Genomic DNA, 144,179 nt, shown 5'->3' with positions numbered 1-144,179 from the left:
TGCAGGGGAACAGAGGAGAGGAACAGGATTGCAGCCTGGATGATCAGAGCACAAGGAACACAGCGATAACAGCTTTCATTTCAATTGCGGTGTTCCCCGTTGCTCGCCGTCACATACAGCCCCTCCTCCTGGCCGGGGAACTTTGATAGACAGATCTCCTGTCTTTCCTGATTGGACGGGTGATCTGTTTATCAAAGTCCCCGGACCAGGAGGAGGGGCTGCATGTGACAGCGAGCAGTAGGGAACACAGCAATTGAAATGAAAGCTGTTATCACTGTGTTCCTCGCGCTCTAATCATCCGGGCGGCTCTCCCCTCTCTTCCCCCCCACGATCGCCACAACCAAGGCTCACCCCTCCCGCTCCCAGGCAGCCCTTCCTTGCCAGCCCTCAAATTCCACTTGCAAATGAGAGCAGGCGAGTGGAATTTTTGAGGTCTGGGTTAACATAATTCATTTTTGGTTGAACTGCTCTCATATGCTTTGGACAACTTATGAGCTATTAGCCCATAATTTAATTTGGTGCTGGTCATTTATTAAGAGCTTTTAATATTTTCCATATATCCATATGGATATGCTGCAGCTTCCCCTTGAAAGATATTGACTTCCATACATGTCTTTAATGGCTTTGACAACATAGAATTAAATGCAGCTCTTTTGCTTGCTATAATTTTACAGAGGTTAGGGCAATAGTCAGGCTGATGAAGGAGGCGTGGCTAAGCCTTCGAAACACATTCCTGATTGGTCACAGCTTCCTCAGCTATCTGATAGCTCTTCTGACAGTTCACAGGAGTCTCCTGCAGTGGCTCTCTGGATCTCTGTACCAGCTTCCCTCAGTGCTTCAGTGATCAAAGTAGCTTGGACCGGGAGAGTACCCTACTGTGTTGGCTTTGGACTTACTCTAAGCTGCTTGCAGCTTAGAAAGAGTTTATACGGACAGCATGCTAGCCACACCGGTAGATTCCCAAAATGCCTCTAATTATAAAGGTTACATATAGGTCAAATATCTGTCACTGATGAAACAATTGTATCCTCTATTGGGGATATGCAGGAGGAATTCTCTTTTCCTTCTTTCAAAACCTCTATGCTTCCAAAACACATAGCACTGCCACAATGAATCATCCTTCTCTATTCAGTGAAAGATACTATGAACATTTTGAATCTCTTAGTGACTTTCTCATCTCAGAGAAGCCCCTATCTGATACCATATTGAAAAACATGCTCATCTCAATAAGAGGGTCTTTGACATGGTATCAGTCACGCAAAGTAAAAGAAAAACCTCCTGTGCTCAAGGAAAATTGCCCAGCAAGAATGTATTGCAGTCCTTCAATAAATCCACTAGTCACAAAGCCTTGCAGCTCTCTCAGGGCTGGGGGGGGCTTAAAAGTCACACTAGAAAATAAAAACAGAGGGCTCACCAGCCTTTCACATTATGTTTATGACAACTTTAAGAAAGATTAAAACAGATCTATACTCATAAATAGGGATGGACAAACGGTTCGGCCCGAGCATAAGTTCGGGCCGAACTTTGGTTGTTCGGATGTTCTGCGAACACCAAACAATATGTGGTGTTTAACGGAACACCGTAAAAGTCTATGGGACATTAACATGAAAAATCAAAAGTGTTCATTTTAAAGGCTTATATGCAAGTTATTGTCATAAAGAGTGTTTGGGGACCCGGGTCCTGCCCCAGGGGACATGTATCAATTACATTTTTTTTTTTAAATGTCCGTTTTTCGGGAGCAGTAATTTTAATAATGCTTAAAGTGAAACAATAAAAGTGAAATATTCCTTTAAATTTCGTACTTGGGGGTATCTATAGTATGCCTGTAAAGTGGCACATTTTTCCCGTGTTTAGAACAGTCCTTGCACAAAATGACATTTCTAAAGGAAAAAAAGTCATTTAAAACTACTCGCGGCTATAATGAATTGTCGGTCCTGGCAACACAGATAAAAGTAATTGAAAACAATGGCATGGGATTCCCCCAGTCCATTACCAGGCCCTTTGGCTCTGGTATGAATATTAAGGGTAACCCCGAACCAAAATTAAAAAAAAACAAAAAAAAACTTGCGGCTATAATGAATTGTCAGTCCTGGCAACACAGATAAAAGTAATTGAAAACAACGGCATGGGATTCCCCCAGTCCATTACCAGGCCCTTCAGGTCGGGTATGGATATTAAGGGGAACTCTGCAACAATTTAAAAAAAAATGGCTTAGGGGTCCCCCTCAAAATCCATACCAGACCTTTATCTGAGCACGCAACCTAGCAGGCTACAGGAAAAGAGGGGGGACAAGAGAGCACCCCCCTCCTGAACCATACCAGGCCACATGCCCTCATCATGGGGAGGGTGCTTTGGGGTGGCCCCCCAAAGCACCTTGTCCCCATGTTGATGGGGACAAGGGCCTCATCCCCACAACCCTTGCCTTATCGGAATCTGGAAGCCCCCTTTAACAAGGGGACCCCCAGATCCCGCCCCCCTGTTTGAAATGGTAACGGGTATATTGTACCCGTACCATTTCACAAAAAAGTGTCAAAATTTAAAAAAACCACAAGACACACTTTGGGACAAGTCCTTTCCTAAAAAATAAAATAATAAAAATGTCCCACAAAGTTCATTAATTTTCTTCTCTCGCTCCGCCGATGGATCGAAAAATAATTATAAAAAAACACGCAAACTGCCACCGATCTGCCTCCATGGGAGGCACCCGCCGTATGACACGTCCTCGCAGGTGACAGTTCTTTGTTTCTCTGATGCCCCGGGAAATCAACTTTCAGGTGAGTGGGTGTCACACATAACATGTGCAATAAACCATGATTTAAAACATACATATTCATTAATAATATAGATGCACATGTGTATGCTTTCATACTAGTGTCAAATATTAGGGGCTTCCAAAAGATGTGTGCTAGAGAGGACTGCTCACCAGTGGATCCAAAAGATGTTACATTTGGTTATCTAACACATATTTTATGTAGCACCATATTACAGAATTAAACCGATAACACATATAGACTGCCAATAATAATAATATTAATAAGATAAAACCTATTTATGACTTTTCCTACTCTGGAGTACCATGCCTTAACCACAATATGTATATATACGCTATATACACATAACCCTGTATTGTTTTTTTCAGCCACCCGCTTGCTTTCTCTCGAAAGAATTCTGAGCAGCTCATGAGCCTCTGGAATACTTTCAGAATGTCCCCTCCTCCAGCGTGATGTCCCCTCCCACCGCTCGCTTGTGTTTCTCAGGCTTACTGTTTCCACCGGCTCACTCAAGAAACAATCCGATAATGCTAGATCACTAAAATGACTAGATCATCTTTGATTGCCTCTATGGAATTGGAGGATCGAAGCCATGTCATGACATCACTTCCGGTCCAGTGTGAAAGTAAACAATTCTTTTTTAAGCAAAAGATCAAAAAAAGTGTTTTTTTGATCTTTTGCTTTGAAAGATAAAGAAGAGATTTGGGGTCTTTTTGACCCCAGATCTCTCTCTAAAGAAGATCTGCCATCCTTATTTCTAGTAAAAAATATGTTTACATTTCTTGTAATAGGAATATAAAGGGGATAAAAACATTTAAGGGATAGTGTAAAAATAAAAAATAAAATAAATAAGAAAAAAGAAAATATAAAGCACCCCATCCCTCCGTGGTCATGAGCAGAGGCGAACACATACATAAGTCGTGCACGCGTATATAAACAGCACCACACATGTGAGGTATTGCCAGGAACGTTACAGCAAGAGCAACAATTCTAGCACTAGACCTCCTCTGTATCTCTAAACAGGTAACCTGAAAATGCATATAAAATATCTATGGAGATTGTTAAGTACCGTCGTTTGTCGCCATTCCACGAGCGTTCGCCATTTTAAACCGTGACATGTTTGGTATCTATTTACTCAGCATAACATCTTTCATATTATACATGTTTTTTTTTTTTTTTTTTTTAATTCATCAAAAAGTATTTTTAGCGTTTTGCATTTAAAACACAGCTGTGCAAGTACTGTGTGACATAAAAAAAAATTGCAACGAGGCGCATGCGCGGCGGCACCTAAGATGGACGTGTAGTCCAGGAGCTCCGTCCCACCTCAGCAGACCGGAACGATTTTCCGGCACTTGGACCGGTGAAGGACACCTGGGATAGCCCTACCCAGCCACCGGACACCCAGGGGACACTCCCGATGTACTCGGGAGCGGTGAGGAGGAACTTGAAACCGGCCTTTGAAGCCGCTGTACCGCAGGCCGAGATTGCCAAGATGGCGACCGGACCTCACAGCTCTCCTCAGGCTGCCCAGCCAAATCACCCATACACAGCCTCCCCCTCCCTGCTTCAGCCAGAACACCCTGCAGGCGACATTCCCTCCAACCCAGCCTCTCCAGCATCCACTGCTTCTCTCCTGGAGCATAATCTGACGGGCCTGGGGTTTTCCCCGATGGATGCAGGTCCTCCCCAGTCTCACCAGCCACTACAGCATGGGGATTCAGGCCTACTCCAGCCAGCATCAGTAGCAGATTTATACTCTAAGTTTGCAGAACTTCTGGACAGAGGCCTTCATAATATTGCGCACAAAATTACCAGTGACATTAAAGCAGACCTACAGAATATTGGCACTCGTATGGAAATCATTGAATCTAATCTGGAATCCACAATTTCCAGAACAAACCAGAATACTACATGTATACAGACCCTGCAGGAACAACTCGAGACTGCTAATGCTAAGATTGACGACCTTGAAAACCGTAATCGAAGATACAACTTTCGGGTCAGGGGGCTCCCTGAATCCTACAAGGACATCCCTGAAACTATAAAATCGTTTATTAAAGAGTTGCTCCCAGACACCCCACAGCACAGGCTTGAGCTGGATCGGGCCCACAGAGCACTCCGGCCTCCTAGAGCTGACGGCCTTCCCCGTGACGTCGTGGTGAAACCACATTTCTTCTCAATCAAGGAAGAGGTCATGAGGAAATCGAGATCCATGTCTGAAATTTTGTTCCAGGGACACCGTCTGCAAATATTTGCTGACCTATCCCCCTCGACCATACAAAAAAGGAGAACCCTAAAGCCACTTCTCCAAATCCTGATGGACAGAGAAATCAAACACTGGTGGCTCTTCCCGTTTCAACTTAAACTGCTTCACAAAGGCAAGGCTTATACATTTGGATCCCTGCAGGAAGGAGAAAAGCTTTTTCTTCAATTAGCCTTCATCAACCAAGACCCGACTGCACGCCAACCAGGAAACCAACCCAACGCAGCAAAGAGACACTTGCCCACGAGTCCTCTGAATCCGGTTTGGGAGAAAGCAAGAAACAAAAAGTCCAAGGAAACCAATCCTCCATGATCTCCAGTCCATACTTTTTCTTGGGAACTCAAATCCTTTGACTTCCACTCATTTTTGGTGAACCTTTTTTTTCCCTCCCCTCTTCAGCTGTTGGCTGAGGGGGTGGGGTCTCCCCGTTCGTGACCCCCGAGATGAGTACCAAGTTGGAACACCCTTACGCCTTTTTTGAGGCGATCTCGGGGGACATGATCCTCGGAGATGCAGTTAACCCATGCTCTTCTTCATATGTTGACTTTGAACTACGCCTTCACAACCTTTCGTTGGCCCGGGTGGGTGGGGGGGAGGCCGGGTATCCATCATACTAGACGGACCTTGGGATATAGTATTAGCATACCACACAGATTTTTGAGGTCCCCCATGTAGTCCCCCTCCTCGGCTAATTGGGCGTACTCTCCAATACCCCTTGCTGTTCCAGGTTCCTTCGCACAGTTCTACTATTTGTTTATTAGTTTGGCTATTAATATATTGTCCTGTACATCTTCTCCTCCAGGCTCTACTTAAAGTGAAAGCTTAACTTTGATGGAGGCTGAGGTGTATGGGTCGGGCCAAGTGCCTTTTTCTAGGATATACTTATTGATTGTTCTATTGAGTGGTCCCTCTGCTGGGGCGGTGTTCATGCCCCCCTCTATACCTAGTGGTATCTGGTATTCCAACTGCCATTGGACAGAACCAATCTCTTCCTCATTGAGAGATTTTTCTGTGACTCACACTTATTGATGGAGGACTCTGTCCCCTCCATTCTCCGGGGATCTCCCTTGCTCCCCGTCTTTCCTCTTTACCTCCCCTTTTTCCTCCTCTGCTTATACTCTAACTTGCTTTTCATCACAGGAGTCGACTGGGGGAACTACCTTAGGCATGTACGGCTGCTCACACCGCTTTCGACACATCATTTGACGAACCATAGAATCCGTGGATGCGGGATGGTGAGTGTTGTTGATTACCCTGCTATGCCCCTACCTCTGCTCGATGGCTAATGACACACCTGTAAACGCAGCCCTCAAAATAGTGTCCCATAATGCCCAAGGTCTGAACTCCCCGTCCAAAAGACGCAAAGTTTTTCAATACCTACATTCCCAAAAAGCAGATGTGATTCTTCTACAGGAAACTCACTTTCCCAGAAATTTCAACCCTACATTCATCCACTCCAAATTCCCCTTCTTTAAACTTGCCAACGCTGAGAATAAAACGAAGGGGGTGGGTATCTTTATTTCCAAACGATGTAAATTTTCCCCCAAATCTGAATTTAGGGATCCGGAAGGGCGCTACCTTCTCTTGGTGGGTGAATTAGATAACCAACTGTACTCTCTAATTTCGTATTATGCTCCCAATCGGGGCCAGTTGGCCTTCTTCCAAAACATGTTTAAAACACTAACGCCACTATTGGAAGGCACAGTGATATATGGAGGCGACTCTAGTTCGGCCTTTGACCAGGGCATGGACAAATCACGTCCCCTGGGCAAGCGCCTCATTAGACCGACAAAGCAGAGCCTTCGCATAGCCAAACTTATCTTCCAGCAGGGACTAATAGACATATGGAGAGAAGTAAATCCTACACTGCGGGACTACACACACTTCTCTAACCCCCATGGGTCCTTCGCAAGAATCGACCACATCCTTATAGCCTCAGCATCCATTGCGCTAACGCACAGGGCATATATAAAAGACGTAGTCTAGTCGGATCACTCGATGGTGATTCTTGTACTTCAGCGCCCAAGGGGCCATACACCTGCCCGCAGATGGAGGCTTAACGAGTCCATCCTGAGTGACCCGATCAGAACGAAAGACATCGAAACCAACATACGCAACTACTTCCTCATTAATGATACAGCAGATACTAGCCCCTCTTGTCTCTGGGCGACTCATAAAGCAGTGATAAGAGGACACCTAATACAACTGGCCTCTCAAATTAAAAAAGAAAACAATACCTCGCCTTAACCACTAAAGCTGAAAAATGGCTTAGGTGGACTAGAAACAGATTCTATAGCAATGGCGACCGAATCGGCTCTATGCTTGCAGGCAAATTATCCCCGAAATTCCGCTCCCCAGCCCTGCCAAAGATCAGGATTCAAGGTGGCACTCTGTCCCAAAACCCTCAACGAATAATGGGGGAATTCCTAACCTTCTATAAGTCCTTATACAGTAGTGGAACCAGCCCTACTCCAGAGGCTATGGACCTCTTTCTAAATAATCTACAGATTCCCAAATTAGAAGCTAGGCATCGCCAGATACTAGATTCCCCTATTTCAGCCGAAGAAATTTGCGCGGTCATTAAAAACCTGAAATCACACTCAGCCCCAGGCCCTGATGGTTTTTCCACACTGTACTACAAATCATTCTCTACCTTACTCGCCCCATACATGGCTAGATTCTTCAATGCTCTTAGGAAGGGGGACCCCCTCGATACCTCACTTAACACGGCCTATATCACGGTCCTCCCCAAAGCAGATAAGGACACCAGCTCGGTCAGCAACTATAGACCAATATCTCTCATCAACAATGATCTAAAGATTCTGACTAAGATCCTTGCAGACCGCCTGGCTTCCTTCATCAGCATATACATTAATAAAGACCAAGTGGGCTTCATATCGGGGAGACAGGGCACTGACCAAATACGAAGAGCGATAGACATAGTGTCTCTTATCAATTCCAACTGGGATGGGGGCTCATCCAGGTAGGGATGTCTTCTATCTCTGGACTTACAAAAGGCGTTTGACACTGTCCAATGGCCCTACATTTTCAATTTACTACAAAAATGGGGATTTGGGGATTCTTTCCTCAATGTCATTCACGCATTGTACTCAACTCCCTCAGCTCAGGTGCGTCTGCAGGGATTTTATTCAGACTCCTTCCCCATATCTAGGGGTACAAGACAGGGTTGCCCACTCTCCCCGTTGATCTTCGCCATAGCGATCGAATCCCTGGCGACTGCCATCAGAAACAATCCTAACATTCAAGGTATTCAAAGTGGCTCCAGATGTCATAAATGCGCATTATTTGCGGATGACATCTTGCTATTTGTCTCATCCCCGCTGACATCACTCCCCAATATTTGCCGTCTCTTGGATGATTTCGGGAAGATCTCAGGCCTCAGGGTCAATTACGACAAATCTCAGGCGCTTAATATCAATATCCCAGATCCTCTCCTGGCCAGACTCAGGGACAGCTTTCGGTTCTCATGGAGCAACTCTTCCATAACATATTTGGGGATACAGCTAACTCCTAAGACTGAACTCCTTTATCAAGCCAATTTTCCCCCTCTTTATAAAAAACTGGAGGAGGACCTATCTCGTTGGTCCAGGCTGTCCCTGACCTGGCTAGGCAGAATCAACACAATCAAGATGACACTACTCCCCCGCATCCTTTACTATTTTAGAGCTCTCCCAATACCGGTCGATAATATCCGTCTAAAATGCTTCCAGGCCAAATTGTTAAATACATATGGGGTAAAGGGGGACACAGATTCTCTAAAGCGATCCTGTTTAGACCTAGGTCAGAGGGCGGCTTTGGTTTACCAAACCTACTCTGGTACCTACAAGCGGCTCAATTAGCCCAGATTTCCACAGTCTACTCTCGATGGGAACATCCAGACTGAATCCACATAGAGAGGCAAGCGGTCCCCCTACACACCCTAGACTTCCTCCTCTGGAGCCCAAAGAATCTTAGACCCCCCATCCTCTCCCCAACATTGTCACATTCATTTGCATTATGGGACAGACTGAAAAGTAACAATCGCTTAACATCCCCCACGATACCACTACAGCACTTATTCCACAATCCCGACTTTCCTCCAGGTCTCAATATTTCAGACTTTAAATGGTGGCTCGACAAAGGGATGTACAGAATAGGACACTTCCTACGACCTTTAGGCCCAATCTCTAGAGCTTTTTGTTTCAGCAAACTAGATTTGCCACAGTCGGAATCCTTTCGATTCTCCCAAATTTCAAGCTTCTTACACAATAAATGTAGGTCTCTACCGAATGGACCCCAAATGACTCCTTATGAAATATGGTGTGGCCGGGCCTGCGAGCAGAGGGGGGGCATCTCGGTGATCTACCGGGCACTATCCTCTGCACAGATCAAGGCGCCGTACATGCTAGCCTGGGAAGAGGATCTTTCTCAAAGTTGGCAGCTGGAAACTTGGCACAGGAACTTCTCCCAGTCCTACAAGGGCATTTTAAACACTGTTCTGGTAGAAGCTAGCGTGAAGGTGCTAACTAGATGGTACCTGGTACCCTCCAGGATAGATCGCTTCTACCCTTTGGCCTCACCCCTTTGTTTTCGGGGATGTGGCCTCAGGGGAGACATGCTTCATACGTGGTGGACCTGCCCTAGAGTCAGACCATTCTGGCACAGGATTTTCACTTGGATTAGTAGGATGGCCGAAAGGCCTGTGCAGGCGTCCCCGCTGGTAGCTCTCCTCAATTTCCCAGTAAGGGAAGTCCCCAGGGCTACGCAACGCCTCATCTTCTTCATCATTCTAGGAGCTAAACTCACCCTAGCCAAAGCCTGGAAAAAATCCTCAGTTTCAACAACCCTAGCCAAAAGAAAGATCTCTTGGATCATGAACCAAGAAAAAATGGCTAGTGTGGTCCTGGACAACTCGACCAAATTCAAACAAATTTGGGAACCCTGGGCAAACTTCATTGGCGTCACGCTTTGACTCTTTCTCAGAGCTGTCGCATCTAGATGTGTCTGATCTCCCCCAGTCGACTCTTATGCATCTCTTTCTACCTTTTTCTCCTCCACCACCTCTCCCCCTTTCTTCTCTTTTTTTTTTTCTCTCCCTTCGCCTTTCGTCCTCTCCTCTTCCAACCTTAGCTCCTTACTGACGGTCATGGGCATTGGCCTGCTCTCCAACGGCCATGACCTGGGACTCGGCCGGGGCTCATTTTGCGTTTGCCCCCGATCCGGGCCCAGATTTAAACAGCCATAGGGGAGTCTATACTCCCTGTCTCCTTACTCAATTATTTTCATATTCATCTTTTTAGTCTCTTTTTAGTTGAACAGTTTCTGACAGAGCTATTTAATGATCGGAAGACATCAGATCAACTCATACACCCATTGCGGTGAGAAATAAGTTTGGTAGCATCCGAGCATCTCACCTTCATTCCCATTGGAGAATAGACATTTTCTTTTCTCTAGTTGGAAGACGGTCGGGGAGGCCTCGCCACAGTATGTCCCCAATTGGGGTGGCGACCCTCTTCATCCCAATATCACACACAACATTTACATTATCTGATCATATGTCTTTTCTTGTTTGCTACATGTAAAGCTCATGTCTCACGTTGTTAACTCTATTTTATGATGTTATGTACTCCATAGCTTTATTAAGATGTTTGTCATGCGACCGTGTTGGTCATCTGTTTTTTGCTGACTCGAGATGTGGTCATGCTATGCAATGTTTTCCCCTCCTCCCTTTTCCCCTACTCATCTTGTTTCTTTAAAAATAAAAATATATTGAAACGAAAAAAAATTGCAACAATCACCATCTTATTCCCTAGGGTCTTTACTAAAAAAAAAAAGTATAATGTTTGGGGGAGATTTTATATATATATATATATATAGTATAATATATAAGTTAAGAAAGATAAAAGCACATGTATACTCATAAACAGCAGGATTATTAAAGAATGATACTCACACATCAGCTTAAGTTGGAAATCTCAGAAATTGGCAAGAAATAATCACATTGAAGGTAAAGTGGACAAATGTGTGCAGACCCACAATAAATTAGTAGACACTCGATTTCCATTAGGATGATATTCAACAAGTGAAGCTGAAATTGTCAGTTTGGAAGATCAGTCATGCCGAAATAATGTCAAATTTAGGGGAATAGCAGAAGTGGTGACACCAACATAATTGCACAATGATTTAAAACAACTGATTACTGATTTTCTGCCCTCCGTAACTCCTACCAAGATAATTATAGATAGGAGTATAAAAGCTACCTATACCAGTATATATGTCTGAAAAAAATTGCCAAGGGATGTAACTGCCCACATACACTTTTATAGTATCAAAAATCTTTCTGCAGCCCAGTAGGCATCTTCATTATCCAACAAATATGCAGACATTGGAGGTTATTTAAGAAAGGCAAATACACTTTGCACTACAAGCGCACTGCAAGTGCACTTGGAAGTGCAGTCGCTGTAAATCCGAGGGGGACATGCAAGGAAAAAAAAAACAGCATTTTAGCTTGCACATGATTGGATGATAAAATCAGTAGAGCTTACCCTCATTTCAGATCTACCCCACAGATTTACAGCGACTGCACTTCCAAGTGCACTTTCAGTGCAATTTCAGGTGCACTTTGCACTTGTAGTTTGCATTTGTAGTGCAAAGTGGATTTTCCTTGTCGTAAATAACCCCCATTATGTTCTATGTAGATTTTTCAGAAGCTTTGATTACAGCTATAAAAAGCTGCTACCAATTACTGAATCCCCGATCAATCATTGCTTTCCTTATAGATACCCCTTAAAACGAGTTGTCACCAGAAATGGAAAAACTGCTGTTCTCCCTACTTGAGGAAGATCTACCCTTCCTTAAAAATTGGTGCCCAATCCCAGACACTAATTACAATGCTAAAAGCCTGCTACAAAAGTTTTCCTCGGAATGAAACACTGGTGTTGAAGGCAAATAAATTGTGCACTTTGCAAGTGTAGTTGCACTCATTTTCTCCATAGCTTAGTGTATGTGGCGAAGCTCTACAGATTTCCATCATTATGTGCAAGCAAAAATTCTGTTTTTTTATTTTTCTTGCACCTGATTGGGTAGTCTTTAAAAAGTGAAGTTTTACTGTATTCACTAAGATCTTGGGAAAATGAGTGCAACTGCACCAGCAAAGTGTATAGTATGGTAGCCTTTAATAAATCAACCCTACTATCTCCTGCAAATGCACTTACTCTATTGACAGAAAATATTTTTTTTTTTAAATCAGAAAATTCTTTTATTGAGCCACAAGAGACAAATTACATAACAGACATCCGAGCATTAAAGATAACATTGTATAGATTGTAATCTCAGAACATTAAATGCCCTCTCGGCTATGTGCATTTAAGGTAAATAAAGCTTATTACAGCAGTGGCATCAACTAGATTTTACATCTATATAACAACAAACCGTGTTGTGTAAGAGAGTAAAAAACTCTTCCACCCTACACAGCTACCAGACGACCAACTGGTCATCTAACCATAAACCTTGTTCCTGGTCTGCACAAATAGGTACAATCACATGGACATAAAATATGAATACATCAAATATTACCCCTGTCAAACAAGTAGTACTCTCCTAGACTTGAAATATCCTGTTCATAATTAGTTGTGGGGGTGCCAATCCCGGGGAATCCAACCAGGGTTGCCATATAGAATTAAATTTCCGAGATGCATTTCTATGCTGATATGTTAGATGTTCTCTGATAAGGATATAATTTACCTGTTCTATCCATTGTTTTTTGGTTGGAACATTTACTGACAGCCAGAATCTGGCCACCAGCTTACGAGCCAGATATAATAATCTGATTATTGCTATGTTACTGGGAGGGGGATATATTTCTTCGTCGATTGCACCTAGAATACATATCAGGGGATCCAGGGGGACCCCAATTTGGAATACTGATGAAATTATCTCGGTAACATCTCCCCAGTAACGATGCAATTTGGGGCAACGCCACATCAAATGAATAAGTGACCCCTCTTCTCCACAACGTTTAGGACACAAGGAAGAGTCTCTCCTACCCCATCTATGTAATTGTATTGGCGTACGATAAGCTCTATGTAGCAAAAATAAATGTGAAAGTCTATGTGTTTGTGATACAGAAGTTAATGGCCCTGTCTGGAGGCACATGTCCCATGTGTCTTCAGTCACCTCCCCCAGATCCTCTATCCATCTACGTCTACATGGCAAAGTTGTAGTGTCTTGTGTAACTGAAAGCAAATGTGAGTAAATGTGAGATATCAGGCCCTTTTTTTCCTGACCAAAGAAAATGTCATTTATTAGGGGATGAGTAACAAGTGAATCTGAAGGGCATGACGTAACTGAAGGTATCGGTAAAATTGATGTCTAAGAAGTCCAAATTCCGATTGTAACTCCATAAAAGATTTTAAAATATTTTGGTGAAATAGTTGAGAAATATTATGAATTCCGGCGTTCCTCCACAATTGGAATCCCTCTAGTTTATAGACTTCTGCTAAATTCGGATTGTTCCACAGAGAAGTTTCTGCTAGAAAGCCCAGAATTTTTAATTTAGATTTAACCGTGGACCATAATTTTTTGAGAAGAACTATGGTGGGGGCTGTTTGTGGCAGGTGTAACAGTCCTGCCTCCAAATTCGCCAGCACTGATGTATTTAGTGTTCCAGTTTGCAGCATGCTTTCAACCAAGTCAAAATCACTTAGCAACCCAAGACCACTCAAGTGTTGCAATTGAGAGGCATAAAAATATAGTTTAGGGTTGGGAACCGCAGCTCCTCCCCGATCTTTACCATACTGCAAGGTGGAAAGACTTATTCTAGCAACTTTTTTCCTCCAGATTAGGGATCTAAACAGTGTCTCAATACGATTAAACCACCTACGGGGTATCCATTGTGGAGAATTGTGCATAATGTACAAAAGTTGAGGCCCCCAAACCATTTTGATTAAATTTATTCTACCGATTACTGATAAGGGGAGTTGACACCAAGTATTGCATGTCATTTGAAGTCTTTTAAAAAGGGGTAGTAAATTATCTTCTAAGTATTTTTTTGGATTGACCGACACTTGAATTCCTAGATATTTAAATGAGGAGACCACTTTAAGCGGCCTTGCACTATCCGGCAAAGTAACCATTGGTTCATCCACTGGGAGAATGACGGATTTACTCCAGTTAATGGAGAATCCCGACAATGAGCCAAAGTGCTGTATTAGCTGCATCACATTTGTAAGTGATGCCTCCACATCCCCTAGGTAAAGTAAAGTATCGTCCGCATAGAGATCTTATCAGATACTGGTCCTCTGATAAAACCCACAATAGACTGTGAGGATCTTACCACCTCTGCTAGTGGCACTTTTGGGGATGCTGACACATGCCCCCATCAAACCACCTATCCTGGGTCTTTGGGAATTGTCATACACCCTGCTCTTACCATTTACTTCGAATACTATCCTTCAACTTATTATAATTTTATTGTTCTTTGTGACATGTATCCCGGTTAGTGGTGTTTTATGTTACATGTACATATATGAATTTACTTGGAATATGTGTTCACTTATCTAATCAGATCTCCACGGGGCACGTGGCTACTATATATTATGTACCCTAGATGCTTGTATTGCACATGCACATACACATGTGAGTGTAAATATTGATGAATTGTTATTTATTACAATGCTTTTCATTTACGTGGTTCCTGGTATTGATCATGTTTGTACGCAATTTCATGAATAAAGTATATGTTTTTCCATTTTTACCTACCTCCACACTGTCTATGGCCTCACTCAAAGTCCCAAATTCTCCATTGGTATTTTTCGTATTAGGGATGGAGGCACACTATATATACATATGGGTGCCTCATTTAAAGTCCCAAACCCCTTCCTTTCTCCTGCTAGTGGCTCAAGGGCCAGTGCGAATAACAGGGGTGAAAGTGGACACCCCTGTCTCGTACCCCTAAAAAGGGGAAACGAATCTGACAGATCACCGTTTACGTGGATTCTAGCCATAGGGGCCGAATACAGCAGTTTAACCCATTGAATAAAATTGTCTCCTAAGCCAAAACGCTTCAAAGTTTCCCATAGGTACGGCCATTCAACGCTGTTGAAAGCCTTGGCAGCGTCCAATGATAGTATTGCTCTTCTGTCAGGATTGTCAACAGGGATCTGGAGATTGAGAAAAAGTCTTCTTATATTAAGGGCTGTGGATCTCGATGGAATAAACCCGGATTGGTCACTATGGATCACTTTATGGATAACTTTAGCTAGTCTTGTGGCCAACACCCTTGCCAATAGTTTAACATGTGTTGTCAACAACGATATGGGCCTATAAGAGTCTGGTAGATGGGCCTCTTTACCAGGTTTAAGAAGGAGGACAATAATAGCTTCATTCATGGATTGAGGTAAACTTCCTATTTTTTTGGCATCTTCAAATACTTCCTTTAAGTGTGATAATAGAGTTTCAGAGTAGCGCTTATATACCTCCGCCGGCAAGCCATCCGAACCCGGAGACTTACCAGGAGAAGAGAGTGCCAACGCCTCCAAGAACTCCTCAGCCCTAAGGGGAGCGTTCAACTGAACTACATCCTGAGTTGGGAGTTGCGGTAATTGGCATTGATCTAGAAAAGAGTTAATTTCTGTCAGGGTGGGATTGACCTTAGAGGAGTACACAACAGCATAGAAATCCCTAAACGTGGACAATATCTCTGCATGGGAAGAAACCAGAGGGGCGTGGTTTGGTGCCGGACTCTAATGGACGCCTGATCCCTGCGCTCCGGTCCTCAGAGGGTCTCTCAGCAGCTTACTAGAGCCATCCGAGAGCAAAAACATGGGAAAATCTAAGGGGAACTCATCCCCATCCCGTTCCCGATCTCCGCGGAGACCCGACTTACAAGCGGGCCGCAGCATCCCGGAGATCTTCCAGACGCAGCCAAGCAAAGCCCCGGCTTCATCTCAGGCCTACTCGGCCACAGCGCGCTCCTCCAGCCTCAGCCCCTCTGGCAGGCACCGGACACAATCGCCCTCACAACATGTGGCGACAGAGCACCCCCTGAACATAGGGGACCTAAGGACAGTGGCAGAAGATATTAAAGCCACCTTCGCATCGGTCATTTCTGACCTGAGGAGAGACATCCAGTCCATGACGGTCCGCATGGACAACATAGAAGAAACAACAGCACACAGTGAGAATGCCATCCACAGACTCCAGATATCATCCCAAGCACACTCCGTCCAGCTCAGAGATCTATATAGATACATGGAGAACCTGGACAATCGTGGCAGACGACACAACCTACGGGTAAGAGGCATGCCAGAATCGATCGATCATACCCAACTTACCCAGGCAACCATAGCTGTATTCAACGATCTCTTGGGCAGACCCCCTGAGACCCCCATTGAATGTGAATGCTTACACAGGGCCCTCAGACCCCGGGGTAGAGACTCCGACCCTCCCAGAGATGTGGTATGCTGCCTAGTTAATTTTAAGCTGAAAGAGGAAATCCTTCGCAGGGCCAGAGATCGTCGCAATCTTTCATGCCAAGGCTCAGAAATAAAAATCTTTCAAGATTTATCGCCTATCACTCTACAAAATAAAAGAGACTTACGCCCTCTCCTTGATCTACTACGCACAAATGGAATTCAGTACCGCTGGAAATTCCCTTTTTGCCTCTCAGCATCAACACAAGGGCGAACAGCTAACCTGAAAGTGCCTGAAGATCTCACCACATTCTGTGAAATCCTGAACATACCTTGCATTGAACTGCCCGACTGGTACCGCTCTCTCAGACCTCCCCAACTCAGAAGGTCCAACTCCATGGATGCCATCCCAGTCCGCGATGAGTTCCATATAAGAAGGCGCAGATCCAACTCTCCCAGGGCCAACACGTCCATAGGACCCAGGAATCCTACAGACAACAGCCCCACAGCTTCTCCTGCCCACAGACGACCCTGCCACGGGGATGCTGACTAACGGGGTAACCCACCCCTATCTTCTATTGCTCACCTGAAGCCCTTTCACCCCCCACACTATAAAGGCCTACGCAAGACAGACGTCACTCCAAAATACGACCATCCGAATGCCTACAAATGGATCTCCTTCAAGCCAGAAGCAAGATGATTTGACTCAAAGGATCAACACAATTCCTTGCCTCTCCCTCACCTAGTCCATGACGGACGCTTTTCACCCAGTCCCACAGACTGGCCTAACCTATGAAAACATCCTCCACCCCTTTACCGCTCTCCTTCGTGCCCGTCTGCTCACACAGCAAAGACAACACAGACTTCAAGCAATGGAACATTGGTCACGCAAGTATAACATGAACATGCACGAAGATATCTATTGTCTGTGAACGCTATATAACCCCCCAAATAATAATAATTCCTCTCTTTATTCCATCTCCACCTCCCCATCCTGTCACCCCCCTTATTTAACCCCCAAGTAGGCCTTTTTGAACCTCCCTAGGCAAGTATCATTCCCTGCTGTGACAGACACAGGTCGCATTCCCAGGTCAGAATCCCCTTATTCTGACTGGCACCCTTTTAAAAACAGACCGGGACTCACACTCGTTTGTTAATAATATTGATATTAATAATGTTGATTCCTCTCTGGAGGGGCGACTCCACACAGAACCTCAGCTACACCCTTAATTCCGCCCAGTCTCCACATATCCAACCCCAACTGATGTCCCCCCAACATTAGGAGCGGATTTTCATATGCCCAGACCCCCCCTTCACCTGATCAAGCGACTACCCAACTGGTTAACGGGTTTCTAAACCCTGACATCCACTAAGATGGCAAACAAGACATAGCCTGCATACCCCAAGGACCCCAGTAAAAGCATCAATCTGTGTGGAGTCGCTCACCCGGTGGGTATATTGTCGTAGAAAGTTATCATGTTATCCTCAGTTAAGTTACAACCCATAGGAAGCTAATAATCCTGTTAGAAGGTATTGGTACCATTACTATTCCTGTTATTACCTGAATACTCATTATACAATGACCTAAAGTATATGTTGAAACTTGATAGATACCTCACCAACTAAATGGCTGACCCCGTGTGGGGCCGGCCTGAGACCTAGGTTTACAACATGTAATGCTATGTCATCTTATTTCTTTATACCCTCATTTCTTTATTAATAGTTCAACACAACATACAATGTTTGTTTTTGGCAACCAAGCAAAAGTACCCAGGTGGACCTCCGGCATGTGTGAAAGACCCCCATACCCCGCCTGGTTAATGGTTTCTATATTATGACATTCAGACGAACAGACACACAGGTGGATCGGACCGGTCTACCTTTATGGTGATCTCTCGGGCTACCCCTTCTTATACCGTGTGGGGTTCGGTCGCACAGGCTGGAGGCCTACTCTGAGAGTGAGGCGAGCATAAGTAACGCAAGAGATACATACTAAATATATAGAGTCTGGTTAATGTTATAAGGTTGATTATACAGTTGATTCCTTACTTGTCTCTCTAAACATCTGAATGACTCACAACTAGACGTCCACTCCACATCCCCACAATAGCTAAGGCAGACTTCCCTTAATCATGCGGATTCATTCTCCTGCCCCAAGAGACCTCACTTGATATTCTGTCTCTGGAAATGACATTACTTTAAACTTAAGATCTCCCTCTTTTAATCCACAATCCCCAAGACTAATACTATAACTTATAGGCTCACTCTTCTATCTTGACCATCCACACCCCTCTGAGGACCAGAGGATTTCACTTTATTTCCAACCCGTTACTACCGGCTCCCTTCACCTCCCCACACAACGGGAACCTATCCTTCCCGTTGACCTATACCAGATAACGTATTACCCCATAAGAGGGGTTTCTGAACCCTTCTTTACCTCCGGTACACCTAGATCTTACATATCTATCTTGATCCTTTTTCTTTCTTTTCTCCTTCCTCTTCTTTCCTTTTCTTCCTTCTCACCCTCTCTTTTCCTCTTCTCCCTTTCCCCTCCCCTTCCTCTACCCTTTACAGACCCCTTTCCCCTTCAGATTCTCCCCCCTCATTCCTTAGTCACATTCAGTTTTCTCGAGCTCCTCTCCACCTCCCTCACCACCCCTATACTGCCCCCTCAGTCTCCGCCACCTCCACTTCGCCACCGCGACTCCTCCCGATCCAACAACATTCTCACGAATCACCCCTAACACACTCGAAGAGGTGTATTGACTAAGCCGACAAAAGATCACATCCTTTTAAAACATGTCACACATACCACCTACCACCAAACACGACACGCTAAAAGTGAGATCCCTAAATGTAAAAGGGCTCAATATCCCAGAAAAACGCAGCCAAGTTCTGTCTATGATGCACAAACTAAAATCCAACATAGTTTTCCTCCAGGAAACCCATTTCCATGCAGATAAGGTTCCTAAGCTTACAAATCACTGGTTCCCTCACTCCTACCATTCTACCAACCCACAGGCAAAGACTAAGGGAGTTTCAATCCTGATCTCCAAAAACCTAACCTGGGACTCACTTATTGACAAGGAAGGCAGATATATCTTCTTAAAAGGCAAGATACAAGGCCGGCCCGTAACCTTGGTTAATATTTACAGCCCTAATTCTGCACAATCTAGCTTCGTTAGACAGATCTCTCAACTTTTATCAGACTTCTCTGTTGGTCTAATCGTGCTCGGGGGAGACTTTAATGTAGCCCTATACCCAATTTTAGACACCTCTTCAGGCTCCACATCGCTGCCATACAGAACTCTACGCCAAATTAAACTGCAATTGTCCGACTTGCTTTTACATGATACCTGGCGCACTCTTCATCCAAATGTCAAGGATTATACATTCTTCTCCGCCCCTCATGACAGATATTCCAGAATTGATTATCTCTTCCTCTCCCAACCAGACCTTCCATTCCTTTCCCATGCGACAATTGAACCAATGCTCCTATCTGACCACCACCCCATTACAATGACACTGACCTTCCCTGAACATCAGAATGTTTCTAAAATCTGGCGCCTAGATTCTACCCTCTTGACCTCAGAAGGAGATATCACAGACATTAGACAAGCCATACACAATTTCTTTATCGACAATGACAACGGTGACACATCTCCACTAACACAATGGGAGGCCCACAAATGCGTCTTAAGGGGTAAACTTATTGCCCTTAAAACGTCGCGGAAAAAAGCCCACCAAGCCAGTATCTCAAACCTGATCCAGAAGATTAAAACCCTAGAGCTAGCTCACAAACAGACTCAGGCCCAACAGACATATCGAGAACTCACACAAACCAGAGAACAGCTACTCACAGAGTTATCACAGAAAACAAAACGTAAATTCATCCTACAACAGAAATTGTTCTATGAATTTGGAAATAAGAGCGGAAAATATCTGGCCCGAGCCATTCAGAAAAACAAAGCCCGTTCCAATATCCATACGATCAACGACTCCCAAGGTAGATCGAAAGTCACAGCCCCAGACATAGCCTCCCAATTCGAAGCGTACTATTCTACGCTATACAATCTCGGCACAACAACTGACGGCTCATCTAATAACAAGGATAGGCGATCCCTTATTACAAGTTTTCTAAAAGAACATTGCCCTAAACCGATTGACAGAGAAGATGCTCGCCAATTAGAACTCCCCATTTCGGAAGCTGAACTCAAAAGTGCAATCAAACAATTAAAAGCTGGAAAGAGTCCCAGACGGCTTCACAGCCGTATATTTTAAAACCTTCACAGAGACACTTACTGGCCCCTTTCTCAAAGCCTTCAACTCCCTGGCCTCCTCCATGCTTCCCTTCCACAGACTCCTTGAAGCCCACATTACAGTTATACCAAAGGAAGGAAAAGACGCGACCCTAGTAAACAACTATAGGCCGATTTCCCTACTAAATGTTGACATAAAACTCTTTGCAAAAATCCTAGCCAATCGCCTGCTTCCTCTGTTACCATCACTGATAAATGGAGACCAAGTGGGTTTTATTCCAGGCCGAGAGGCAAGGGATAACACCATTAAAGCCATAAATCTCCACCATTGGATGACAACTAATAAACATAAAGTTTTCTTTCTATCGTTGGATGCGGAGAAGGCGTTTGACAGACTGGCATGGGACTACATGGGGGCAGTGTTGCGACACCTAGGCCTCCAAAATCGCATGTTTAACTCAATCATGTCTTTATACACGACACCCACGGCCAGAGTTCGGATTAACGGACATCTGTCAAACGCCTTCTCCATAACCAACGGAACGAGGCAAGGTTGCCCACTTTCCCCTATCCTCTTTGTATTAACCCTTGAACCTCTCCTGAACTGCCTCAGGAGAAATGAAAATATTAAAGGAATACCCATATCAGGCCACACTTATAAGTTGGCAGCTTTTGCCGACGACATCCTGCTTTCCCTTAGCGAGCCCCACACCTCTATTCCAAACTTATTAAAAGACTTCCACCTCTTCCAGCGCATCTCTAATTTTAAAATAAACTTCACCAAATCACACGCCCTCAATGTCACCATCCCAAAAGAAACAGTTGCACAGTGTGAAACTAACTTCCCCTTCCAATGGCGACACAACGCAATCAAATACCTTGGCATTTACCTTACAACGAACCTATCAGATCTCTTTGCACAAAACTATCTTCCCATCCTCAAAACGATCTCTGCTGATCTCAAAAATTGGAACAAACCCCAGTTTTCCTGGTTCGGATGTGCAGCCATTATTAAAATGAACATTCTTCCCCGCATTCTATATATTCTACAAGCTGTCCCCATTAAACTCCCCCCGTCATATTTCTTATCCTATAGAAGGCTTTGTACAGAATTTTTATGGAAACAAAAACATCCGAGAATCACATAGATCTCCTAACACAACCTAAGACGAAGGGAGGCATTGGTCTTCCGGATCTGAAAAAATATTACTGGGCCTGCCACCTTACCCGTATTGTGGACTGGTCATTACACACCCAACACAAGGATTGGGTCAGACTGGAGGGATCACTGTCTCCCTTCCCGCTGAAATCCGCACCCTGGCTGGCGTCGACACATATTCCCTCCACTCTCAAAGAACACCCTCTTATTGGACCGACCCTGGGATGTTTCAGGGAGGCCTGCCTGCCGAAAGTTACACATATCATCCTCACCGGGCCCTCTAACTCCTATTAGACAGAACCCTGCCTTCCCTCCGGGTATGTCTGCACAATTTCTAGCAAAACAGTGGCAACTTCCCAACATACAAGCACATCAATTTTTTCGCGACGGCTCTTTTCTAGACCACCTCACACTAACACCCGCCATCACCAGCGACCCTTTACCACTTTGGACTTACTTTCAAATTCGACATTTTGTAAAGGACGTCAATCGCGACTCTTCCCTGTCACGAACATTTACTCCATTTGAGCATTTATGCTCTCAATCTAATCCCCAACAACATTTAATCTCCAGTATATATGCTATACTATTTACTGGAACTTCCCCCAAAGAAAGGAAACCTTGCAAAACATGGGAAAGAGAATTTCAAGCAGAACTAGAAGAAGACCAATGGGAACACATATTCACGATTGCCCATAAAGGCTCCCTGAACGTGTCCATTCAGGAAAATAACTATAAGACCCTGACACGATGGTACAGAACCCCAGCCATCTTGAATAAAATTAACCCTTCATTCCCCAATAAATGCTGGAGATGTGGGGATGAACCAGGCTCACTGTTACACATTTTGTGGTCATGCCCAGCTTTTCAATCATTCTGGACGCAAGTCCAAGAACTCACGGAATCAATATCGACCTATAACTTAGACCATTCCCCAACCCAATGCCTGTTTCATCACTCAGATTTGTCTACGCCATACTACTGTAAGACACTGATCTTACTCCTACTGAATGCAGCGAAAATGTGCATCCCTAGACACTGGGGTACGTCCAAGAATGGTTCACACAAATCAATAAAATAGCTGAAATGGAAGAACTCATTTCCATCTCACGAGACTCCCCAGCTAGATTCTCCAAGACGTGGGCATGCTGGACTCATTTTTGGTCAACCGACAGATACCTAACACTGATGAAATAATTCTCGACCTGAACCTGCCCACCTAAGACCATCACCCACCACCCACCATCTACACTGTTTAATCCTCTCAGCCTCACCACTCATATACCTCTTCTTCCTTCCCAGATGATGTAGACCCCCCACCCCTAAACAAGGGACGAGTATGGGGGGCCACACGTCAAAGTTAGCCCAGTACTACTCTCCGAGAGTAGAGATCGGACAAACCTGACCTACTTCACCATAAACCAACACCAAACAGAACCTATACCACAAGTGGCGGAGACCGAGGAGACAATCACCCCTCTATCTCCCTCAATCTCCCCCCCCCTCCCCTCCCCACCTTTTGTTCCCTTTCCCCCCCACCTCAAGTCCCTTAGGTAACCCTTTTCTCCCCCCCTCCCCCCCCTTTTCTTGTCTTTTCTTTTTCATTTTTTACCCTTTTTTCATTTATTTCTCATTGTCCACCTACAACCCTTCTAAACCCCTTGTACGGTATGGGTCTCCTAACAGAGCTCCCGACCAATACCCCTGCTTTACACGTGGATTGAATTGTCATGCAAACCCCTATGCCTTTACCCAACGAGTGGGAATCCTCCCCCAAGAACTATAATAGCAACTCAGAAGGGGGGGAGGGAGAGAGAGAGGGGAAACAGAAGTAGAAATATCTTATGCCACCATAATCAATATCAACCTCTCGATAGTCACTTCAGTGTGATAATGGAGTAGTCTAAACCCCCCGCCGCGCAAATATTGTAAAGCATCAACAAGAGATTTTCTGTCATAGTCAATTCATGGTTACATTTGTCTCAATCGTAAATATTTATGTTTATTCCCCAGCTCTTGTACAACTGTATGATGATACTGTTATACTGATATATTGTTTTATGTTTCTTTCAATAAAAATCTATTTTGGGAAAAAAAAAAAAAAAGAAACCAGAGTGCCTGATGAGCCAGTGATTGCTTCTATGTGGGATGAGCCTTTTTGTGAGCGTATCATCATGGCAAGCATATGCCCTGTGGTTTCTCCCTCTTCAAAATATTTTTGTTGAAGAAAAAACCTTTTCTTTTCGGCAGTAGTTAACACCAGATGGTTGGCCATATGTTGAGCCTCAAGAAAAGATTTCTCGGTACTCTCTGAGGGGGATTCGATAAAAGCAGATTCAGCCCTCTTGGCCTCTTTTAAAACAGTTTGCTCCCAGTTCTTGGTCTCGGTCTTAATGGTATTAATAGATTTAATGAATTGTCCTCTCAGAAATGCTTTTAATGTGTCCCAAAAAATGCCAGGACGAGAAGAAGGTTTATTAAACCTAATGAAAGAATCTAAGTTATCAAAAATGGGGTCAGGCGTAGGAAACAATGACAACCAAAACGGGTTAAGTTTCCAGTAATTCCTCTTTAAGACACCCGACGTAAAAATCTCTATACATAGGGGGGAATGATCAGAGACAGTTCTGGCTTCATAATTTGTGGAGGTTACTAATGATAGCATCAAGTCATTACCCAGACCGAGATCAATCCTGGAGAGGCCCTTGTGTGTAGCAGAAAAACATGAGTAACATTTTACTAGCGTATGACTCATCCTCCATACATCCCTCAATCCCAGTTCCGCAACAAGGTGAGCAAAGGGAGTCTGTCCCCCTCTCATTCCACCCGAAGGGATTTTTGCCGACATCTTATCTAGCTCGGCATCCAAATAATTGTTGAAATCTCCAACAATAAGTGCTGGTATCCCCGGGTGTTGTGAGAGGAAGGAGGCTAGCGTCTTAATGACCTCTATCGAAAAAGGGGGTGGTATATATATATTTCCGATAATGCATTGTAACCCATCTAATGAGCATATTAGAAAGACATAACGACCATAAGGGTCAATAACCGATAATGTATGAGTAAAGCTAATATTTTTGCCTATCAGAATGCTGACACCTCTGGCATAGGAAGAGAAGACAGAGTGAAACTGAACGCTAAACAATTTGGTAGAGAATGGGGATTCCTGAGCAGGTAACATATGTGTCTCCTGAAGACACACTACTGAAGATCCCATGCGTTGAAGCATGTGTAGTACAGCTAGGCGTTTCACCCTGTCTCCCAGACCTCTAACATTCCAACTAGTAAGCACTATCTGCTTAGCCATAAAACATTAAAACATAAATAAGTGAGGCCAAGTTGTGCAAGGCATATAAAGAATGCTTCAGAGAGCCACCATGTTATGTCTAGCGAGACTGTAAGAATTAGGCAGTCTTTGGTGTAGATTTCTTGAGCCAGATGAGAGTAGGTAAGGCAGTACCAGGACCAATGAATTAACTGAGTCCCTGGGAACAAAAAACAGAAAGAAAGCAACGGAAAGAAAAAACAGAAACTGTAGTGTCCACGAAGGACCCGCAACTGGGGGGCTAAATTCAGTAGCCGGCTTTGAAGAACCAGAAGGCAACAGGCCTTGTTTTACTTGCATAAACATAGATACCATTAACAAACTTTTCGTGCGGTATCCTCCGCCTTGAAAAGAATATTGCCATCTTGTGACCAGAACTATTATGAGCGGATAATAGTTGCACCATTATTGCTTAAGTAAAAGAAAGTTTCTCTCAGGGTATGGGGAAAAGCGTTGATCTTCAGGTATTTCTGCGCCGTCTGCCCAAATCTTCTCGTAAGGATTTTTCCTCTCTATCCAGCCACTGCACCACCATCGCAGGCCTCTCAAAAAAGTGAACCTCATCCCTGGCTACCACACGAAGACGAGCCGGATAGAGCATAGAATATTGTAGTTCCATAGAACGGAGTCTCTTTTTAATATCATTGAACTGGGCCCTCTGCTTTTGTACATCAGCTGAGAAGTCTGGAAATAGTGATATTTTGGAATTTTCAATCACCAGGGCATCTCCCAGAGTGCGGGCTTTTGATAGAATTATGTCTCTGTCTCTATAATGGAGCATTTTAAAAAGAAATGCTCTAGGGGGATTGCCTGGGGGCAAGGGCCTAGACGGAACCCGATGCGCCCGCTCCACTGCAAACATGGGGGAGAATGAGTCTTTCCCAAATTTATCCAGCAGCCATTTTTCAATAAAATTGACCGGATTCCTGCCCTCCATTTTTTCAGGGATGCCAATAGCTCTGACTTTATTTCTGCGAAGCCTGTTTTCTAAATCATCGAGTTTCACAGCATGTTTAGCCACCATCATTTGTTGAGCATGTGTGTCCCTTTGCATGGGGGCCCATTCATCTTCTATGATACTAATACGTCCCTCAATAGCAGAGGTTCGATCCCTTAATTTCTGCATATCCTGACGCAGGAAAGACACTTCTGCCTTCATCCCCTTAACCTCTGATGCAAGTGCAGCAATAGAGAGATTACAAGAGGTAACAGCGGAAAAGATATCCCTCAGTGTGGGTTCCTGTTCAGGCAAGCTCGTGGTTTGGGCCTTGTGTGATCTTTGGGGCATAGGTAAGTTACTCACAGTGTCCCAGGGTAGCAGAGCAGCGTGCGGATCCTCCAAGGGAACAGTGTCATCTGCCTCCGATTGTGAGCCGCTTCGGCTCTCCGCTCCATTGCCGTTCGTTTCCAGTGAGTCCCAGACTGGGGGAAAAGCTTCTGCACGGCCTCCCTATGTTTCGCTGCAGCCGACTTAGATGCCGCGCCGCCATCTTGGGCCTCGTGGTCCGGAGCGGAGCGGGCCGTGGAGCCGCGTCTGGGATGTTTTGTAGCCATACTGGTATATCGCTGAGAGCAGGCGATCGTAGCTAGTATATCGGGGGGTAATCTGGTGCTGGGTTCGGTCTGTCAGCAAAGATTTGCAGGATTTCTATGCGGATTTTCGGTGGAGCTCACAAGATGTGCGACTGACTACATCCGCTGCCAAGCCACGCCCCGACAGAAAATATTTTTACCATGGTTTAAAAACTTTTGGTATTTACTACCCCCTCACATAAGAATGCATAATATTCTACCCTGCAATATTGTAATACTGTAATAATGTGCTTCCAAAAAGAAAAACAGCTAATATTTTATGTACTGGAAATCTACGTTGTATTTAAATTTTTGCTTGTTACAATTGTTTTCTGCCACATTCTTTTTTCTAGCCCTCGTTCAAATTGCTATAAATTTGTATTGGGTACATCTACCAAGCTTCCTTTTTTGTAATTATGCCCAGATGATAAGTGGACATCTTTTGAATTTGTTTTGTCTTTTGCACTGACACAAACCCTCCCCCCTCCCCAAAAGGAGGTACTACATAGCCCAAGAACTAATACTTCAGCATCTTCTATGACTATACTTCTTTAAATTTGAAACATAAAATTACAGTTTCACATATTATGCATTTAGGAGAGGGCGTTTTTATAGTCCTAAACAATCAAAATGCACAAGAAAGATGTTTCCCACAAATGTTTGTGACTAAAACTATAGGCAGTATGGGGTTAATGATAGCAGTGACATTTAAAGATCTTGGAGATTTTAAAAAGCAGATTAGTAGATTATTTTTATGTTTGGTATTAATGACACAATTTATATGATTGTTAACCTATATGCCACCAATATAAAGCAAATACATTTTAAAAATCCTACTAAGTTGAAAAGATAAAGTAATATGGATTCTAGAACCCACAATATTACATGGTTAGACCAGCCTTTTACAATCAGGGTGCCTTCAGGTTTCTTCAGAGTACCTTGGCAAAATGCCTGAAATTGCGCAAAAAGTGTGTACAAGCCAGTGTGTGGATCAAGCCTGCTTTTAGTTACACAAAGCCACGGGTTTTTATTGTACACCATTACAACCTTCTAGTCACCAGTACCCTTTGGAATACTAGTTAGTTTCAGTGTAAAAAGATGTATCTGCTTTGGAAAATAAATCACCTCTAACAGTGGATATGGATGTTGCTGTGTTATAGTCAGTTTTTACATTCTAGAATGGGATCACTCGAGACTGGGGTGCCTTGACTGAATAAAGGTTGAGAAACACTGGGTTATACCATATGGCCATCATGTGACCATTAATATTTCAGAATCACCAAATTTCTCCCCCACCTTTTGTGTTGTGTAACAGCTATTTGAAATCAATTCTTACCTATCAAAAGAAGGTTGTATGTTAACTATGGGACTTTTTATCTAAATGTAACTCCTGATATGGATATTTTCTATGTTTTTAATGCCCGTGGAGCATTTGTAAGCATTTGTCTATTTCCCTAATTAATAACGACGTTAAAATTCTAACGAAGATCTTAGCAAATAGAATGTCCAGCTTTATTGCGTCCTATATACACAAAGACCAGGTAGGTTTCATACCTGGCAGACAGGGGACGGATCAAATTAGACGGACCATTGATATAGTTTCTCTTCTGCATTCGAGCTGGGATGGGGGTCCACCACAAAAAGGGTTTATTCTATCAATCGACCTACATAAAGCATTCGACTCTATTGACTGGGCATACCTGTCTGATATTCTGCAAAGGTGGGGTTTCGGTAGCATCTTCCTAAATATAATCAAGTCTCTGTACTCAAACCCTTCGGCGCAAGTTCGCCTAATGGGCAGATACTCGGCCTCGTTACCTATCAATAGGGGTACCAGACAGGGATGCCCACTCTCTCCCCTCCTTTTCGCTATTGCGATAGAGACCCTAGCTATAGCCATCAGAGCAAACCCGGATGTCAAGGGGGTGATGTGTGGGGATCAGGAACACAAGTGCGCTTTATATGCAGATGACCTGCTGCTGTACATCTCCTCTCCCCTGATATCCACCCCAGTAGTGTGCAGGATACTAAGAACCTTCAGTAAAATTTCAGGTCTGACGGTGAATATGACTAAATCTGTGGCCTTAAATATCACGGTGCCGGCAGAGATTCTCTCACAACTTAAACAAAGCTTTGAATTCTCGTGGTCTGATACAGCCATCCCCTATCTGGGAATTCACTTGACCCCTGAGATAGGGGGATTATTTAAAGCTAACTACCCTCCCATGATACTTAAATGTAGACAAGAGTTAGATAAATGGGCTAAATATGGTCTTTCCTGGGTAGGAAGAATAAACGCTATCAAGATGACATTGCTTCCCCGCCTCTTGTATTTGTTTCGCTCTCTCCCAATCCCTCTGACAAAAGGTTTCATTCACAAACTACAATCGGCGATAATCCGCTTTGTATGGGGCAGTAAGGGTTACAGATGCCCATCCACCGTTCTTCTACGCTTACGATTGCAGGGTGGTATGGGTTTGCCCGATCTATGGTGTTATTATCGGGCTGCCCAATTATCGCATATTTCCCTTATTTTTAGAAAGGGCTCAAAACCTGATTGGTTGTCTATGGAAAGGCAGGCTACTCCTCGTAACACCATTGACTTCCTTTTATGGTGCGACCCCAAAAGCAGACCAGCCATCCTGGCCCCCACCTTATCTCACTCGATCGCACTTTGTAACAAACTTTTCACTCAAACGACTCTAATTTCTCCACTTAGACCTCTGTCACACATATTTAATAACACAACATTTCCACCAGGGCTAAACATTCAGGCATTTAAGTGGTGGACAGACAAAGGACTCTACAGAATAGGACACTATCTAACAGCGACGGGTCCTATTAATCTGAATTATTGTAAACGAACATTGGAAATGCCTGATTCTGAGAGGTTCAGATTTAACCAAATCTTTCACTTCATACAATCAATTTGGAACAACAAACATGTGGCTCCCTCGATTACACCATACGAACAGTGGTGCTCTAACCTCGATGGACCAAAAGGGGGGATCTCGATAATATAAACAGCGCTCATGTCTAATTCGGACAAACCAGCATATGCCGGGACCTGGGAGGAGGACTTGAGTGGATCTTGGACTTCAGTGAACTGGTTCAGAGGATGGAACCGCTCATATAAAGGTATCTGCAATATCGCTCTGATAGAAGCTAGCTTAAAGGTGATAGCAAGATGGTACTATGTACCTGCTAGGTTGGCTATGTTTTATCCTGGGATTTCTCCAACCTGCTTTAGAGATTGCAAACTGGAAGGCACTATGTTACACGTATGGTGGACTTGCCCGCGTATTAGAACCTTCTGGAAAAAAATATTCCATATGATGGGCAGCATACTGAGTATACGTATATCACCTGACGCAACTTTAGCATTACTCAATCATACCATACCGGACTTACCTAAAAGTTCCCAGAAGTTAGCCTTCTTTATTTTATTGGGAGCAAAACTTACCATAGCAAAGGCCTGGAAAAGGCATACAGTGTCCTTTCAATGTTGTAAAAGAAAAGTTTCATGGATAATGTCCCAGGAGAAGATAGTAGCGAAAATGTTGGATATGGTTGAGAAATTCAATGTCACTTGGGAACCATGGGCGCGATACTGTAATATTCCACTCTTTCCGGGAATGGAGATGGGACCAGGAAACTTACATAATTTACAGTAACGATAATCTTCTCTTGCCTTCCTATTCTTCTTCTAACACGTTTTCCTCCCTCTAAGAAAGGGGTTATCGAGCCTCTTCAGTATTCACTGGCCTCTCTTGGCCCTTTCTTTACATTATATGCATCAAGACATATTCCTGATGGGGTACTCTATAGGACCCGCTTACTGGAAATTTGGTAACATCCTGTTTTATTTTCAGAAGGGATGATTTAATTATCCCATACAGTAGACAATATCTAGACACGCGAAGTAGACATAAACACAAAACGGAGCACTCAGGAGAGACATACAATAAGTTATGATGCTTTTTATTATTTTTTTTTTTTACAATGCTTTAGGTTACATAAAGTTAAGACAGGGTTCTCTTGTTCCGATTTTGCATACTTTATCAGCATAACATATAGTAGGACTTAATTAGTACCAAGATTGGTGTGGTGACTATAAGGACAATACAGGAAACAGGATCTGGTTGGGGGGAGCTTTTGATCATCCCAGGCGGGCACAGCAAGAACCCTGACGGGGTGCCCGAGGGGGGGAGAGGTCTTCCTCCCACAGGATACAAGCATAGGCACTGGTAGTCACTTACCGCGGAGACATCTAACTTTGTCTGATGGAAACAAAATTCATTGCAATTTATATGATTACAAGACAGCTAGATTTATATTTCTTAGGTTTTTCTTACTTCTGTATCTCACATTTACTATGTAATGGATACGTTTACATTATTGTTTGTGTGTAAAACTCAATAAAACATTTTTCAAATAAAATAAGTACCTGGAACAAAAAGAATAATGCACACTGATTAAAATTCACTATCCTTAATGCAATTCTCTAGATACTTACAGCAAAATGTGACTGTCTGCTATTATAGCTAGGGGATTTCTTGACCTTTGGAAGGTCAAGATTGTTAAGCACCCATGAGAAACATATTAAATGTTAAAATCTTTACTACTACTCTTAGGGGTAAATGAGTAAACTCCTAACTAAGCTGATTAAAATTAAACAAGTTAAAAGTAAAACATCTTTCTTACTAAAGTCTAAATTTAAATGCAAGATATTGAACCCATAAACAACAGTGGGTGTTTGATTTGTAAGAGTACATATGTTATATTGATATGCAATCTGTGTACCATTATCCTTTGTTTGTAAATTAAAATTTTTCAATAAAAATATAGGTTTGAAATGGAAAGCCATTCATGACAGTTAACTATTGCTTATAAGAGTGATCATCCTTGGTATAAGCATAATAATGTGAAAAAAAAATTCCTGATCATCCACCCAGAGTAGTACAGTGTCATTATGGTGACACTGTACTACTCTGATGACAAGATGTAAAAAAAATATTTAAAAAAGGGAAAAAAAAAAGTAAAAAAAAAATTAAAAATTAAAAAAGGGTGTGGCCGGCAGCTGGAAGAGATGGTCAGATTGTAACCCAGATCCGGCATAACAGGATCTCCCATGCGACTCACAGCAACTGGGGGTGAATAAAAACACTTCCCAGCACCTTGCCTCAAGCCCAGATAGTGACAGTGACATGCGGGTGAAAAGAAAGGACCAGGAAGGGCCCCACAGGCTCACAGATTTCTTCAGTTCAGCGAGTACCCAAGCCTCCAAAGACAGCACCGGCACCGCAGCTTTAGCATACAGATGAGCAGTGGTGGCTGCTCCTACAGGGGAGACTCTCCCAGCATTGTCACTCAACACCACAAGATAATAAAGGAGACTCTCTTCACCCTCCGCTTTCAACAGCCCTGTAAAGCAGAGGAGGAAACTAACTGCTGAAGGACACGCAGTAAGTGATTCCATCCTTGACACAGAAAGCCATAATGACACAAATGTATGCTTTTCCAACTGTGGGCCATACATATTATATAAGTAAAAGGCGCAACAACTAAAACAGTATATATCTTATATGCATTAGGTACACGTGCTAGATGCGCATGGTATTGCATACATCAGAAAGAGATAAATAATAAAAGGAAGGTGTCAAGTCAGCAGACTCTGCTGATGTTTATGGAGGAAGTCACAAAAAGTTATAAAATGATAGAAGTTAGTATATGAAAAAAGGAGGACGGGGGAGAAATGGATCGGGGTGATCTGCTGCCATCATAGAGGGACAGAGACCATGTTCCCAAAAGCTGAAAAGACAAGAAGAGGGAGAAGAGGCACCTCTGGGTGCAGATTTAAAACAATTTTATTGAACAGTAAAATATTCCGCAATGCACTCACATTTTTTGAGTGAAGAGAAGGCATGAAATGTGTCCTAATTAGGGTAGTCCTCGGTCTGGTCAGACCCTTCTTCGCTCCTGTCTGTGTGTGTCCTGAGATGTATCCTTGTACGCCGCTTGATGGTGTTTGGCCAGCTGCAGTGGAGTTCATCCTCAACACGAGGCTTGGAGCGCGCAGAAGTCCAGGCGGAGGGTGATGACGTGTTTCACGAGCGTGCAGGCTGTGGATGGCATGAACAGCCGTGCTCCTTTTTCAAGCTGTTTAGACAGGGACTAGTTGGATACTAATATAGGGGTGGGAACAGGGAGTGGCCAGCGTCAGAAGCATCATGCCTGGGTGGCGCTATGGGGCAGAATGGCACAGGCGGAGCCAGTGAAAAAGATAATTAAGAATGAAAATGAAAATTAAAATGGGGGCAGGAGATGGGGAAAGGACGGGGTGTGGTATATGAATTCCCATAAAATTGGTAGAGTGTTAAGTGAACATGGGCGCACTGAAACGAAGGGGGGGGGGGCGACATGAAGTGGATAAAACAGCATGGCACAAATGACTGTATGCAGATGCATGTGTACAGTAAAGTCAATGACAGCAAAATACAACATTGTAAAAAACTAAATTGCAAAAAACAGCAAAGTAAAAAATGGAAAATGAAAAATGAAATATAATTATAAAAAATAATAATAAATAATAAATGATAATGAAAATAAAAATAGATAAAAATAAATATAAGTAAAAATAAAAATAAATATAAGTATGAAAATAAATATAAGGATGAAAATAAAAACAAGGTGTAAAAATGGTGCGTGGATGCACGTATACATCTGCAAGGTGGGGACCAGTGGGATTGCAAATATCACAGATATGAATATAAAAGGATATGCTGGTGTGTGTAGTGGGCGTAATATTAATGGAAATGGACCAAATGAGGAAATTGGGAGTGTGGACAGGACATAAATGTTATGTTGGTGCATGTGTTTAGTATGCATGCATACGAAAATATGTGTGTAGAGGAGATCCATATGTACATAAAAGAATGGTCAAATGTATAGTGGGTATGCAGAAGGGACAGGGGGGTGGGGGTAGGGGGGTAAGGGGTGGCGGGAGTGCTCATTTAACATTCTTACCTTCCCATGCCTTACAGCACACTTTTAGGTTGGCCTTCTCATCCACATCCCACCACACTACCATGGAGGTGGTGGGTACTTGTCATTACGGTTCCTATTCCCCATCCCCACCCCATCCCTCAAAACCCCCCTCTCTCTTTCCCCCCTTCTTTCCCCCTCTTTATTTCCCTCCCCCCTACCACCACCCCCCTGTCCCTTCTGCATAACCACTATACATTTGACCATTCTTTTATGTACATATGGATCTCCTATACACACGTATTTTTGTATGCATGCATACTAAACACATGCACCAACATAACATTTATGTCCTATCCACACTCCCAATTTTCTCATTTGGTCCATTTCCATTAATATTACGCCCACTACACACAAGCATATCCTTTTATATTCATACCTGCGATATTTGTAATCCCACTGGTCCCCACCTTGCAAATGCATACGTGCATCCACGCACCATTTTTACACCTTGTTTTTATTTTCATCCTTATATTTATTTTCATACTTATTTTTATTTTTATACTTATTTTTATTTATATTTATTTTTATCTATTTTTATTTTCATTTATTATTACTTTTATAATTATATTTCATTTTTCATTTTCCATTTTTTACTTTGCTGTTTTTTGCAATTTTGTTTTTTACAATTATGTATTTTGCGGTCATTGACTTTACTGTACACATGCATCTGCATACAGTCGTTTGTGCCATGCTGTTTTATCCACTTCATGTCGTCCCCCCCTTCGTTTCAGTGCGCCCATGTTCACTTAACACTCTACCAATTTTATGGGAATTCATATACCACGCCCCCGTCCTTTCCCCATCTCCCGCCCCCATTTTAATTTTCATTTTCATTCTTAATAATCTTTTTCACTGGCTCCGCCTGTGCCATTCTGCCCCATAGTGCCACCGAGGCATGATGCTTCTTACGCTGGCCACTTCCTGTTCCCACCCCTATATTAGTATCCAACTAGTATCTGTTTAAACAGCTTGAAAAAGGAGCGCCGCTGTTCACGCCATCGACAGCCTGCATGCTCATGAAACGCGTTGCATTCCGGTGACGTCATCACCCTCCGCCTGGAATTCTGCGCTCTCCAAGCCTCGTGTTGAGGACGAACTCCACCGCAGCCAGCCGAACACCATTGATCGGTGTACGAGGATACATCTCAGGATGCACACAGACAGGAGCGAAGAAGGGTCTGACCAGACCGAGGACTACCCCAATTTGGACACATTACATGCCTTCTCTTCAATCAAAAAATGTGAGTGCATTGCGGAATATTTTACTGTTCAATAAAATTGTTTTAAATCTGCACCCAGTGGCCTTCTTCTTGTCCAACTGTGGGCCAGCCCATCCTAGGCTCTACGCTTAAAGATATGCTCATTATCCTGCGAGGAGCCCTACAACAAGACATGTCCAGCTTTATGAGACAAACTAATAGAGAGATTGAAGCTATAGTAAACAGAGTGGATCACATTGAAAATAAGCTGGGGGACTACGCACTGGCTCATAATGAGGTGGTGGACGCCCATGACAATCTGGCAGAAGAATTTCGCAATATGAAAATCAAACTGGCGGGCCTCGAGGACCAATCCCGCTGGAATAATGTGAAATTTAGAAGTATTCCAGAGAGTCCCCTCAGCGGAGCTCTGACCATTTTTGCAAAAAATGATCGCTGAACTGATCCCAGCGACTAAATCCCATAAATTAGTAATTGAATTAGTCACTGATAGGGCTCATCGTCTCCCAAAACTGTCATATCTGCCAGAATGTGTACCTAGGGATGTGATAGCAAAGATTCACTACTTCCACATGTATTTTTTTCGCAAGCACAACTCATTGCCGGAACCCTATTTAGGAATCTCCTTATAGACAGATCTTTCACAGACAACCATACAAGCCCATAAAAATCTATTTGCCATTACGAAAATCCTGCGAAACAACAACATTCCTTATAAATGTACGTTTCTGACTTAACTGTTAATTGAGAAAAACAACAAGACTTCACTTATATCCACCCTGGAAGATGGTTTAGAGCTTGTGAAGTCCTGGGGACTTCTTCCGCAGGATGAAGAGGACATCACGGATCCGCCAGCCCACAACTGAGACCTCAGAGAAAGGCAAGTGAATCCTAACAAATGACCTAAGACATCATTTTATGTCCTGCCTCATATGCCTTATTGGCATTCAATCACTTAAAAGATCTTTGCACCCTCCTCAAGGTTTAACCTGTACAAGTTCTTATTAAGTTCTTGGTAATCCTGACCCCACCTTATCTCCTACCAGGATCCTGTCCGGTTGACCTTTATAACCCCCATCTTTTATGTGTACGGGAGTTGCCCATACCCTGAACTTCTTCACTAACAGATATGTATGGGACTACAACATTTCAATTATTCAGTTTTTATTTTCATTCTTTTGTCGTTCCTGTTTGTTCGATTTTCTACCAGCATCATATTCACCTTGACCTTATTTCTGAAACTTATAAGCTAAACAATCTCTCTATCAACTATGTTACTTAAGCTTCTATCTTTAAATGCCAAAGGGCTTAATAGCCCCTTAAAATGAAGGGCACTATGGAAGGAAGCAAATAATTACCAATGTGACATTTTATGTTTACAAGAGTCTCATTTCCTGGAAGCGAATCCACCCAGCTGTACTCATAAAAGCTTCCCCTACAAGCTAATTATAAGAAAAAGAAAAAGGGGGGCTTTGGTGGCAATAAGAGACACAATCTCCTTTAAATTGCATACCTCTCTGCTGGATAAAGGAGGTAGATTTATCATTCTGGTTGTGGAACCTAAGGAACTTAATGGAGCCCTTTATACCCTGCTAGTTATCTGTATCCCCAACAAGCAACAAATCAGGTTCATTAGAAGAACACTAGCCAAACCATGCTCAATCCAAAAGGGCCAATTATTATTTTGTGGGGACTTCAATACCCCTATGGACCCAATCAAGGAACAATCAAGGAGCCCAGCCCGGAAAACAGGACCTAAACAATTTCTACTTCAGGAGGACCTTCATGATCCGTGGCGCTATCATCATACAAGAGAAAAAAACTATACTTTCTTTTCCCATAATACTTACTCCAGAATTGACTGTTTTCTTACAGACAAAAACATTCTACAGAAAGTAGTAAAAGCACAAATTTACAATATATCATGGTCTGACCATGCACCTATCTCTTTAGAGATCTCAGAAGGGCGTACAGGTAAAAATGTGTCATTATGGAGGAATAATACCTATGTTTTATCTCACCCAGGTTATGTATCAGAACTGAAGACACAACTGGAGGAATTCTTCTCATTTCACGCGGGCTCCTCCAGTAGTGTCTTTAATCTATGGGGCACTCATAAGGCCTTCAGCAGGGGAATATTGATGCAATTGGCTTCAAGAGAAAGAAAAAAGAGAATTTTACATATATCATCACTCCTTGCTTATATTACCCAACTGGAGAGCCACCATAAAAAATCTCCCCAAAATTCAACATTATTACAACTCACACAACTTTTCACACAACTTTGAGATGAACTCAAAGCGGCTTTAATAGCAGACCATGACAAATTCATCAGAGGTCTAAATTTGGTATCTTATTCACAAAAAATAAAAGTAGGAAAAAGACTGTCTATCTAACTCAAACAAAAAAGAGCTAGAGAGAGAGAATAGCCCAACTTCAACACCACAAGACAGGTAAAACTGTTCTCAACCCATCAGAAATAGCTCAAGCATTCAGGGATTACTACGCCTCATTGTATAATTTGAAAGATGACCATACTATCCAACCTAACAGAAGAAATCTCTACTTTCCTGAAAAAAACAGAATTTACCAGTCCTCGATAACACATTACTAAGCCATCTTAACTGTCCTATAGAGGAACAAGAAATTCTAAATGTTATTGCAGCCCTCCCCCTTAATAAATCACCTGGAATAGATGGCCTTTCCTCTTAATATTATAAAGCCCTTGCCAATTTTAAGCCCTCACTTCGTCACTTGGAAACAACGCTGTTTCCGTAGGAAAATTCCTAAAGGAAATGCTGGAAGCAGTAATTGTAACCCTCCCTAAACCTGTAAAAGAACCTAATCAACCACAGAATTTTAGGCCAATATCTCTTATGAACTCGGATTTAAAAATATATTCCAAAATATTAGCAAACAGACTGTTAGAACTAACTCCACACCTTCACGGTCCAGAACAGGTTGGTTTTGTGAAGGGGAGGCAAGCTCCTGATGGTACAAGGAAGATGATTGACCTGATACAGGCCTGAACTGGGACAAAAAATAGGCCAAGGCATTTTCAAATGAGCAGCCCAGGGGGGGTTTCGGCGGCGGCGGTTGGTGATGGGATGTGGGGTTCCAGCACCTTGTACTTCTGGACCTCTTTACATTACACAGCACCCTGCACCTCTGGACCCCTTTACATTACACAGCACCCTGCACCTCTGGACCCCTTTACATTACACAGCACCCTGCACCTCTGGACCCCTTTACATTACACAGCACCCTGCACCTCTGGACCCCTTTATATTACACAGCACCCTGCACCTCTGGATCCCTTTACATTACACAGCACCCTGCACCTCTGGACTCCTTTACATTACACAACACCCTGCACCCCTGGACCACTTTACATTACACAGCACCCTGCACCTCTGGACCCCTTTACATTACACAGCACCCTGCACCTCTGGATCCCTTTACATTACACAGCACCCTGTACCTCTAGACCCCTTTACATTACACAGCACCCTGCACCTCTGGACCCCTTTACATTACACAACACCCTGCACCTCTGAACCCCTTTACATTACACAGCACCTTGTACCTCTGGACACCTTTACATTACACAGCCCCCACAGCTCTGGACCCCTGTTTGTTACACAGACACCACCCTAACAGTTCTGGACCCCCTGCATGTTACACAGACCCCCCTACAGTGTAGACCCCCTCCCTACAGTCCAGACCCCCTCCCTACAGTACCGAATCCCCCTACAATACAGGCCCCCCTACACTACATAACCCCCTACATTACAGAACCCTCCTACAATACAGAGCCCCCTTCAGACCCATAATGTACCTCACATCAGCGCGGGACTGCATGTCAGGTCCCCTCCCCCCTGTGTAGACATAAAGGAGGAGGGGGAGGCAGCTTCAATCTGCTCGGCTGTGTGAGACAGCCGAGCAGAGACTGATCAGAGCCGTGGCCACCGTGCCAGAGAGAAGGGGACCGTTGCGGGTCCCGGCCCCCTGATGTGCCGACGGGTGTCACTTGAGTGCGGCTTTGAGGCTCGCACGCACCCACCCCCCACTGCAAAGCCTCCCACGGCTTGCACAGTTCTCAAATCGCCTGTCACTGGTGGCCTACCCTCCACTTAGTATGCCACTGGCAGATCATCAGCGGCCGGTCCTGCATGTCAGAACCCGCGGCCGACTCTGCATGTCCAAGACATGCAGCCCAGCGGCCCAGTGGCCCCGGCCCACCGGGCAAATGCCCAGTCTGCCCTATGGCCAGTCTGGGCCTGACCCGATATATCAAGCTGAGGCCTGTAGAGTGCCTTCTCTCCTCCTTGCGTTGGATGCGAAGAAGGCATTTGACAGGGTCCACTGGGAATACCTTTCACAGGTCCTGACTAAGTTTGGACTCTTGGGGACAATACACTCAGCCATCATGACTTTATATTATAATCCCTCAGCAAGAGTATATGTGGATGGCACCTTGTCTGGGCCATTCAATCTTTCTAATGGAACCAGACAGGGTTACTTCCTGTCTCTCATTATATTTACCTTAGCTATCCAACCCTTTGCTGAAGCCATCAGAGCTAATTCTCTCATTCAGGGGCTGCAAGTTGAAAAATGTGAGCATAAAATAGGGCTCTTCGCCAATGACATTATTCTGTCATTATCAAATCCTTCCACTTTCCTGATTAGAACCCAACAATTGATTGAAGACTTTAGGAAAGTGTCCTATTACAAGATAAATTCTAGTAAATGTCAGATTCTCGCCATGGGACTGTCCCCAAACCAAATAAATCACTTAAAAGAGAAACTTTCCCTACTCATGGGGGGCCAAGTCAATAACATATTTGTGAATTCAACTATCCTTTCCAGTTAGCTCACTTTATGAATCTAACTTCTCTTCCTTATTAACTAATATCTCTGAAACATTTGGAAAAAATACAGCTCTCATGGGTGGGTAGAGCAGCTGCCTTTAAAATGCAAATACTACCAAAAAAAATCAAACAGAGAGCCAAGCGCAAAAAAGTAAAACCAAGGAGCCAATATGAATTTGTCACACCTATTAACCTTCTATGAGGAGGCGAGTTTCCATCTAGATAAAGGAAGGCCCGTAGATGTGATGTATATGGATTTTGCAAAAGCATTTGACACAGTTCCCCATAAATGTTTACTGTACAAAATAAGGGACCATAGGGTGAGTACATGGATTGAAAAATGGCTACAAGGGGGTGGTGATAAATGGGGAGTACTCGGAATGGTCAGGGGAGAGTAGTGGGGTCCCCAGGGTTCTGTGCTAGGACGAATCCTATTTATTTTGTTTATAAACAACCTGGAGGATGGGGTAAACAGTTCAATCTCTATTTGCGGATGATGCTATGCTAAGCAGGCCAATAACTTCTCCGCAGGATGTGGAAACCTTTCAAAAAGATCTGAACAAATGAATGGGGTGGGCAACTACATGTCAAATGAATGTTTAATGTAGAAAAATGTAAAATAATGCATTTGGGTGGCAAAAATATGAATGCAATCTATACACTGGGTGTCAGAGTCCTGGATGTGAGGCCAGATTGCAGAGGGGGCGCCCCTTGCGGCTAAGTGCAGTGTAACCCTGGGAGTGAGACAGGGATTACGGTGCCCAAAGGTGCATGGGTTGCCATAGCGCTGTTGCTGAGTAGCAGATAGCAGGAAGCTGCTGGGGTGCGCTGGTAAGGTTGAAGGGCAACCGTGCAAGGAGGGATTCCAGGTATGGAGCCGTGGAGCAACCAGGAGCGGAGTCAGAGCCAGGCCAATGGTCATTCAGCACAGGAATCAGTCCAAGGTGAGGTACAGCAGGATAATCAGGAACAGAGAAGGTAGCCGAGCCAGGGGTCAAACACAGGAGGACGATCAAGGTACAGATGTGGAGCCGAAGAATAGTCAGGTCCAAGCCGGGGTCAATGCAGGCGGAATACTGGAGCAGGCAGGCAAGCCTAGTAGTAACAGGAAGCAGATATCACAACAGGAACAAGGAACACAGGAAGCTGATGATAATCCAGCGACCAGCATGCACCAACAGCAGGCTTAAATAGGCAGAAGGGCGCCACCATGAGGAATACTGGCAGAATTACCCATCCTACGGTTAAATTGTAGGTACCCCCTTACCATTTCACACAGGGGGGCCGGGATCTGGGGGTCCCCTTGTTAAAGGGGACTTCCAGATTCCGATCAACCCCCCGCCCGCAGACCCCCACAACCACCGGCCAGGGTTGTGGGGATGAGGCCCTTGTCCTCATCAACATGGGGACAAGGTGTTTTGGGGGGCTACCCCAAAGCACCCTCCCAATGTTGAGGACATGTGGCCTGGTCTCGTCCCCCCCCCCTCTTTTCCTGCAGCCTGCCAGGTTGCGTGCTCGGATAAGGGTCTGGTATGGATTTTTGGGGGGACCCCACGCCGTTTTTTTTTTTAACTTTGGCGCGGGGTTCCCCTTAAAATCTATACCAGACCTGAAGGGTCTGGTATGGAATTTAGGAGGACCCCCACATCATTTTTTAAAAAAATTTTGGTTGGGGTTCCCCTTAATATCCATACCAGACCTGAAGGGCCTGGTATGGAATTTAGGGGGACCCCCACGTCATTTTTTTTTTAAATTTTGGTTCAGGGTTCCCCTGTAGGGAATTCCCATGCCGTTTTTATCAATGAACTTTCATGTGTATTGTCGGACCGGCAATGCAATAGCCGCGAGTAGTTTTAAGTGACTTTTTTTCCTTTGAAATGTCATTTTGCTGTCAGACTGTTCTAAACATGGGAAACATGCCCCCCTTTACAGGCATACTATAGACACCCCCCAGCTATGAAATTTAAAGGGATATTACACTTTTATTGTTTGACTTTAAGCATTATTAAAATCACTGCTCCTGAAAAAAATGGTCGTTTTTAAAACTTTTTTTTGCATTGATCCATGTCCCCTGGGGCAGGACCCATGTCCCCAAACACTTTTTATGACAATAACTTGCATATAAGCCTTTAAAATTAAAATCAATGAACTTTTATGTGTATTGTCGGACCGGCAATGCAATAGCCGCGAGTAGTTTTAAGTGACTTTTTTGCCTTTGAAATGTCATTTTGCTGTCAAACTGTTCTAAACTTGGGAAACATGCGCCCCTTTACAGGCATACTATAGACACCCCCCAGCTATGAAATTTAAAGGGATATTACACTTTTATTGTTTGACTTTAAGCATTATTAAAATCACTGCTCCTGAAAAAAACGCCCTTTTTAAAACTTTTTTTTGCTTTGATCCATGTCCCCTGGGGCAGGACCCAGGTCCCCAAACACTTTTTATGACAATAACTTGCATATAAGCCTTTAAAATTAAAATCAATGAACTTTTATGTGTATTGTCAGACCGGCAATGCAATAGCCGCAAGTAGTTTTAAGTGACTTTTTTGCCTTTGAAATGTCATTTTGCTGTCAGACTGTTCTAAACTTGGGAAACATGCGTCCCTTTACAGGCATACTATAGACACCCCCCAGCTATGAAATTTAAAGGGATATTACACTTTTATTGTTTGACTTTAAGCATTATTAAAATCACTGCTCCTGAAAAAACGGCCCTTTTTAAAACTTTTTTTTGCATTGATCCATGTCCCCTGGGGCAGGACCCAGGTCCCTAAACACTTTTTATGACAATAACTTGCATATAAGCCTTTAAAATTAAAATCAATGAACTTTTATGTGTATTGTCGGACCGGCAATGCAATAGCCGCGAGTAGTTTTAAGTGACTTTTTTGCCTTTGAAATGTCATTTTGCTGTCAGACTGTTCTAAACTTGGGAAACATGCGCCCCTTTACAGGCATACTATAGACACCCCCCAGCTATGAAATTTAAAGGGATATTAGACTTTTATTGTTTGACTTTAAGCATTATTAAAATCACTGCTCCTGAAAAAACGGCCCTTTTTAAAACTTTTTTTTGCATTGATCCATGTCCCCTGGGGCAGGACCCAGGTCCCCAAACACTTTTTATGACAATAACTTGCATATAAGCCTTTAAAATTAGCACTTTTGATTTCTCCCATAGACTTTTAAAGGGTGTCCTGCGGCATTCGAATTTTTCCCGCGAACACCCCAAATTGTTCGCTGTTCGGCGAACTTGCGTTCGACTTGAACTCGAAGCTCATCCCTACTGGTGACCCCACAATAGGGATAAAACTTTTTCATGAAAGGGAATTTAACAAGACACATGGCCACTCATTAAGGAGGTTTAACCTTAAACTACATAGAGGGTTCTTTACTGTAAGAGCGGAAAGGATGTGGAATTCCCTTCCACAGGCAGTGGTATCATCAGGGGAGCATCGATAGTTTAAAAAAAACATTAGATAAGCACCTGAACGACCACAATATACAGGGATATACAATGTAATAGACATGTGCGATTCATTTTGTACGAATCGAAAATTCGTACAGATTTCCAGAAATTTGTACATTCGTATGAAACCGAAATACAAATTTTTATGCATACCAATTCTGTACGAAATATGAAATTCCGTTTACGAATCTCGGATCCAAATTCATACCGAACATTCGTAATTGATACGAAAAGTTAACGATCCCAAAAGTTAAAAACCCAGGAAGTCAGCACAGCACAGGGATGGCAGGAACCCCTCATGATGGGCACAGCGGTTGTACACTCAGACCCGGGAACTCAGCACAGGGATGGTGGGAATCCCTCATAATGGACACAGCAGGTGTACAGACCTGGGAACTCAGCACAGGGATGGTGGGAACCCTATGGGAATTTCTATGATTACAAATTTTATACAAAATACAAAATTTCGTTAACGAATTTCGGAATTTCATATCCAAATTCCGTTACAACAGAAACGTGACTGGTGTTTTGTTCACCAGTCAGAGGAAGTCAGCACAGCACAGGGATGGTGGGAACCCCTCATAATGATAAATTCATTATAACGATAATTTGTTATTTTTATGAAAAGTTAACTAACCGGAGGGGCCAGGAGGCGGAGCCTAGCAGAGCAGACATGCATTGTTAGAGCTCCACACCACTGAGGAGAGAAGAGAAGGACAAAGCGGAGCCTGCAGGCTCAAAAGGTATCCATTTGAACCTTTTTGCCCCTGGGAACAAACTGTGAAAGTTTGGGCAGGAAATATGGTACTGGGAGGAAACCGTGGCAGAAATAAAAATCACCTCACAAAGAGCTCACAGGCACTCACTGCAGCTGAAGCAGCTCCAGTCACCTCACAATATACAGCACCAGGGCGCTCTCACAGACAGAAAATGTCACAGCAAGACTCTCCATTTGAGTCAGATACAGAACAAATCCTCTCACAAACTTCTCCACAAACCTCCTCAGCATCCCCAGTAATATTATTACAATTTGAAAAGATGCTTCATAAGGCTTTAAAACAAACCTCAGACCAAATAACAAAAAGCCTAACCAAAGAAATAAGAGAGCTGGGAAACCGCACCGCCGCCCTAGAAATAAAAATGGATGAAATTGAAATTACAACCCAAGAAAATATAACAGAATTGGAACAATTAAAAAAAGAGAATTTAATACTTCAAACTAAGCTCGAAGATTACGAAAATAGAGCCAGACGTTCAAACTTGCGCATAAGGGGAATACCTGAAACTGTGACAGACCTGCAATCTACTATTACTGCTCTATTACAAGAACTAAAGCCAGATATCCCTATTGAACGTTTAGAACTGGACAGAGTACACAGAGCCCTCACAGCCAAAAAGAAAGATGGACCCCCACGTGATATAATCACAAAATTTCATTATTACAGAACGAAAGAACAAATACTAATTGCTGCAAGAGAAAAAAAGGAACTGAATTTTCAAGGACACAATTATCAAATTTTTGCTGACCTATCCCAACTTACTATTACTAAAAGACGATCCATGAAACCCCAACTAATGGAACTGCAACGCCACAACATTATGTATCAATGGGGCTTCCCCTTTTCAGTCAGATTTAACTACCAAGGTACAATTTACAGAAGCAGATCAGCAGATGAACTACAACAAACCCTTTTAAAATTAAATCTGACAGAACCCACAAGCAGCAACACTCCCACACGCAGAAGAATGGCATCTTCTTCACCTTCAGGCAGCACCCAGAAAATTTCAGAACAAAATGGGAATCATCATTCTCACAAAAGAGGCCGTTATGCCACATCATCCATGGACCAAGAAGATTCAATGGACTGACATCCTAATTCCTGATATCTCTTCATTTATTAAAAAACAAATATATTATTACCTAACTAGTTCCTAGAATTATGTTTTTGTTTATTCTAATCTGAAGCAATACAACCTCAATTTTATGAGTTAACATATCTAAACAGTTGCATATGAATAAAATATGTAATTGTTTACTCTAAAAGGGTTAAAATCCCAAAATAATTCAAACTATCTTCATCAATACCAAAGTTATTAACAGTACCTTTCTAACTGAATTATTTAGCCTAGGGCAAGACTAACCATATACATCCACCCTGGAATAAATAATTTCAACAAAAACTATATTCTGCACTCCAATTAATGAAACATCATTTTGATGTCTTTTGACATAGCACTTCTCTCCTGTAAGCGGAAGATCCGTGTACCCCCATTAGCCCTCCTCATTCTCCCAACCATATTATGTGGGAGTGTGACGAAGGCACTTATTCCCCTGAGAGAGATATTTATTCTCTTTCACGGGTAAATTGTGATTACTTGCAAAAAATAATTTATACAATGTATCATCTAATCTCATATGTTTTTTGTTTACTCTTTACTCCAGAATTCACTGGTTTCTTTTCTATCTATTCATCTCTTCAGTCCACACAGGTTGATCTGCGCAGTCAGCTCTGCATAACAAAAAGTAAGTCAAAACTATTTGATCTATTGCCATGGCACCACTGAATATACTTTCCCTGAATGTTCAGGGAATAAATGTCCCTCAAAAAAGGACCAAAGCCTTCCGTACTTTCCATAACAAGAAGGCTCACATAGTATGCCTCCAAGAAACACACTTCACCAAAGATTCTACTCCAAAATATATTTCTCCTTTTTATCAGCAAATTTACACGGCTTCTGCCTGTACCAAGCAAAGGGGAACTCTAATTGCATTTCACCGATCCACACCATTCACCTTATCATCAGAAATTAAAGACCCAGAAGGTAGATACCTGATACTCATGGGTTATATAATGGATACAGCAATCACGGTGATTTCCTACTACGCTCCTAACAAACAACCTACACCATTCCTCTCACATATATTACAAGTGATTAATACACACAAAATAGGAACAGTGATAATGTGTGGGGATTCGAACCAGGTCCTCCTCCCATTTCTAGATAAATCACCTTTTACACCATCCAAAATAACCTCTAGATTACCTTTTTCTCAACTTCTTTCCAAATACAATCTGGTAGATTCGTGGAGAGAAAGTAACCCAATGAAAAAGAAATTCACTTATTTCTCGCACCCTCATCAAACCTTCACCAGAATAGATCATATTTTTCTAACAATAGGAATGATACCAGAAATTATTGCATCAGATATAATTCCGATTCCGTGGTCTGACCATAATGCAGTATACACTACTATAGCCTCAGCCATACCAAAAGCGCATGACCCAACGTGGTACTTACCGGACATAATGCTCAAACACCCACTACATCAGATGGCCATTGAACAAGCTTTAAAGGAATACATATCAATTAATAATACAACAGACATCTCCCCAATAACACTGTGGGAAGCTCATAAGCCTGTCTTGCGTGGTACAATACAAAGACAAATGGCACTATTTAAACGGGAACGCAAAAATCTAGCAAAAAAACTAAAACTCAATTTTAATGCAGCCTACATATCATTTCAAGATAATCCATCTCAGAGTACAAAATCTCATCTGGAAAAATCTAGATTGGAATACGATCTATTTCTCACTGAGTCAGTTGATAAATCCCTCAAACGCTCCAAACACAATTTCTACATGAATACAAACAAACCAGGTACATATTTGGCTCGGGCATTAAATTCAACTAACAAATCTTTCAAACCAATACGTTTGAAATTATCAAAAAATGTTTACACTTGTAATCCAGTTAAAATAGTCCATAAATTTCACTCACATCTCGCAACTTTATATAAGACAAACAATGAATTTAATCCTACAGAGGCTGAATCCTTCTTCTCAAAAATAACCTTACCTGAGTTATCTCAGAATCAAAAAAGCAGTTTGGATGAGCCTATAACTATAGATGAAGTTGCTAACGCCATAAAAGACCTAAAACTTAACAAAAGACCAGGCCCAGACGGCTACTTGGCTTTATACTATAAAACATTCTCAGAAATACTCTCTCCCATTCTCACTGAAACTTTTAACAAACTTCTAGATGGACATTCTTTTCGGCAAGAAACACTAATGGCAATTGTTTGTATGATCCCAAAACCCCTTTCTGATGATACTTCCTGTGTGAATTATCGGCCTATCTCTCTGTTAAACCTCGATATTAAATTATTAGCAAAAATAATAGCAAAACGCCTCAATAGCATTATAGGAAAATTAATACATAGAGATCAAGTAGGCTTCATGCCAAATAGACAGGCAGGCGATAATATACGCAGGGCAGTGTTATTGGCACATATTGCTAAAAAACGGAAAATCCCTTTATGTTTTCTCTCGATATTAAGAGGGCATTTGACACAGTATCCTGGCAATATATGCAATACTCATTACAAAAATGGGGTTTTGGACCCCACTTTTTAACATGGATCAAAGCATTATATAATAAACCCAAAGCCTATATAAAATATGCTGGATACAAATCTGAAGCCTTTAATATCGAAAGAGGTACCCGACAGGGTTGCCCATTATCTCCCTTATTATTTGCCCTTATACTCGAACCCATGGCCCAATACATCAGAACAAACCAAACTATAACTGGCATTGAAGTAGGAGGTATTACACACAAATTATGTATATTTGCAGACGATATATTACTTTTTCTATCATCACCACAGGTCTCTGGTCCTAACTTAATACCAGCTCTTGATGGATTTGCAGCCCTATCCGGCCTTATGATTAATCCTAAGAAATGCCTAATGCTTAATATTTCACTCACAAACATGGAATTGATCCCGGCTAGGGCTGCACTCCCATTCACATGGGCAGAAAAATCAATCCCATATCTTGGAATTCATTTAACAGCATCTCATTCTGACTTATTCTCAACCAATTATCCTCCTGTATTAAGACAGATCACAAATCTAATAAAACAATGGTCGCAACTTCCTTTATCCTGGATAGGGAAGATTAATGCAATCAAAATGACTATTCTACCCAAATTGCTTTATCTATTCAGAGTCCTCCCTATTCCAATTCCTTCCTATTTTTTGAGAATAGTACAAAAAAGAGCAACTTCGCTTATATGGGGCTCTTCTAAACCACGTATACCTATACACACACTACATCTTCCCAAAAATAAAGGAGGCCTGGGATACCCTAATTTTACTAACTACTACAGAGCAGCACATTTGGCCAGTCTGTCCAAATACCATGCAAAACAGGAAATCCCATTATGGGTATTTATAGAGGCTTCAGAAAATGACCCACTATTAATATCAAATTTATTATGGCTTGATCCTAAAGACCGCTTTAAAATTCATAATCCCATAACTAAACACTTCTTATCTCTCTGGGATAAACTAAAAACCAAATATCAGTTACAATCTCCACACAATCCTCTCCTTTCTTTTATCAGAAATCCGGCCTTTTATCCGGCATGGATCTACCCAAATTCTTTTAAAGCTTGGACAACATCAGGCATTCAGACACTAAATGACTTCATAGCATCTAAATCATTCCTTTCATTCCCATCACTTAGAGAAAAATATGATCTACCAAACTCTGAGATATTTAGATATCTCCAAATCAAAAATTTCTATACACCATTCCTAAAGGGGGATACACCATTATCCCAATTATCCATTTTTGAATCAATCTGTACAAAAGATCCATTTGCTAAATGTACAATTTCATCACTTTATAATCAATTATATGGAGTAGCAAATCTTAATAGACCCTCTTACGTTCAGAGGTGGGAGGAGGACCTGGGACGAACTTTAGAAGACACGGACTGGTCTAACATATGGGTCACATCTAAGTCATCTTCACCCAACATCTTAGCACTGGAGACAAATTATAAAGTCCTAACTCGCTGGTACCTTGTACCCGCTAGAGTGGCAAAATATTCACCTAATACCTCAGCTCTTTGTTTTCGAGGATGCCCAGAAATAGGCACATATTTACACATATGGTGGACGTGCCCAGTAATCCAAACCTTCTGGAAGGAAGTCTTCGTGATTGCATCTAAAATATTTAAAAAAATAATACAACCAGATCCATATTTAACTTTACTTAATCTAAAACCGGAATGGTTAACACTCTCTCAATTCAAACTTATGATCCAACTAATAACGGCTGCAAAACAAACAGTGGCCAAGGCATGGAAATCTCCTACATTGGTACTAGCAGAAACAATTCACAGAATGAATAATACAATGTCCCATGCTAAGATGGTAGCCATCGATCAAAATCAAATTCCAAAATTTGAAAAACTTTGGCATCCTTGGATAAAACAACAGTTCCTGTCAAACTTCAATGACTCTGTCCTGTTGCCATGGTAACAGATTAAATGACTTACAGAGACACCCATTCTAAGGCTTCAAAGAGAACTAAAAAGAATAATAAACTGACGAGCAGGACAACCTTGTGGACCATACCTCTACCTTTCAACCCTTTTTCTTCATTTTCTTTCCTTTTCTCCACCTTACGATTAAAGCTCATTATCAGAATTTATTTGACCTATATACACTCTACTTGTAAACAATATGTATAGTAGGTATAAATCATTTAAATACCTACAAAAGTAACTAAGGAAATGATATATATCTTTAATTTAGGTTTACGTAAACCCAATGTTTAATATTTGAAATTTCATTATATTTACCTATAGAAACCCTACTGTAAAACAATGAGCTTACTTTATAGATCCTTGTAAACTTACTTTATGTATCTTTATAACATTGTATACTCAATAAACTTCTTTTGACAAGGAAAAGTTAACTAACCTAAAGGTTAAAAACCCAGGAAGTCAGCACAGCACAGGGATGTGGGAGCCCTTCATAATGATAAATTTATCATAACGAACTTTTATTTTTCTATGAATCTAATGAAAATTTGTATTTCGTACGAATCCAAATTGAATTTTAGACACGAATTACAAATTAATTTTCATACGAAACGAAACAGAACAAAACTAAACAAATTTATTGATGGTGCACATGTCTACAATGTAATACTGACATATAATCACACACATAGGTTGGACTTGATGGACTTGTGTCTTTTTTCAACCTCACCTACTATGAATTAGATAGTCACACTGAACCGCTGCTACCAAACTCAGATGACCAAATGAGGGAGGACAACAAAATTGGGGAGCGCAGATCCAGAAAGTGGCAAAAAATCTGATGGAAATAAAATCCATAAAAAAATTCAACTCAGTTTGTAGTTTATGTGCTTAAATGCTCATGTAATTTGTTATATGTGGGCCCGGACCATACGCACGTTGCATACCAGGGTGGGCGAACATCACAGTTTTATACAAATAACACAGTTATAGCGATCAGACATATCCCCAAGGGGTCCCTTACAGATAACAAGAGATTCCCGTTATTATGTAAAAGGGAAACCATGTGAATTTACAAATTTAATTCTCTTTCTCCCCTTGGGTTAAATGAGGAATTGGACACCCATACCCTCATTGATTCATAATTTATAATCAGCCTGTTGGTCCCTTGTTCCTGAGGATTTAATCATATTTCTATTTGTTGTTGGTGGTTAATGATTTGTCAGTACAGTATGGGGGTCATTTACTATAGCTCTATGGCGCTAATTCGCGCAAATTGCCGCGAATTAGCGCTAAAACGGTATTCACTATAGCGCTGGTGAGAAAATTCTCCCAAAATCGAATTTACTATAGCTCCCTGAAACTAAATAGTGCCCAAACCCTTACTCTGCTAAAACCTAGAGAATTGCACATGGAAATAATGTTTAGAGCATGATATAATTACCTAAATGGTACTGAAATATGCGGTATATTATTTAAAGATAATCTGCTTTTAAACTGTGTGAAAAAGTGATTTCTACACTGAAATATCTTTAAAAGTCTGAAAAGTGAAAAATTCCCCGTTTTGGACAACTAGGTGCCAACACAACTGAGCATGCTCAGACCTGAAAATAACTCTCATTTTAACTCAAGTGTCTTTTTTACCCGGAGCTGTAGTAAATACCAAAATGAGAGCTAATTAGAGAACACTTTTTGGGAGTTAAAATCTGCTCTAATTTAGTCCAAATGAAGTTTCAGTCATTGATTCTAATGGAACAATTCTAACTTTCACAAAAAAAACTTTTAATGTTGAGATGAAATGTATCTTTCTGTGAAATAAATTCTCCTTTGCAACATTGTTGCTTCTACTTAAAATATTTTGATTTTAAGAATGCTAGAATGTGGAATGTTTTGATGTTTTGGTAAAATATATTTTTCTCTGTCACTTTCACTTGTTACTCTTCATCTCACAACAATCTTTACCCCAAACTCACACAGGTGTCTTTACAATCCACAAACAATACCATTGCTGATGAAAATTTAAAATGAATCACAATTTTTTGTGCTTTTTATTATTTCCAAATATTCATAATTTGAGCCGAAAAATTGTGATATGCTTACCAACATCAGAAAGCAAAATGTAATTCCCAAAAATTTGAGGGTAATATTCTACTCTCACCCACAAAAAACACCAAATATCACAGAATAAATCAAGAAGAATAACTCTTAAATAATGTAATTCCATCACCTGTATGTCCATAGAAATGCAGTATTTATGTGTTTTTATGTGTATTTATGTGTAGTTATGTGTAGGAGGTTCTCACATGTGGGAGCTCCGTGGCTTAGAGGTTAGAACTTCTGCTTAGTATCTCTGAGGGTCTGGGTTCAAATCCCAACCATGTAACTTCATGTAGAGAAGTTGTCTCATCTCCCAGGTCCTATAACTATGTCTAAATGTAGTATTTATGTGTAGGAGGGTTCCACCACCATTGTAAGCCTTTTCCAGATACACTATATAGCCAAAAGTTTTGGGACACCTGCCTTTACACACACATGAACTTTAATGGCAGCCCAGTCTTAGTCCGTAGGGTTAAAATTTGATTTGGCCCACCCTTTGCAGCTAGAACAGCTTCTGGGAAGGCTGTCCACAAGGTTTAGTGTGCCTATGGGAATGTTTGATCATTCTTCCAGAAGTGCATTTGTGAGGCCAGGCACTGATGTTGGATGAGAAGGCCTGGCTCACAGTCTCTACTCTAATTCAGCCAAAGGGTGTTCTATCGGGTTGAGGCCAGGACTCTGTGCAGGCCAGTCAAGTTTCTCCACCCCAAACTTGCTCATCCATGTCTTTATGGACCTTGCTTTGTGTACTGGTGTGCAGTCATGTTGGAACAGGAAGGGGCTTTCCCCAAACTGTTCCCACAAAGTTGGGAGCATGAAATTGTCCAAAATGTCTTGGTATGCTGGCGCCTTAAGAGTTCCCTTATCTGAAACTAAGAGGCCAAGCCCAACCCCTGAAAAACAACCCTGCACTATAATCCCCCTCCACCAAATCATTTGGACCAGTGCACAAAGCAAGGTCCATAAGGACATGGATGAGTGATTTTGGGGTAGAGGAACTTGACTGGCCTGCACAGAGTCCTGACCTCAACACAACAGAACACCTTGGGGATAATTTAGAGAGGAGACTGTAGGTCAGGCCTTCTCCCCCAACATCAGTGTCTGACCTCACAAATGCACTTGGAAGAATGGTCAAACATTCCCATAGACACACTCCTAAACCTTGTGGACAAGAAGAGTTGAAGCTGTTATAGCTGCAAAGGGTGGGCCAAATGAGTTTTGAACCCAATACTAATACTGGGATGCCATTACAGTTCATGTGTGTTTAAAGGCAGGCATCCCAATACTTAGGCCAATATACTGTATATTGCTTGTGACACTGAGCATGGCTATGGACTTAGGGCTGGTTCACACCATAGAGATGCAGAGAAGATGTGTGGGGCTGCCTGGTGGCTAAGTGGGTAGCAGTTCTGTCTAGCAGCACTTGGGATGTTGGTTCAATTCCCCAACATGCTAATGCTTGTGTTGAAGTTTATATGTTCTCCCTATGTGGGTTTCTCACCACAATCCAAAGACATGCTGTCTCCTGTCAAAATAGGTTCTAATGTAAGAAGCTTAATTTTGGACTTTATATTGGAAGCTCATTGCAGCCAGGGACTAATGTTAATGTTTATTAGCACTAATCATGCCCAGGGACTTGGACATTTCAAATTTTAGGGTTTACACTGCACGGGTACATATGCTTAGAAAACTGTTGCTTTGTTTAAGTGGATGCAAATGGACTTTGATCTTTGGCCTGTAGTTGGAGATTTGATGCACATAGCCAAGGGCTAACACAGTTGCAAATACTATTATTATTATCGTACTACGTCGGAAAAACCAAGCGCCCCTTTCAGGTTCGCATTCAAGACCACATTAAACCATTATACAAAAAGATTACTACTACAGCCATCAATCGGCATATAGCCGCTCATCACAATTCTGACCCTTATGTTATCCAATTCTCCGCACTCGAGCATGTTCCACTACATGCCAGAGGTGGGAGCATTGATAACAGATTATTACAATTGGAAACCAAATGGATCCACACGTTACAGGCTACAAAATTCCCTGGGCTTAATGAACACATAAGCTTCAAACCTTTCTTGTGAGTCATATACTCGCCAGTTAAAGTCCATTCCATCAATCCCAATATCCCATGCATCTAGGCTCTACATGTCCTTTTCCTACTCACGCCATGTATAGTATTTTTCTCTTTTCCTTCCATCTTCTCGTTTTTCTTCTTTGCCTTTTTTTTTTTTTTTTGCCATGGTCTGTCGCTGTCCTTTCCTTGCATAGTTCTTGACATTTAATTATAGCAACAACAGTGGTCTACATAATATGCTTATGTTAACATTTACCCTTGTACTTGCACTTTATGACATTGTTGAATTGACATTTCTTTATATTCCTTTTTTGTTTGCCTTGTTATACATATTTTATTTGTATCAGTGTTATAATAATTTGTGTCCTTGTTTGCATCCAATTCTCATTTTTTGTTTAACTTGGACCCTGTGGTTCTCTATGTTTCATATGGTCTTTGTGGCTGGATACTGCGGATTGAGGCGCAGGGATACTCCCTCTGCCCCCAGAGACCCCTGGGGACTTTCGGGCTTTTTTGGGAATCTTCCTCTCCCCCTGAGCCCCTGCCCGTGCTATACTTCACTATTGGGGGGTCCCACCCCTGGATTGCTTCCATTGCCTGCTCCTCATTCATCCCGGGGGTTGGCGCTGTTTTGGCCCCCTGTCGGGCTGGACAGAACTTGCGCTGTTGGTGCTTGTACAGACGCCCGGGGCAGTACATCCCCTGTCTGCCCCTAGGTGTCCGCGCAATGCTCACGCCGCCCGGCTTCCTGCACATGTTGTTGGATGGGGGCTTGGTGGCGCCTTGGGACCGCCCATTCCGTGGCGTCTCCATCCTCCCATTGGCCGTGTGGGGCCGATCTGTCTGGGCATGCGCGCGCAATGCATGCCGGAGCTTGTAGTCTCCCGGGTGCTTTCTAGTGCGCACGCGCGGGCGCCTCTCTTCAGCGTCCGCACACCTGATCATTATCTGATCAGATGTGGGGGGCATATAAGTAGCCAGCCAGTCCTGGATCATCACGCTGGATGTAGGAAACGCCTGTCTCTACTCTGCACACATTAGCCAGGTAATTTTGGATTATGACCCATGTTCTCAGCCACCCCTTACAAATTGCCCCTTTTTATTCTACTTAGCTTTTATCCATTTCTCTGTAGGATTTTTTATTCTTTGCCAGTGCTCAATTTGTGACTTCTGTGGTAATTCTGTGAACACTTATTTCTAATCCAGTTCCTTTTCAATCATTCCTTTCTAGAACCTAACAATGTTTTGCCATCTCTCAATCCTATTCCTTTTCTCATGCAAATCATGTGAACATTGATGTCTGGTGTTTGTCACATGTTTTGCAAATAGTTAATTAGGTAAGCAATTTTTTGTTATTTCCTTTACCTTTCTACAAAATCATTGCCAAAAACACCTACAATGCCAATTTTTTTCATGTCCTTCCTTAGGTCATTACCTAATATTATTCACCATATGTTCCTGTATATCCTGGCATCCATCTACAGGTGTTTTCCCCTCGATTAATCAATTTGCTTTTAATAAATAGTGTAAGTTCTTTAGAGGCCTCTATGCCCCATGTAATTATAATTATTCAATATTCATATACTTACTATCTATCAATATATCCAATTGCCAGGTTTTCTGTGTGCCCCCTGCAAGCACAATACACGGCGCAGCCTGCCCTTCCCCCTTCTGTGGGTCTCCTGCCGCGTGCCCCCTGGGTGTCTGTTGCTCAGGTATGTTTGGGATCCTGGGGTTTGCACATGGTTGCCTCCCTATATGAAGGTGTCCAGCCACAACATGCCATTATTTAGTAACATTTATAACTGTCCATTTTAGTGTTCTTATCTACTTACACAATGTTTTTTGTATCCCAATGTATAGATTTTTTTTGATATTGCATTAGAGCTCTTGTTCCCTGAGGAAGCCAATGCCTTGGCGAAACATGTAGGAAACTGAGCCCTTACTTCAAAGGCCTTCTCCATCTGGCCCACCCTACTGCATTTGGGTCACATGCAATATTTATGTTTTTTTGTTGTTTATTGTTTTATTGCTCTATCTATGTATTTATTGTGAAATAAAATATTTGTAATTTTATATCTCCTTCTAATTGTCATACCTCTCACTCTAGCACCGTTATAATCCCCTGCTCCTCTATTTTTCATTTATTCAATCACTTTGGGATGAGGTGCCGTATCTAACACAACCATCTAGCCACACCTGCATTCTTTCAACCACTGGAGCTTCAATGCTCATTGTCCTTCTGGCTAGAATGGTTCGTCTGTACCTATATTAATTATCTTTTGCTATTTGTTTCATCAACTTTATTACCTTACTACTGTTGTGCTACTGAACTATACTACCTAATTTAATATTCCCATTACAGACCTAATCTCATCATTTACCTCCATCTTTTCTCTAGCGTATATATTTTTCTTTTCTTTTTTACGCCTAGCATTGTTCAAGGTCCCAGCAACTGTTACCATGGCAGATTTCTGTGGAGAGGCCTGGGCAGGTCTTATGACCCGCTTCCATGCATCTCAAAATGCTTCTACTATAACTGACGCTGAATTGGATAGGGCATTTATGAGATTACAACGCCTTTTGGAAAAAAAAGTCAGAATTTACTGGCACAAAATCTATTTTGAAAAATATGCCGAACACAAGATAGTCCCTTGGGGACTAAGAATCCAGCTATTTCCCAACATCAAAAAGATAAATGACTCATTAAAGGCTTCTTGGGAGGATAACCTCCAGCTGTGTTCCCTTAAAATGCTTTCCATTCTATGTAAAGAATACGCAACAGAGCTGGAACAGCTTGATGTCGCTATCAATCGCTGGTATTCAGATCATGCACAAGGCATGTCTTCCTCTAGATATAGCAAGCGGGACAAAGCCCTGCGCACACATCTGGAGGAATACACACTTACAACCATCAATGACAAAGAAAGTAAATTTTTAAGAGATTAAGTAGCCCATGAAAATGGTTATGCGTATAAATGGGATAACACTAAAGAAACCAAACCTAGAAATAAGCCTTTTGCTCCTAATGTACCCACTTCTAATAATCATGAACCTAATACCTTGTCTGCTTCCTTTTCATCTAGTACCTCTACCGTATATCACGATCTCACTCAGGAACAACTTGCGAAGAAAAGAAAAGGAGATTTGTTGGTTACGTCCTCGGAATCACTTCTGCTCACTCTCGGATCTACTGCACCTTCTCACCCATCCACGGCCCACTCTAAGGCCACTCACGTTTCTACTCCTTTTACTAAAGCACAATCTAAAATGTTGTCGATACCGAAATCATCCACTACTAAGGCATCAACTTCTGTCACATCGACACTTTCTCACTCCCAGATGCACATGGCTACTAGGAGGGTAAGTGAACCCACAATTACTTCTATGTTCCCAGCTAATGCACCGCCCCTAGATCCAAAAGTTGCACCTATTTTTTTAGGACAGGGCCAGGACTCCCTTCAGAGTCCAACCCCAAATCCACAAATTCCAACACTAGTGACCAACGAAGATCATCCACCCCTGATGTAATTAATTTATCTTCCACTTCACTAAGTCCAGATCAGATCCGGGTGCTACAACTCGGTCTTACTTTTTGTCCATCTCACGATTTTGACAAATTTTCTTTTATTAAAGATATTCACCTTTTCGCACGTAAACTGCTGTTCAAGGTAATTTATGACAAACCTTCCTCCCGTGCAATTTCTTCGGCACCAATTACTTCCTCTCAAGAGGTCCCTACTTTGGCCGAATTACAAGCCCTTGAGGAGCTGATGTCACTTTGGGAGGAGGGCGTCACTGACGGTGACGATCCCTCGGATCTCACTGACCCAGGTATCGCTGCCCTTGGTGTCTCCCCCCCCCTGTTTCCTTTAAACCCAAATCCCGCAACTTTCCCAACTTGTCCACAAACCCCAACATCTGGGCTTTTGTGGAACAAGTCACTACAGCGATTGAAGGATTCAATCCTATTTCTTCCTTTCCTTCTAACCTATCCCCCGCCTTGACCAAAGCAGTAAAATCTCTTCAAAACCATCCAGAACTAGTCATTAAGCCAGCCGACAAGGGCGGCAATGTGGTGGTGATGGATGTGCCCTTTTATGAACAAATGTGCCTGGACATTTTAAACAACTGTGACTGGTATAGACCCATATCCAAATCACTTATTGATCATTACATTTCCGAATACAATCAGCTGATTTTTTCAGCATACCAAAAGGGCACTATTGACTCTAATACGTGGAACTTCCTTAATGTTAGGGAACCAAAAACTCACACCTTTTATTCCCTACCTAAACTTCATAAGTCTTTAATTCATCCACCAGGCTGCCCTATCGTTTCTGGACGGCAGTGCCTCACAGAACACGCTAGTGCATTAGTCGATAAATATTTGGCGCCTCATGTTACCTCCCTGCCTTCCTATATAAAAGATACTATCCACCTTCTTCGTATCTTAGATGGCCAATCCCTACCAAAAAACACCTGGTTGGTAGCCCTAGACGTTGAAAGTCTATATAATATCATTCCACACAAGAGAGGCATTTTAGTTATTGAAAAATTACTCCGAGAGAGGGGCCCAAAATATGATGCGTATGGAGACTTTGTTCTTCAATTACTCAGTTTCATATTGACACGCAACTATTTCATGTTCGGCTCCTCCCACTACCTCCAGGTACAGGGCGTGGCTATGGGGACCAAATGTGCCCCTGCCTACGCCAACCTGTACCTGGGGGGGTGGGAGAGAGAACTGTTCAACACGGCCCATTCCATTCCTCTCCTGTCCAAGGTTATATCTTGGTACAGGTATATAGACGATATACTACTGTTTTGGTCAGGCACTAAAGATGAACTCATGCTCTTCGTTGAGCATCTAACCCAGAATGTGTTTAATCTTAAATTCACCATGGAATGCAGCCAGTCACAGATCCACTTTCTGGACCTCCAGATTAGTCTACACTCCAACGGCCAGATACACACTGCCCTATATCGTAAACCCTCATCGGGTAATACAATTCTGCACGCCAGTAGTGCTCACCCCAAGTCTTTGCTGAGAAGCATTCCGTTCAGCCAATATCTCAGACTAAAAAGAAATTGTACTCTTGAGGGAGATTTTATCCAGGCAGCACAGGAACTTTATAGTAGACTTCTGGATAGAGGTTATAGTCACTCTCTTTTGAAAAAAGCCTTTAACAAGGCGAAAAAATATAATAGAAAGGACCTTGTTTTCTCTGAGAAATCCCCAGACACTAGACAACCTGTACGACTAATTACCCAGTATTCCAAACAACACACCCAAATTAGACACATTCTTAACCAATTTTGGCCCCTTTTAACGGCAGATCCCACAATTTCACAATATGTCAAAACTTATCCCGAGATCACATATCGTCGATCTCCTTCACTTCGAGACCGACTAATTCAAAGTCATCATTCAAGTGACTCTCCACATATGCCCACTGGCACTGGTACATACCAGTATGGCAAATGTGACGTTTGCACCTTTGTAATCAATTCTAGGGAAGTGATCTTGCCTAATGGAAGAACTCACACCATTAAACACCGAGTCACGTGCACCACCGTAGGAATCGTATACTTGGCCCAATGCCAATGTGGCTCGTACTACGTCGGAAAACCAAGCGCCCCTTTCAGGTTCGCATTCGAGACCACATTAAACCATTATACAAAAAGATTACTACTACAGCCATCAATCGGCATATAGCCGCTCATCACAATTCTGACCCTTATGTTATCCAATTCTCCGCACTCGAGCATGTTCCTCTACATGCCAGAGGTGGGAGCATTGATAACAGATTATTACAATTGGAAACCAAATGGATCCACACGTTACAGGCTACAAAATTCCCTGGGCTTAATGAACACATAAGCTTCAAACCTTTCTTGTGAGTCATATACTCGCCAGTTAAAGTCCATTCCATCAATCCCAATATCCCATGCATCTAGGCTCTACATGTCCTTTTCCTACTCACGCCATGTATAGTATTTTTCTCTTTTCCTTCCATCTTCTCGTTTTTCTTCTTTGCCTTTTTTTTTTTTTTTTGCCATGGTCTGTCGCTGTCCTTTCCTTGCATAGTTCTTGACATTTAATTATAGCAACAACGGTGGTCTACATAATATGCTTATGTTAACATTTACCCTTGTACTTGCACTTTATGACATTGTTGAATTGACATTTCTTTATATTCCTTTTTTTGTTTGCCTTGTTATACATATTTTATTTGTATCAGTGTTATAATAATTTGTGTCCTTGTTTGCATCCAATTCTCATTTTTTGTTTAACTTGGACCCTGTGGTTCTCTATGTTTCATATGGTCTTTGTGGCTGGATACTGCGGATTGAGGCGCAGGGATACTCCCTCTGCCCCCAGAGACCCCTGGGGACTTTCGGGCTGTTTTGGGAATCTTCCTCTCCCCCTGCGCCCCTGCCTGTGCTTTACTTCACTATTGGGGGGTCCCACCCCTGGATTGCTTCCATTGCCTGCTCCTCATTCATCCCAGGGGTTAGCGCTGTTTTGGCCCCCTGTCGGGCTGGACAGAACTTGCGCTGTTGGTGCTTGTACGGACGCCCGGGGCAGTACATCCCCTGTCTGCCCCTAGGTGTCCGCGCAATGCTCACGCCGCCCGGCTTCCTGCACATGTTGTTGGATGGGGGCTTGGTGGCGCCTTGGGACCGCCCATTCCGTGGCGTCTCCATCCTGCCATTGGCCGTGTGGGGCCGATCTGTCTGGGCATGCGCGCGCGATGCATGCCGGAGCTTGTAGTCTCCTGGGTGCTTTCTAGTGCGCACGCGCGGACACCTCTCTTCAGCGTCCGCACACCTGATCATTATCTGAACAGATGTGGGGGGCATATAAGTAGCCGGCCAGTCCTGGATCATCACGCTGGATGTAGGAAACGCCTGTCTCTACTCTGCACACATTAGCCAGGTAATTTTGGATTATGACCCATGTTCTCAGCCACCCCTTACAAATTGCCCCTTTTTATTCTACTTAGCTTTTATCCATTTCTCTGTAGGATTTTTTATTCTTTGCCAGTGCTCAACTTGTGACTTCTGTGGTAATTCTGTGAACACTGATGCCTATATTGTTACATGTTTTTTGAATGGCTTACTAGGTAAGCTGTTTTTTGATATTCATTTTAGCCCTTATTTCCAACTCAATTGCTTCTTTATTTCTAATCCAGTTCCTTTTCAATCATTCCTTTCTAGGACCTAACAATTTTTTGCCATCTCTCAATCCTATTCCTATTCTCATGCAAATCATGTGAACACTGATGTCTGGTGTTTGTCACATGTTTTGCAAATAGTTAATTAGGTAAGCAATTTTTTGTTATTTCCTTTACCTTTCTACAAAATCATTGCCAAAAACACCTACAATGCCAATTTGTTTATGTCCTTCCTTAGGTCATTACCTAACATTATTCACCATATGTTCCTGTATATCCTGGCATCCATCTACAGGCGTTTTCCCCTCGATTAATCAATTTGCTTTTAATAAATAGTGTAAGTTCTTTAGAGGCCTCTATGCCCCACGTAATTATAATTATTCAATATTCATACACTTACTATTTATCAATATATCCAATTGCCAGGTTTTCTGTGTGCCCCCTGCAAGCACAATACACGGCGCAGCCTGCCCTTCCCCCTTCTGTGGGTCTCCTGCCGTGCGCCCCCTGGGTGTCCGTTGCTCAGGTATGTTTGGGATCCCGCTGTTTGCACGTGGTTGCCTCCCTATATTAGGGGGCGAGCCACAACATGCCATTATTTAGTAACATTTATTACTGTCCATTTTAGTGTTCTTATCTACTTACACGATGTTTTTTGTATCCCAATGTATAGATTTTTTTGATATTGCATTAGAGCTCTTGTTCCCTGAGGAAGCCAATGCCTTGGCGAAACATGTAGGAAACCGAGCCCTTACTTCAAAGGCCTTCTCCATCTGGCCCACCCTACTGCATTTGGGTCACACGCAATATTTATGTTTTTTTGTTGTTTATTGCTCTATGTATTTATTGTGAAATAAAATATTTGTAATTTTATATCTCCTTCTCATTGTCATACCTCTCACTCTAGCACCGTTATAATCCCCTGCTCCTCTATTTTTCATTTATTCAATCACTTTGGGATGAGGTGCCATATCTAACACAACCATCTAGCCACACCTGCATTCTTTCAAATACTATTATGTGTTCCTGCTCATCAGGTGCAATCACTTTAGACATACATGAAGAGACAGATTGAAAGATACTGGTGGGCGTGTACTTCTATTGGGTGTGTCAGTGTGCCAACAATACAACCTCTCTTATATAAAGGCCTGCAGTAGGGGGGTTTGTTTGGCCTGAGAAGGTCAGGTTTTTTGTTGTGAGGGAGAAGGAATGATATTGGGAGATTTGATGAAATTCTTTTGCATTTTTTCAATCAAAAGTGGGTTTATGTGGCCATGCTGTCAATGTTGTGTGTGTATTGTTCCTGTCTGATCATGCAAACATCGTTTGGAAGCATCTGCTGACCTACTCTTTTTGATCTCGTTTAATCGTGTACACCGAAATGCAGCTTCCAGCAGAATATGGTCACCAATGTATGTATGTGTGGATTGTGGGCTGGTGGTGGGTGTTTTGAATAAGTCTTTTGTAATATTATGTGGCAATGCTTTGTAAGAATGACTGTTAAGTATGTTTCTATAATCTTGCAGATAATAATGTGATGTGTTGCCCGCTATACACTGAAATTAAAGCTGTGTCCATTCTAAGGTTTTGTCTAATTTTAGATTGTAAGCTCCTATGAGCAGGGCCCTTAAAATTCCATTGCTAAATGTAGCACCATATATCCTGTCAATTTTTTTGAAGCTAGTAAATGTAATTTTTTTTTTTCTGCTGGTAAAAATAAAAGTACATTATTGAGCTTTTGTTGTGGTGTTTTTTTTTTTTTCTTCTTTGTTTTTTTTTTTTTCCTTCTACTTTTCTTTCTCTTTAGTTTTTGTGGGTGGTGGTTTTGGGAAAGTGCAATATCTCTTATATTTTATTTCAATATGTATTTGTGCACCAAAAAACTAATCTCTTTGCCCTGGTTCACATGCTACTTTGAAATTGTGCTACTTCACTTGAAGTAGCACGATTTCAAAGTAGCAAGGTCAGAGTGATTTCAGGTGACTTCATACACAAATGTCTATTGAAGTCGCACCTGAAATCGGCAAAAGTAGTGCAGGAACTACTTTAGCAAATTGATGCGGTGCCACAAAAAAAATGTTGCATCGATTGGAACAGTGCCATTGCCAATAGTCATGCGATTTGATCTCTCAAATTGCATGACCAATCGCTCCAATGTAAACCTAGGCTTCTGCACAACTGCAATTTATATATATATATATAAAGATTCCACCTTTACCATTAACAGCTGTGGAGAATTGCAGGTAATGAATTCAGCTGGTGGATAGGCAGTGTTTGAATGTGTCAGCTCTGGTTCACATTGGTGTGATTTGACATGTCAAATCTGTGGCAATTGCACTGTTCTAATTGGTGCGATTTGTATTGATATTGGTGCAGAAACCTGCACTGATGTCTCTGATGTTGCCCTCACAGTCGGGACAGACATGCAGGAATGAAATTGTGGGAGTTCAGCTGAACGCTTTCCTCCTGCTGTCAGTGTGAACCAGGGCTCAAACTGGGCCTTTTGCCTTTGTAATTCACCTGCTGCTAACCCAGGGACACCATTTCTTATCAAACTCCCTTAAGTTTACCTTCAAATATATGTAGAAATACAGATTTGCATATCTGAAAATAAAAAATACTAATCATGGTTGAGATCAAATTTTCGCAGCTGCAATCAAAAGCGTGGTTTCACCTTCTGAACTGGAAATTAGTCATTGTATGCACCCTGAAGTTCCTGTGCTGGTCAGGATCTCCATCTAGGTGGACATGGCGAGGTCTCTTTAGCAGAGAGGAGGTGCTGCTCATTGGCCGGGTAAGTGTAGGATATGTACTTGTACTTAATCAATGCGGGGGTGGATGTCATAGTTAGATTTGGTGTGGCTGGGTTCATTGATTTGTTTAGCATCACCACACATTTGCTTCCGTCCCATGTGCACACATCACTTCCTGCATTTGTTCTGCTGATGTAAATCAGTAAGGACTATGCAAGTATAAATAATAGCTCCTTTTATTAAAATATATATGACTTGTTTCACAGCTGGGCGAATTTTCCAGCAAATTTGGACCTCTGAGTTGCATGACAAGTTGTACCCCATGATTCCCAATGATAACCATTCATATCTGTGCTACTTTAAGTTGCACCAACTTCAAAGTAGTCCCTGTACTACTTTGGTGTGACTTGAGGTATATCGGGTACAGTATTACACAGGCATTCCCAGAAGTTGGGGCCAAGTTGCAGCGGCAAAGTGGCAGCAAAATAGTGCGACTTTCAGGTCGCAGCAGTGTGAATGAGATTCAAGGATAACACCTTTGAATTTGGCCCTATTGTCACTTGTACATGTGTAGCAAATTCGTCCCTGCACTACCTTGGTTTGACTAAGCTGTGCAATTTTAAGGTCGCACAAGTGCAAATGGGGCCTTATTCAAAGGTGTTATCAATTAATCTCATTAGGTTACTTTCACACTTGGGTGACTTTTCATGGAGCTTTGGACCTCAGAGTCACATGAAAAGTTGTCCCCCTTGATTTCCATGCATATTTATTAGAGCTGCACGATTAATCGTCATCGTGATTTTTTTCCCCTTTACGATCTTGAAAAAAGCGTTTCACGATTCTTGCTATGTAAAGAACTCTCTCTGCTCTTCTGAAGCCACAGCTGAAAAACCAGGAAGTCTGCCAAGAATTAGAACATTCTTTATCAATGAACTTAACTAGAAACCTTGTAACAATTTGTCAATTAAATAGAATTCTGTGTTAGGCCCCTTTCACATGAGGCGGACTCCGTTTCTACGGAGCCCGCCTCGGTCCTCCGGCTCAGCGGAAGATCTGTCCGTTGATCTCCGCTGAGCCGGCGGATGACAGGTCCCTCTCTGCTCACTGAAGGGGGAGGGGCTTGTCAGGCGCCGCTGCCGCCTATGGAGGGATCAGACGAAAACGGACAGCGTGTCCGTTTTCGTCAGATCTCACCCAATCCGATCCGCCAGCGACGGATCTGGACGTAGAGCCATCCGTCTGCTTTTAGCGGATCGGACGGGGTCGGATGTCAGCGGACATGTCTCCGCTGACATCCGACCCCCCAGGCTAACATGGATCGCGCATTCAGGTCCGCCGTCAAAACTGACAGGCGGACCTGAACGGTCCGATCGTGTGAAAGGGGCCTAAGTGAGGAAAGTTTAACCACTTAAACACTAAACATTTTTCTGACATTTGTTGGTTTCAGTTTAAAATCATTTTTTTTTTTTTTGCTAGAAAATCACTTAAAACCCCCCAACATTATATATTTTTTTTTTTAGTCGAGACTCTAGAGAATAAAATGGTGGTGTTACAATATTTTATGTCACACTGTATTTGCGCCTTTCAAATGCAATTTATTTTGGAAAAAATTACTTTAATGAATTAAAAAAAAAAAAAAAAGAAAAGTTAGCCCAATTTCTTGTGGGATAATGTGAAAGATTTTACGTCACAAGAATCGTGATCTTTTTATTCTAAGCAAAAAAATTGTGATTCTCATTTTGGCCAGAACCGTGCAGCTCTAATATCTATGCAACTTCACCCATGTTCACATAGGTCTGAATTGACATGTCAAATTGTAGGCCAAATCGGCGCCTATTGATGGCAATGGAACTGTCCGAATTGGTGCGACGCCACAACGATTCCCAAAAGTAGTTCCTGCACTACTTTGGGCGACTTCAGGGGGCGATTTCTTACCTCCCAACTTTTTGAGATGGGTATAAGGGACACCTATTAGCAAAAGTAGGTAGGCATAGGACACCTTCTCAAAGGAGAACAGTTGGGACCTATGTGATTTCACTAGACATCTGTGCAGGAAAGTGCACTGATGTCTCTGAAATCGCTGACAAAGTCGGGCTGAGTCACACTTGTGCAACTTTGGACATCAGAGTCGTATGACAAGTCATACCCCATGATTTTCAATGTGTACCATTCATATCTGTGCGACTTCAAGTAACACTGACTTCAACGTAGTCCCTGTACTACTTTGGTCTGACTTTGATGCGAGTTGAGGTCCATAGACCTCAAGTTTACACAGGCATTCCCTGGAATTGCTGCAAAATTGCTGATGCAAAATCGTCGGAAAGTTGCGTGTCTTTTCCTGCTACTCCTTCGTCCATAGACCTCAAGATTACACAGGCATTGCTTAAAGTCGCATTAAAATCTTGCAACTTTCAGGTCGCACAAGTGTGAAAGGTGCCTAAGTCACTGTGCTGAGTACTATTTTATACCTAGAATATAAAGTAGTCCCACTATCAAACACTAGTAAACATATGTTCTCAATATACAGTAATTGTGCTCAAATGGCTGAAAATCACACAGATGGTATCACCTACTGAAAACTTGCATTGTACTCAGCAGCATATGCTGAAAAGAGGCAAATGCCTATTAGCCAATGCCACATCGGCATGAGCATGGTTGTTACTATAATATTAATGCCTGAAATGCAAAACATTATTGTATTGAATCAAACATTAGTAAATGTATTTTCTCTGTAGGTAAGTGCTCAGCTCTGTAGCATAGTGGTATACCCTGCTGCCCCCAAAAGTTCAAGCCATGAATTCAAATCCCACTGACAGCATCACCTCCTGGAAGTGTGCATTGTACTCAGAAGCATAATTAGCCAAAGCACATCAGCTTGCTTTATTCCATATTTTAACTCTTCAAATGCATGCAATGGTATGTACTTATTCATTAATATTATGGTATGGAATTCCAAAATTCAAAGAAAAAAATGTTGTAGGATCCCCCCAGTACATACCAGGCTCTTCGGTATGGACTTTAAGGGGAACTCCACACCAAAATGTAAAATAAATTTGATTTGGGGCCCCCCAAAATCCATACCAGACCCTTATCCGAGCATGCAGCCTGGAGGTCAGGATAGGGGGGGACGAGTGAGCACCCTCCCCTTCTGAACCTTACCAGGCCACATGCCCCAAAGCACCTTTTCCCCATGTTGATGGGGACAAGGGCCTCTTCCCGACAACCCTGGTCGGTGGTTGTCGGTCTGCAGGCAGGGGGTTTATCAGAATCTGGAAGCCCCCTGTAAAAAGGGGGCTCCCAGATCCTGCCCCCTATGTGAATAGCTATGGGGTACATTTTACCCCTACCCATTCACCAAAAAAAGCAGTGAAATGTAAAAAAAATCAATAGCCGGTTTTTGACAAGTCCTTTATTGTAAAATAGCTCCGAGCTGTCTTCTTCCCTGAGCCATCTTCTCCAGACGCTGTCTCTCCCTCCTCCATCTTCTCCCCGAGCTGTATTCTCCCAGAGCCGCCTCTCCTGCTGCCGCCATCTTCTCCATCTGCTGTGTTCTTCCGCACCGCTGGTTACCCGCTAATAAAAAAAAGCTGCTCTTCTTCCATGGTGGTCTTCCTCCGCTGTGTTGTCACCCGCTATGTGGCGTCTCTTACATAGCCATGGAGCGGACCCTCCGGGTGACATTATCGGATGGCCACAGAAGACCGCCACAAGAAGAGAGGCTTTTTTTTTTTGAAGAACACATCAGCGGGAGAAGATGGTGGCAGCAGGAGAGACAGCTCGGGGAGAAGAAACATCAAACACTAGTGAATGTATTTTCTATGTATGACTGTGCTACACCCAATAGGCTAGCGGTCAGCACTTCTACCTTGAAGAACTCATGGGTTCAAATCCCACAGAAAAATACTAAAAGATTGAATTGGTGAAAAAAAAGCAAATGACTATTAGCCAAAGCAGCATATGCTGAAAATAGGTGAATGCCAATTAGCCAATGCACTTTAAATTTGGCTGATTCTATTATATTAACTCTTCAAATGCATGCAATGATATGTAAGTATTCAATACTATTATGGTGTGAAATTCCAAACACCACACACTAACTAATGGGCAGATTACATTTTTTTGTTTGTTCATTTTAATTTGCTTGTGCACTGAAAAAATAAACACAGCTGGGGGATGGTAGGTTGGCTGGTATTTGAACTTGTACCGTGAGTGCTGTGGAGACATCTGAGCAGACCACTAAGCCATTGTGCTAAGTATGAGACCTGCATAATAGTGTAGTATGATTAAAGAATGAATATAAATAATTACCGCTTTATAGTCACCTAAATTAAAAAATAAAAAACAACATACAACAAATAGGTAACCTAAATGTTTAATACATGTAACTTTACAGAATAGCAGACATTACTATGTAATAGTCATTCAGAACTGCATTAGTTAGCAAAAGAAGGAAAAAAATAGGAATACTAATTGCAACATACATCAATAGATGCACACGAGGTAGAGCACATCTCACATAAAAATGTTTCTTTCACATACATGGATCATGGTTACAGTGCAGTATTATATAACAACTTGGTAGGAATTGGCATTTGCATATACGCGGAAGCGCTAATTAGCGCCAGCTTAGAGTTTACTAACATGTGTTTCTCACTAATAGCGCTAATTTTTAATTTGCACATTCGCCTGTTGAAATTTTATTTGGCTAAAATGGGAGCTATTATTTGCCATAGTGCCCAGTACTTCCTATAGTAAATGAACCCCCATAGACTTTAACGGTGTTTGCGTGCTCGAACAAACTTTTTTCCTGTTCACATGTTCTGGTGCAAACCGAACAGGGGGGGGGTCAGCTCATCCCTACCTAGCAGTAAAAAGGGTCACTGGTTCGTATTCCCAACCACACCACACGACTACCTGCCTGGAGTTTGCATGTTCTCCCTGTGCCTGCGTGGGTTTCCTCCGGGTACTCTGGTTTCCTCCCACACTCCAAAGACATGCTGGTAGGTTAATTGGCTTCTGTCTAAATTGGCCCTAGTATATGAATGTGAGTTAGGGACCTTAGATTGTAAGCTCCTTGAGGGTAGGGGCCCATGTGAGTGTATAATGTATATGTAAAGCACTGCGTAAATTGACGGCACTATAGAAGTACCTTAAATAAAAATAAATAAGTCTTCACTAATATTATGGTGTGAATCTCCAAAACACCATACACTAGCTAACAAGCAGTTTACATTTGATAAACTTTATTGTATGGTATATAAACCATCAAACACTAGTAAAAGTATTTTGTATATATAATTGTGCTCAGCCCAATAGGCTAGCAGTTAGCACCTCTACCTTCAAAAATTCAGGTATTGAAAGACTCATGGGTTCAAATCCCACAGAAGAATCCTAAAAGATTACTATTGGTGGAGAAAAGGAGAATTACTGTTAGCCAATTAGCCAAAGCAGCATACAGTGAATGCCAAGTAGCCAATACACTTTAATGTGGATGATATTATTGTATTAACTCTTCAAATGCTTGCAATGGTATGTAAGTATTCACTAATATTATGGTGTGAATCTCCAGACACCACACACTAGCTAACAAGCAGTTTACATTTGATAAACTTTATTGTATAGTATATAACACATCAAACACTAGTAAAAGTATTTTGTATGTATATTTGTGCTCAGTCCAATAGGCTAGCAGTTAGCACCTCTACCTTCAAACCTTCAGGTATTGAAAGACTCATGGGTTCAAATCCCACAGAAAAATCCTAAAAGATTGCATTGGTGGGAAAAGGAGAATGCCAATTAGCCAAAGCAACACAAATACACGTATATATATATACTGAAAATAGGTGGTAGCCAATGCACTTTAATGTGAAAGTTTTTATTGTATTAACTCTTTAAATGCATGCAATGGTATGTAAGTATTCAATTATAATATGATGTGACATTCCAAACACCACACACTAGCTAAAGGGCAGTTTACATTTATTTGTTTGTTTATTTTAATTCACTTGTGCACTGAAAAAATAAACACAGCTGGTGGATGGTGGGTTGGCTGTTGTTTGAACTCATACCATGAGTGGTGTGAAGATATCCAAGCAGACCACTAAGCCATTGTGCTAAGTACAAGACCTGCATAATAGTGTAGTATTATTAAAGAATGAACATAAATAATTACTGCTTTATAGTCAACTAAATTAATAAATAATAAATCAAAAACATGAAAAAAACAACATACAACAAATAGGTAACCTAAATGATTAATACATGTAACTTTACAGAATAGCAGACATTTCTATGTAATAATCATTCAGAACTGCATTTCTTAGCAAAAGAAGGAAAAAAAACTAGGAATACTAATTGCAATATAAATCAATAGATGCACGGGAACTAGAGCACATCTCTGATAAAAATGTTTCTTTCACATACATGGATCATGGCTACAGTACAGTGCTATATAACAACTTGATAAGAATTGGCATTTGTATATACGCGGAAGCGCTAATTAGCGGCAATTTAGAATTTACAAACGTTTGTTCCCCGCATGTAGCGCTAATTTTCATGCGCAAATTCGCCGTTTTGTTTCCATTTGGCTAAAATGGGCTCTATTATTTGCCATAGTGCCCAGTACTTCCTGGAGTTATAGTAAATGACCCCCTATGTGTCATTTTGCGCTTCATTTTTTATTTTACTTTAGTATTTATTTTATATATTTTTTAATCATATTACACTCAGTGTTATTGTTATTGATAAATTGCATTTTAGTTCATTTGATGAATTATCAATCTATTTGCACAATAATGAATTAATATTTATGATTTCTATCTATAAATGTTTCTCAATGATTTTATCTGTTATGATATCCATGTGTTGGATTATTGGTGGTGGATGGATTGGTTTTTCTGCCTTGTGACTATATAATACCTGTCCTATGCCGGATTTTGAGCGTGTAATCTGAGGAAGGGGTTAAACCCCGAAACATGTAATCCAACACTCAACACTCAAGCTCCGGTACCACTTTGTCATCCTGACATCTTGTACATCCCCTGCTCTGATCCACATGACTCATTGTTCTTTACTGACATCTGCCTGTGGTTGGAGTGTGTGACGCAGCCAGGGAGGGGCTTTGTGGTGTCCAGACACCCTGAAGCATAACCTCATTTTCACCGCTCCTCCAGTATCCATCTCCTGGTCTCATTGGTTGTTGCAGTGGCTCCATTATTCACTCCCTGGGTGTACAGTGATTGTGTACCCCGGATTTGTACCAAGCCTTCCTCTTCTTTGCAATTGCCCAGCGCTCGGGTTACAGCCACCGCTTCCAGTACCTAGAAAGTTTCCATCTTGCTCCCCACCATTGGCCAGAAGCCCCTTCCCCCTACAGCCTCCATGGAAGCAGGACAGCCATCCCTTTACCACCTTTGACTCTATTACCAGCACAATTACAGTGAGTTTTGTTCCCTTGACTGTTATCCCCATTTGTACTGTGTGGTTATATTACTTCCCAGCAATAAACTTTTTTATGGATTTTATTTCCATTTGATTTTTTTCCAAATACTCCCAAAGATACTGTATATGTTCAGGACTCTTTCAATCCCCATCCCCAACTCTTTCTTTACAAAATGCAATTCTCTTTCGCACAAATACATTTGGCAAAGCAAAAACCCTAGAATTGCCCTCACCTCCCTGAAAATGGTGAGAAGCAATAAAGGAATATGTTTACCAGACCTTCTGGGTTATTACAATGCATCCATACTGGACCAACTCATATATTGGATCAAACCAACAGAGGACAGACTATGGGTTAATATGGAACAAACCTTTATAAAACAGCAAGACTTTCTGGCCCTTTCAATATAGTCTCTCATGTCTCCTTTACATAAATACAAATGTGCCTCACTCCACAATATTAGCTACCATAAAAGCCTGGCGCACCCTGCTATCCTATACAGGAAATATACACAAGTTAGAAATCCCAGTTAAAGCATATGAATGGCTAATCTCTGGTTTTAATACACTTGACTGCCAAAAATGGGGTATAAACTTTCTAAAGAACCTAAAACAAAGCAGTCTACCTAAAGATGTTTACAGTGTTATGCAAATTTGACATTTCCATTCTGCCACTAAATGTAGTGAAATCATAGGGATTCCTGACCCCATATGGCAGTTCCTCCAAGGCAAATCACACAAACCGATTCAAGGAATCTCTCTTTTACTCCATCTTAACTGGTCCCTCCCTAATGGCCAAGACATCCGATATGTGCAAATGGGAAAAAGACTTGGCAAGGGAATTCTCCTTGCAACAATGGCAAAAAGCTACACAATTAAGTTTCCAAATTTCTATATGTACTGACCCCTGGGAAATTTTCCAAAAGATTTACCACAGGTGGTACATGACACCATACAGGTTGTCCAAAATATTCAAAAACTCCACAAACAAATGCTGGAGATTGTGTGATTAAATAGGTAACCTGCACCGTATTTTGTGGAGATGCCCTCACATAACTGCCTTCTGGAAATATATAGCTGTACTATTTAGTGAACTTATAGGCTATTACAAACCCCTGACTCAAGAACTAGCTCTTCTGAATATAGGTTAGGAAGCATATCACATATTAGTCAGGACAGTAATTGCCCATGCACTATATGCAGCCAAAATTTCCCTCATTAGTAGATGGAAAACTCCACCTAAAATAGGAGACATAATCACACGGTTGAATATACAATGCCAGTATGAAAAACTATTGGCGTTCAAAAAGCTTAAAGCACCACAATTCATGAAAGCCTGAAAAGTATGGCCCCTTCACCCTAAAGCATCCAAAGAGCTACAACTATAAACCACACCCATAATACCCAATATTAAATATTGATTATTGTGGTTATTAGTATATGTACTGGTAGTTTTCTTTTAATTTATGCTCTGATTTTGTTTTATTTTGTTCTGTTTAATCCTGCTTAATGTATCATAGTGTCAGGACCTCCAGGGAATATGAGTAATGTAACTTTATTTTTTAACTCCCCAGTCACAGTAAGATCCCATCAGGGGTGACGGGGAATTCGCCACCAACCACAGGGTCATGGAACCATATTCTTTCCTGAAAGTATTATGATATTTAGTGTTGTATTTGCATCCTCTGGGTTCTGATGCCACTGCCTTTGATTTTTTTTTTTAATATTCTGTAAATTCAACAACCTCTGTTACTGTTTGTTAATGAAAGTTTATTGCTCTGTATGTCAAGTGACGTTTTTCTCACTAATAAAAAATATTTGAAATAAAAAAAAAAATAAAAAATTGGAAATAAAATGTATTTATAATTTTTTTTTTATATACTCTCACCAGTCAGTATCCCTGATTGGCACACAATAGTCATATGATGATACTGATGACAATGTGAAAAATGCAAATTTGATTTAATTTCTTAATTTTCCAAAAAATTTTGACCAAAAAATGCAAGAAACTGGCCATGCATCTTACTAAATACCACAGACTGTCTACTTTCCAAAAAAGCATAATTGGGGGGTATTTTTACTGTCCTGGCCTTTTAGAGCCTGAGAAAATGAGAAAGGTTGTCAGTACATCAGGACTGATCAATTTTTAAATATTTATATCATAGTTTGTAGAAACACAGACTACATAATATAGACCAATTTGGGTTATTTTTACCAAAAGAAATGTAGCAGACTACATATTGGCCTAAGTTTATGAAGAAAGATTATTTGTTTGCAAAATATAAACATGTTTTTTTTCAAACTTCCTCAGTATTTTTTGTTTATATAGCAAATAAAAACCCCTAAAATTAATTCCAGACCCTTATCCGAGCACGCATCCTGGCAGGCCGCAGGAAAAGAGGGGGGGCGAGAGAGCGCCGCCCCCTCCTGAACTGTACGAGGCCACATGCCCTCAACATGGGGAGGATGCTTTGGGGTCCTCAGATATCACTGGCCTTTACTCTTATATCAGCAACACTAGAATGGAGCCCATTTTTCCTACTGTTCCAGATACCCTGGGTCACACCTACATTATGCTCCCTGTGTTCCTGTTGGACCCTACTACCACAGCTTCCGGACCAGGCATTCCTTCTGGCCCTAGCACCCCAGCGGTGTGTTTGTTTCACACTAAGCAGATATGTATCATGCATCCGCCCCTGATGATTGGATAGATCCCATGAAACGCATAGGGCTTAACCTAGATGCAATGCATACATACCTACATGGTTTTTGGATCCAGGCAATATCGTGGAGGATGAAAAAAGCCCCCTCTTCTCCTCAGTGGAGGGAGTATTATATGTTATATTATATGTTATATTATAGTGTAGAATATTATATGTTATATTATAGTGATTGTTTTTATTATGGAGGATAAATACTATTGTATATTCTATGCATACTTTTAACATGTAAATGATTTGGATACATGATTTGTTATATTATTTGCCATTATTGCATGTATATATTATAGTGATTTTTTTTATTATGGAGGATAAATACTATTGTATATTCTATGCATACTTTTAACATGCAAATGATTTGGATACATGCTTTGTTATATTATGTGCCATTATTGCATGTATTGTCTGCCAAGTACCTACTTAATCATGGCAAACAAATAAATACTTGTTCATGTTTTACTTTGACTCCTTCGATTAGCCACAATATACACACCTCAAGTCTCGACCCTCTTTATTTATGTACTTGAATAGGAATGGAGATGCATGTTACCATGCGTATCATTTAAAGTCCCAAAAGCCCCCTCTATTTCACCTTGTCCCCATGTTGAAGGGGACAAGGGCCTCGCCCCCACAACCCATGCCCAGTGCTTGTGGGGGTCTGCAGGTGGGGGGTTTATCAGAATCTGGAAGCACTGTGGGAACAGATTGGGCATTCATTTGAACATGTGGATGGCCATGGGGTACATACCTGGCCATCCACATGTTGCCCCCTTCCCTGCTGGTCCTAGTGGCATCCCTGGTGGTCCAGTGTGGTCATCTGAGGGGGGCTGCACTAATAAACAATCAGTGCAGACCCCCCCTGTCAGGATAGCCACTGATCGGCTCTCCTCTACTCTAGTCTGTCAGAGACGAGTGAGAAAAAGCCGATCAACGGCTCTTCCTATTTACATCATAATCAGCCATGATTGGACATGGCTGATGACGTGGTAAAGAGCCTTCACTGGAGGCTCTTTACTGAGATCAATGTAGCGGTGTGTCAGACTGACACACCGCTCCACTGATCGCCGCGATGAGCGCCCCCACAGGCGCGCGGCAGCTGTTATCCTGAAGGATGTCATATGACGCCCAGTCAGGATAACTGAATCACCGCCCGGCCATCATTTTGCTATAGGCCAGGTGGGAAGTGGTTAAAAAACACTCTTATTTTGTCTCGGACATCTATCAGCCCCTCAACTCATGCTTCACAAAACCTTTCTCCTCCTCGACAACTGCTTGGAGCAAAGATTTTCCAGACAAAGATATTACTGCTAAACTTATTAATGGCTTCAACAGGATATCAAAAACGGTAATCAATAAAACTTGGAGAGAATCAGTTTAAGCTTCTACATAGAGCTTTTATATCTTTCCTCTTTGATAAAGACAACCCATAGGCAGCGTCATGTCCATTATGTGGCTTTTACAGACCCTCCTTAACTCTGGACTTAATTTCTGGACTTACTCACTTTCTGGTCCTTAACCGATGCGAGTGCCCGGCGGCCACGATGTCTGCCGGGCACACGCGATTGCCCGGTACCATGGCAGGACGTGGATCCACGTCCTGTCAGAGAGGAGAGGAGACCGATCTGTGTTCTCAGTACAGAGCAACACAGATCGGTCTCTTCCCCTTGTGAGTCCCCTCCCCCTTCAGTTAGAAACATTCCCTAGGAACACAGTTAAGCCCTCGATCACCTCCTAGTGTTAACCCCTTCCCTGCCATTCACATTTATACAGTAATTAGTGCATTTTTATAGCACGGATCGCTGTATAAATGTGAATGGTCCCAAAAATGTGTCCAAAATGTCCGATGTGTCCGCCGCAATATCGCAGTCACAATAAAAATCGTAGATCGCCGCTATGACTAGTAAAAAAAAAATAATAATAAAAATGCTATAAATCTATCCCCTATTTTGTAGATGCTATAACTTTTGTGCAAACCAATCAATATAGGCTTATTGCGATTTTTTTACCAAAAATATGTAGAAGAACAAGTATCGGCCTAAACTGAGGAAAAAATTTGTTAAAAAAAATGGATATTTATTATAACAAAAAGTAAAAAATATTGTGTTTTTTCAAACTTGTCCCTCTTCTTTTGTTTATAGCGCAAAAAATAAAAACCGCAGATGTGATCAAATACCACCAAAATAATGCTCTATTTGTGGGGAAAAAATAATAAAAATTTCATTTGGGTACAGTGTTGCATGACCGCGCAATTGTCATTCAAAGTGTGAATTAGGAATGTAGGAATACAGTACCTGTGAACAAAACCTGCTGCTATACCATTAGCTGGTTCTTGTATTATTGCTGCACATGCTGGCTCTGTATCTCTTCCCCTATTGTTTGTTTACACCCTTATTGTGTATGCTCATTTTGTATACCCCTTTTTAACTTGCTTGTTAATAAAATAACATATTTTTTAGATTATTGTGTTAGTGTATAATATTCAAAATTTTGCCACCGCTATAATCCCCTTATCCTCTCTTCACTACTGCTAAAAAACTAATTGGGATGAGGTGCCGTATTATATTGAGGACTATCTAGCCATACCCCCCTTCCTTGTGTGTAAGTTCATAGTGCTGAGTGGAGAGCTCCATTAGGATCCAAATGGATTTCTAGATCTAAGAATGTAATTTTTGTTTGGCTACATTCCATAGTGAATTTCAAATTGTAACTGTTAATGGCCAATAGGTCCACAAACTGGGACAACTCCTCCCGGGTGCCAGACTAGAAGAAAAGCACATCATCTATGTATCTGTGCCATGAGCCGATGTGGCGCAGAAAGTGGGCTAAGTCCAAGTTGGCAAAGAGTTCCCTCTCCCACCCCCCCGGTACAGGTTGGCATATGAGGGGGCACACTTGGTCCCCATAGCCACACCCTGCACCTGGAGGAAGTAGGAGGAGCCAAACATGAAATGATTTTGTGTAAGAATGAACTGCAGAAGTTTTATAACAAACTGACCGTAAGATTCAAATTCTGGACCTCTTTCTTGTAGTTGTTTCGTAACAACTTCAATACCTTTTTTGTGAGGAATAGCGTTATAAAGACTCTCTACGTCAAGCGCAACTAACCATACATTTTGGGGCAGATGTAAATCTTCAAGAATACAGAGGAGATGTATCATATCCTTGACATAAGATGTTAATGATGCAACATGAGGGCTTAGGTATTTATCAACAAGTGCACTTGCGTTCTCGGTAAGGCATTGACACCCGGACACGATAGGGCGACCGGGCGGAGATTTTAAATGATTTATGCAATTTTGGTAAAGCATAAAAGGTTGGTATTTTGGAATCTTTGACATTCAGGAACTTCCAAGTGTTACAATCAATTGTACCATGTTGGTAGGCAGAGAAAATCAATTCATAGTATTCCGTGGCAAAGTTGTCAATGAATAGCCTAGAAATGGGTCGATACCAGTCTTTGTTGTCCCAGTTTGTGAACCTATTGGCCATTAACACTTACAATTTGAACTTCACTATGGAATGTAGCCAAACAAAAATTACATTCTTAGATCTAGAAATCCATTTGGATCCTAATGGAACTCTCCACTCGGCACTATACCAGAAGCCATCTTCTGGTAACACTATCCTCCATGCAGGTAGTGCACATCCACAACCACTATTAAACAGTATCCCTTTCAGTCAGTACCTTCGCATTAAATGAAACTGCTCACATGAAACGGACTTCATCAAAGCATCCTATGATCTTTACCATAGGCTAAGAAATAGAGGATATAGCCAAACACTCTTCAAGCGAGCATACAATAAGGTGAAAAAGCTGGATAGGAAAAAGCTCATTTTTTCGACTATAAATCAGGAAATTCCCCAGCCTGTCCGTCTCATTACACAATTCTCTAAACATCATAATCAAGTGAGAGACATTCTCAACAAATTTTGGCCATCGCTGACAGCAGATAGAGTCATCAAAAAATATATTAAACCTTACCTACCCCCTTCATTATAGGATTGTTTGATAACTAGCCACCATTCTCCCATACAAACGCCCCCCCTAACTACTTTTGGCACTTTTCCTTGTGGAAAATGTGACGTATGCCAATTAATTTATGACTCTCGAGGAATACCGCTTCCCAATGGTTCTACCCACACTATTAAACACACAGTTACATGCCAAACTGTGGGAGTAGTCTATTTAGCCACTTGACGTTGCGGATGTTATTACGTTGGCAAGACCAAACACCCTACATACGCATCAGGGATCACATAAAACCATTGTACAAATGTACCACAACTACTGCGATCAATAGACATGTTGCTCTACAACATGACTTTGATCCACAGGTTATCGGCTTCACCGCCTTGGAGCATGTCCCCCCACATGCCAGGGGCGGTGGCATCGATCAACGATTACTTCAACTTGAAACCATGTGGATACACACCCTGGAAGCTACCAAATTTCCAGGGCTGAATGAATACATTAGTTTCAAATCCTTTCTTTAATTCTTTTCATTTTTATGACATTATTAGTCTTCATAACAAACATTGTAATCTCCTTCCCTCCCATCCTCCTCCCCACCTTTAAAATCTTACCATGGGTCCACAGGATAGGTTATTCTTATTACCTTCTGCAGACCTGTATTTGAATTTCATAATTCTCTAACATGCATTAATATTTCTTCATTGATTGTGGTTTTCTTTTTCTAGTTTGATGATGACCATTAACTTAATTACATCACCTTGTACCGATTCTGTTCATGTTAAGAATTCTAATGTTAAAAGCGTAATTTTAATCACTGTTCGGTCGTTCGACATGGCCAGCCTTCGGGACCTTAGCGGGGACCTGGCCCCTTGTTCCCCCACCGGTGTATGGGTGACTTGTGGCCAATATATTCCCCGCTCATGTCCCGATTTCTCTCTCCCCCACTGGTTGGGGCTTGCGCCCGCCCCCCTTCCCCTCCTTGATTTTCTCCCCCTGCTGCCCCGGGTTCTCTCTCCCCCACCTTTCCCTTCCTCCTGACGTTGCCCTTGTCGCAGGGGCACGCCTGGTCGGCCCCCCGTGGGTGGACTGTGGCTCCCTATGCCGCCTTGGCTGTATGGACACCCAAGGGCAGCACTGCCCTCCAGCATTGTCCGCCCGCCTTTTGCCATTGGCATGGATTATCATTACATCCTCTGGTACTCTGCAGCGCCACCGCACTTGGTTGGCTCTCCAGCGTACTCAGCACGCCGCGTCACATCACAGCATATGACGCGTTAGACGTTCCCGCACAACCCTATGGATCTTGTTGGCCCATGGAGCTGTTGACGGGCGCATGCGCATTGGCTCTGTGTGTCTGCTCACACGAGCGGTGACGTCGGACGCTCGTGTGTGGGGGGCATAAAAGGCTGGCTCCTCCGGCCATTCTGTTGCCGGTATTCAAGGGCGCCCATATCTGCTGCTGTTTAAATGAGGTAAGCCTCCCTTTTACATTGTGTTAATGGTCTCTTGGCTCACCATAATCTGGATACCAAGGATGACCATATACCTTTCCTTTTTAGTATAGTTCCACTGGGTCTAATATGTCAACGCTCACTCACTGCATCTCCATAGTCGGAAATACTTCTCTTAGAGTTACGCTGGACTTATAGATGAGTTTTTTCTTTTTAACCCAAGGAACCTTAGTAGGTTCACCAGGTATAATTGAATATGCTCTGGTTCTACTCTCTATCGAGAATATATACCATTTGACAAAAACATTATTTCTCCATTGCTCTTATCCCTTCCTTTTGTTTTTTGACTCTTTCTTTTTCCTTTTTTCTTTTTCCCCCCCTTCTCCCTACTTTTCAGTCAGCACTCGTCAGTGACTACATTGGATGTTCCACATGATTGTCAGCTTACCGGGCGCCCTTACTTCCTTCTGTTTTGGTTTTTATTAAGATATAGACTGTAAGTATTTTTTGAGGCTATGTTAGCCCTATCTTACTATGGTTGGACACTCTGATCTATTCGGATTGTCCACCAATACTATGAAATTCATACCTTCTCTTCTCTCACATTGCCAGGCTCCCTTTTTTCGCCCCCTGCAGCCATCCTATTTGCGACTTGGGACTTCGGGTTCACTCCCGGGGGACCGTTCTGCTCGCCTACTGTGAATCACCGGTAGGTATTTAACAACCATCGGAATGGGAGGTGGGGTTCTGGGGTGACCCGACGGGTGGGGGAGTGTTTCTCTGTGTGGGAATCTGGGGGGTCGCATGCCCCGGCAATTACCTTTGTGGGGCGACTTTTGGCCATGTCCAGCTGCCTTTGAATGTTCATCCCAATTGTTATGTCTATATACATATATTGTTATACTTTTTCTGATTATCTATTTTCTTTATTTATAAAATTTTTACACTACTACAGGTATAACCAACTGTCCCTGAAGAAGCCAATGTTGGCGAAACATGTAGGAATACAGTACCTGTGAACAAAACCTGCTGCTATACCATTAGCTGGTTCTTGTATTATTGCTGCACATGCTGGCTCTGTATCTCTTCCCCTATTGTTTATTTACACCCTTATTGTGTATGCTCATTTTGTATACCCCTTTTTAACTTGCTTGTTAATAAAATAACATATTTTAGATTATTGTGTTAGTGTATAATATTCAAAATTTTGCCACCGCTATAATCCCCTTATCCTCTCCTCACTACTGCTACAAAACTTACACACAAATTGCAAGCTTTTATTGACTTCGCTCCACCCAATTCTGAAAAAGACTCCCTGCTGTCTTCGTTTATTTTTTTTTCCAGTATTTCCTCTCATCAAACCCAAGACAAACCAAGCCAGTAGTTGATAATTGAATGTCATGAGCCCACCCGCTCTTCTGGTAGTCCTGTCAAAGTTCTTGGTCTCTATTACCATTTTATAGATTTCCATGTGTCAATTTAGATAAAGCACTATTTGTTTGCACCCTCTCTTATTTCTCTTGCCTTCCTTTTCTTCCTCCCCTCCCATCCTTATCCCATCTCCCCCACCCCCTTACCCCAGGCTTCTGGTGTTCTGTTGAATATGATATGCAAGGTATACCTCAATCAAGGTCTTCAATGTACTGCCCCACCCTCTCATGCCATTATATCTCTCTACTATTGAGTATTGTACCAATTGAAGAATTTGTTTCAGCCAACAGCTCTATCTATGGTCCAAAAATAACAAAACCCATTCTTAATATTTCCAAGTACACTACTTTTTTTCCTTCTACATCAGCATGGGCAACAATTTGAACTCTAGCAAGACTGCAGGTGTAGAGTATAGTGATCCTCGTCCTCCTGCAGACCCTTCGCATTCATAATCTATGTTTAACCTAACCTAACGGTACCAACCGGGTATAAAAACACTTCGAGACTTGGACTGCATCTCTCAGATCACACATTCTCCTTATCTGTTCTAGGTTGAATTTAGTCATGAAAGAAGTATTTACCTTACTTTGCATCTTAATTATTTTGAAACCAATCCAAATTAAGAACTCAATATGTCTTAAAATATTTTTAGTTATCTTAATTTTAAAGTTAAACCTTTCATAAATATATCTATTCTACACATGGTGCTGAAAGGGAAGTCCCTCTTTACCAAACTCTCTCCTATGAAAAAATTAAAAGATGAGCTGAAAACCACTTTTAAGAACCACCAATGGCAACATGCTGTTAAACCCACATACTAAATGTACTGGCCACCGGGGGCATTATAAAAAGTATTTTAAGGTGGTACAGAACTTCATACTTACTAACTAAATTAAAACCTTCTCCATACTTTAATACTTTGTACTTTGGTGAACTCTCAGCAGTCACAATTAGTGGTCGCATTCCCTGTACAGCACTCATCAAGTGTAAGAGCCAACTAAGTCTAATAAAGGTTTTAGGTATGCTAGATGATCTTAGTAGTTATTGTGAGGTCAGACATTGTGCTGACTAGATGTCTTAAAGATGATAAAACTACATTTTAAAGAACTGTTATAAACAAATGCCTGGCAGATAAATATGACTATTGTAAGCTATGCACAAGAATTACATCAAATATACACTGTGAGGGCTATGAGTAGCACTTCAGCCAAAATGCTTTTCCAATTTTTAGTAGAGTAGTAATGAGTTATAAGCTCTGTTCTCATTGGAAATGCAATGGAACATCAGAGGCAAAATAACCTACAACATATATACAGTATCTGACAAAAGTGAGTACACCCCCTCACATTTTTGTAAATATTTTATTCTATCTTTTCATGTGACAGCACTGAAGAAACGACACTTTGCTACAATGTAAAGTAGTGAGTGTACAGCTTGTATAACAGTGTAAATTTGCTGCCCCCTCAAAATAACTCAACACACAGCCATTAACCTCTAAATTGCTGGCAACAAAAGTGAGCACACCCAAAGTGAAAATGGTAAAATTGGGCCCAATTAACTATTTTCCCTCTCCAGTGTCATGTGACTCATTAGCATTACAAGGTCTCAGGTATAAATGAGGAGCGAGTGTGTTAAATTTAGTGTTATCACTCTCACTCTCTCATACTGGTCACTGGAAATTCAACATGGCACCACATGCAAAGAACTCTGAGGATCTGAAGAAAAGAATTTTTGCTCTATTAAACATGGCCTAGGCTATAAGAAGATTGCCAAGACCCTGAAACTGAGCTGCAGCACATTGGCCAAGACCATACAGTGGTTTAACAGGACAGGTTCTACTCAGAACAGGCCTTGCCATGGTCAACCAAAGAAGTTGAATGCATGTGCTCAGTGTCATATCCAGACATTGTCTTTGGGAAATAGACATATGAGCGCTCTCAGCATTTCTGCAGAGGGTGAAGGGGTGGGGGGTCAGCCTGTCAGTGCTCAGACCATATGCCGCACACTGCATCAAATTGGTCTGCACGGCAGTCATTCCAGAAGGAAGCCTCTTCTAAAGATGATACACAAGAAAGCCTGCAGACAGATTGCTGAAGATAAGTAGACTAAGGATATGGATTACTGGAACCATGTCCTGTGGTCTGATGAGACAAAGATAAACTTATTTGGTTCAGATGGTGTCAAACATGTGTGTGGCGGCAACCAGGTGAGGAGTACAAAGACAAGTGTCTTGCCTACAGTCAAGCATTGTGGTGGGTGTGTCATGGTCTGGAGCTGCATGAGTGCTGCCGGCACTGGGGAGCTACAGTTCATTGAGGGAACCATGAATGCCAACATGTACTGTAACATACTGAAGCAGAGCATGATCCCCTCCCTTCGGAGCCGCAGGGCAGTATTCCAACATGATAATGACCCCAAAAACACCTCAAAGACTACTTAGGGGTGTACTCACTTTTGTTGCCAGCAGTTTAGACATTTATGGCTGTGTGTTGAGTTTTTTGTGGGGACAGCAAATTTACACTGTTATACAGGCTGGAATATTCACTTTTTTGCATTGTAGCAAAGTGTTATTTCTTCAGTGTTGTCACATTAAAAGGTATAATAAAATATTTTAAAAAATGTGAGGGGTGCACTCATGCACTCACTTTTGTGAGATACTGTGTATATATATATATATTTTAACTGCAGACTTTCAGCTTTAATTTGAGGGTATTTACATCCAAATTAGGTGAATGGTGTAGGAATTAAACAGTTTGTATATGTGCCTCCCACTTTTTAAGGGACCAAAAGTAATGGGACAGATTAACAATCACCCATCAAACTTTCACTTTTTAATACTTGGTTGCAAATCCTTTGCAGTCAATTGCAGCCTGAAGTCTGGAATGCATAGACATCACCAGACGCTGGGTTTTATCCCTGGTGATGCTCTGCCAGGCCTCAACTGCAACTGTCTTCAGTTCCTGCTTGTTCTTGGGGCATGCTCAATCGGATTCAGGTCAGGTGATTGACTTGGCCATTGCATAACATTCCACTTCTTTCCCTAAAAAAAACTCTTTGGTTGCTTTGGCGGTATGCTTTGGGTCATTGTCCATCTGCATTGTGAATCGCCCTTCAATGAGTTCTGAAGCATTTTGCTGAATATGAGCAGATAATATTGCCTGAAACACTTCAGAATTCATCCTGCTGCTTTTGTCAGCAGTCACATCAATAAATACAAGAGAACCAGTTCCATTGACAGCCATACATGGCCACGCCATGACACTACCACCCCCATGCTTCACTGATGAGGTGGTATGCTTTGGATCATGAGCAGTTCCTTTTCTTCTTCATACTCTTCTCTTCCCATCACTCTGGTACAAGTTGATCTTGGTCTCATCTGTCCATAGGATGTTGTTCCAGAACTGTGAAGGCTTTTTTAGATGTTTGGCAAACTCTAATCTGGCCTTCCTGTTTTTGAGGCTCATCTATGGTTTACATCTTGTGGTGAACCCTCTGTATTCACTCTGGTGAAGTCTTCTCTTGATTGTTGACTTTGACACACATACACCTACCTCCTGGAGAGTGTTCTTGATCTGGCCAACTGTTGTGAATTCTTCGGTCATCCACCACAGTTGTTTTCCGTGGTCTTCCAGGTCTTTTGGTGTTGCTGAGCTCACCAGTCCATTCTTTCTTTTTTAGGATGTTCCAAAAAGTTGATTTGGCCACACGTAATGTTTTTGCTATCTTTCTGATGGGATTTTTTCAGCCTAATGATGGCTTGCTTCACTGATAGTGACAGCTCTTTGCATCTCATATTGAAAGTTGACAGCAACAGATTCCAAATGCAAATAGCACACTTGAAATGAACTCTGGACCTTTTATCTGCTCCTTGTAAATGGGATAATGAGGGAATAACACACACCTGGCCATGGAACAGCTGAGCCGCCAATTGTCCCATTACTTTTAGTCCCTTAAAGAGTGGGAGGCACATTTACAAACTGTTGTAATTTCTACACCGTTCACCTGATTTGGATGTAATCACCCTCAAATTAAAGCTGAAAGTCTGCAGTTAAAGCACATCTTGTTTGTTTCATTTCAAATCCATTGTGGTGGTGTATAGATCCAAAAAGATTAGAATTGTGTCGATGTCCCAATATTTATGGACCAATCAACTTTGTTTACACTTTTTAAATCATAATGACAGACCCCTGCATCTTTCATCTATTGCTGCACTGATGTTTCTGGATTCTGAGTCATGGGGAAAGCAAAATAATAGTTAAAGGACCTGCAGGAAAAGGTAGTTAAAGTGTATACAACAGGAAAAGGATATAAAAAGATATCCAAGGAATTTAAAATGCCAATCAGCAGTGTTCAAACTCTAATCAAAAAGTGGAAAATGAGGGGGGTGTGGCTAGCTGCAGAGCTGAATGGAAGCCTGATCTCACAGCTCCTGCACTGACCAGAGAACCGGACCTCAAATCACTGCCTCAGACCCCACAAAATGCAATCCTCAGACCCCCACAACCTGGGGAACCAGACCAGAACCTCTAGAAAGAGGAAAGAATATAGGATTCACACAAAAATCACAGATTTCCTCATCTTCCCTCAGGGAGATAAAATCCAAGATGGCCGCCGCAGCACTGCACAGCACACAGAGGATTCCTACACTGACCTGCCTGATGATGAAGAATCCTCCATTTCAGCCCAGCAACTCCTCAGGCTCCCAGCTATCCTCAGGCCCCTCATCCACCTCCAACAGCCCTGCAAAAGCAAGGATGCGACTGGATACAGCGGATCAGTCACAGGAGGTAAGGCCTGCATTAGAAAATCTCCTCACACAGCCTTCTGCAGCCTCCCCATAGCAGCCTTCCCTACTACAAATCAGCCTGTCATAGACACTATGCTGAAGGAAATACTGATGTCACTTCACAGCTCCCTCCAGTCTGACATTTCTTCAATGTTTACAGCATAACAGAAATGCTGCACACAGGGCAGAAAGTGGGGATTATTGAAAAGCAGATAAGCGTCATGACAGAAACAGTTAATGACCTGGTAGACGCACATGACCACACCAGAGAAGAACACTGCTGGGTGCGTGCCAAAATGGCAGATCTTGAAGATTTCTCACGGTGCCAAAATATCAAGATAAGAGGAATCCCTGAAACTATCCTACCAGCAGATCTCAACTCCTACGCTAGGAAGTTGATCTCAACACTTCTCCCAGATCTCTCACCAATCGAGACGATCATCGATTGCATCCATTGTCTCCCAAAACCTCCTCACCTACCCGTAGAAGTACCTCGGGATACTCTGATGCGCATCCATTTCTACCACACCAAGGACATGCTCCTTACACAATCCAGACGCCTGGGTCAGCTCCCACATCCATACGCAAAGCTGCAACTTTTTGCTGACATCTCTCAACACACTTGTCAACAGAGACGTCAACTGCAAATAATCACAAAACTCCTCAATAATCATAAGATCCCATATCAATGGGGGTTCCCAACCAAGCTGATGGTTACCAGAAATGGAACACGCCACAATATCCATACCGTCGAAGAGGGCATACAATTGCTCAAAACATGGGGTATCATTCCTGACGGTGACCCTCCAACCCCAGTGACCCACAAACTAAATGCGCAATCCTTCAACTCCGGTCATTCTCACCACTAGAACAAATGACTTCCAAATCAGTGATGCTGTGAATCCAATCTCAGATAAGCACTCCGATTCAGTGCCTGCTCATTGCAGTTAATTTACGAACTTTACCATCAGCCACATTCAGCAGTCCCTAACACACTGCTGACACCTGTTTTCCCTTACCCTCTTGTTTATCACTAACTACCTTGCTGTTTTTCTCCCTTCCTTCCTTATCCACGAGAGCTCAAGTCCATCGGATCCAGGACTTCTAACAACAACCAACCTCCTCTAGCAATTTACCCATCTGAGTAACTGTAAGTAGTACCTTACTCCACTACCTATACGCACCACTTTCAAAATGCCCAAATTTCTGTCACTGAACGTAAAAGGACTCAATCACCCTGCCAAAAGGACATCTCTGTGGCAAACTGCACAGGATTCTCACTGTGATGTCCTGTGCATCCAAGAAACGCACTTTAAAACCAACGCCGAACCTCAGTGCTCCAATAAGAATTTTTCATACATCTTTAAAGCCTCGGGTCCTGACAAAAAAAATGGAGTCATGATAGCCATTAAATCTACATGCTCATTCCCCCTACATGACAGCCTTCAGGATGTTGATGGTTGATATCTGGCATTGAATTGTACATTAAACAATGATAATTACACCATCGTATCAGTATATGCCCCCAACAAGAAACAGATTCACCTTCTGTCCAAATTGATGAAAAAAATCAATCGCTTTAAACAAGGACACCTTGTCATGTGTGGGGACTTTAACATAGTACCTGACAACTCCATTGACTCTTCTTCCCACTCGACCAGAGTTACAACCCCTATGGGACCGTTCATTCAATCTCATGACCTATTTGATGTGTGGAGATGCCATCACACCACCGAAAGGGACTACTCCTATTTCTCCCCTAGACACAACTCTTACACTCGGATTGACTACTTTGTAGTGGATAAATGGACTTTGCCCAAAATCTCCTCCACGGAGATATTGACCATTACGTGGTCTGACCACGCTCCAGTTACAATGACCATAGAAGACTTGCCGAAGATTTCCCGTACACGGATATGGAGAGCAAATGCTGTGATTCTTCACTCACCGATCCATTCTTCTTATATTAGAGAGCGTCTAACAGAATACTTTAATACTAATGCAGGATCTGTTAGCAATGATACCGTTCTTTGGAATGCCCATAAGGCATTCATAAGGGGGATCCTTATTCAAGTTACTGCTAGAGAGAGGAGGAGGAGATCACAGCATCTAAACACACTTACTGCCGATATTAAAATGCTAGAACACCAAAACTAAACTAATCCAGATCCATTAACCAAGACTAAATCAGACTCCCTTAGACAGGAATTAAAATCTCTCCTTCTAAAATCCTTTGAAAGAGCACATAAGCATTTTAGAGCTCAACACTACTCTACTGGTAACAAAGCCGGAAAGGCAATGGCCAATAGAATCAAAGGTTACTATTCCAAAACCAAAATTACCCATCTATTCCACCCAGCTACTAAACAGAAACTGATAGATCCACAAGCTATTGCAGACGCATTTAGTTACTACTACAATACACTTTATAATTTAAAAGATGACACATCTGTCACACTGCCGTCTCTACCTGACATAGAGGCATTTCTCAATGAGATCAACCTCCCTAAACTGACCACAGAACCACAGAACAACTAGACTCCCTGAACACCCCATTTACAGATCTAGAAATCAAAAATATAATTTCATCACTTCCCTCTAACAAATCTCCTGGCCCAGATGGTCTTACAGGAGAGTATTACAAACAATTTGGAACTGTGCTAATACCATATCTGACCAAAGTGTACAATGATGCTGCCTCCTCCTCCTCTCTCCCCCCAGAAATGCTAAGTGCCTTAATTGTTACACTACCGAAGCCGGGGAAAGAGCCTACCTCTGCACAAAACTTCCGACCCATATCTCTTCTCAATGTGGACACAAAAATCTATGCCAAACTAATAGCCCACAGATTACTCAACCTAATGCCCCTACTAATACATAAGGACCAATCAGGCTTCACAAAAGGGAGGCAGACAACTGATGCCACTCGCAGAATTATCAACATAATCCATCACGCTGAGATATCTAGAATGCCTTCTCTGCTCCTATCCTTGGATGCAGAGAAGGCGTTCAATAGGGTCCATTGGAAATACCTTGAAGCAACCCTTGGCAAATTTGGTTTTCAGGGCCCCATTCTGGCAGCCATAATGGCTCTGTATTCCTCCCTGTCACGGAACGTCCCACACTCCGCTTGAGTGCTTCCGTCATATACCACTTCCTCCCAGTCTGTATACAGATATCAGATATACCAACCTCTCTGAGCACAAGACAAGGCGACACTTGCTTGTTGCTAACATGAACTCACTTTATTCAGAACCAGAATACAGTCTTATATACAGGAGAAAATATTACTCTAACAATACAAACGTAACCTAATTAACCTAATTAACATGAGCTAATTAACTAATCCTTTATACAGCCTAGGTGATTGAGACATGACCTTTTGCCCAGACTGAGTTAATTATCACAGGACACCTTATCACAATAGCAGCAGCTCCAATAGGAGTCGTCCCGTCTCCTACATTGTATAGAGGACAATGTGATCAGCTCATTCAATTAACATAAACACAGGTAGTTGGAATTGATGACACCAGCATCTCCTCACAGGATGTGTCCCAACAGTATAATTCAGTCTTATCATTCTAATATGGCATATAAAGGGTTCCCAGAGTCTGTGTGTTTTGGGGGGACATGGAGCTGAATCCAAAGTAACACCAACCCCAGGGTCCCCAGGCATACAGCTTACAGAGAGCACCATTCCCCAAAATGCTAGGGCCCATAATCAAAAGGCAACAGGCTTGCATTCAGTCCTCTCCAACAGCCTCTGTCCCGGCTAGATCTGTCACATTTCTCCCCTTTCGGCAGGAGACTAACACAGGAGGAGACCCCAGACGGGTTGACTCCGAAGTTAGTCAGTAGTTCCAGTCCTCTACTGCCTGTACCCACACAATACCCCAAATAAATTATTCCAAACCGAGTATTACTCACCCAGCCAACCTCTGCCTCTCTCAGAGAACATATCTGCCACTGGGGAGAGGCCTGGACTGGCCCTTCTCCCTGGAGTCCTTTCTGCCGCTGGAGAGAAGACAGGGGGACTGAGCTCACTCCATCCTGCCCAGCATCCCTGGGGTATACAGGTGGGAACTGAAGCCCCATCCACCGACACCAGATCAAGCTGCAGTCGTGAGGTGATGACTGCATTCTCTCCTTGGATCCTTATCTGCAGATCGCGATAGACTGCCACCTCCTCAACTTGGGCCTCCACAATTGCTGCAGGTGTGGGGAAGAGGTCTTGGACCCTCTGTCCGGTTGCCAGCACTTCTGCTGGGGATTTGCTAAGTGATTCCTCCTCTACAGAAATGTCTATCAAATCCTCAGTCTCTGGAATTGCTAAAAGTGTGGGACAAAGGTCTTGGACCCTCTGTTCGGTTACCAGATCTTCAGCTGGAGAAGTTTGTTGTTACTCCATAGATGCTGCTGGCAGAAAATCACATTTTCCTGTCAGTGTTGTGGGAAAAAGGCCGACTACCTCTTCTCTAAAGAAGGCCGAAGCCACTGTTGGTGCTGGGCAGAACACAGTGAACTTTGGCCCTGATAGCAGCTCTTCTGCTGGAGGCTCATCAGGTTGTTCTTCCTCAGCAGAAAAGTCTATCAAATCCCATGTCTCTGCAACTGATGTCTGGGGATAGAGGTTCACCATCTCCTGTCCGTGGAACTCAGAAGATGCCATCAGTGCTGAGCAGAGTGCAATGAAGTTTGGCCCTAATCCCAACTCTTCTGCTGGGGGCTCACCCGATGGTTCTTCCTCAGCAGAAAAGTCTATCAAATCCCCTGTCTCTGCAACTGGTGTCTGGGGATGGAGGTTCACAATCTCCTGTCCATGGAATCCAGAAGATGCTATCAGTGCTGGGCAGAGGTTAGCAGAGCTCTGCCCTGTTCTCAGCACTTCAGGTTTGGGGATGGCAATCTCCAGATTTTCCACTGCAGATTCTCTGGCATGCTGCTGGACAGGCACATTCCTCCATCCAAGATCATCCCATGCAGAAACAGGATCATCAAGGTCAGTCAGCACTTGCTGCATCCGCCATAAGAACTCCGCCTCCATAGCTGCGGGGGCAGGTTGGCAAAGCACACTATTGCTCTGCCACATTGCAGACTCTTCAGCCAGGATTTCAGGGTTGTCAGTTGGTATTTCCTGATAGTCCCAGGCAAAGGGAGCCCAGCCCTGGCACTGAGCAATGTCTAGCAGCCGTCTGTAGGCGATCTCTAGCTCCCATTCCTGAACTGCCAGAAACTCCAAATCGTCCTGTGCCCAGTGCACTTCCGAAATGTTCAGTAGCCCTTCTCTGAAATCCATGATTTCGTCCACTCGCCACTCCAAATCACTCCCAAAGTTAGAGTCCCCTGTCAGCTTCACATACAACAGTCCCAAGCCGCCGTAGCTTAAGCCTTCCGTTGGGCTGTCATCCGCTGTCCAGGGACATGCTTGGGATACATGCCACCGGAGGGCTCTGTAGCTCTCATCCAGCTTTATCTCTGCCCAGACCAGCCTGCTTAATTCAGCTGTCTGCTTCTTGTGTGGTTTTTCTCCCAAAAACCGCATCCGCAGTCCGTACTGCGACCAGTACCTTTCCTCGATGGAGGGGAGAACTTTTCCCTGGTGTCGCTGCTCACGGGCTAGCGCTTCCTTCCAGAGTTTGCAGCGAATAGAATCACACCATCCCAGCAGGACCTGCTCTGATACTGGTCCTCTGTGCTGTATCTGCATCTCTCGCAACCTCCTTCTGAATTCCTCATCCATGGCGGCTGGTATCTGTACCTCTCCTCTCCTGCTATCTGGACCTTGGATCCAGATGGAAGTTTGGATGTCCCAGACTGCAGGAAGCTTTCCCGCTGCTTGCCACCAATGTCACGGAACGTCCCACACTCCGCTTGAGTGCTTCCGTCATATACCACTTCCTCCCAGTCTGTATACAGATATGAGATATTCCAACCTCTCTGAGCACAAGACAAGGCGACACTTGCTTGTTGCTAACATGAACTCACTTTATTCAGAACCAGAATACAGTCTTATATACAGGAGAAAATATTACTCTAACAATACAAACGTAACCTAATTAACCTAATTAACATGAGCTAATTAACTAATCCTTTATACAGCCTAGGTGATTGAGACATGATCTTTTGCCCAGACTGAGTTAATTATCACAGGACACCTTATCACAATAGCAGCAGCTCCAATAGGAGTCGTCCCGTCTCCTACATTGTATAGAGGACAATGTGATCAGCTCATTCAATTAACATAAACACAGGTAGTTGGAATTGATGACACCAACATCTCCTCACAGGATGTGTCCCAACAGTATAATTCAGTCTTATCATTCTAATATGGCATATAAAGGGTTCCCAGAGTCTGTGTGTTTTGGGGGGACATGGAGCTGAATCCAAAGTAACATCAACCCCAGGGTCCCCAGGCATACAGCTTACAGAGAGCACCATTCTCCCAAATGGTAGGGCCCATAATCAAAAGGCAACAGGCTTGCATTCAGTCCTCTCCAACAGCCTCTGTCCCAGGCTAGGTCTGTCACACTCCCCATCAGCACAGGTCTATAAGTCGAAGATGCTGTCTAAGCCATTCTCCATCACTAATGGCACCCGACAAGGTTGTCCGCTCTCACCAATCATTTTTAACCTAATTATGGAACCCTTAGCAGAACATGTCATATCCCACTCTACAATATCAGGCTTCACCACTGGTACCACAGAACACAAAATAAATTTATTTGCAGACGACGTGATAATGATGAACACAAACTCTCACTCTTGCCTGGCTTCGGTCCAATAGCTACTGAAAAGGTTTAGTACTTTATCTTACTACAAAGTTAATGAACATAAATTCTACATTGTAGACCTGGGCATTGATGCAACCACTAGTAATCTACTCCAGACTCAATATCCTTACCCATGGGCGGAGGATAGTATTCCCTACCTCGGCATTAATCTCACCAAATCCACTAGAGGTCTTTTCGCACACAACTACACAGACGCCAAACAGATGATGCTTACTGAAACCACAAAACTCTCCAAACATGAATTCTCATGGTCAGGCCGCCTGGCAGCCTTTAAAATGATGGTATTACTACGGTTGCTCTACATATTTCGCACGCTTCCTATACCACTTTCATCTACCTACCTGAAATCTCTCCAATCCATCCTAAGCCAATTTGTTTGGCAAGGGAAAAAATCTAGATGTAGTCACATGAAACTTATTAAAACAGAGATCCGTGGGGGAAATGGGATACATAGACATCAAAGACTAATACAATGCCACCATTCTATCACAAATGAAAGAATGGATGAATATCTCACCCAAAACTCTCTGGAGTGATATAGAAAATCACAAGACACCGGGCAGAAACCTCGCCAACTGGTTATTTAGTACTTCTACACATAATCCTCACATTTTCCACTACTCACCCACTGTCCAAGCCTCAGTTAAAGTGTGGCGTACACTACACAATACCAAATGGTCACATGTACTGACAAAACCACTACACATTTCTTTAAACACCTTAAAGCTTCTTACTCCTGACTTAACACTCTCATCCTGGATTACTGACTGGGTAACATACACACAAGAACTTCTCGATCTAACAACCTGCAAATCCTTCTCACAAATAGGCAAAGACCTCAATGCACCCTCCAAAGACTTCCTCAGCTACTTCAGATTACAAAACTGCTTGAAGGCACACACATCTCTAGAAGGAAAACTACCCTTGAAACTATGGAACTACTTCTTTACTGAACACTCTAACACTAAAGGGACTTCCCTCATATACTCATTCCTACAGGAAAAAAACATGTTCAGCAAAACCAAACCTCTCCTTGACTGGGAAACTGACCTACAGACACAATTCACAGATGCCCAATGGCAACAGGCAATCACATCTATTTACAAAGCAACAACTTGCACCTCCCTTTGGGAAATCACCCAAAAAACGCTAATGAGATGGTACCTAACTCCGTCCAGACTGGCCAAATTCCACAAACACGCCTCACACGACTTCTGGAGAAACTGTGGCCATACGGGCACCCTCCTCCACATTCTTTGGTCTTGCCCAAATGTAACCCAGCTTTGGAAAAATGTGGAATCCATACTCCAAGACATACTCCATAGCTCGGTTACAATTACACCACACTTAGCCATTCTTAATCTGACAATAGAAGATTTTCCCACACACTAAAGAACAGTGATTACACACGTCCTCCTAGCTACCAAACTCTTGATCACTAGAAACTGGAAATTGACAACATTCCCTCCCTTACGGAAGTTACTAACTTAGTACAAACCCATTTCACTTATGAAACCCTTTTGTCATGCAGCAAACAATCCCATACAAAGACACTAACTCGCTGGAACCCATGGGTCCTTTGGTACTCAAAAAAGAATTAATGATTGAAGTAAGGTTTAACAATTGAATGCCCTGTGTCTCTACTCTCCTTCCACTTGAAGCTCTCCTTCCCCCCCTTCCCTTATCCCTCCTTGCCCCTCCTTCCTCTTGCACCCCTCCCCTCCTTACCCCACCCCTCCGCCTATCATTCCAGGTCAACTGTTCTACCCTATGTTTATAATCACTGTGTTAACGATTTTTTCTTTCTCATAGAACGTTATTCATAAAATCGCTATTCAGACTATACTTACAATATCTAATCTGTAAACTTACATTTACATGTTCTTGTTCCTGTTCCTTACTATGAATTCGTAACCTGTAATATGTAAAACTCAATAAAAATGTATTGAACAAAAAAAAAAAAAGTGGAAAATGAGGAGTTCTGTTAAAACCAAACCACGGTCAGGTAGACCAACTAACATTTCAGCCACAACTGGCAAGAAAATTGTTCAGGATGCAAAGAAAAACCCAAAAATAACTTCAGGTGAAATACAGGACTCTCTGAAAACATGTGGTGTGCTATTTCAAGATGCACAATAAGGAGGCACTTGAAGAAAGATGGGCTGCATGGTCGAGTCGCCAGAAGAAAGCCATTACAATGCAGATGCCACAAAGTATCCCACTTACAATACACCAAACTGCACAGAGACAAGCCTCAAACCTTCCGGCACAGTCATTTGGAGTGATGAGACCAAAATGTAGCTTTTTGGCCACAACCATAAACACTTCATTTGGAGAGGAGTCAACAAGGCCTATGATGAAAGGTACACCATTTTTACTGTGAAACACGGAGGTGGATAGCTGATGTTTTTGGGATGTGTGAGGTACAAAGGCACAGGAAATTTGGTTAAAATTGATGGCAAGATGAATGCAATATGTTATCAAAACATACTGGCAGAACATTTGCATTCATGCACCACATGTATGGGACCTTTTGGCAGTCTAGCCGCATACAGGACCTTGAAAACCAAGCACCACCTTTAGGCTTTCTAAGGGCATACATTTTTGATTTCACTCCTCCATACCTATGACAGTTTCATAGGCCATGAAATGCCCAGATAGCACAACCCCCCCCCCCCAAATTTTCCCCATTTTGTAAATTAGACACCCCAAGCTATTTGCTGAGAGGAATGTTGAGTATTTTGCAGATATTGCTTTTTGTCACAAAGTTTTGAAAATTGAAATAAGAAAACAAAAATACATTTTCCTTTTCTTTCTTTGTGTTCCAAAACAAATGAGAGCTGCAAAATACTGCCTCTAGCAATACTAGCAAATACCTTGGGGTGTCTTCTTTCCAAAATGGGGTCATTGGGGGGGGGGGGTTGTGCTATCTCGACATTTCAGAAAGTAAAATCACCATTTTACACCCTTAGAAATCCTGAAGGCGGCGATTGGTTTTCAGGGTCCTGTACACGGCTAGGCTCCCAAAAAGTCCCGAGTACATAGATAGCAAACATGACATGCTGAAAAATTGTGCACAACCATGCAATGGCAACAGACTACCTACATATTTAAAAGCCTTTACAGGTTACCACTTTAGAATTACAGAGGAGGTCTACTGCAAAAATGACTGCCCTCGATCTGACGTTCGTGGTGATATCTCACATGCATGGTGCAATTGCTGTTTACATACGACACAAGACTGACGCTTGCATTCGCCTTTGCATGCCTTTAACTGTGGTGGTAAAATCACCTCCTACAGCGCTGGAGTCACTGATTTACGTATCGTGAGAGCAAATGCTGTTGCTGTCAAGATCAATAAATCAGTGCTGCAGCTGAATAGCATACTTGAAAAAAAAATGGTAACAAGAAAACATTAACTCAATAAAGCAACTTTTTTTTTTAAATCTGTGACAAAAGAGTAAAAAAAACATGCCGAAGCATGGGGGCAATCCACTCCTAATGTTAGGGGCAAATCGCCCTTCCACCCCTGCCCCCATGCTTTGGCATATTTGCTCTTTTTTTAACTGTGGTAGTGAAATCACCTCCTACAGCGATGGAGTTGCCGATTTACGTATCATGAGAGCAAACGCTGTTGCTGTCAAGATACATAAATCAGCGCTGCAGCTGAATGGCATACCTACAAAGAAAACAATGATTAACAATAAAACACAGTAAACAGTAAAGCATAAAAGACATACCTGCAAAGCAAACATGATAAAACATAGTAATAATAAAACATTGCAGTTAAGCATAAAATGCAGTAAAACAGAGAAGATAGAGATAGAGAGAGAGAGGAATATATATTTATATTACATTTTTTGTAACTCCAGGTTCGAGTCTCTAAAAATGCGATGGCCTCTTTGGAGACCCTGTAAAAGTGTGCACTAGGACTGTGCAGTACTGTACCCTATACTAATACTTCACTAGTGTGTGGTAGTGTTGGAAACATTCACAGATGCAGAGACCAGTTTGGCCAAGACAGGAGAGACAATAAAAGTGGGTGTCAGGCCTGTATCCGTGTTTCCTACAGACACATCATCTTCTTTGGGGTGTTCGTTGGGTAGGGGTACCAGGGAGGACATGCGGAAAATGCCTCTCATGCAGCCAGCTCACTGCATTTGCATTGGGAAATGGGGCATAGCACGTCTGGAAACAGAAGAGCTGTGATGACCTCTTCCTGGAATTTAAGGAAGGATCCAGTTCGTCCTGATGCTTTGTATAGCACAAAAGCGTTCAGCAGAGCCAATTGAAATAGGTATACAGACACTTTTGTACCAGCGTCTGGCTCTAGGGGTAATTAAGTATGGCACCATCAACTGGCCATTGAAGTTCACCCCCCTATATTAAGGTTGTATTCGTAGACACAGATGGGCTTCACAACAACACCAGTCACTGTTGGAATTTTGACTGTCGTATATGTGTGAAGGGAGGACAGAACGAAAACATTCTGATTATCCATCCACTTCACTGCGAGCAAATTATAACATCTCAAGCAGGCTTTCTCCTCCTGTCTAGGTCGGGATTCTACAAGCCATTGGGGAGAAGCCCCTGCAATTAGATCGCACGGTGCCACATGTGCCAGTTCCACAATCAAAAAGGTGACTGAAAAGTGGCATGCTTGTGCAATAATTGTCCACGTACAAGTGGTACCCCTTTCTGAATAAGGGTGACACCAAGTCCCAAACAATCTTGCCAGCACTCCCTATGTAGTCTGGGCAGTTGTGGGGCTCCAAGTTTTCCGACAAACTATAAAACTATATGTATAGCCTGTTGCCCCGTCATAGAGCTTATACAACTTGACCCCATATCTGGCACTCTTGCTGGGGAGATACTGTTTTAAAAACAAGCGGCCAGAAAAAGTAATCAGGGACTTATCAACATAGACAACTTAATTGGGAGTAAACAAGGCTGCAAACTGTTGGTTGAAGTGGTTTTCGAGGGGAAAAAAAATTATGGAGCTGATCAAATCCAGGGTCACCCCGAGGACGTCAGAGTTCATTGTTGTTGAAGTGCATAAACCGCAAGATCTGCTCATATCTAGCCCTGTTCATGGAAGCAGAGAACACAGGTATATGATGGATTGGGTCAGTGGAGCAATATGACCACAACTCACTCTTTTTAGTTATGCCCATGAGGAGGGATAGGCCCAGAAAAGTCTTAAATCCAGAAACCGTAATATGTTTCCAATCTATCCCCTGGCAAGGGTCAACTGGGGATTAGCAGCAATGAATTGACCAGCATACAAATTGCTTTGGTCCACAATAGATCTATAGAGATCTTCCGAGAAAAACAGCGAATAAAAATCAAGTGATGTAAAATCAACTGTATCCACCTGAATTCCGGGTTGGCCAGTGAATGGGGGAAGTACGGGCACTGCAGAAGGTGGGCTCCCAACTAGTATTGGCAAATGCAGCAGGAAGGGCACTATGGGTGCTACGGGCCTGTCTTTGTCTTCTTGGTGGCTGCGGGACACTACTTGTGCTAGCCATTGCACCAGCTTGAACTGCACTTATGGGACTCGCCATGTCCCCACGTGATACTGCAGTGCTTGTTTGTCTATGACCAGGGTGTACTAGGCCTCTGGTGCTTGCAATTTCACCAGTAGGATGAGAGGCACTAGTACCAACTTTCTGCTCCATACAAGAGCCCTGCGGTTGTTGCACCTCAACAACAGAAGAACAGGGTCGGGTACGCCTGACCTTAGCAGGGACCACTACTCCGTCCTCAGAGCTATCTGTCAGGGTGCCGCTGCTGTATACTGGTTTGTATACTGAGCCTGAATCTGACACTGAGGCGGCTTCCCCTTTGCTCTCATATGTCATGCTCAACAATGTGTAGGCCTCTTCACTAGTGTACCTTTGATTGGACATTTTGTTCTCTAAATTTATAGGTACAGCTAGTGTGACTCACAGGAAAGAAAGAGCACCTGATTGTCAGAGCCTGCTTCAATCGCTACCAAAAAAAATTGTTAGCGTTTGCAGGGATCAGGCCTGACTCTGCAAACGCTGCAGTTATGTGTGTTATGTTTTGTAGGTGACAGTGATCGATTGATACTGCACTTGGGTGGGCTGGGCGGAGGGGCTAAACGCAAGTGCTGGCAGGTATCTGGGCTTATCCTGCTAACACTGAGTTTTTGGGAACACTAAACTACTGGAGACGCTAATATAGATCTGATCAGATCAAAGATATTGGGGGTGATTTACTAAGAAGAAGGCACTGCACCAGTTCATACATTAATTGGTGCACCGGAAAAATCATTACTATAAGATCGCAATGAGATGGTATAGGAGCCCGGTAGCTTTAAATTTAATCAAGGAAATACAGACTTATGCTGGAGATGTAAAATAGAAAGAGGAACGATGGAACATATATGGTACGGATGTCATCTGGTGAGAGGATTCTGGAACAAGATATTCGAAATTTACTACAAAGTATAAGGAGTAGAGGGAACCCCAAGTATGGAAATCTCGTTATTATCTTTGACATCAAAATCAATAAAAACAATCAAAACAGATATCATCCATCACATGACATCCGCACCCACACTAATAGCAAGAAATTGGAAGGAAACAAGGAGTCCAACAGGAGTCCAACAATAGCGGAATGGATATGTGAAATGAACGAAATTCAATATATAGAAAAACAGATAAGAGATGAAGGGTTTATAATAAACCAAATACCAGAAGTTTGGCAAAAATGGGATGAGTTTCGGTCATCAAGAGAAATGTCTATGTTTCCATAAATGGAAGGAGCGGGCGTTTTTTTTTTTTTTCTCTTCTTGTTGTTTTTTGTATGAAAGTGGTATGGATGCATTATAGGTACAAATATGGTGGTAACGAGGAAGGTAGAAATAGAGAAAATGAGGGATAATGATTAAGTTTGTTTATTAATTTATGGATTGGCATATTAAAATATCATTATATGTACCTTTTGTATGAAGGATATGATATAAAGTTGTTAATGTTTAATTGGTATATATTGGTATTAATTACTGTTTTATATAAAAAAAAAATTGAGTGAAAATCTAATATAGAGATATTGAAAACAGAAATATGCATATACCGTCCTTAACCACTTGCCGACCGCCTCACGCATATATACGTGAACAGAGCGGCACGAGCAGGCAAAATCACGTACCTGGTACGTGATTGCCTTCCCGCGGGCGGGGGGTCCGATCGGACCCCCCCCCGGTGCCAGCGGCGGTCGGCTTTTGTCTGGGAGCGTTCCGTGATGAGGGGGAGGCCATCCGATCGTGGCCCCCCCCTCGCGATCGCTCCCAGCCAATGAGAGACATCCCCTGCCTCTGTATAGTACACACAGGCAGAGGATGTGATGTCATCTCTCCTCGGCTTGGCAGTTTCCGTTCCAGCGCCGAGGAGAGAAGACATGTGAGTGCACAAAACATACACACACACACAGTAGAACATGCCAGGCATACTTTACACCCCCCCCGATCGCCCCCCCGATCCCCCCCAAGCACCCCCCCCTGTCAAACTGACACCAAGCAGTGTTTTTTTTTTTTTCTGATTACTGCATGGTGTCAGTTTGTGACAGTTAGAAGTGTTAGGTCAGTGAGTGTTAGCCCCCTGTAGGTCTAGGATACCCCCCTAACCCCCCCTAATAAAGTTTTAACCCCTTGATCACCCCCCATCACCAGTGTCGCTAAGCGATCATTTTTCTGATCGCTGTATTAGTGTCGCTGGTGACGCTAGTTAGGGACGTAAATATTTAGGTTCGCCGTCAGCGTTTTATAGCGACAGGGACCCCCATATACTATCTAATAAAGCTTTTAACCCCTTGATTGCCCCCTAGTTAACCCTTTCACCCCTGATCACCATATAACTGTTACGGTTGACGCTGGTTAGTTTGTTTATTTTTTATAGTGTCAGGGTACCCGCCGTTTATTACCGAATAAAGGTTTAGCCCCCTGATCGCCCGGCGGTGATATGCGTCGCCCCAGGCAGCGTCAGATTAGCGGCAGTACTGCTAACATCCACGCACGCAGCATATGCCTCCCTTAGTGGTATAGTATCTGAACGCATCAATATCTGATCCGATCAGATCTATACTAGCGTCCCCAGCAGTTTAGGGTTCCCAAAAACGCAGTGTTAGCGGGATCAGCCCAGATACCTGCTAGCACCTGCGTTTTGCCCCTCCGCCCGGCCCAGCCCAGCCCACCCAAGTGCAGTATCGATCGATCACTGTCACTTACAAAACACTAAACGCATAACTGCAGCGTTCGCAGAGTCAGGCCTGATCCCTGCGATCGCTAACAGTTTTTTTGGTAGCGTTTTGGTGAACTGGCAAGCACCAGCGGCCTAGTACACCCCGGTCGTGGTCAAACCAGCACTGCAGTAACACTTGGTGACGTGGCGAGTCCCATAAGTGCAGTTCAAGCTGGTGAGGTGGCAAGCACAAGTAGTGTCCCGCTGCCACCAAGAAGAAGACAAACACAGGCCCGTCGTGCCCATAGTGCCCTTCCTGCTGCATTTGCCAATCCTAATAATTGGGAACCCACCACTTCTGCAGCACCCGTACTTCCCCCATTCACATCCCCAACCAAATGCAGTCGGCTGCATGAGAGGCATTTTCTTTATGTCCTCCCGAGTACCCCTACCCAACAAAGCCCCCCAAAAAAGATGTTGTGTCTGCAGCAAGCGCGGATATAGGCGTGACACCCGCTATTATTGTCCCTCCTGTCCTGACAATCCTGGTCTTTGCATTGGTGAATGTTTTGAACGCTACCATTCAATAGTTGAGTATTAGCGTAGGGTACAGCACTGCACAGACTAGGACACACTTTCACAGGGTCTCCCAAGATGCTATCGCATTTTGAGAGACCCGAACCTGGAACCGGTTACAGTTATAAAAGTTACAGTTACAAAAAAAAGTGTAAAAAAAAAAAAAAAAAAAAAACACACAAACAAAAATATAAAATAAAAAAAAATAGTTGTCATTTTATTGTTCTCTCTCTCTCTCTATTCTCTCTATTGTTCTGCTCTTTTTTACTGTATTCTATTCTGCAATGTTTTATTGTTATTATGTTTTATCATGTTTGCTTTTCAGGTATGCAATTTTTTATACTTTACCGTTTACTGTGCTTTATTGTTAACCATTTTTTGGTCTTCAGGTACACCATTCACAACTTTGAGTGGTTATACCAGAATGATGCCTGCAGGTTTAGGTATCATCTTGGTATCATTCTTTTCAGCCAGCGGTCGGCTTTCATGTAAAAGCAATCCTAGCGGCTAATTAGCCTCTAGACTGCTTTTACAAGCAGTGGGAGGGAATCCCCCCCACCGTCTTCCGTGTTTTTCTCTGGCTCTCCTGTCTCAACAGGGAACCTGAGAATGCAGCCGGTGATTCAGCCAGCTGACCATAGAGCTGATCAGAGACCAGAGTGGCTCCAAACATCCCTATGGCCTAAGAAACCGGAAGCTACGAGCATTTTATGACTTAGATTTCGCCGGATGTAAACAGTACCATTGGGAAATTGGGAAAGCATTTTATCACACCGATCTTGATGTGGTCAGATGCTTTGAGGGCAGAGGAGAAATCTAGGGTCTAATAGACCCCAATTTTTTCAAAAAAGAGTACCTGTCACTACCTATTGCTATCATAGGGGATATTTACATTCCCTGAGATAACAATAAAAATGATTTAAAAAAAATATGAAAGGAACAGTTTAAAAATAATATAAAAAAGCAAAAAAATAATAAAGAAAAAAAAAAAAAAAAAAAAAGCACCCCTGTCCCCCCTGCTCTCGCGCTAAGGCGAACGCAAGCGTCGGTTTGGCGTCAAATGTAAACAGCAATTGCACCATGCATGTGAGGTATCACCACGAAGGTCAGATCGAGGGCAGTAATTTTAGCAGTAGACCCCCTCTGTAAATCTAAAGTGGTAACCTGTAAAGGCTTTTAAAGGCTTTTAAACATGTATTTAGTTTGTCGCTACTGCACATTTGTGCGCAATTTTAAAGCATGTCATGTTTGGTATCCATGTACTTGGCCTAAGATCATCTTTTTTATTTCATCAAACATTTGGGCAATATAGTGTGTTTTAGTGCATTAAAATTTTAAAAAGTGTGTTTTTTCCCCAAAAAATGCATTTGAAAAATCGCTGCGCAAATACTGTTTGAAAAAAAAAAATGAAACACCCACCATTTAAATCTGTAGGGCATTTGCTTTAAAAAAATATATAATGTTTGGGGGTTTAAAGTAATTTTCTTGCAAAAAAAAAAATTTTTTTCATGTAATCAAAAAGTGTCAGAAAGCGCTTTGTCTTCAAGTGGTTAGAAGAGTGGGTGATGTGTGACATAAGCTTCTAAATGTTGTGCATAAAATGCCAGGACAGTTCAACCCCCCCCCAAATGACCCCATTTTGGAAAGTAGACACCCCAAGCTATTTGCTGAGAGGCATGTCGAGTCCATGGAATATTTTATATTGTGACACAAGTTGCGGGAAAGAGACACATTTTTTTTTTTTTTTTTGCACAATGTTGTCACTAAATGATATATTGCTCAAACATGCCATGGGAATATGTGAAATTACACCCCAAAATACATTCTGTTGCTTCTCCTGAGTACGGGGATACCACATGTGTGAGACATTTTGGGAGCCTAGCCACGCACGGGACCCCGAAAACCAAGCACCGCCTTCAGGCTTTCTAAGGGGGTACATTTTTGATTTCACTCTTCATTGCCTATCACAGTTTCGGAGGTCATGGAATGCCCAGGTGGCAAAAAAAACCCCCAAATAACCCCATTTTGGAAAGTAGACACCCCAAGCTATTTGCTGAGAGGTATAGTGAGTATTTTGCAGACCTCACTTTTTGTCACAAAGTTTTGAAAATTGAAAAAAGAAAAAAAAAATTTTTTTCTTGTCTTTCTTCATTTTCAAAAACAAATGAGAGCTGCAAAATACTCACCATGCCTCTCAGCAAATAGCTTGGGGTGTCTACTTTCCAAAATGGGGTCATTTGGGGGGGGTTTGTGCCGCCTGGGCATTCCATGGCCTCCGAAACTGTGATTGGCAGTGAAGAGTGAAATCAAAAATTTACACCCTTAGAAATCCTGAAGGCGGTGATTGGTTTTCGGGGGCCCTGTACGCGGCTAGGCTCCTAAAAAGTCCCACACATGTGGTATCCCCATACTCAGGAGAAGCAGCTAAATGTATTTTGGGGTGCAATTCCACATATGCCCATGGCCTGTGTGAGCAATATATCATTTAGTGACAACTTTGTGCAAAAAAAAAAAAAAAATTGTCACTTTCCCGCAACTTGTGTCAAAATATAAAATATTCCATGGACTCAACATGCCTCAAAGCGAATAGCTTGGGGTGTCTACTTTCCAAAATGGGGTAATTTGGGGGGGGGGTTTATGCCATCTGGGCATTTTATGGCCTTCAAAACTGTGATAGGTAGTGAGGAGTGAAATCAAAAATTTACGCCCTTAGAAATCCTGAAGGCAGTGATTGGTTTTCGGGGCCCCGTACGCGGCTAGGCTCCCAAAAAGTCCCACACATGTGGTATCCCCATACTCAGGAGAAGCAGCTAAATGTATTTTGGGGTGCAATTCCACATAGGCCCATGGCCTGTGTGAGCAATATATCATTTAGTGACAACTTTTTGTAATTTTTTTTTTTTTGTCATTATTCAATCACTTGGGACAAAAAAAATGAATATTCAATGGGCTCAACATGCCTCTCAGCAATTTCCTTGGGGTGTCTACTTTCCAAAATGGGGTCACTTGTGGGGGTTTTGTACTGCCCTGCCATTTTAGCACCTCAAGAAACGACATAGGCAACCATAAATTAAAGGCTGTGTAAATTCCAGAAAATGTACCCTAGTTTGTAGGCGCTATAACTTTTGCGCAAACCAATAAATATACACTTATTGACATTTTTTTTACCAAAGACATGTGGCCGAATACATTTTGGCCTAAATGTATGACTAAAATTGAGTTTATTGGATTTTTTTTAGAACAAAAAGTAGAAAATATCATTTTTTTTCAAAATTTTCGGTCTTTTTCCGTGTATAGCGCAAAAAATAAAACCGGCAGAGGTGATCAAATACCATCAAAAGAAAACTCTATTTGTGGGAAGAAAAGGACGCAAATTTCATTTGGGTACTGCATTGCATGGCCACGCAATTAGCAGTTAAAGCGACGCAGTGCCAAATTGTAAAAAGTGCTCTGGTCAGGAAGGGGGTAAATCCTTCTGGGGCTGAAGTGGTTAAACCCTGGTGTATAAAAGTCCAACAAAATGACAATGTGCTCCTTCAAATTGTTCTGTGCTTCTTGGAAAACAGTGCCCCATAAGAAATGCACTCACTGCTATTCTTCTGGGGCACTGTTTTCCATGCATTACTTGGATTGAGCATGCATCTGCAAAACAAATTATTAACAAAACACATTAAACATAAAAATTTGCTACATATTTTATTGGTCAACAAAACAGGACTTGGAAAGATTTAAACTTTTAGTAGTCATAGCAGTTTAAGGAAGATTTTGCAAAATGATGCAGCACAGACAATGAAATCAAAGCAAAACTAACAACCTACAAACAACAGATTGACATCAAAAATAATTCAGTGAAAAATATCCCCCCCACCAAAAAAACAAAAACAAAAGTAAAATATACTTGCTTTAAAACACATCTGTTTTGCAAAGACATAACAAAAAAAATACAAGGAGAAAATACATGTGTTACAAACTCTATGAGGACACCCAAATGTACTCTTGCCACACACACCATCAAGCAATCTTGCCTCTTTTCAGGGCAAGGTAAAGAATGCTATCTGCAAGCTTTACACAACATTGGTTTGTGTGCTAATGAGGCAATTGAAAACACATCCACAGTCCATGAAACACAAAAAATGCAAATTCACCCAATGTAGAGACAGAACTTCAAAGTGGGTACACCTGTTAAGGATGTCCTTACATTACTAACCCAAAAAACACACTCTGAGCATGCCCAGAAAAATCCAAGTGTTGTTCACACACAAAAAGTACAAAAAAAACCCAGAGTCCCTGAGCATGCCCAGACCAACACAAATGCATTTCACACACCAAAAGCCACAGCAAAAAAACAGTCCCTGAGCATGCCCAGAACAACCCAAATGCAGCTTGCACAAAGTAAGCCCCCTCCGTCCAAAATTATGCACATCATCTAGCATGCTACAAAATTACAGATGGGACAAACACCCCCGGTCCAGGGGGGCAAAGAGCCTAACATGAGCAAAAGTTATACAAATACCATTGCAGTCTATGGGAACTGACTTGTTAATTTTGCAAGTCCCCACTTGGCTGGCTTATATTCTAATTATTGGTAGGGATGTGCAGAACACCCCCCAGTTCAGTTCACAGCAGAACATGCAAACAGGCAAAAAATTTGTACGAACAACATTAAAGTCTATGGGACACGAACGTGAAAAATCAAAAGTGCTAATTTTAAGCGTTAATATGCAAGTTATTTTCATAAAAAGTGTTTGGGGACCTGGGTCTTGCCCCAGGGGACATGTATCAATGCAAAAAAAAAAGTTTTAAAAGCGGACGTTTTTTCGGGAGCAATGATTTTAATAATGCTTAAAGTGAAACAATAAAAGGGAAATATTCCTTTAAATTTCATACCTGGGGGGGGGGTGTCTATAGTATACCTGTAAAGTGGTGCATTTTTCCCATGTTTAGAACAGTCCCTGCACAAAATAACATTTCTAAAGGAAAAAAAATCATTTAAAACTACTCGAGGCTATAATGAATTGTCGGGTCTCTGCAATACAGATAAAAGTCATTGAAAAAAACGTCATGGGGGTCCCCCCGAAATCCATACCAGGTCCTTTAGGTCTGGAATGGATATTAAGGGGTACCCTGCACCAATTTTTTTTTCAAAAATGGCATGGGGTCCCCCTTAAAATCCATACCAGACCCTTCAGGTCTGGTATGAATTTTAAGGGGAACCCTGTGCCAAAATAAAAAATGGTGTGGGGGTCCCCCCAAAAATCCATACCAGACCCTTATCCGAGCACGCAACCTGGCAGGTTGCAGAAAAAGAGTGGGGATGAGAGCGCCCCCCTCCTGAACCATACCAGGCCACATGCCCTCAACATGGGGAGGGTGCTTTGGGGTAGCCCCCAAAAGCACCTTGTCCCCATGTTGATGGGGACAATGGCCTCATTCCCACAACCCTTGCCCAGTGGTTGTGGGAGTCTGCAGGCGGGGGACTTATCAGAATCTGGAAGCCCTCTTTAACAAGGGGACCCCCAGATCCAGCCCCCCTGTTTGAAATGGTAATGGGTACATTGTACCCCTACCATTTCACAAAAAAGTGTCAAAATGTTAAAAAACCACAAGACACATCTTGGGACAAGTCCTTTATTAAAAAATAAAAATGTCCCACGAAGTCCATTCATCTTCTTTTCTCGCTCCGCCAACAGACCGAAAAAAAAATATCCGCCTCCATGGGAGGCACCCGCCTTATGACTCTTCAGCGCGATGATAGTTCTTTTATAATTGAGGGCCGGGCCACACGGCAACGTACCCAGATGACCTGCCCTCCTCTGATGCACAGGGACTTCCCAATGGCTTCCTGGTGGCACCAGAGGGGGCGGGGCCATTCATTTATGTACCCGGGTGACCCTGCCCCCTCTAACGCCACGAGGAAGCCATTGGGAAGTCCCCGTGCTTCAGAGGGGGGCAGGGTCACCCGGGTACATCACCATGTGGCCCCGCCCTCAGTTATAAAAGAACTGTCATCGCGCTGAAGCGTTATAAGGAAGGTGCCTCCCATGGACTCCCAAGGACTTGTCCCAAGATGTGTCTTTTTTTAACATTTTTACACTTTTTTTATGACATGGTAGGGGTACAATCATTTCAAACAGGGGGGCTGGGATCTGGGGTCCCCTTGTTAAAGGGGGCTTCCAGATTCCAATAAGCCCCACGCCTGCAGACCCCCACAAACACCGGGCAAGGGTTGTAGGGATGAGGCCCTTTTCCCCCCATCAACATGGGGACAAGGTGCTTTGGGGATTACCCCAAAGCGCCCTCCCCATGTTGAGGGCATGTGGTCTGGTATGGTTCAGGAGGGGGGCACTCTCTTGCCCCCCTCTTTTCCTGCGGCCTGCCAGGTTCCATGCTCGGATAAGGGTCTGGTATGTATTTTTGGGTGGACCCCCAGGCCATTTTTTTTATTTCTGGCGCGGGGTTCCCCTTAAAATCCATACCAGATCTGAAGTGTCTGGTATGGATTTTGAGGGGGACCCCTACGCCATTTAAAAAAAAAATTGGTGCAGGGTTCCCCTTAATATCCATACCAGACCTGAAGGGAATGGAATTCCTGTTATGGAATTTGGGGGGACCCCCACGCAATTGTGTTTTAAATTTTGGTTCGGGGTTCCCCTTAATATTCATACCAGACCCAAGGGCCTGGTATGGATTTTTGGGGGGACCCCCATGCCCATGCTGTTTTTTTCAATGACTTTTATCTGTATTTTCAAGACCCGACAATTCATTATAGCCGCAAGTAGTTTTAAATTACTTTTTCCTTTAGAAATGTCATTTTATAAAGGGACTGTTCTAATCACGGGAAAAATTTGCCACTTTACAAGCATACTATAGACACCCCCAGGTACGGAATTTAAAGGAATATTTCACTTTTATTTCACTTTAAGCATTATTAAAATCACCGCTCCTGAAAAAAAACGTCCATTTTTAAAACTTTTTTTTGCATTGATACATGTCCCCTGGGGCACTTTTTATGACAATACCAAGCATATAAGCCTTTAAAATTAACACTTTTGATTTCTCCCATAGACTTTTAAAGGGTGTTCCCAGGCTTTTGAATTTGCCGCGAACACCCCAAATTGTTCGCTGTTTGTCGAACAGGCAAACATCTGATGTTCGAGTCTAACTTACATTCAACTCGAACATTGGGCTCATCCCTAGTTATTTGCCTTAAAATGGGTATGGGGGCCCAGGTCCCACACTGAGGGACATATATCAATGTCACCAATTTGGACAACCCCAAAAATGAAACAAGGAGAAGTGCCTTTAAAAATGCTAAATTTCTTAAAAGCTAGTAACTTGAGGGGGGCTTACTCTGCCTGTAAAGTGGTGCATCTGTAGCATGTATCCAAAATGCTGCTTCAAAGATGTACGGCTTTAGAGAAAACTTACAAATCTACATTGCAGCTGCAAGATTTTAACCCAAAACAAAAAATAGCCTGCCCCAATACAAACAAGGCCATTTGTGTCTGTTAAGGCTTAAAATGAGAACCCCCATGTGAAAAATACCACCCTAAACGAAAAAAATATTGTGCCCCTCCCACACACTAACAAACCCCTAGCCAAACACACAGTGAGTCAGCCCATGAAAGGGGGGTGAATGCTTGGGGGGCAGGAGGGTCTCGGGCACCCCAAAAGTTAACCACCTTGTTACCATATTCAGGGGGACAAGGGCCTCTTCCACTCAACCCTAGGCTGGGGTTGTGAAGGGCTGCAGGCAGGGGGCTTTACGGAATGTGGAAAGCCCCTTTAAACTAGTGGGTACAAGGTTCTTTGGGGTTTGTATTGGGCTGAGCCCAACATTCCCCAAAGGCAGCCAGCTATGTTGAGTGCATGTGGCCTTGTATGGTTGAGGAGGGGGTTGGGCGATCACTGTTCTCGCCCCTTTCCTAGCTGGCCCTGTTGTATGCTCTGAAAAAGGATGTGGTTTGGATTGGTGAAGGCAGGTCACAGCCTTTGGAGAATAGAGTGTGCAGTTTCCCTTTAAAAGCAAAAGCTAGCCCAATGAAATCATATGCATTAAAGGGGGAAGGTGAAATGCCCTTTTAGGAGGAGCTAGAGGAGCGGGAGTCTTTTTACATAATTTTAACCACCCATGCCAATTCTGACATTTCTTTCCTACATGTAAAAATCATATTTTTTTGCTAGAAAATTACATAGAACCCCCAAACATTATAGAACCCTCAACTTTTTATCTTGCACGGTATTTGCGCAGCAATTTTTGGAACATCTTTTTTTGGAAAAAAAACAGCTTTTTGCTTAAAAAAAAAACAAAAAAAAAACATAAAGTTAGTCCATTTTTTTTGCATAATGAGAAAGATTAATTTACGCCGCGTAAATAGATGCCTAACATGTCACGCTTCAAAATTGTACATGCTAATGGAATGGCACCAAACTTCAGTAGTTAAAAATACAGAGAAGGTCTAGTGCTAGAATTATTGCTCTCACTCTTATGCCCTGTACACATGGTCGGACATTGATCGGACATTCCGACAACAAAATCCATGGATTTTTTGCGACGGATGTTGGCTCAAACTTGTCTTGCATACACACGGTCACACAAAGTTGTCGGAAAATCCAATTATTCAAACGCGGTGACGTAAAACACGTACGTCGGGACTATAAACGGGGCAGTAGCCAATAGCTTTCGTCTCTTAATTTATTCTGAGCATGCGTGGCACTTTGTGTGTCGGATTTGTGTACACACGATCGGAATTTCCGACAACGGAGGTCCTATCACACATTTTCTGTTGGAAAATCCGGCCGTGTGTACAGGGCATAACAGTCGCGGTGATACCTCACATGTGTGGTTTGAACACTGTTTTCAAATGTGGGTGGGACTTAGGTATGCGTTCACTTCTGCGAGCGAGCACATGGGGACAGGGGCGCTTTCAATTTTTTTATTGTTAATTTTACTTTTTTTTTTTAGTTTGACACTTTTGAAAAAAAAAATGTTTGGATCACTTTTATTCCTATTACAAGGAATGTAAGGAAACATCCCTTGTAATAGGAATATGGCATGATCGGTCCTCTTTACAGTGAGATATGGGGTCAATAAGCACCCACGTCTCACCTCTAGTCTGAAAAGCCTGAAATAAAAAAATAAAAAAAGGATCTCGGCTTCCCAGCCAAGGCGGCACTGTTTGTTTGAATGCAGAGGCCAGGTGTGACGTCATAACATGCGCCCAGCCTCCGAACGATCATAGAGATTAAATTGTAGCGCTAAAAAACATATGCAAATTGTCTCTGTGCACATAAACATAATGTCCCAATGGTGACGTGTTGTCAAAGCAAAAAACAGTCCACAGTGAATATATGTGATCCGTGTGGCAGTTCTTTCAGCTTCTCAACGGTCAGCTCAGGTATCATCAAGATAAATGGATAGATGGAATACGCTTACCGGATATGGTGGATTCTACTGCCAAAAGCATAGAATCGATAAAGCTTTGTGCCACCAAGGGCAAAAGTGTGGAATGATGGAGGCAAGGGTAGAGCCTCTGCCAGGCCTGGATGTCCCTCTCAGTTGGCTGGAACAGGATCAGATTGGTTCCCAAAAAACAAGTAATGTCTCCATTCACCGGAACATGTGGAAAAAAGAGGGATGCTTCCACATAGTGTAACTCAGGGTGTTTTTATTACTAAAAAACCGCATAACATAAACATAAAACGTGATCACGAGTAAAAGGCAGTATATGGGGTATATGTAAAAACACCCATCTGGTCCGCCGGAAATCTCTATGGTAAACATCCTGGGACGGCAGATCCCATCTCCGACTCACCAATGGAAGTGGTGAGTCGGTAGAAGCACCTGAGGGAGGCGGAAGGGGGGCATGTCCCCTCTCGGCGCCCGTAAGAACGGTCAAGTGGCAGAACAGCCACTATGATTGTTCTTATGGTGTAGGGAATCACTGGCCGAAGAAGCCGATATCTGAATGATGCCTGTAGTTGCAGGCATCATTCAGATATACCCACACAAAGTCAAGAACGTCATATGACGGCCAGTGGGCAGGAAGTAGTTAACAAGGTGGATGTCACATGTTGGCAACATAACATGCTAACATGACCTATGTGCAAATCTCCTTAAATAATACATAAAGGTGAACCAACATAAAAAAAAAAAATGTCAAGTTTAGAGGTGTGCCCATTCAACCCACACAATTGCATATACATTGCTTAACATTTACTAGGATTTTGGCCGCACAGTGAACAAATGCATTTGAACGAGCACAAGAGCTGCTTGCGCATGCGCAATGCTTACATTGATCTCACGCAATTCTAAACGTACTTGCGTGCACAGCAGACTTTCTCTGAAAAAGTTACTCATTCTATTTTGGGCATATTTGTTACTAAACTTCCTCACATCACCCATAATATTGGCACTCTTTTGTTAATATTGAATTGAAAATGTCGTGCGCCATGTCCATAGTGGCGCACAGATTGCATTCTCCCGTGCGCCAAGATCGCTATAGTAAATGAGGGAATTGCACTCTGTTCCCAACGCACCATTTCCTAAATATGAAAATGTGCATTGCGGCTCGCTGTGCACCTCTACTGATGGTGCACGGCTTTTGTAAATCAGCCCCATTGATCCATTCAGACACTATACTAGTAAGGAAGGTGTATGGTGTATGGTGCATGCATGGGTATTAGCGCTACTGGCACTAGTCCGACGCTGCCTGGGATTGACACTGACCCTAACTGATGCTAAAATCTAACTGATGTTACCTGCCGGGCGATCAGGGGGTTAAACCTTTATTAGGTAATATATGGCGGGTGCCCTGACGCTATAAAAAACGAACTAACCAGCATCACACGTGGCACTAATACAGTGATCACTGGTGACAGGGGGTGAAAGGGATAACTGGGGGTGATCGAGGGGTTAAAACCTTTATTCAGTATTATATGGGGGTACCCTGATGCTATAAGAGACTGACAGTGAAACTAACCAACTAGCGTCACCCATGACACTACGGCGATCAGAATAGATAGATCTGTACACTATATTAGTCACACTGTGAAATAGGGTGAAAGGGTTAACTGGGGGGCGATCAAGGGGTTAAACTTTTATTAGGGGGGTTTAGGGGGGTACCCTAGACCTACCTAGGCCTACTACTATCTGCCCTAACGCTAATTAGTATCAGAAGTGGCATCAGTACAGTGATCAGTGAAAAATCTGAAAACTGCACTTGATGACACATTGACAGGGAGTGAAGCGGGTTAACTGGGTGGGGGGGGGGACAGGGGGTGATCGGGGGGGGGGTGAAATGTGTGCCTACATGTACTGTGTCAGTGTAGTGTTGGTGCAATTCACATTTGGATGTCCTCTCTCCTCTCTCTGGACCCGAAAAGAACTCCACAAGGGGAGGTGACATAATTTCTTCTGTCTGTGTTTTCATTACACAGGCAGAGGACAGTCTCTTATTCACGAGAACCGATCACCAGGAACAGGCCAGAAATCATTGGCCTGGGCCTGGAGGCTGATCGGTTCTAAAGCAAACCTGATTGCCGTGGGTGCGCCGGTTGTGCGCACACGTGCTCCCTAGGCAGCCACGCGCCCGATGTACATCTACAGCGATTTGCCCAGGAGAGCCAACTTGCCACAGTATAATGATGGCGGCTGGTCGGCTACTGGTTAAAGAACATACTGTAAAGCAGATGGCACCCAGTTTATTAATGCATTTATTGATTTGACTACTATGTTCTGGGGATGTGGTCCTGGCATTTATCATCTTGGAACCAGGGCTTTTTTTCAGGGGGAACTTGGTGGAACTCAGTTCCACCACCTCTGGCTCAGACCCTTTGGTGCCTGTTCCCCACAATCACTTGTAAACACAGAAGTCTGGTTTCTGTGTTTACAAGTGACAACTCTGCACTCTGTGTGTAACCCCCATGAACTCTGCACTCTGTATGTAATGCAATCCTGATATTTAATGTCCCTTTAAGACCCTTCTACTGTTTGAGAAATATGACCACACCCACTATTTGATGTGATTTGGAGGCTGTGTGTTGGGGAGGGGTTTGGGGGGGGGGGGGGGTCGTGGTTGAGTTCCAGCACCTATTGTTTGAGAAAAAAAGCGCTGCTTGGAACAATCCACAGTAAATTCAGATTCAGGACTAAATTTGTTAATCCTAGAGTGGGTTAATGATATTACAATTTTAATAACAGGTTCAACCCTGGCTTTTTCTTGGTAATCTTTAGCAGCCAAAAGCAGATAAATTATGTTAAAATTCTAATAACAGGGTTTTACTAAGTTTCTGACCTGGCTTCTTTTTTGGTATTCCTTTAATTGACAAGATTAGGCACTCAATAGACATTTCAACTGTCATTGGAATATGGGATGATGTTATACAGAACATCAATATTTTTTTCAAATTAAAAATGGCCCAACCTACTTTAGAATTTAGATATCCATATTTTTTTGTAACAAATCTAAATATAAAGTTTGCAATAGACTTCATAATATGTATGACTGATGAAAATGTCAAGTCCATGAAAACTTAAAATGTCAAGAACAATATGAACTATGCACTCAAATAGCAAACATGAGCTAACTGAGTGCTTTGGTATTTCCAATCTACTACACTCTTGCCACATAGCATATGGTAACTGTGCTACCATAATATTTTATTTGAAACATTCTGGACAGCTTTGGCTTTACAGATTAATAAGGTATTCTTTTGCTCTAGGCACCATCATGTGTTTTATAACTTTAAAGACCTAGATTTCTTGGAATGCAGTAATTCACATATAAATGGGCTGCCCTTTAAAATAATGATGAAGATTCTAGAAATGCCAAAAATCTGGATAAGTATAAATGTATGTATGGCGTATTTGTTATAAACTATTGTAACAGGGGTTGTCATACTATATGTATAGTTAATGTATCATGCTTGAAATCTATGGTCTAAATGCAAAACTGGGGAAAAGGTAATCTGGATTTTTTCAATGTAGTATGTTAACCAGTAAGGTATAAATTATGGCATACTGTATATTGTAAATGAGTAGGGATGAGCTTCGAGTTCGAGTCGAACTCATGTTCGACTCGAACATTGGCTGTTCGCAAGTTCGCCGAACAGCGAACAATTTGGGGTGTTCGCGGCAAATTCGAATGCCGCGGAACACCCTTTAAAAGTCTATGGGAGAAATCAAAAGTGCTAATTTTAAAGGCTAATATGCAAGTTATTGTCATAAAAAGTGTTTGGGGACCCGGGTCCTGCCCCAGGGGACATGGATCAATGCAAAAAAAAGTTTTAAAAACGGCCGTTTTTTCAGGAGCAGTGATTTTAATAATGCTTAAAGTCAAACAATAAAAGTGTAATATCCCTTTAAATTTGGTACCTGGGGGGTGTCTATAGTATGCCTGTAAAGGGGCGCATGTTTCCTGTGTTTAGAACAGTCTGACAGCAAAATTACATTTTGAAGGAAAAAACTCATTTAAAACTACCCGCGGCTATTGCATTGCCGACAATACACATAGAAGTTCATTGATAAAAACGGCATGGGAATTCCCCAAAGGGGAACCCCGAACCAAAATTTAAAAAAAAAAAATGACGTGGGAGTCCCCCTAAATTCCATACCAGGCCCTTCAGGTCTGGTATGGATATTAAGGGGAACCCCGGACAAAATTTAAAAAAAAAAATGACGTGGGGTTCCCCCTAAATTCCATACCAGACCCTTCAGGTCTGGTATGGATTTTAAGGGGAACCCCGCGCCAAAAAAAAAAAAAAACGGCGTGGGGTCCCCCCAAAAATCCATACCAGACCCTTATCCGAGCACGCAACCTGGCAGGCCGCAGGAAAAGAGGGGGGGACGAGAGTGTGGCCCCCCCCTCCTGAACCGTACCAGGCCACATGCCCTCAACATTGGGAGGGTGCTTTGGGGTAGCCCCCCAAAACACCTTGTCCCCATGTTGATGAGGACAAGGGCCTCATCCCCACAACCCTGGCCGGTGGTTGTGGGGGTCTGCGGGCGGGGGGCTTATCGGAATCTGGAAGCCCCCTTTAACAAGGGGACCCCCAGATCCCGGCCCCCCCCTGTGTGAAATGGTAAGGGGGGTACCCCTACCATTTCACTAAAAAACTGTCAAAAATGTTAAAAATGACAAGAGACAGTTTTTGACAATTCCTTTATTTAAATACTTCTTCTTTCTTCTATCTTCCTTCATCTTCTGGTTCTTCTGGCTCTTCTGGTTCTTCCTCCGGCGTTCTCGTCCAGCATCTCCTCCGCGGCGTCTTCTATCTTCTTCTCCTCGGGCCGCTCCGCACCCATGGCATGGGGGGAGGCTCCCGCTCTTCTCTTCTTCTTCATCTTCTTCTCTTCTTCATTTTCTTCTCCGGGCCGCTCCTCACACATGCTAGCATGGCGGGAGGCTCCCGCTGTGTGACGGCGCTCCTCGTCTGACAGTTCTTAAATAACGGGGGGCGGGGCCACCCGGTGACCCCGCTCCCTCTGACGCACGGTGACTTGACGGGACTTCCCTGTGACGTCACGGGGAATGCCACAGGGAAGTCCCGTCATGTCCAGTGCATCAGAGGGGGGCGGGGTCACCGGGTGGAGAAGAAAATGAAGAAGAGAAGAAAAGAAGAAGAGAAGAAGATGAAGAAGAAGAGAAGAGCGGGAGCCTCCCCCCATGCCATGGGTGCGGAGCGGCCCGAGGAGAAGAAGATAGAAGACGCCGCGGAGGAGATGCTGGACGAGAACGCCGGAGGAAGAACCAGAAGAGCCAGAAGAACCAGAAGATGAAGGAAGATAGAAGAAAGAAGAAGTATTTAAATAAAGGAATTGTCAAAAACTGTCTCTTGTCATTTTTAACATTTTTGACAGTTTTTTAGTGAAATGTTAGGGGTACAAGTACCCCCTTACCATTTCACACAGGGGGGGGCCGGGATCTGGGGGTCCCCTTGTTAAAGGGGGCTTCCAGATTCTGATAAGCCCCCCGCCCGCAGACCCCCACAACCCCCGGCCAGGGTTTTGGGGATGAGGCCCTTGTCCTCATCAACATGGGGACAAGGTGTTTTGGGGGGCTACCCCAAAGCACCCTCCCAATGTTGAGGGCATGTGGCCTGGTACGGTTCAGGAGGGGGGGGCCACACTCTCGTCCCCCCCTCTTTTCCTGCGGCCTGCCAGGTTGCGTGCTCGGATAAGGGTCTGGTATGGATTTTTGGGGGGACCCCACGCCGTTTTTTTTTTTTTTTTGGCGCGGGGTTCCCCTTAAAATCCATACCAGACCTGAAGGGTCTGGTATGGAATTTAGGGGGAACCCCACGTCATTTTTTTTTTTTTAATTTTGTCCGGGGTTCCCCTTAATATCCATACCAGACCTGAAGGGCCTGGTATGGAATTTAGGGGGACTCCCACGTCCTTTTTTTTTTTTTTCATTTTGGTTCGGGGTTCCCCTTTGGGGAATTCCCATGCCGTTTTTATCAATGAACTTCTATGTGTATTGTCGGCAATGCAATAGCCGCGGGTAGTTTTAATAGAGTTTTTTCCTTCAAAATGTCATTTTGCTGTCAGACTGTTCTAAACACAGGAAACATGCGCCCCTTTACAGGCATACTATAGACACCCCCCAGGTATGAAATTTAAAGGGATATTACACTTTTATTGTTTGACTTTAAGCATTATTAAAATCACTGCTCCTGAAAAAACTGCCGTTTTTAAAACTTTTTTTTGCATTGATCCATGTCCCCTGGGGCAGGACCCGGGTCCCCAAACACTTTTTATGACAATAACTTGCATATTAGCCTTTAAAATTAGCACTTTTGATTATTCATGTTCGTGTCCCATAGACTTTAACGGTGTTCGCGTGTTCGAACGAACTTTTTTCCTGTTCGCATGTTCTGGTGCGAACCGAACAGGGGGGTGTTCGGCTCATCCCTATAAATGAGGTGATGAGGTGTTTGTGGGATTTGTGGAAAGATTGTTTGGCAGTTTCCTCTAGGTTTGGTAAAGCCTAGTCAGGGTCCTGGAGTTAGGAAGCTTTTGCAGAGTATTAGGCAAATTGAATCTTCGAACCCTGGGTCCACATTTTGGTGTCGACCAGCACCTGCTGATGGTGAGGCTGTGCACAGCCCTTATAGTATGGATGCTAACTAGTGTTAGAGCTCCACTCTCCCCAGAAGCCTATGAAAAAAGCCCATACAAAAGAGCAGACAGAGCTGCATGTGTGCATTGGAGTAAAGCGGATTGCTTGTGGAAAAACAGAGAGAGGCCCTAAGTCTGAGGGCAGGAGCAGTGGTGATCAACAATATGCCAGGAGGTTAAGGGAATTTAAAAAAATGTTGATTAAGTCTTGTGAATATAACTTGTTTTAGTGGTATGATCAGGCTTTTAACCAGTTCAGCCCCAGAAGATTTGGCTGCTCAAAGACCAGAGCATTTTTTGCGATACGGCATTGCGTCGCTTAAACTGACAATTGCGCGGTCGTGCAATGCTGTACCCAAACAAAATTGACATCTTTTTTTTCCCCACAAATAGAGCTTTCTTTTGGTGGTATTTGCTCATCTCTGCGTTTTTTTTATCTTGAAATAAACATTAGAGTGTATTATCTGGGAGACAATAGCTACAAGAATTTATGTGTGCTGTGGCTCTGCAATAGGCCATTAATTCTGAGAGGTGTAACACATGGTTTTATTCTGAAGCACACATTAGAAATTTTGCAGCTAAGGTCAAGCTAAAGAAAAATTGTGTGGCATCTTTACAGTGCTGGAGCACCAGAATAGATAGCAAACTCTAAAACATATGCAAGATTTACTCTGCAGCAAACATTAGGAATTTGACAGCTGAGATTGGGTTTTGGAAACACTATGTGGCACTCTTATGCCCCGTACACACGGTCAGATTTTCCGATGGAAAATGTCAGATCGGAGTGTGTTGTAGGAAATTCCGACCGTGTGTGGGCTCCATCGAACATTTTCCATCGGATTTTCCCACACACAAAGTTTGAGAGCAGGCTTTAAAATTTTCCGACAACAAAATCCGATCGCGTCAATTCCGACCGTGTGTGGCCTGTTCCGAAGCACAAAGTGCCACGCATGCTCAGAAGAAATTCTGACACGGAACAGCTCGGTCTGGTAAAATTAGCGTTCGCAATGGATACAGCACTTTCGTCACACTGCAATGTTAAAAATGGTTTAATACAGCGCCCTCTTCTTCTTTATGTGAGAAGAATTAAGTAATTTTGTTGCTCATATTCACACACACTTCTCACAAACTTATTTCTTTTTTTTTTATTGGGATTACCTGAATATATTGTTATTTGTCACATCTGACATAAATAATTTTTTAATATTTTTTTTTTTAAAGCCATTTTTATTTTAGATTTTATGTTTGTATTTTTTCAAAGGCTGATCTTTGTTTAATGTTATTTTTAGTTTTACTCTAGAAAGTTTTTGTGTGTGTTTTGTGTGTCAGGTTACCACAACACCATTGATATCTTTTATTATTGAAGCTCAAGGAGATTGTTTGGTGTTGGTGTCCCTTGTTAATTTCACATTGTATATTTGAAATGTACCTGAATCCTCACAAACAAACTGTCCTTTTTGAAGTAAAACACACATAGGCAAGTATAATTCAAACCAAAATTCCTTTATTAAGGGCTCAGAACCAAACAAAGAGGGAGGTAACGCTGGATAAACAGCAGAAATTAGCGAAGCCTTTGACCCCCAGGGCAGACATCAATTCTTGAACATCAAAATTGGTGGCATGAGGAGTTCACATGTAAGGGAGTGCAGTCTGGTCCAGAAGTCCCAGAGATCTGGAAAGCAGCAGATGACATCTGTGTCCCCAGGCTGTGGTACCACAAGAGGCTGCATCTTTTGCCAGACCAGACTGGATCCAGGGTCATCACTCTCTGGTCTTCCTTCCACGCTTCCTTCCACGCTGTGGCTCTGCTGTTGGAGATGTGGCAGGAGGAGGAGTAGGACCTGGAGGAGGAGGACTAGTAGGACCTGGAGGAGAAGGAAGAGGAGGAGGAGGACCTGCAGGAGGAGGAGGAGGACCATGTGTGAGGTCACAAAGGTGTGTATCAGATGTTATTTGGGCCCTCAACCCCTTATTGAGAGCCTCCAACATTAAGGACTCACACATGAGTTGTTGTCCCTCCTCCATCCGCTGCATTTTACAGGCAATGATGGCAGCGAAATCATCCTCCACAGTGTGTGGTGCTCCCAGGGCCTCTGTAGCCTTCCAAAAGAGGCCTATGGCAGCCTCCTCTAGGGCACTCCTCCTCCTGCCACTTTCTCTTTCCAGGTGTAGGGGAGGGACCTGCAGATCAGGCAGCCTGCTCGGCCCGGCCACCTCCTGGCTGAGACTTCCCTGTGTATGAAAAAGGGACATGGTTTTAGTTTTTGCATCATCAATCACAATCATAAATTAGTACTCCAAACTAACATCTAGTTAACATCATTGATTGGACAAGCAGAAATATTTAGAGGAATGCTATATCTGGCTCAATCTGGGCTCCTCCACATGTTGCTGTTTGGAAGGCCCAGGTTGGGCGTCAGAAGCCTCAGCTGGAGGGGAAGGAAGCCTGGAAGGAAGACTGTAGAGTGATGACCTGGGTTCAGTCTGGCCTGCCAGAAAATGCAGCCTGTCATAGTACCACATCCTGGGGACATAGATGTCATCTGCTGCTCCGGATCTCTGCGAATCCTGGACTTTCTGGCGCTCCCTTACATATGTGCTCCTCATACCATCAATTAGGATCTTCAAATATGTGATGTCCGCCGTGGGGTTCACCTGCTTCACAATTTCCAACAATTGATCCAGCGCTGCCTTCCTTTTTGTTTGGTTCCTATAATGTGGGTGGTTGATCTCCCACAGACAAGGCAGCTCCCTGAACATGTCAATGAATATTGCCATGAAGTCAGTATCTTGAAAGATATCCATTTTCACTGCAAGACACAACACAAGACAAACCCTAATGTCAGGCCAAACTCTCGTAATCTTGTTACAATATAGGCCTCAATGTAGAAGCAGTATAGGCACAAGTATGTCTCTTACCTTCGTTCTTACGATCGGCGCCTCCAATGCTCCTTCCTCCGCTCACAGATCGTACATAATACGCACGTGTAGTACACTTTATACATACTGCGCATGCATGTAACTCCGCCCGCTCCTGACATTCTTTCTAGTCTATTCCCCGCCCCTTTTCGTTCTGCGCAGTAGGGGAAGAGCACATGGCGGATACACAGCAGGTATGTGCTAATTACAGGAATGAGGAGGAGGAAAGCCCGGATCCGGACACGTTCCGATCCAGAAGGAGAAGATTTAAGGCCACAAATATGTCCTTCGGGGAGATGTTGGAGATGGTCAACATCCTGAAGAAGGCCGACTATGATGGAAAGTATGGGCCTTACCCCAACCCCAATATCAGAAAGGCCAAGATCATGGCGAAAGTGGTCAAAAGTCTGCACCGGAATTTCAGGGTACGACGATCAAAAGATCAGCTCAGGAAGCAGTGGTCGGACCTGAAATTAAGGGAGCCCGAGCAGTACCGAAAGATCCGGAGACTGCTGCAAAAAAGTAAGTAGTTGTGCTGTGTTCCTATTCTTTTTGTCTTTATTACATTCGTGCTGCTCCATATGCTTTTCTTAATTGTTGTACAGTTTAAAATGGCAAATTTAATGTTCATGGGCCCATTATTCGTTCGTATCAAACATTTTTCTTTCGGCCTCTAAAACACCATTGTTTAGGCCATATGCATTTTCCTACATTTTTTAGGGCCTACTTGTATGAAAAATATTTGGTTGTGTAGATGGGTTTGTTACTAGAATAAAATTCAAACTAAATTCTGTGTAAGGAGAGGACACTCAGCAGCTGTTTTCACATCTGGACGCTGCAGCACTAGTGTGGGACATAAGAACACCCTTTTTATTAGGGGGCCCACACAGGTGCTCCAGTGTATACTATAGGGGGGTCTCCATCTGTGAAGCTTGTACAAGACAGGTAAAGTATTGAAACTTGACAAAGGACAATAAAAATGCTACATCTTGAAACTCTGCCCAAATAGCCAATTGTACCCCACTTCCAAGCAATGTTTCATCTTTAGATTTCGGCCATCAAATATCTGTGTGCTAATTATACCATTTTTGTTTTACATAGGGGAGAAAAGACTCGGAGGACACCCCTCATCCGAGGAGACCACAGACCCCCCACCTCTGGAAGAAGGGGAAATACCCCCAACCCAAGCTGAGCAGGAGGAGGAAGAAGATGTGGTGGAAATTGGCACCACAACAGGTGAGTGTCTGCGACCACAGACTCAGGTAAGAGATGGATGCCGGCAGATTTTTGATACCTGTTTTTGTTTGGTTTCTCTCTTTTTAGGTGATCGTGATGTTGTGGATCAAGATCCTTTCACATCAGAAAGTGCCCAGATCCTGATCGGGGAGATCATGGGGTGTAATTTAGAATTGGAAAACCTCAAGAAAAAAAATTAATGATGTTATTCAAAAAAATAATAACATCATTGATGTTTTGGGGCGAATTTAAAACCCCACAAAATAACTTTGTTTTTTTGTATGCTACAATCTAAAAAAAATTTTAGGGATGTTTCGAAAAGCCAAATTTGGAGGATGCACACAGTCTGCCAACATGTGCTATCTGCCATCACGGGAGATCAATGGACGCGTTTTGGGGGTGCAACCCCTTCCTCAATAATAAAGTAGCGGTGAGGAAGGGGTTGCTCCCCCAAAACACGTCCCTTGATCCCCCGTGATGGCAGCTAGCACATGTTGACATTCGTAAATTGGTGTGCATCTTCCAAATTTGGCTTTTCAAGGGGTGACTTCACCCCATCTGAACGCAATATCAAACACAGTTCCAAAATACTCATGTCTGATATTGCCTTCAAGTTTTACCATATGTGAACTTTGTAAGTTCAAGATTGTTGTGTTTCTTGTTGGTTTTACACAGGCCTGTTTTATCGTAAATGGACATTTCTATTTTTGATAATGCCACCCCAAAAATTGTTATACAACAAACATGTTGGTTTGTTTTAAAAACCTTTTCTAAATGCACATGTGATTGTGCAGGTATTAAAAAGTTTGTTAATCAAGAATGTGTGGATTATTGTCTGAACGCTACAACACTTTTGTGGTGATGTAATTGCTGTTTTCTGTGAAAATGGGGGTTATTTCCTAAGGGCAAATCCTCTTTGCACTACAAGTGCAGTTTCAGTGCAGTTTCAAGTGCACTTGTAGTGCAAAGTGTCTACGCCTTTAGTAAATAACACCCAACAGTGCTTTGTATAAAACGTTACACAATCACGCCATTTTCAGGACTCCCAACATTGCGGTCAGGGTCAGCTAAAACAAACACAAGCAGTAAATGTCACCAAAGATTAGCTTTTTTTTTTTATTTGATAAATGCTTCACAAATTGTCTGGCATATTGATGGCCCCCCTACCCGCAAAGAACTCAAGGTATCTTAACCAGACATCATGGGCACTCAGGGAGGGCAAGCCAGGACGGCCACTTTCAAGCGCCATCAGGGTTGTATCATGTAGAATTCCGAGCCAGCATAGTTGGCAGAATGTAGGCGTAAAAAGTTATGTAGAACACAGCACGCCAGGATTATATGATTAAGTTTATACTCCGCCATATGGATGGGTGTCAGAAATAGGCGGAACCGGCTGGCCATGATTCCAAATGTGTTCTCCACCACTCTTCTGGCTCTGGCCAGCCGGTAATTAAAAACCCTCTGTTTCGGGGTGAGGGTCCTCATCGGGAATGGCCGCATAAGATGGTCCCCCAGCGAAAATGCTGGGGGACCATGGGAGTCCTTCCGCATTGTCCTCTGGGAGGTGGCAAGTCCAAGCTGCCATTCTGGAGACGCCTGTAGAACTCCGTCTTGGCGATGACACCACCATCGGACATCCGGCCATTCTTCCCCACGTCCACATACAAGAAGTCGTAATTAGCCGACACCACCGCCAACATCACAATACTATTGAACCCCTTATAGTTGAAATAGTACGACCCTGAGTTGGATGGAGGGACGATGTGGACGTGTTTCCCCATCAATTGCCCCTCCGCAGTTAGGAAAGTCCCACCGCTGGGCAAAGTGGGAGGCCACAGTCTGCCATTCCTGTGGTGTGGAAGGAAACTGTTGAGGAAAACAAAAAAAAAAAATAGTATTTTTGCACATAAACATGGCAAGCAGATTAGACAGAAGCATTCTTGGCCAACCTCCAGATAGCATTTATTAAGGGGAATTTAACAACACCAAAGTATAAGGTACACCTATCATATTCCCCCCCCTCTCATGGGCCATTTCTAACATTATAGGGGGGAATCTTGGACAGGTAACCCTCTCCACTTCATTGAGAGATGAATGCCTAAATACAGGGTATTAATTGGAACAGCCCCTCCTTAGTTACACTATTGGCAGCCCACTGGAAAGGTAAGAAGTGTCATAATACAAATATATAAATACTCACTGTACACATTTGAGGACATTTGGACATTCTGCTATTACCTGTCAAGATAATAATAGGATACAAAAACTTTAAACAGTACCATTTGAAAGTATACAGGCAGGCCCTTGCACTACATGCTTTGGGGAATTCATCCATACATCTGAGCACAAAAGAGATGGGTATAGTGTGTATGGGTTTGGCAAAGTCAGCAGATAGATGATTGAGGATAGATAGAGAATTGGGATCAGCTGACTTAGCAGTTGGGGGGAGGGAGGGTTACTAAAAATTATTTGGGGACACCACAAAAAAAAGCCTCTGGCACTCTGCCTGAATTGAAAGCACAAATCACATTTAAAATCATTTTAGGGGGTGTTTGGGGTAAAGCACTACGATGGAGCTGACAAAATACATTGTTAAGTAACTACAGGAGGTGAATATAGGGCAGGAGAGCATGCTGGGGAGGTTATTGAAGGCCAATCTGTATGAAGGACTAAAAAAAAAATTACATAAAAATCCAGCATGCATGAGAACAAAGGGGACATTCACAGCATATTACAATCATGGTAATTAGGGAATGAGGAAATAAATACAATATATTATCAAACATTCAATACAATAAAATGTGATATTAAAGGATAAAAATCTTACCTTCATATACTCCTTCTGTAGGACCTGGATGATGGCAGAACAGGTCTCCGGGATAATGATACCCAGAGCCTGGGGGGAGATGCCTGTCGAGAACTTCAAGTCCTGCAGACTTCTCCCTGTCGCCAAGTACCGCAGGGTAGCGATGAGCCTCTGCTCCGCAGTGATGGCTTGCCTCATGCAGATATCCTGCCTGCTGATATAGGGGGTCAGCAAAGCCAGCAGACGGTGAAATACGGGGTCCGTCATCCTGAGAAAGTTCCTGAAATCATCAGGATTATTCTCACGGATCTCACGGAGCAAAGGCATATGAGAGAACTGGTCACGCTGAAGCAACCAATTCTTGGTACATGAACTCCTCCCCACCCTGTTCAGGGACTGGACTTGTGTCAAGGTCAGGACCCCAACACCAAGCCCCTGCACAGCACGAACTCTACGAGGAGTACGTATACGCAACATGGCTAGAAAATGGTCGGCTGCTCAGAACGAAGTAACAGAACGCACTGAAGAACAGCAAGGCCTGTGAAGAGCGACCTGAAAAACAGTAACGAACGAACAAGAACTCAATGACTATAAGTCACGCGGAACTTGCTTGCACGCACTGAAGAGCAGATACAAACCAACAAGCACAAACTGAACCGCAGAAAACGATCTGAAAGCCACGAGTCTGAAAAAGCGCAAATCATCTCTCACCAAACTTTTACTAACACGAGATTAGCAAAAGGAGCCCAAAGGGTGCCGCGCTTGGTTCTGAACTGGCCTTTTCTAGTCTCGTTGTACGTGGATGATGTCACCGCGTTGTTGGCGATCGGAAATTCTGACAACTTTGTGCGACCGTGTGTACGCAAAACAAGTTTAAGCCAACATCCGTCGGAAAAAATCCTAGGATTTTGTTGTCGGAATGTCCGAACAAAGTCCGACCGTGTGTACGGGGCATTACAGTGCCACAGCACCAGAACAGACCCAGAGAGGTTGGGGAGGGGCCAGATGACACTTAAACATTTAGTCTGTATCATCAGCAAAAGAGGTTTTTTATCATTGGTAATCCATGGCTGGTAGATTTTATTGAAAGTGAGCTGGTCCACACTGTCAGGGAACAAGCATATTTTCTCTTTGTAACACAATCTCCTGACACAATCTGCTGAAAGCCCTCTCAGACAGCACACTAGCTGCAGGGCAAGCCTGATGTCCCAGTGCATACTCTGCATGCTTCAGCCAGTGGTCTATCCTAGGGAAACCAATAGTACCTACAGTCCTCACTTCAATCAGCCCTGGACCCAATGCAGTCAGCAATCATGTGGTTCAGGTGCTACCTAAGAATTCTGTCTGGCTATTGTAATTTTAAAAAAGCGTCAGTCACTGCCACCACTACTCCTTCAGGAATTAGAGGATTGATGGTACATTAATCATCAGAGGAGATCCTGCCACCATCAGGAAAAATATTTTCTCAGGCAGCACCTCCTCAAAGCACTTAATTTTGGGTTCCTTCTGAAATGGTGGCAATAGATCAACAACTCAGGATCTATTATTTGTTTATTTCAGGTACTTATATAGCGCCATCAATTTACGCAGCACTTTACATATACATTGTACATTCGCATCAGTCCCTACTCTGAAGGAGCTTACAATCTAAGGTTCCTAACTCACTGCTAGGCGAAAGTGCTATCCACTACACCACTGTGCCGCCCTATTAGAGTTGCTACCAAATAGTGGTTCCTCCCTTTGCCTGAATTCTGGGGCCCTTATGCAAGAATTTTAGCATGAAAGTGTAAGTCACAAAGTGCATGTATCAGAAAACCCCAAGTCCTCCCCTGTGCCCCCAATAAATTCACCTAAAACACACTGTGTTTGCAAGATTACACCAAGCTATACAGTTGAACAACGTACTTGCATGACATTTTCAACTTACAAGCTTACCTCAATGCTCTATTTAATAGGGAAACTATGTGGCAAATGATGTTTAATGTTTTTAAATATAAAGTTCTGTACATGAGGACTAAAAACGTACATGCATTTACAGGAGCAGAAAAGGTGGGGAGTCAATGGTCAAGAAGTATCTGGGTGATCTGGTAGATCATAAACTTAAAAACAGCATGTAATGCCAAGCTGCAGTTCCTAAAGCTCGCAAAATAGTTTCTTGTATTAAAAGAGGTATAGACTCCAGAGAGTGAGACATCATTTTGTCCTTGTACAAATCATTGGAGAAACCTCATCTGGAATATGCAGTTTGGTTTTGAGCACCAGTTGACAAAAGTCTATCAAAGAACTGCAGAAAGTTTAAAGAGGGAGATCCAAGCAGATAGGAGGCATGGAAGACCTCAGCTATGAAGAACGATTATGAAAATTGAATGTGTTCTCTCTTGAGAAGAGCCAATTAAGGCTTCTTCACAGTAACAATTTCGAAAATGTGGAATTAAAGATAAAAATGGTTCAACTCTAGTGGAGTGTAGGAGAATTTGCTCACATCCCTTGGTAAAACAGAACAAACAGAGACCCTCTGGTGGGACGAGCAAAAACTCCAATTAAGCGTATAACAATTGAGTATAATAAAAGTATACATTTTAATATAACAGAATATAAAAAGACAAAGAGTTGACTATGTCAGGCAAAATATCTGTCAAAATACCTGTCACCAGCAACAAATCTCCCTAAACCTGTGGACATTTATAGCTAAAGCATACCCAAATATGCTTTCACGTAATGTGAACCTCTATTGTCTATCCAACTGGACACTGACTGAAGTGCAACTACACTTACTCCTCCCTGCTCCTATACTCTGGAACTCTCTATTAGACATGTGCAATTCATTTCTTAACTAATTGAAATTCGGCCGAATTTTGCATCTTTCAGACATTCGGATGCACCCGAATGTCCGAATAAAAAAAAAATAACGAATTTCAACTAATACGAAAGAAATTATAGCGAATATAACGAATAAATTTGACATGATTCAGTAGTTTGTTAAAGATCTAATGAAACAAAAGGTCAACTCAAAGTAAATCTTACAGTCCAATCAGCTGATTAATTTTGTGCTGGAGGTTGGATTACTGGCAAAGTGCATTCCTGAGAACTGAGTGAGAAGGGTGTTGTATTGTATTTGAGCAAAGGAGAAGAGATATTGTCATTGTGTGTGTTAATAGATTCAATAAACAAACGACTGTCCAAACTACGAATCATTTTCACGAATATATATAGATACATAAATATTGAATTTCAACTAATACAAAAGAAATTATAGCGGATACAATGAATGAATTCGACATGATTTGAGATTCAGTATAACAAATATCGACACTCTACAGAAATTATGAATTATCTGAAAACGAATTAACGTAACATAACGAATATAACAGAACGGAATTATGTATTTTATGAATGACAACGGACCAAAACAAAACAAAATTTTCCGTTGTGCACAAGTTTACTCTCTATCCATCTTTGGATGTTCAGCTATTGAGATTCTCCACCCTCTGATCTTTTGGAGTGGGTTCCCCGGAGGGTTGGGCCTTCCTGCTTCATCCCCCCTTTTGGCCATCATTGGGGTGGCCACCTTGTCTTCAATCTTTCTGGATGACTCAGAACCAGCAGGGCCATAAAAGAGAAAGAAGGACGGCGCCCTCTAAGTGCAGCATGTATGTAAAAGATATTTATTACAATAGATAAAAACACTCACATTTGAGTTGCTAAAAACCAGCATATAAAGTAGTAGTTTCATCCACGTGCTCACAGGGGATGTGGGTGTCACGGGCCAGTGGGGGGGTTCCTGGGATGTGAGTCCTATGACCTGGGTCCTGGTTGCTGTTCCGGTGGTGCCGAGGGTCCTCAGAGCCTCCGGGCGGCAAGGATGTGGGTCATGGATCCTCCGTGGAGAGCCGTGCTGACCTGTGTCTTCACTTCCGGGAGCTGGGTAAGGCGGGCTGTGCTTCGCGTTCGGAGCATGCATGCTCCTTCATCAGGCTATGCTGGTGGCCATGAATAGTGTGGGAATTTTATACCATAGGCACAGGGTGGAGTGGTGATTGGGTGGAGGGCGGGACTATGTGTGATCACGGGGCGGATGGGTAACCATGGAGATGGGTTGTATGCAAGATGCGAGGAGAGTGGATGGAGACGGGGAGAGGGCGGGGCGGTGAGTGTAGGGGGGGGGAGGAGAATGATAACGAAGATGGATTGTAGGTTGAGGAGAAGGTGGTACCTATAAAGAGGTATGATGTCTAGATATATAGATCGTGGTTGATGGGAACTCAGTATGTGTATATGTATATACGTGAATATATGAGGAATGACAGGGCGGATGAGTAAACATGAAGATGGGTTGTATGTAATATGGGAGGAGAGTGGGCGGGGATGGGAAGAGAACGGGGAGGGGGAGGGGGCGGGGAGGGGGGGGGGAATGACAGTGAAGATGGATTGTAGGGTGAGGAGAAGGTAGTACGTATAATGAGGATGGGGACTGAGTATGTATATGTATATATACACGTGAATATATGAGGAAGGAATAGGAGAAGGTTAGTAACTATAGGGAAGGATGAGTGATGTATATGAGGGGATGATGGAGATGGGAAGGAACTTGTAACGATGTAGTATATATGTGTGTGACCGATTGTGGATATAAATATGAAAATATAAAATATAGAATATGAAAAATAAAAAATAATAAATAATAAATAAAAAGGAGTGTTAATAATAAATAATGAAGAAAATGAAAAAAATAATAAAAAATATACGGAAAATTATTACAAGAGACTTTAACATATATATATATATACACACACGCACAAATGTGTATATAATTGAAAAGATTGGGGAATGGGGGGGATGTATGTATCCATGTATAATAAAATTAAAAATTAAAATAAAATTAAAAGTAATTACATGTATGAGAAGGAAAAGAGAGTATTGGAAATATACATGTAAAAGTGTTTACGTAATAATGAGAATTATAAAAAATGGGATTGAAAATTAATAATGAGTATAAATGATGTTTTATGGATGGGGGGGGAAGGTTGAAATGACATGGGGCTGACTGGCCATGATACTGCAGGTGTATCGGGGGGGCCAGGGGGTGAGTGGATGGGGGTAGTGAGTGGGATACAAGCATATGCTCACAATAGTGTACAGGTATACCCTTGCACGTGTTCCACATGGAAGTGAGTAAATAAGGCAGTGACTAAATGATGGTTGAAACAATGGATAGAATAATGGATGAAACGGTACTTGGTGACTTGGAAGAAATTGATATGATGGGGTGGGGATCACAATAGAATGTTAATTTCGATGCCTTCATTGAGGCCTCCTGGCAATAAAGTGTGCAGTGTGTATATCCAGTAGTTTTCCCTTTCACACAATCTTTTGTAGCATTCGGCGGTGGGGAGGGTAGGTGGAATAGACTCAATAACCCACACGCGTAGACCTGAAGATGTTTGTCCATGATGTTCTTTAAAAAGTCTCAGTACGCTGTGCTTATCAATGCCTTTCTCAACTAGGTTACGGTGCTCACCAAACCTTTTTCGGAGCGGGCGTATAGTGCGGCCAACGTAAAGTGATACATGCCTTTGATGTTCAAGAAGGTAAGCGGGGCACTGGCGGTGGGGTGTGCTGTTTTCACTTTGCTGGGTGCTATTTGGGCCTTTATATTCTTTGCCCTTCTGTAGGTGACCAGTGGTTTATCACTTATGGTGGGTTTTAGATGCGGATCCTCACGCAGAATGGACCAGTGTTTGGTGAAGATTTTTTCCATTTGCTTGAATCTGTTGTAGTATTGTGTCACAAATCTGACCGGTTGGGTAGTGTCGTCTATGCTGGTTGGTCTTTTGTCCTTCACGTTTTCACTGAGATAATATTGAAAGGCGTCTTTGATGATGTGGGAAATTTAGAAAAACCGCGCTAATAAACCAAAGTGCTCTATAATGCGAAAAGCTGCAAACCCCACAACAAACATCAATTGTGGATAAGTAAAGAAAAAATAAGGGGTTGCGCTAATAACTGGGTTCATCAATATAGTGTCTACAGTGAAAATAATTGAGTCTTAACTGTGAATAAATCAAAAATATTGTGCAAACATGACATGTGAAATACATTCATCAAATAAAGCCATCAAAAATGATATCTTAGTGAGTCCCAAAAACATCAACAAAACCCAACAAAAGTCCAAGTGATGTTTATAATTAATCCGTGACAGCAGGAAAGGGTCCACCACCAGAAAATAGAAGGGGTAGCTCCTTACCAGATGGCCGTGACCCCCCACTACAGAGGATCACAGCAAGCAGAAATCTTTACAGGCCAAAGTTAGGAATTGCCCACGATATCCACTAGAGGTCCTCTCACCATCAGTCACCGCAATAAGCCCATGGCAGCGATCCCATAAAACACAGAGGAAGCTCACATAGTGTAAAACTGATTTATTAAATAAAAACGAATAACAGAATGCACACTTACAAAAGCTTGATGGAATAAGCAGCCTTAAGTCCGGCTCCGTGGCCACCGGAGCTCGGACAAACCCGTCCTACTGGAGTACAATTCGCTCGGGGGTGACGTCAGCGCGTCGTCTGGCTCCGCCCTACGCGTTTTGTGACATCATCACGTCTTCCAGGGGCACAGGCGGCGCGCCGCGTCACCTCCCTTAAATAATCCCAAACCTAAACCAAGCCTCATTGTGAATCGCTACACACTGTGGGCGGCTCAAACCACCGCAAACACTTCCGGTATCCGGATGCGTTCCACAGCACGAGCGCACAACAGAGGCTTCATAATCAGGGCAATCTATGTGGGCCAATGTATAATCGTACCATGCCTGTACATTCAAACACCCGATCTAAACATAGACATACTGCAAGTGCATAATATACCTGATAAAATAAAAAACACATAATAAAATGTAAGGTGGACTGAATGGGGCAAATCATTCTGGCCCATCTTAACAATATTAAATAGTTAACTAGTAACAGGAACTAAAATTGAATGGTTTACCCGATACAACTATAGGGACCCACAATATCCGTTTAATGAATAAGAAAACATGACATCCAAACACAGATTTAGAGATCTGTCTATCCCAAACGGGTAAAACGGCGCCACCTCGTGGTGGAATCCTACATACCCACTAGATGGCAAGCATCATCATCTCTTTGGTTTAATTTAAAAACAATCAAAGAAATTATATTAAGGCTGAGTTGACTCGTAGTGGATAAATTGGAGCTGTGGAGAGAGGGATCCCCAAAGGAATCTCTATCAAATAGCCCAAAAAATTATAAATTCATCAACAACTCACACTTCAAAGTTATAAGAACCGGAAGTGTGGTCATATAATAGTTGTAGTCACCAGCATTGCCAGTGTGTCCCCATTCAATTTAAAAACCATCAAACAGATATTGTTTGAATCATAAATTAAAATTAAAATAAAAATAAAATTAAAATATATATCTGTATCTATGATTTCAGGGTGCATGCCATATACACATAGCCATTTATTGCATTTTTTGTGGAGCATAGACAGCTCTTATGAGCTTTTATACTAGTTTCCAATTCTTATCAGGTTAGGTTACGCTTATACATTTATTGATTCATATAGCTTTTCTTATTTTTAACTTATAACTTTGAAGTGTGAGTTGTTGATGAATTTATAATTTTTTGGGCTATTTGATAGAGATTCCTTTGGGGATCCCTCTCTCCACAGCTCCAATTTATCCACTACGAGTCAACTCAGCCTTAATATAATTTCTTTGATTGTTTTTAAATTAAACCAAAGAGATGATGATGCTTGCCATCTAGTGGGTATGTAGGATTCCACCACGAGGTGGCGCCGTTTTACCCGTTTGGGATAGACAGATCTCTAAATCTGTGTTTGGATGTCATGTTTTCTTATTCATTAAACGGATATTGTGGGTCCCTATAGTTGTATCGGGTAAACCATTCAATTTTAGTTCCTGTTACTAGTTAACTATTTAATATTGTTAAGATGGGCCAGAATGATTTGCCCCATTCAGTCCACCTTACATTTTATTATGTGTTTTTTATTTTATCAGGTATATTATGCACTTGCAGTATGTCTATGTTTAGATCGGGTGTTTGAATGTACAGGCATGGTACGATTATACATTGGCCCACATAGATTGCCCTGATTATGAAGCCTCTGTTGTGCGCTCGTGCTGTGGAACGCATCCGGATACCGGAAGTGTTTGCGGTGGTTTGAGCCGCCCACAGTGTGTAGCGATTCACAATGAGGCTTGGTTTAGGTTTGGGATTATTTAAAGGAGGTGACGCGGCGCGCCGCCTGTGCCCCTGGAAGACGTGATGATGTCACGAAACGCGTAGGGCGGAGCCAGACGACGCGCTGACGTCACCCCCGAGCGAATTGTACTCCAGTAGGACGGGTTTGTCCGAGCTCCGGTGGCCACGGAGCCGGACTTAAGGCTGCTTATTCCATCAAGCTTTTGTAAGTGTGCATTCTGTTATTCGTTTTTATTTAATAAATCAGTTTTACACTATGTGAGCTTCCTCTGTGTTTTATGGGATCGCTGCCATGGGCTTATTGCGGTGACTGATGGTGAGAGGACCTCTAGTGGATATCGTGGGCAATTCCTAACTTTGGCCTGTAAAGATTTCTGCTTGCTGTGATCCTCTGTAGTGGGGGGTCACGGCCATCTGGTAAGGAGCTACCCCTTCTATTTTCTGGTGGTGGACCCTTTCCTGCTGTCACGGATTAATTATAAACATCACTTGGACTTTTGTTGGGTTTTGTTGATGTTTTTGGGACTCACTAAGATATCATTTTTGATGGCTTTATTTGATGAATGTATTTCACATGTCATGTTTGCACAATATTTTTGATTTATTCACAGTTAAGACTCAATTATTTTCACTGTAGACACTATATTGATGAACCCAGTTATTAGCGCAACCCCTTTTTTGTCTTTGATGATGTGGTCTGGGTAACCTTTGTCTTTGAATTTGGCTTTGAGTAGTTGGCCGTGTGTTTCATAGTCCTGTGGGCGCGTGCAATTATGTTTTAGGCGGCAAAACTGGCTTTTTGGGATTTTTTTGACCCATCATGGGTGATGGCAACTGTTAAAGTGTAGGTAGAAGTTCCCTGAGGTGGATTTGGTATAATTATGGGCACAGATGGTGTTTCCATCATGGAATAGTTCCAGATCCAAGAAGGCCAGTTTATTATCTGTGACTGATGTGAATGATAGACCCATAGTGTTGTTGTTGCAGTGTTGAACAAAGGGTTGGATGGAGGTTTCGGGACCATCCCAGATAATGACCACGTCGTCTACCCTACATTTGCCAAAGGACCTTATGTCCAGACCTTCTATCAGGTGGTATATGCTGACATATTACGAATGTGTCATATGTCCAACTCACACTCCAATCCACCATCCAATCTAACCCCCGCAGAACGCACTGCTCTTAAATCACTCACCAATAACAGGCAAATAGTCATCAGATAAAGGAGGTGGTATTGTAGTCCAAAACCGTGCAGACTACATGTCAGAAACAACAAGACTCCTATCTGACACATCCACATACAAAAAACTATCCGGAGATCTCTTACCCACATTCTCCATTGAAGCACACGGTCTAATAGATCAAGCACAAGCAGATGGTATAGTTACTGCATTCGAAGCCGCATTTCTTAAACATGACTTACAAATAGGGATGAGCTTCGAGTTCGAGTCGAACTCATGTTCGACTCGAACATTGGCTGTTCGCAAGTTCGCCGAACAGCGAACAATTTGGGGTGTTCGCGGCAAATTCGAATGCCGTGGAACACCCTTTAAAAGTCTATGGGAGAAATCAAAAGTGCTAATTTTAAAGGCATATATGCAAGTTATTGTCATAAAAAGTGTTTGGGGACCTGGGCCTGCCCCAGGGGACATGGATCAATGCAAAAAAAAGGTTTTAAAAACTGACGTTTTTTCAGGAGCAGTGATTTTAATAATGCTTAAAGTCAAACAATAAAAGTGTAATATTCCTTTAAATTTCGTAGCTGGGGGGGTGTCTATAGTATGCCTGTAAAGGGGCGCATGTTTCCCGTGTTTAGAACAGTCTGACAGCAAAATGACATTTCGAAGGAAAAAACCCATTTAAACCTACTCGCGGCTATTGCATTGCCGACAATACACATAGAAGTTCATTGATAAAAACGGCATGGGAATTCCCCACAGGGGAACCCCGAACCAAAAAAAAAAAAATGACGTGGGGGGTCCCCCTAAATTCCATACTAGGCCCTTCAGGTCTGGTATGGATATTAAGGGGAACCCCGGCCAAAATTAAAAAAAAAAAAAAGACGTGGGGTTCCCCTAAATTCCATACCAGACCCTTCAGGCCCCCAAGTACCCCCTCACCATTTCACACAGGTGGGGGCCAGGATCTGGGGGTCCCCTTGTTAAAGGGGGCTTCCAGATTCTGATAAGCCCCCCACCTGCAGACCCCCACAACCACCGGCCAGGGTTGTGGGGATGAGGCCCTTGTCCTCATCAACATTGGGACAAGGTGTTTTGGGGGTTACCCCAAAGCACCCTCCCAATGTTGAGGGCATGTGGCCTGGTACGGTTCAGGAGGGGGGCCGCTCTCTCGTCCCTCCCTCTTTTCCTGCGGCCTGCCAGGTTGCGTGATCGGATTAGGGTCTGGTATGGATTTTTGGGGGGACCCCAGGCCGTTTTTTTTTATTTTGGTGTGGGGGTTCCCCTTAAAATCCATACCACACCTGAAGGGTGTGGTATGGAATTTAGGGGGACCCCCACGTCATTTTTTTTTTCAATTTTGGTTTGGGGTTCGGGGTTTGGGGTTCCCCTGTGGGGAATTCCCATGCCGTTTTTATCAATGAACTTTTATGTGTATTGTCGGACCGGCAATTCATTAATAGCCGCAAGTAATTTTAAATGACTTTTTTCCTTTGAAATGTCATTTTGCTGTCAGACTGTTCTAAACATGGGAAACATGCGCCCCTTTACAGGCATACTGTAGACACCCCCAGCTATGAAATTTAAAGGGATATTACACTGCTCCTGAAAAAACGGCCATTTTTAAAACTTTTTTTGCATTGATCCATGTCCCCTGGGGCAGGACTCAGGTCCCCAAACACTTTTTATGACAATAACTTGCATATAAGCCTTTAAAATTAGCACTTTTGATTTCTCCCATAGACTTTTAAAGGGTGTTCCGCGGCATTCGAATTTGCCGCGAACACCCCAAATTGTTCACTGTTCGGCGAACTTGCGAACAGCCGATGTTCGAGTCGAACATGAGTTCGACTCGAATTCCAAGCTCATCCCTACTTCCTACATCAATGACAGCATCCACCTCCTTAACATGCTACAATACTACTCCTGGCTCTCGCTAGATGTGGCCTCCCTATATACATCCATTCTCCACAATATCGGTCTACGAGCTATACAACACTACCTCAACAATGATCCATCTCTCAACCCACGTCAGAATAAATTTTTACTGAAAATATTAGAATTCTGCCTTATCCACAATTATTTCGAATCGCACGGAGACTTCTACATTCAAACACAAGGAACTGCCATGGGGGCCAATTTTGCCTCCAGCTACACAAACCTTACCATGGGTTACTGGGAGCTCCAATATATACACAGCAATAACCCATATGCGCCCCACATAGTCTATTACGGGCGCTACATAGATGACGTGGTCATTATCTGGGATGGTCCCGAAACCTCCATCAAACCCTTTGTTCAACACTGCAACAACAACACCATGGGTCTATCATTCACATCAGTCACAGATAATAACAAACTGGCCTCTTGGATCTGGAACTATTCCATGATGGAAACACCATCTGTGCCCAGATTTATACCAAATCCACCTCAGGGAACTTTTACCTACACTTTAACAGTTGCCATCACCCACGATGGGTCAAAAAGATCCCCAAAAGCCAGTTTTGCCACCTAAAACATAATTGCACGCGCCCACAGGACTATGAAACACACGGCCAACTACTCAAAGCCAAATTCAAAGACAAAGGTTACCCAGACCACATCATCGAAGACGCCTTTCAATATTATCTCAGTGAAAACGTGAAGGACAAAAGACCAACCAGCATAGACGACACTACCCAACCGGTCAGATTTGTGACACAATACCACAACAGATTCAAGCAAATAGAAAAAATCTTCACCAAACACTGGTCCATTCTGCGTGAGGATCCGCATCTAAAACCCACCATAAGTGATAAACCACTGGTCACCTACAGAAGGGCAAAGAATATAAAGGCCCAAATAGCACCCAGCAAAGTGAAAACAGCACACCCCACCGCCAGTGCCCCGCTTACCTTCTTGAACATCAAAGGCATGTATCAATGTAGGAAGCCTCTCTGCCTCACTTGCGCTCACGTTACACATAGACAAAATGACTTCCACCATAAGGGTAAACTATAGGTCATTCTGGACTTTTTCAATTGCGGCTCAGATTATGTGGTCTATTGCCTCACATGCCCCTGCGGCCTACTTTATGTAGGCCGCACTATACGCCCGCTCCAAAAAAGGTTTGGTGAGCACCGTAACCTAGTTGAGAAAGGCATTGATAAGCATAGCGTACCGAGACATTTTAAAGAACATCACGGACAAACATCTTCAGGTCTATGCATGTGGGTTATTGAGTCTATTCCACCTACCCTCCCCACCGCCAAACGCTACAAAAGATTGTGCGAAAGGGAAAACTACTGGATATACACACTGGACACTTTATCACCAGGAGGCCTCAATGAAGGCATCGAAATTAACATTCTATTGTGACCCCCACCATATCCCCACCCCATCATATCAATTTCTTCCAAGTCACCAAGTAACTTTTCCTCCATTATTCTATCCATTGTTTCAACCATCATTTAGTCACCGCCTTATTTACTCACTTCCATGTGGAACACGTGCAAGGGTATACCTGTACACTATTGTGAGCATATGCTTGTATCCCACTCACTACCCCCATCCACGCACCCCCTGGCCCCCCCGATACACCTGCAGTATCATGGCCAGTCAGCCCCATGTCATTTCAAACCCCCCCCCCAATCCATAAAACATCATTTATCCTCATTATTATTATTAATTTTCAATCCCAATTTTTATAATTCTCATTATTATGTAAACACTTTTACATGTATATTTCCAATACTCTCTTTTCCTTCTCATACATGTAATTACTTTTAATTTTTAATTTTATTATACATGGATACATACATCCCCCCATTCCCCAATCTCACACGTCTTTTTAATTATATACACACACATTTGTATATATATATATATATATATATGTTAAAGTCTCTTGTAATAATTTTCCATATATTTTTTATTATTTTTTTTATTTTTTTCATTTTCTTCATTATTTATTATTAACACTCCTTTTTATTTAATATTTTTCATTTTTCATATTCTATATTTTATATTTTCATATTTATATCCACAATCGGTCACACACATATATACTACATCGTTACAAGTTCCTTGCCATCTCCATCATCCCCTCATATACATCACCCATCCTTCCCTATAGTTACGAACCTTCTCCTATTCCTTCCTCATATATTCACGTATATATACATATACATACTCAGTCCCCGTCCTCGTTATATGTATTACCTTCTCCTCACCCTACAATCCATCTTCGCTGTCAAAATGCACGACCTTGAAACGCATTGGTTATCACTCTGTTCATGTGTCCCAGAGTGATTCTAAAATTAGTGGTTGTGATTTCATGAGCATTGATACACAGTAATTATGTACCTGTCCAACTATATTTTGCCTGACAGTCAACTCTGTCTTTTTAATATAACAAAATATAAAATGTATACTTTTATTACACTCAGATATTATATGTTTAATTGGAGTTTTGCCCTTCAAAGTCCCACCAGAGGGTTTGTTTGTTCTGAAAATGTGGAATGGACTCCCTCAACAATTAGTTATGGCCACCTCAAGTAGATTGTTTTAAAAAAATGTCTGGATGCTTTCCTAAATGCACAAAATATAACTGGATATTACCATTTGTAGGTAATAACACCAATGATTGTTGATCAAGGTAATATATGGTTGCCTCTTGAGGGATCAGGAGGGTACCCCCCCACCCCATCTGGAGAAAATTGGGCAATACTTTATTGGAGTTCTTTTTGTCTTCCTCTCTATCAACTGTGGGTATAGGGTAGTGTATAAGGAGGCTAGATAGATAGATAGATAGATAGATAGATAGATAGATAGATAGATAGATAGATAGATAGATAGATAGATAGATAGATAGATAGATAGATAGATAGATAGATAGATAGATAGATAGATAGATAGATAGATTTTTCCGGGTACTCTTTACAGCAGCAATAAAACATTTCTCAACAAAACCACACATACATACTCCTAGCACATGCCCACATATCTATTTAAATATATCAAAATATAAAATGTGATTTAAAAATAAATAAATAAAAGAATATTAGAATTCTACATAAAATTCCTAAAACACTGTACCTGATGGGATTATGGACAATACGGCCCTAGGGAAAAAAAACTATGCTTTAAGCAATTAGTGTACGTTTTAAGTGTTCTATATCTTTTACCTGATGGTAATGGGACAAACACACTGTAACCTGGGTGGGTTGGATCAATACTAATAGCTTTTCCTGCTTTTTAATCGACTGGCATATGCTGTGTCCAAATTCGGTAGCTCTGTTCCTATGATCCGTTATGCTGTTTTCACCACACGAGACAGGCACTTCTTATCCTCCGCCCTGCAGCTGGCATACCACACTACAGCACAGTGGAGAAGAATACTCTCAATGGTACAATGATAGAAATTGACCAGAAGCCTTAAGTGCAATCAGACTGCTTCAGTCTCCAAATGAACAACAGTCTCTGCTGCTCTTTTTTCACTAGAAAAGACGTATTTTGAGACCATGACAACTCCCTTGTACTATGCACTCCCAAAAATGTAATAGTGTCCACCCTTTCCACCTCCTCACCACCTGTATAAACTGGGCAATGATTGATCTTTTTTGATCTCCTATAATCCACTATTTCTTCTTTAGTTTTTGCCTTATTAAGTATTAAATCATTTTTTCTACACCACTCAACCAAATGTTGAATTTCCTGCCTATAAGCTGTCTCATCATTATCTTGTACCACTAAAACAGAAAATTGTATCATACTTACTGTAATTTTCCTTTCCTAATGCAAATCCATGGCAGCATACCTGTGATAGAACTCCGCCTCTACTCTGCCTTCAGGACTAGTGAATAGCATAAATTAAAGGGCATAGCCCCTCCCCCAACATTCTTCGTAATATAGAATACCGAGGGTGGGAGCTTATACTGCCATGGATTGGCACCAGGAAAGGAAAATTACGGTAAGTATGATACAATTTTCCGTTTTCCTGGTGCCTCTATGGCAGCATACCTGTGATAAATAACTAGCTCACACGGGTGGGTTTAATGTTTTAACGAAAAAAATTTTTATTCAGATACAGACATAGCAGCATGAAGTGCTCTTCTCCTGAACTCTACAGTCGTAAGAGCTCTGGGATCAACACGATAATGTTTAAGGAACATGTGTTGAGAGGACCAGGTGGCGGCCCTGCATACTGTTTCCAAAGAAACATTTGCCCTCGCTGCCCAAGAAGCTGATACCGCCCTTGTTGAATGAGCATTCATCTGAGCTGGGGGTTCCAAGTTCTTCACCCTGTATGCTTTCTGAATTAGCTTGACAACCCAGGATGCCAAGGTTCTGGTAGAAGTTTCCTTTCTTCTATTCTTACCCCATGCTATAATGAGTAATCTTTCAGGATTCCTGAAACTTGCTGTGGCTTCCAAGTAGGCCCTGAGGACTTTGTATATGTCTAACTCATGACAGGAGGTTGAATCTGAGTCCATGAAAACTGGTAACGCCCATGGTTCTTACAGGTTTGCCGTTGAGGTGACCTTAGGCGTAAACCCTCTGAAAGGGCAAAGTTTTACCCTATCTGGAAAAAAGGATATATATTCATCCCCGATGCCCAGAGAGTGGAGTTCTGAAATCCTTCTGCCAGATGTAATAGCCAACAGAAAAGTTGTTTTTAAAGTCAAGTTCCAAATTGAGACCTCTTCAACCGGCACAAACGGATGAGCTGATAGGACTTCCAGAATTAGAGGAAGATCCCATTTCGGAAATGAACGTCTGGATGGAGGACGCATCTTCAATATTCCTCTAAGGAACATGACCACTAGAGGGTCTTCTGCCCACCTGGTGTTAGTTTCTGCAGAAATTGCGGACACTTGTACCTTGAGGGAACTCTGACTGAGCCCCAAATTGAGACCTGTTTGCAGAAAACTCAGAACATCAGCAGTGGAAGGAGAGATAGGATCAAATCCTTTTCCTGTGGCGTAGGATAAGAACTTGTCCCAAATCCTTGCATATATTGTGTTGGTTGTAGGTTTTCTGGCTTTCAACGGGGTGGATATGACCTCTTGGGAACAGCCTAATGATTCAAACCTCCTCCTTTCAACTTCCATACACGAAGGTCCAGCTTCTGTGGGTCTGGATGGGCCAGCCTACCCTGGGTCAACAGCTGCAGGAAGGGAGGAATTCTGATCGGAGGATCCACACTGAGGTGCATGGCTAGTGGAAACCAAGGTCTCTTCGGCCAATAGGGTAGCACTGCTAGCACTTGGACTGGTTCATTCAGGAGGAGAAACCTCGATATGAGTGGGCGAGGAGGAAAAGCGTAAGCTGTCTTGAAGGTCCAAGAACAAGATAACGCATCTACCCCTTCCGCTTGTGGATGTGGGAGGCAAGAGAAGAATCTCCTGAGTTTAGAGTTCTCCTGCATAGCAAAGAATTCCACCTGTGGGATCTGCCATAGATTGGAGATTTGGTTGAACACATGGGGATGGAGAGACCACTCGTTGTTGTCCCCAAACCTCCTTGATAAGACACCTGCCTTTGTGTTCATCTTGCCTGGGAGATATATTGCCCTGAGATCTACCAGGTTCCTCTCTGCCCAAAGCATTACAGGTTCCACTTCCCTCAGAAGTGTCTTGCTGTGGGTGCCCCCTTGCTTCTGAAGGTATGAGACTGCCACCTTGTTGTCCAAATGCAAGTACTCTCTGTCCCTTGACCTGAGATGCAAAAGAGGTTAAGGCTAGAAATGCTGCCCTCATTTCTAGGACATTGGACACCATCCCTCTGGTGGAAAAGGACCATCTTCCTTGAATCCGGAATTCTCTGCAATGGGCACCCCACCCCTGGCCACTCGCATCAGAAGTAATTGTGGTCCATGAGTGGGAACTCAAATGATGGGACCGGGAGAGATTCTCTGGATTCGTCCACCAGTGTAGACTCCTGCTCATTAGCATTGTTAAATGGATTGATCATGCCAATAAGGCTCAGACATTGTGAGGCTGATAGATGGGACCTTTGTATGGTCTTGGATACCTTCTGAATGATGCCCTCCATCTTCATTTGGGGTAAATAGACTGTGCCTAGGTGCGTATCGAACATTGCTCCTAGGTAAATCATCTGTTGTGTTGGAACTAATTGGCTCCTTTGATGGTTCACCAACCACCCCAACTCCGACATTGACTGAAGAAGAATCTCCCTGTGGGCTATAAGCTGGCTCAGGTTGTTTGATAGCAAGAGGGTATCGTTCAGGTAGTGATAAATTCTTAATGCTCTGTCTCTCAGAGGGGCCAAGACAGATATCAAACACTTTTGTGAACACCCTAGGGGAGATGCACAGCCCGAAGGGTAGAGCCTGAAATTGCAGGTGGACATGACCCACTGCGAGCCTTCGGTATTTTTGGAAGGATGGTAGTATAGGGATGTGGAGGTAAGCATCCTGCAAGTCTATCGATATTAACCAATCTCCTGGCTGTATGGTTTGGATGATCGTCTGGAGCGACTCCATCTTGAAGCTTTTGAGATGGATGTAAACGATTTAGTTTTTTCAGATCTATTACAGGTCTCCAGCTGCCTGTTTTTTCTGCACCAGGAAAAGGGTGTAATAAAAACCTGTAAATCGTTCCAATAGGGGAACAGGTATTGCTGCCCCTTGACGCTGCAGAGACTCCAAAAATTGGTTTAGGGACAGTGCTTTCTGTGGGGAGGCCAGTAACTGTTTCTTTGAAGGAGGAGTGAGGAGGCTGCTGAGACAAAGTCCAGAAGCGACCGTACCACATTGTTGATAGGACCTACGGGTCTTGACACTGGGAGGCCCAGATGGGGAAAAAATGTTTAAACCGGGCTCCCGCTGGGGGCGTCTCCACCCCTTTGGCATCAAAAAGACTTTGTCCCCTCCTGGGGAGCTGTGGGGGACTTGTTCTTTTTGGCTCCCAAAAAAGAAGTCTGGGTGCCTCTCCACGATTTCCTGTTGTCCTTAAAGGGGCGAGACTGCCTGAAGTCTCTAGATTTTGATTGCCGGAATCGGGATAAAATAGGTCTTTCTGTCCTGAGAAAGTAAGCCAGATTTGCCCCCTGTTACTCTGGAGATTGCTTTGTAGAGTTTCTCTCCAAACAAAGATTTTCCATCGAAGGAGATCTTACACCAATTCTGCTTTGATGCTAGATCGGCTGTCCAAGGTTTTAGCCATAAGGCCCTCTTTGCCATAACCGAGTGCAGTATTGAATTGGCCGAACAACGGATTGTGTCAATTGCAGCTTCTCCTATGAAATCCGCTGCCAATTTGAGCTCCTCCAGAGCTTTGATTATGTTCTCTTTAGGAACGTCTTGGTGCAGTGCTGTCTCAACATTTTTCGTCCAAGACCTGATGGCATTGGTCTGCAAGCCGCCCCTGCTGCTAGATAGACATATTGACCTAGACCTCAAGAGGAGCTATCTAGGGGATCCTTGAAAGACATTGAATCCTCCATTGGCAGCGTTACATTTTTTGCCACACGCACTACAGCTGCATCAACCACAGGCATTGAACTTAAGGACTGAGTATCCGTATCTGCCAGTGGATACAGTTTGGATAAACGTGCAAGAGAAAACTTTATCAGTTTTGTTCCACTCATCCTCTATGATCTCCCTGATTTCCCCCATTAATGGGAAAAAGATTTGCTTTCTCTTGAGGAATGGAAAATAGGTTTTTGATTTTGATTTTTGAGGAGGCTCTTGTGGGTCTTCCCAGGCAATGGCGCTCCTCACCGCTTGGACAAAGGGTTGAACCAGGGAGAAATTGAAACCAGATGGTTCAGTATCATCTGAGGACTCCTTGAATGAATCTACCAGTGGAATTTGTTTAGCTGTTTTTCCTGAAGGGGTAAAGGAGTGCTAACAGCTGATGGACCAGGAATGTCAGGGTCTAAATCCAATACTTGCGCAGCTTGAGAAACCAGGTGAGCGGGGATCATGGCCGTCAACTCAGAAAGAGAGTCTCTCATGGTTTGTTTGAGTAGGTCTGTTACCACCTGTTGGCCATCTAATTCCCGGTAAGCCTCGAAGTCCCTGAGACAGTCTCTGCAGACAAGCTTATCAGGGAGTGGAACTGTGCCACAGGCCCATCATTTTTTCCTTGACGCCCGCGGTCAGGGTGAAGGCGAATGACAATGTCTTTGAAATCTTGATCTTCTGGAACCTATGGTGCGAAAAACGTGACCTCCGCTCAGGGCTATCATCATTGTCATGGAGCCTTGAGGACTTTCTGGACCACTTTGAAGGAACAGGGCTGAAACAAACAAAGTTTGTTTGTCAGTGGCGCACTTTTTTTTTTTTAAATACTCACGTACAGGTGGTCCACATACCTATTGGATACAAGAGGATCTTGACTATGAGACGAATGGCTCGTGGCGATTTATGGGCAGGAGGATCAGCTGAGGGAATACAGAAAAGGAAAAAAATAGAACCCCAAAGAGAGACCAAAAAAAAATTCATAACGGCAGTGTAATGTA

Source organism: Aquarana catesbeiana, linkage group LG11 (genome assembly GCF_042186555.1).
Source record: "Aquarana catesbeiana isolate 2022-GZ linkage group LG11, ASM4218655v1, whole genome shotgun sequence".
NCBI lineage: Eukaryota > Metazoa > Chordata > Amphibia > Anura > Ranidae > Aquarana > Aquarana catesbeiana.
Note: the sequence above shows the minus strand (reverse complement) of the source record.